This window comes from Haemorhous mexicanus, chromosome 13, assembly GCF_027477595.1.
Source record: "Haemorhous mexicanus isolate bHaeMex1 chromosome 13, bHaeMex1.pri, whole genome shotgun sequence".
NCBI classification, from domain to species: Eukaryota; Metazoa; Chordata; class Aves; order Passeriformes; family Fringillidae; genus Haemorhous; species Haemorhous mexicanus.
Genome location: NC_082353.1, coordinates 7,951,838 through 8,096,016, shown reverse-complemented (window position 1 = coordinate 8,096,016; position 144,179 = coordinate 7,951,838). Strand labels below are relative to the sequence as shown.

At 40.3% G+C, this 144,179-nt stretch overlaps 1 protein-coding gene across 1 annotated transcript; it reads right to left on the bottom strand.

Annotated features, from left to right (window-relative positions):
- Positions 1-27,243: 27,243 nt before the first annotated feature.
- LOC132333282 (thrombospondin type-1 domain-containing protein 4-like) lies at positions 27,244-138,464 on the bottom strand. Its single transcript, XM_059858223.1, has 6 exons — positions 138,325-138,464; positions 117,364-117,471; positions 113,437-113,506; positions 99,776-100,194; positions 89,635-90,046; positions 27,244-27,377 (listed from the first exon to the last, which is right to left on the bottom strand). Exons 2-6 carry the CDS (start codon positions 117,390-117,392, stop codon positions 27,375-27,377), a joined length of 933 nt encoding a protein of 310 aa, XP_059714206.1. The 5' UTR covers positions 117,393-117,471; positions 138,325-138,464; the 3' UTR covers positions 27,244-27,374.
- Between the last annotated feature and the right edge of the window lie 5,715 nt (positions 138,465-144,179).

The following is a 144,179-nucleotide window of genomic DNA, read 5'->3' as shown; positions in this document are numbered from 1 at the left end:
AAGACTTAACACCAGCCTAGGTCAAAATCTACCCTGTTAGTAGACTCAAGGCTCATTTTTCATCACTGGGGGTCCAGGCCAGGTCAAAACCACACAGCACCAGCAGATCAGTTACACTGCTGGTGCAAATTAGGTACAAATTAGAAGCATAGCTGCAGTGCTAGAACAAGGCTTCTCTTTCTCTGCAGATCTACAATGTATTAACATGAACAAACTCTTAGAAACTGTGCATCTTTATTGCCTAGATAAAAAAAAATTCTGGGGAATCTGGTTGTTTATAGAGTAGATTTTTTTGATAGTTTATCTTATAAATGTGCTTGCTTTCAAAGTAATCCTATTAAACACATGCTGCCCATTAGAACCAAGTGAACCTTCAGTGTATGTGGAGTCTTCCAGCTATCTGGACAGTGGTCCCACATGCTTAAAAGCTTGGAAGGCACACAGCTAGAGCAGACTTCATTCCATTTTTCTAGGTGTCTTTCAAGTACACATACCATTTCTGAAAATGACCAATTCTGCATGGCTGATTTCTGCTACACAGAAATTGGAAACAGGAAATTGGAACCATATAACTACAGATTATGTTAAATCTTGAGCTAAATGGAATGTGTATGAATTCTGAAAATTCATATGCAGCTCAAACTAGATAAGAAGCATCTTAAATAATTATGCATCCTTGTGTCTCAAATATTTCATTTACTACTGGATTAGCAACTCACAAAACTGATAAATACTTGAATAAACAGCTGATGAGTCTCTGAGTACCCAAAGGACATCAGTATAATTTAACTTGAAATTTCCCTTCCTGAACCCGCCAACTGAAACAAGTTCAGTACAGTCAAATTTTCTCATGGGACAAACAACTTGTCTAAATTCAGGCAAATTCATTTCTTTACTATATAAGGAGGAAAGTCAAGCCCAAAATGATTACATTAAATTGTTTGGTACTCTGAAAACTGTTCTTAAGTCATTTAGCATGCCATTTTATTTGTCAGCAGTTATATCTAATTCTTAACCCTTGGTATATCAAAACCAGTGTGTGTGTGTTTATATATATATGAAAGACTTCACTTTTAATTTTACAGTGTAAAATCTCTACACATTGCACAAAATCTGGAAATACTGTTTGCTGGTAACAAGGTGTAAATAAATATAGAAATAATTCTAGTAGGAAGACAAAGCAAAAAAAGACTTCTTAAAAGGTCACCTAGTACAAAGACAGTGAGGAAACATTCTCTATGTGCATTTTGAAAGACACAAATGGTGCTGATTACTTTATCCCCATACTCAGACTGTCTACGTGGGTTAAAGCTAGCAATAATACCAGTTCTAATCTTAAAGGCCCATGGAGAGACATAAAACCAGACTGCTTAAGAAATCTGGTTGTAAAAGCACATCTGTGCAGCCAACACAATCACATGGCTGGAAAACAATCAGAATTCCAACAAGAATCAAGTGAATAAAACCCACAGAAAATTCCTTCATTGTGAAAGGAAGATTTTCTTTGGAAGATTTCCTACACAGTTCCAAATCTCTTCAATACAATAGTTTCATACTTGTGTGGAGCATGTCTCAAATAATTTTCCAACAATGTTTCAGGGAAGATTTCCTCACACTGAGCTACTTCTCAATTAATATATCACTTATTTTCAGGTACAACTCCATGTGCTAGCTCATGTGCAATGCCATAGTACTCACCAGGAACTTATTTGCCTGAGGTACCAGTGTGAGAACCCTGCCAGCCCATTGGTAGCTTAGCTGGTTTATATTTAATTTGCCTTTATCACATGTATTTTGCAAAACACTTAAAACTGCGGGTTTAGATACACTGTCAAGGGATTTGAGCAATCAATCATCTAAAACAGTGACAAAATTAAGAATACTGAAAAAAAATTAAAAATATATTTACCTCATCTTTACTTTTCTGTCCACTTGTAGTTTTTTGGATTTTCCCATAATGTTGGAAAGCTGCATGGAGAATGAAGGCACACACACATACATACATTCCCCCAGTGAAAACTAATCAAACAATTCTAGCCACCAATTCCAGAGTGGTATTGGTCTATTTAAATTTGCATATTTGTCATTACTTAAGAAGGAAGATAATAATTAAGAATGGCCATCATATCCCTCTCCAAGAAAACACCAAATGAAGTGCAATGATAAGGTTTTCAGCATCTGTACTTCACCTCAACTATCTGAATAACGTTTTGAATTACAGTGCAGGAGGCCTCCCAGACCCAAGCTGGCACCAGTGCCAAGCCGAGCTGCTTTGACAGTGCCAAGTGCCTCCTGCAATCTGCCATCAGGAGCCTGGGCTGCTGAGTTTTGTTTGCCAGGGGAAAGGGCCGGCGTTGGTGTTCAGGGGCCTGTGGCCATGAGTGGGTGGCCACCTCCTGTGTCTATGATTTCTTTTTTCTCTCAAGCTTGCAAAGTAAGTAGCTGGTTTATAGTGCCTTAGTTAATTTATATTTAATCAGAAAAGGTGTAGTTGACTGGAAACTGTTTGCTTCTCTTTCAATCTCAGTAACCATTTCATTCATTTTTCTAATATGACACAGATTTCGTATTTACTGAAAAGAGCTGATATTCTTCTCTCTTATGAAAGATTTCAGAATTAAAATTTGCAGTGCAAAATTCTGCACAATATGCTAAACCAGAAGTCTAATTTATACAAAATATGTGACGTTTCAAATTCCTAAACACATTATGTGCAAGTGGATCAAGACAATACTTCAGTATCCAGGCTAATATGTGGTGATAAAGGGCATTAAACAAATCTAATCTGCCATGGAACCCTAACGACCACTTTTCCAAAGCCAAAATAGACAAAGAATTACAAGATCTACTCTTTGAATGAGAATATTTATTATAATTTTTACCAGAGAATAGTAGGCACTTATCTTAAAAATTTTTTTTTTAAATCTCATTCTTAGGACATGAAATATATCATAACTTATCAAGATTTTTTTGCAACCTAGAGACACTAAAGAAAGTGTTTAGTAAACACTGGATTTCAGGTTGGTAACCTTTCTTTCTAGGAAAAAAACCCTACTTTTTATTTTCCTCTTAAAAACTTTAACCGTGAAGGATTCAAAGTCAGATACTAAACTTAGTTTTAGTAAATATTCTCATATCCATATCGAGAAGAACAATATATTTAAGAAGAGAAAAGTTTTTTAGAAATTTCTCTGCACGATCACCTATTCTATGCATTATTAGGCAGAGCATAATCAGCTTCCAAGGGTATTTTAGAAGATTACCATTTAGGCCCTTCAGTACATCTGTCCTACCACCCCAACACTTTCAATCACTGCTTTTCAATCTGTGTAGGAGCCACAGACTACTCCTTTCATCGTGGAGAAAAATATAGGACACATCCATAATTCCCCATCTAGGCTTCATGCTATTCCCTTCCAAGGCGGTTTGGCAAGCAGGGAAGATATTTCAAAGGAAAACATATAGGGCCTCACTCAGCCATATTAATGCTCCTTCACATTCCTCTTGCAGTATTATCCTGCCCATAAGGCTTATTTAAGTACAAGAACATCTTTGGCAAGCAGGGCTTTCAAAACAGAGACCTGCGTGGAGAATCCAACAGCAGGACTTCGTTTTCACCTTCACACAATAGCCGTATTACAAAAACAACTTGCACTTACATGGGAACACAAAGTGATGGATAGGTTTAGATTTGAAATCAAATATAGCTTCAACAGCAAATTTTAAAATTGAGAAAGTCTGCTGCTGTCACCTTATCATTTTGCATAAAAATTAGAAGGAAAAAAAAAAATACAAAACCTACAGAAATATATAAGCCAATATATTCCACAGCAGCACCATAAAGGTTAAGTCTAGACTAAAAAACCTATTTTTTGAATTGGACACAATATTGGGAAGCAAGGACTGTCCATAATATGGCTGACAAAAAACACACAGACACCCCTATCTTAACAAATGTCTTCTCTAAGCAACTTCATGTTATGAGTATTCTAACACGATGTTTTAATTGGAAGAATATATAGGGTTTTAATCCAAAAGACATCCCCATTATGCTTAATTTAACATTCCTCTTCCAAACTGAAAACCAACAGGAAAGTTTAATCAGTTACAGTATGGTGCATCTTACACTTGAAGGGACAAAGAAAATCCTCCGAAGTGTGATTCTGAAAAAAGTGCTGAAAGCAAAATCTCTTCTTGCATTTAAACAATGATGAGTTTGAAGTCAAACTCATCAATATAATTCCTAAAGCACAAGGAGAAAAGACAGCTAAGAGTTGCTCTGAAATAAGGACTGTTACTAGTTTGTCAGGTGTGATCAGCTGACCACGGGGAAGTTTTGAAAAATTATTTTAAGGCAGCTCTGTTTTGACATGGGCTATAGTAAGACTATGGAGAACATTTTTGTAAGAGTCAAAGCTTTGAATCCACTGCATGCTGCACCCATCTTGGTCATCACTGTTCAGTATGTGTATAACCGACAGATTTGCAACGAGTTTCTCAGCTGGACGTTTTTTTAAAATTACTTCCAAGTTCAGAAAAGTGGACTGGGATTATGCTTAAGAAATACAAACTTTAAATTTAATATGAAATTAAGTTCTAATGAATTTGCTCTAGAGCAGACTTTTTATGCAATGCATGACATTTCTGTGTCTAATTCTGCATTCTGCCATAAATTCCATCAGGCTTTAGCACACCCCAGTTTACCACCACTATTACTACTCATATCAATCACACAATGTTTATCTGAACCTACAAACACTTGCTTAGTCTGTGGGGACATTGGAATACAGAAATTCTCAGGAATATATTGAGCATGTGAACCCACCTATTCCACACAATGAAATCCAATACAACAGCAGCATTATAAACACACTACTTCTGAAATAGACTGATTTCACTTTTTCTAATTTTCTGTAACATACTTTTGCAGACACAATCTTAAGATTCTTAGATTAGCTCCCAATCATTTCATATAACAGGCTATGAAATCTTAAAAATGTACCTGGTTCTGTCTCCATTTGGAAATGAAACCACAGCAAAATCAAAATCTTTAAAATCATATTAAAATATACCTTTGTAGATAATTTTTTCTTTTACAGCTAAAATTCTATTCAAGTCTGAGTTTGAACAGATATTCAGAAATATTTTTGAGAAAATAAAAATTCTACACTTCTATCTGTGATGAATTTTGCTTTCTTTTAATAACTGATATCAAGGTCCTCTGTCCAACTTATACGCTCCTCTGCTCTTTGAACCTACAGTGTTTTACAGGCACACACTACACACAAAGCTCTCTTCTTTAACTGATTAAAACGTGCTCATTTCACCCATCAGCCATGGGAATGCTGAAGAAAAAAAAAATGAAATCACGATGATAAAAGCTTATTTAATCTTCAAAAGGAAAGCATACTCAGGGACGCCCCATTTAACATGTAAGCAGTAACAGATACAGCTACCAGAGCATCACAGGAATTGATATTCTGTCAGCAGAGGGGCCAAACTGTAACCATCACCTGTACAGCGATTCAGACCGGCTTTCATTTGGTTGGTGCTATTTCCAATTCTGCCTTTTTTTTTTTTTCTTAGAGAACTGCAAATGTCCAGCACCTCTAGGTCTGTATCTTGTTCAACTCCAGCCTGCTGACACACTGATGAACAGCATCTGCCAATTCAAAGCAGCTCTGACCAGACTGACTTGATGCAATCTGGCAGCCTTAATCATCTTAAGCTGTCCTCTGGAATACCTGTTCTGCATCTCAAAGTGCCTTTTCCACACAAGTAAAAGTGGTTGGTGTAACTTTGTAGAAATTCACTGTTTTGTAACACTGGGCAAAATGTTCTACATCTGGATAGCATGGACAAATACACAAAACCTCCTTTTATTCTCCCAGGTTAACATTTCCTGGAAGAAAGGAGGGCATGATTTAGAGGAAGAGCTGAGGCCTGAACATATGGTTGCTGTAACCTGTGGAACATAAACTGAGAGAAGGAGAGGGTAGCTCATCCAAGTTCTTTTCTGGAATACATCTAAGACACACCTATAGGCACTGTATAGACAAACCAAAGTATCACACACATAACAGGCTTAAAGAAAAAAGCAGAATTAGAAGGCCTTTTGCTAATTTTCTCACTAGCAGCAAGTGAGATGTCTCCCTTTGGAAAGGGAGTCGGAGGCCAGTGGCAATAGGAGAACAAATTAACTGTATTGGTCTGGAAAGTTTATGATTAGCTTGGGAGGTCTGAAGCCTGCTGATCACTACAAATATAACATTTCACTTTGATGCATGTCTATCGACTCTCACTATATTAAAATGTTTTCATTTCTAAATGTGGGTTTCAGCTGCTGTGTCTGGCCACCATGTGACATGAAAGTGAGGATCTTTATGTAACACTTTTTTTTCTACTCAGTATTTCATAGAAGAGAAGTTAGCGAACACTGAAGATGCAGTGTGCTTGTGTGCCTGCAGTGATTTAAGAGTTCAAACTAAGACAAAACACTCATTCCTGAAAACACATACTGGAATAAAATGCACAGGCTCACCATTAGAACCAAAATATCTTATGGCAAATTGAGTGGACATTTCTGATATTTTAAAAATTAAGCCAAAGAACTGCATAAATCAAGATCAAAACTCCACAGTAAAAGCACATGAGCTACCAGGACATTGACCACATATCCTCTAGCAAACATCAGAAAGAATTCATTTGTGTGTTGGCAGAAGTACAGCACCTGAAGCACTTGTGCAATAAAAATGTCGGACATGACAATCAGACAGTATGAAACTATTCCTCACAGGGGCTTTAATACTTGTTATGAACTGCTGTATTAGACAAGTTCAAGCTTTCTTTGCAGCTACCTTTAGTATTTTTTCAGCCAGAGGCAAATAACTCTTTACAAATGTGCCTCTTTCACCTCTGACTTGAGGATTTGGGATTGGTTTTCCTAAATGAGTCTTAAATTAGCTTTACAGTAAAAAAGAACTGCAGTTGTACAGAGAAGCAATTCTGTTAAGCTTCCTGTTCTGTTGGTACACAGCATATAAAGCTCCCTCTGTCCTCTCTTCATTGTACCATATGAGAAGGGCTAATGGGGATCTTGTTTTTATGGCAATGGTCAGGGACTCAGAGAAGTTAGGTTCTTACACCTAAGCACAAATGAAATGAGCTGTCTGTGCTCCTAAATGGACTGCCATATACAAATATAATTCAAAATCAAGTGTGGATTTTAAGACCAGCATTGAATAAAGACCAAATTTCACAATTTTGGAGATATTAGTGAATTTAGAGAATTAGAGAACTTTAGAGAAATCTAACATAGATAGAAAACTATTAGGCTGTCACAGTTTGATTTGAAGATGCAGTTCCAATCATCACTTCCAAAGATATAGTGGGTTTACATTCAACATTCCTTCTGGTCAATCCCAAAATAAAGAGAGAAATGAGAAGCCAAAGTTCTTAAAGAGCCTCCATGCACAATGACAGCTTCCCTCTTTCACAGTCTTAGTGCAGTTGTTGCCAAGGAAGTAACAGAAAAGCTTCCACAGGTCTTTACTACTCATGTGTCTGTTTCCTTATTAGAGAGCCATGCAAATGTCCTCGTGACTTTTGTACAATATTCGTTCAGCTCATGGAGGCTGCTTATTTCTCCAAGAGTTTCTTCTAGCCCAATAGTTATTTGCAGATAATTGCAATAATGACAGTTCTGCAAAGATTTTCAGAACAACATGAAAAAATTATATACCACTTCTCTAGAAAATTATTAGCAACTTCTTTACTAAAACAGTTTTGGTGATCCCCAGTTCTCTCATGCAAGCACGTTTTGAATCCTACACAGAAATTAATACAGATTCCAACATTTGATGCTGACAATTTATATGTGCAGGATAATGTATATTGTTGAGAGCATGTGCTATACAAACCAAGAAAACTGAAGAGATTGATTTAAAATTCACATTACACAGCTTGAGATAAGCTTCTGCATGAACCATCTGTCAAGGACAGCTAGGATGATTCTGTGATCAAATAGCTGGTGACACTAGGGAAATTTAGTATACATATGCAAGTAAGCTGGAAATTATTTTAGACTGCTTTCACTATGCAAACAAACCAAAATGAAAGTTAAACAGAATGTTCTTTGTAATAGCTGAAAAAAGGAAGGGGACATTTCAGACAGATGTCACTGAATGTCTATTTAATATAGTATGAAAAATTATGCCAACAACTTTAATGGGTAATTAAGTAGTTCATGTGAATACATTAATAACTTTTTCTTTTCCTTGGTAGTCTGATATTTGTGTTAATTTCATGTCTTGTGTTCTACATTCTTTTATTCAACAAACAGAACAAAATCTGGCACTAACATCAAACTCTGATGAACTAAAGAGGCAAAACTAGGCAACCTTTCAACTGAAATTCACAGGATTGCACAGTATCACACAGCACTGGGCAGTTGTTGACTTAATGGAAGGAGCACAACACTGCACATTTAAGATACTTCACTTCATGCAAGATTAAATTCAGTTGACTTATCAAGCAGCAAAGAGCTCAGCCATGTAGAGACTTAGAACATTGTGGACAGTTTAGCATCTGTTTAAATTTAAGAAATATACACTGATGACATTCATCTTGTCAGGCTGACAGAGCAATTGGCTAACTCAGGCACATGACTTTTGTTTGTTCTAACCCACACTGATTGGTCTACCACATACAAACTTTTTTATCAGCGTTTTCCTCACCATGTTTTCAAAACTTGGACTTTTCACCACATTGTTTCTAAGCTTTGCTCTAATAGTTATAAAATATAGTCTTATACCAATCAGATTTCTACTTTTGGCTATACAGTTTTAACAGCTAAGTATAGTTTCATTCAGTTTCCAGCACAAGTCAGGATTAGTACAGAAAATATAAGGGCAGGAGAGCAACTTATAATAGCAATTAATGTCATAAATTCAGGCTGACATCTGATGTCATTACTGCTTATTTAAGTACAATATGAATGCAACAAATGTTAGATATCTTTAAATATTTTTAATTGAACTCAAACATTGGGAAAGTTACTGTTTGTCCAAGCTGGTCACGAGCTAGTAAAAATTTTGCTTTTTAATTGGGTGTGATCTAATCACCTTTCACTGCTCCATCAAAAAAAACCAGACTTTCCAAAGCCAGGCTAGATTAAGATATTTTACAGATTATTCCCAATGTTGCTTTTGCATACAACAGGTAGCTGTCTATAGAGTAATAGTCAGTATTACTAGATAAAAACATGATCATGAAGGTATGCACTACCCATCCCCTGACACAAGAACCCTAAACAGGAAACAGTCAATAAAGGGTTTCTTAGAACTGTGGAAAGACAAGAGGGCAGCGCAGTTGCATTGCAAGCTTGCAAATACGAACCTAAGTTCCCTGTATTCAGCATTAGATTTCTGATGTGCTTCTGAGAGTGCTACTCTTTGGAGAGTAAGCACTTCTTTATTTTGAGAATAAATAAACTAAAAATTTTAAATTTACATTACAAATGTAAACTGTTTTCCAGCAAGCAATTCAGCTCAGTATTTCAAAATCCCAACAAAGCATTCATAAGTAAGTACCTGAAACACTTTTTTTTTAAGCAAGGCACCAGTGACTTCAGAACCCCAAACTCCCTGGTTGCTGAAGGTCTTCACCAGTACACGCATTGCTGTGCAAGGCAGAGACCCCCAAGGGAGTGGTCAAGGGATCTGCTCTGAGTACAGAACATAATTTAGCTGTGACAAGCTAAACCAACAACTACTGCGTCAGATCTGTGCTGGCAAGTGGCTTCCACCATTGTTCCAAAAGGAACATCTCCAAAAATCTCAGACTTTTTACCCATCTTATGCCCAGAGCTATTACAGCTGGCATAGCACTGAAAAACAAATGCTCAATAGGATAAAGAGTAAAGAGTTTGTGCAGGAAGTCTGCAACTGTGTTCAAAATGAACTCCTGATGACATTTTACATTTTGTATGCAATTGAATTCTTATTCTTTCTTTGTCCCTAAAAAAGATCTTCAAAGGAAAAACAACCCCAAACTGTCAAGAGTCCTCAACATAAAAAAGCATGCGCTAAATGCTATGGGGTCAAAAGTTTGAAAAATATCTGGGTTTTTATTTCCAACATACCCACCCAACGAGCAGGCTGCATAGCTTTCCTTAACAGCATTCTTAGAACTGAGGAGAACACATGAGCCAATTTCTTCCTCCTCCTCTCGGGTACCGTCCGCCCCTGGAGGCTTTGAGGCAGCCCTGCAAACAGCGATGTAGGTCACTCCTGCTGAATTGCCTGACCTGAGCTCTGTGCAGCTGTACCAGCTCTGGGATACACAATCCTCCTGTGCCAGGAGTCAGGTTTCTCCACACAAGGTTCACTGGCAACTGTGCCAAGGAATTAACCAGAGACTCAAGTCACTGGGGGGTTCATATGATTCCAAAAAAGCTAATCTGAACACAGTAAACTGTAAACTACTAACTAAGCCTTCTAAAACCTTATTATAGACATTAATTACTCCTGAGCAGAAGGCTGGCATGCTAAAATGTTTTCAGAACCATAATATTCTCTAGATGACAGCCCTAGGCACAGCTGCTGAAATAATCGTCCACCATGTGAAAACTGAGGTTTACTGGTAAAAACTTCCACAAAAGATTTTCATAAATCGGTGCACCCACTCAACACAAACACCACAGAGCAACATCCAAAGATTCCAGCTTACAGTTTTCCACTGAGTACTGCTGCCTTACAGCCAAAGACAGTACATTTTGCAGTTTTTTCTATGCAGTTACTTCTAAAGAAATGCCTACATGATACTTTGCAGCAGATGCAACTCCCTCTGTCCTCCTTCAAACTCGCCAGAAGCCAAATTTCCCTGTACAGCGCAAGGGTGAAAGGTGTAAAATTTAACAGCAGGACCACATGCCTTTCTGAGACAAAGTACCAGGCACACTCAGGATCAGCATCATGTGCCTCAAAGCTTCTGCATGGCAAGGAGCATGAGCCAAAAACCCTTGGATCTGCCTGCCAAAAAGCATGGCAAAAGATTACTTCAAAGCAAGCTAGAAGTAGATTATTTGAGCGCCTGAGGCTTTTGGCAGAAAATTTTTTGCCTGGATGTCATATACATACCTCAGTCTCAGGGGTGCAACTTTAACTAATATCTTACAAGAGACTAAAACAAAAAACAAAACAAAACAAAAAACCCACAATAGTAAAAAAAGGAAAAAAGAAAGTAAAAACACAGGAAAGAAAGCTTCTCAATTAAATCTCTCTGCAGGGACACCACATCACCTTCTGGATCGTGACATGGAAACAAACTCAATACTCACTGCATCAAAATCACAGTATAAGACTATGCTTAGTGTAAGAAAAATAATTCAACAAATGTGCATGCATAACTGACTTCTGGCTTTCACATCATCCATTAAGTTCTGGAGGTTTTTAGAGCAGAAGGCTATAATGAAGTTCACCATTCTTACAGTACTGTCAGTTCTCCCAATTTTTGCACCTTCAAATGTTTTTACAAAATGTCATTACAGCCAGGCGTGTCCTCCTGTGGGCTCCATCACACCAGCTATGACCAACAGGCAAAAGACTTACCCAACAGTGTTTCTGAGCCCAGGCTCATTTCAACAAACAGACTGATCATAGGCTTCCTGGTTTTTCATCAAAAGCATTAGGAATAATGCAGCATGAATCTTAAATATGCCAGTCCAAAAGAAAAGGCTGCAGTTATTACATCTGATTTACTGAAAAGCTCAGAAGTCAGAATATTAGGACAGAACACATTTTTAAAGACCAAATAGCTACACTGACATCAAATTACTCAGCTACTGGGCCAAAACTATCAAGATAAATTATATTATGCTAAAAATATTATCAGAAATGCAACCCAAAATAGCAATTAAAAAAAAGCTCCAAGGAAACAGAGGCTTAAAATGAAAAAGAGTGGTTTACACGTTCTAGACTCAGACAAGTAACAAAACCCCTACAGACGTAATTTTATCTGCTCTACTTGTTTTGCAGCACAAGTACATGACAAAAAGTACCTAGAAAAAAAACAACTAGGTCTATCAGAACACTGAAACCTGATGCGACTTTTGCAGGTACATTTGCAAAATTCACTGTTTTAGATTAATCTCTGGCAGTATTTCATTGGGAGTATGTGAAGAGATTAAAAATCAGCCTATGTTCTTTTATTTACACCTCTAACACTCCACAAATAAATAGAAGCACAATCTCAGAATTTGTAAAACAGGATTTATTCTTTGCTGTATACAGAATTAATGTGTTTCACTATTAAATCCCAAAAGTTAAATTTATGCATTTCCCTAAACTTCTCAAGTCCCCAAGTCAAAACAAGAAAACACACATGATAAAGAGAAACCTTGTGATTCCACCACACATCTTTGTTCTTACAAGCCTTAGCACAAACCTATTTATTCCCTAAAGGAATATTTATTTCCTAAAGGAAAAATTCAGTCAGAAACAGCAGAAAAGAGCAATTAAACAGTATCAAAACATTCAGTCAATTTGGGCTTGTTATTTGTTAGTTACAACTTTATGTTACAGTAGGAATAAAAAACTTGACAGTTTGGCATCTGAAAAGCATTCAGTTACATAATACCTGATACTGTGTACGGCAGATGTTCTCAAAGTAGAGCCCACTGCCCTCATGAGACCAGTAAAGACCTTCTAGGGCTTTGCAAAGTTCCTTGATTTTGCTTGTAAAATTGTGCAGTTACTTAAATGGGCTTGTTAGAGGGGGGAAAGGGTCTCCAGAAAAACCAAGTCTTCAGAGATGAAGAAAAGATCATCTGGTTTCACAGTATGTGCACAAGCACAAAGCGATGATTTAAAATGCTCATAAGAGTTAAGATCTGAACAATATTTATTTTTGTCATGCCATGGCAACAGAGAAAATTTGGGTACGGAAACATCTCTTGTATCCCTGTCTGGGGAGTTATTTGAGCAACCTGGGTAGAATGGACTCCTTCCTCACCTTCCCACTGCCTCCTTGTGGCCCTGTCAGTGCTCCTGCTTTATTCCTAGAGAGCAGCAGACAGCAACGAGCTGCAGGGAGAAAGCAGCTTTCCTTGTCCTGTCACGGCTTTTGGCCTTCCCCTCCCAGGCAGAGTCAGGGCTTTCCCTGCCACACACACAGAATAATCATGTGACACTATTTCAAAGTCAGCAGACAGAGGTGAGCTCCCACAACTGGGAAGGTTGAGGGCTGACTGGCATGCAAGGCTTTGGTGCAAAAAAGATACAAAGTTGGACTGCAAATGAACCCATTGATTACGTCATCTTGCTGTCACAGGTTATGCAGATCACTACACGGCTGTGAGATCTCCCTCAAGGCTCCAGTTCAGAAACAGACTGATTTGCTTTATAGTTTGTATGAATTCTCTTTTTGCTGGAAAACAGTCATAGCATTGCTTTGTTTACCCCAATACAGATTTCTGCTTGGGAACCACTAAAAAGCCAGAGAAAATGTTACATTCTGAAGTAAGATCACTCAAGGAAATTGCTAGTTTGCAGAACGCCAGTAAAAATACAGAGCCAAAAGCCCCATGTGAGTAATTGCCAGATTTTGGAATGATTCTGTTCAAGACTTGATAAACTGCTGCCATCATAAATCTCTGTGTTAGGTTGGCTGCAATTAATTCCCACTGAAATAAACAAAAAAATGTGGCATATGCTGTACTTCCTACTTCAGTGCAACAGCAGTGGGCACTATTCCTCAAGGATTTTGTGTCATTAACTATTTTTTCATCTACTGTAACTTTTTCCCCTATTAAATATGTGTTTCTGACTGTATCCATGTGAGATACATTAGTAAAGCATTTTCATTAGTATATCTGTGCTTAGAAATGCTTTCTTGTGTTACAAGACTCAGTCAGTCAGTAAAGCTTCAATTCATCAAAGCACTTAAGCCTGCACCTAACTCCAAGTATGCCCCTAATCCCATTGACTTTAATGGGACTGCTTACTTGCTTAGTTAGGCATGCATTTAAAAATCAAGGTCCATGTAAGCATAATTGTGCTCTTTGGCCTGGCCCCAAGCCCTTATAAAAAGGAAAAAAACAGAATGGAGAACAAATGTTCAGCAGAGCTGTAAGAAGGCACAGCAGCTTTCTAGGAAATATGTACAACATAACAAATAATTTAACTATCCTCATAGAAAGTCTCAACAATCAGAGTTAGCTGGGAACCCAGTTATTGAATTCTACCAAGATATTTTCAAACCTAAATTGAGCACTTTTAGGAATATCCATTCAATAAAGGTGTTAGAAATCAAAAGTAAAAGAAAAGCTGTAAGCATTTTGCGTGTTTATGCTGCTTCTCATCACTTTTCCAGTTACTAAGGAATACAAATCTCCAATGCTGCTAAGCACTGACACCTCCCTCACTTATTATTGGGTTGAGCCTTATGTTAAATAGTTTAGAACAATGTATGCAAAGTCTAAATTTGTAACATAATTTCAACACGGTGCACTGTTGTAATCAAGAATTCAGTCCTGCTGCTTAAATTTCTACAGCATGTTAGACACAGAAAAGCTTGAGGGGTGGAACACAATGGAAATGGTGAAACTGAGGACTTTCAACTTCCTCCCCTTTGCATGACAGATGTTCTAAAGAGAGCAGTGACAAAGGCAGCTGTAAGCCTCTAGTATATGAAGTAGCAATGGTTTCATTCAGATTATTAAAATGATTTAAGTCCACAAGAGGAGTGAGATTTTTCCAAGACTGATGAGTCCTCCTCACCCTTACTAACAATCAAGGTAGATAAAGATAATAAGGTTCTGACAAAAACAAACCCAAAAGCTTTCTATTTTATAAACCAGAAAAATTATTTCTCTCTCAGAATGGCACTTAGACATGACAGTTCAAATGGCCAAAAACCTGATAGATAAGATTTTTACATGGTTTTATAAAATGGTTACCAGGAAGTTTAACATTAGAAGAACAACTAAGCAGAACACATTTTCTGAGGGATCAAGTTTCAGTTATACTTTACTCAGCAAAGCTGCCTTGCAGGAGAAAACAAATAAGATGAACCCATTTTTTAACAATGACTCATAGTGCAAAATAAGCCTGAAGCTTTTCTTAAGTACTGTTTTCACTAATATAACTACCAAAACACAAGACTTTAAACTCCTAATACATTAGATTCACAGAAAATACATCATAGTTTGCTATAATGGCTCCTGAAAAGTAAAGAAATATCCAGTGCCTTAAGTATCTGGGACAATTGAAAGGTTAAGCAATAACAATTGGAAGCACACATTTTAAAAAGCCCTACACAAGAAGTCAAGCATTTTACAGTCCAGCAAGATGCAGTTAGTTAACACTGCTGTTTATAATCTCCTTTTGGACTGGTTTAATTGGTTCTATCCAGTATCTGGTCTCCAGCAGCACAAACAGTAGCAGTAAAGCATCCATGATGTATATCACAATGTACAAGTACTATTTGCAAAACAGTAACTTAAAAAAAAAGTCTTGCTCTCCTAGAAAATAGAAATTTAAGCTTTATAAATATACCAGATGGGGAAACAACCCTACAAAAGCAATTCCAAGCTCCAGTCTAGCCTCAGTAGCTGTACAAATTCATTAGTGTCCATAACAGAGGTGAATGACCTTGGAGCAGTCTAGGAGCCCACTGCAAACATTCCAGAGTTCAGAAGTCATGTCCATCACACTGGGACTTTGTGTTGGCAAAGGGACCTAACAAACTTCAGGCACGTAAGATAAACTGCATCTGCCACATACAGCCAACTCTAAACAAACAAATCTTGCAGTAATAAAATTTATTTGTTTTAATAAAATTCTATAGGCTGTAAAACAATATCCTTCTGCAGGTAGGATTTCCACAGGTCAAAGACTTTTCAGTCATGCCCCATTTCTTGAAATGTGAGCATAAACTGCAACAATCCCTTTAAAATGAAGCCTTGCCATGGTAGGAGATACATATACAATTATGACTATTTCTAGTCTTACAGAATACAGATATTTTAGGATGCTTCCCTGCAGGTCACCATTCCAACCTAAGGGTCTAAATGCCAGCTATTCAGACACTCACACAGTTTCAGTGCATATGTATTTCCTCCATTCAGCACAACAACAAGATGGCACTTCCTTATAATACTCAATGGCTGGGCAAGGCCACCTGAATTTATTTTAACAGTTGTTTCCTCCCTCTTAGCAGACATTGAAATTAATATTTTGACATTAAGACCCCAAATTTAGGGACCAATTTGCTTGTGTTCACATTTCATTTAAATAAGCTTTAGTGAATGCCTATTCTTTCATACCTCTTGATATTTCACATTCAGTCCTCCTACTATTTAACTACATAAAACTTTTTTTACGTGCACTGTTTATGAGAATTTTAAATCATTAAATAACTGCATGAATGTAAGGACTTCTATTTTTAAAAATGTGGGAAAGGTTAGCCAAGCTCTTCTTCAGCTTTGGTCACATGCACAAACATACCAAAATGAGATCTGGTCTATCAACACAAACCCCAAAGAGATCTTCTGCAATGGTTGAGGTAAATTCAGACATAGTGGTCTTGGCATTTTAAGTACTGAAAATTATGGAAACCCAAAACCACGTTTCTACTTCACACTACCTCTATGTGTGCATGGTACATCTGGCTTGAACCCCCTGAAAAAAAATATTCAGTAAGACAAAAATGTAGAACTTTTACCTCAAGACGATTCAAGTGTTGATCAAAATAGCTTAATGTAGTCTCTAAAATACAGAAATATATCTAAGCAATGTAGAATCACTGAAGTCAAATGGCACCAGATGCAGGGGGAAGGTGAGGTACACCCAAAAACCTACATTGAATCACATCCTTTTTGAAGTCATGTAATACATACTCGCTAGTAAGGCTCAGAAAAAAAATCATACATGCTTATTGCACTGAATTTCAAGGCATGAATAAAATTTATTCATTTTTACAGAATTACTAGTAGCTCCAAGAAATTCATTGTTCCCCCTAAAATAATGATCTCTTCAGTACAAAGACATCCATCACTATAAAAATTTGCCTGCTCCCAAAGAATCTGCCAAAAAGGAAACAATTCAACATTAAATGCATCCCAAAAGGGGGAAAAAAAAAAAAAAAAAAAAAAAAAAAAAAAAAAAAAAAAAGAAAGAAACCAATCAAAACAAGATGCTTTTCCAGTATTATCAATGTGTTGCCTGGAGTATTCTCATTGAAGTGGCAATTCCCTCAGCAAGAACACAAAAGGTGTCCTGAATCCTGATGGACTAGATGAAGAAATCAGAGGTCCAAGACATCTTTCTGCTGTTCTTCGTAAGGTCACCATCTCAAGTTCCCGCACAACAGTTAATGGAACTAATTAATTTTAGCCTAAAATAGCTTGCAGCAGCAATGAGATTGCTAAAAATGGATCAATTTGCTGCAGAATTTGTTGAGATGCAAGCCTGGATTCTCTTCTAATAAGTATGTTTACCCAATTTTCCCCTATCAGCTACCTCTCTTCCTCGAGGGAACAGTGTCACTGCCTATTGTTCATATTGTTTTGGATCATGAAAACTCAGGGAAAAAATTAAGAGCCATTCTAAAAAGATTACCTTTCTCCAAAAGGTTGATTTCTTTTAGGAAACTTAATTTTTTAGTGTGAGTAAAATCAATTTTCAAGTTATTGCTAGTTACTGAAATGAGGAACAGAACTACAGTAATCGTATAACCCCTTCACCCACAGCAAATGGAAGGCAAACCTATTATCTTGAGTCTCTAGCTGCAGCAATTCCAGGCTGCATTATTTCCTACTTGACATGAACAAGCTTCATAGTCACTGTTTTCTAGGGAATCTGCAATAATGTAGTGTCACATCCAGCCCCTAAGCACATTCTAACCTTAGCAAACAGCAGTTGATTTAAAACCATGTTTTCTTCACGGTATTTGCTGTACTGCACATACTGCACAGCTGTGTGAAACCAACACTTCCTTCTCATACTACCCAAGCTGTGTAAGACTCCAAAGTCCCCCATTATCTCCTCCACACAATGCTCTTTATTACCTGTGTGACTGCAAATCCATGACAGAACTGTCTAGATTTGGTTCTGCTCTGAATCTCGTCAACAAAATCACCAAGTAAGTTACAATTAAAGAATTCCAATCCGTTTTTTCATTGCACTTTCCACTCTACATAACTGGGTCAAACTGTGTGTGCTCAAGGGTACAAATCAGTCATACAGATATGGTGGAAAACAGCCTTTTAGGAAAACAAGACTACATTCATTTATTGGAATCTTATGTCAAGATGATGTTGAAGAAGAAGCATCTCCTTTGCAAGAACATGCATTTAACATCACAGCAGGAACTTAGTCCCCTTCAAACTGTTCTGCTAAGCAATTCTTCCACTTTGTATTGTGTAAGATACCACCAAGGCACACTTGAAACATCTACAGAAATACATTACGCTCGCGTGTAAAGCTCACACCTCTCTACAGCTTGGGGTAGAGGGAATAAACACAGACAGGAAGGGAAGTGCCTCTGTCACAGAAACATTTGGGACTAGAGGACTGCTTTTTGTCACAACTAGTTTCTTAAGTTGCTCACTAGAATTCTGCAGATATTTTTCATATTTACACAGGAACCAAACTGATCTGCACATTCCCACCTCTGTCACCACAGTTCCTTGTGTATTCATGACCTTGATAAGAATAAGCCAGACTACATATAAATAGCATCACCAACAGTCCAATATCAGTAACTAACAAGTCTGACATTTCTGATTTCTGCAAGGTCAACAGCCTGGAACACAGCAGTTACAACAACTATAGGCACAGCTCTAGGAAAGAAAAAGGCAGTATCTGTAAAAACATTTTGTATTTTATAGAATAAAACATTTTTGTTTCAAATTTATCGTTCCCTGTTATGAGATACATATATATGTATGTTTCTGATTTCCACTTCACAGGATTTGTAAAAATGACACACAAGGCAAACTACACTAAAACACTCCCAGTGAACTATTAGGATCACTTGACTGTGGACACAACAACTTTAACCTTGGCCACATTTTCAATTCATGAAATGCAACTAGGTGCCACATTAAGCTGCTTCAAACTAGAAGCCGAGAATATCACATGGCAAACATTACATTTAAATACACCATACTTTAAAAATAAAATTGATCCATTTTATTGCATGTGCTCAAGTAGGTTTTTACAGGAGGCTTTGAACAGGTCAGGTGTCTGTGTTACAAAGACAAGGAAGTCAGTCACGAGCATTTTGATGACTTCACTGAGCAAGGTATAAATGCTCTTGTTCAAAGACACCGTACTGTCAGAACCCCAGAAAACTGGATTGCTTCTTCATCAGCAAGAACGTGGTATAGTCCTGTGACTGCAGAGAAGCCTGTGGCCATAAAAAGGATTAAATATGTCAGTCTTATGTAATACCATCACATTTCTGTTTTGTTCAAGGTTTGATGTTATTTCTGCAAATAGGAAAAATCTGTTGTTGCAATAATGAAATGTCTGAGATGCCAAAATAGGCCACAGGCTTGCAAACCAATAGACTTTTTAAGAAGGTTTTGAGCTCACATCACTTGTTTTCTGAAGTATGAGCCATTAAGTGTGATCTTGTGATTTCTTGTGATCACATTAAGTGTGATCTTGTGATTTCTCTCAGCAAACACAGAATTATGAAAATTTGCATTACTTTAAATGAAAAACTAAATTATTGTACATTCATGTAATTCCACTCTCTAGGACTTCAAAAGTCAGACACCCTGGCACTTGTGGGGAGAAAAAAAGAGAGCTGTAGAAGCAGTTTCAGAAGCCATATAAAAATCTGGCTGATTTCAGGTTCTGTTAAAAATTCAAATTTCACCAAGTTTGAACAAGCTCGTTTTGATCTAGCTGTACCCCATTTTTCAATCTCTAATCTTATTAAATTTCACAGACTGAGGTGGCACCAGATGGCATCCAGGATACTTTTTTATTCTGAACTTTTGAAAAAAGCTCAAAACCCTAATGTGAAAACTTAAACATTGTGAAATTTAAACTGAAGGGAACTCCGCATAGCTTTCTGTGAAAGTAAATTGTATCTAAATTGTAAATATGACCTGCTGCAGGAAAATTCAAACTCTGGTCTCAGCAAAGGGTTAAGACACAGGTTATTGCTTTCCCTGAGAATATTCTCCCACCTTTGTTTAGCACAACTTCCTGCAGACAAGTATGGTCAAAATACACATAAATGACACAAACCCAGCTTGTTACAGAGAACAGAACACTCTAAGTACATTTCACATGCATTAGCACAAACAAATCACATGAATCCTATGAAACAAAGATTTTCCACACAATTCTTATTTTGAGGTGGAGAATCTGGACATTAAAAACACATTTGGGACAAAGATGTATCACATGGAGGAGATGAGAAGCAGTGGCCAGCAAGCCATCCAAGGGAGGGAAGTCACAAAACTACTGGGCTCCACCTTGGTTAAAAAATTGGTTTTTAACAGGTCTACAGCGTCCAAAAAAAAGCTTCTGGGTGCAGTTTGCACGCTCAGCAGACACTCAGTGCCCTTGCACAAGCCAGACTAACAACAACCAGTGGGTAAATGGAATATCCAAGGTCCCACAGGAAAGCCACTGCAGAGCAGCTTGGACACTTTGGTTGGAATAGGGATCTGCATCCATACCAGCTCTCTGAAGCAACCCAGCAGCCACTCTGCTCAGCCCAGGGCCTCAGTCTCTCCACAAGACAGTCACACAGTGGCACCTGCCTAACCCAAGAGTTACAGTTTTCACAGTTTTGGTCTAACACAGTGAGTCAATACTTCAAGCATATTTTAAAACAGAGCAGCTCCTCAGCTATTTGCTCTGGGTCTTCTATATCTGCGTGTGTGAGTATTGCATAAAAAGAAAAATAGATACATAGACACAACTAGAGCCTCTATGGACCTTCTTCCCAAGGATTTATTTATTCATGTGACAAGTTTGCCTATCCTGGTCTACCAAAATTGTAATCTTTGTTTTAATAGAAGTGCCTAAAAACACACTGGACCCCTTCCAGGCTCTAAAGCAATATTAAAATGTAGTTAAATGAAAACAAAGCCTAAATACTTAATTTCCTGTAGATTTCCAAGATTGCTGTTTCAGTTTCCTGACTAAATAATAGGTATTTTGGAATATTCTGTTACAGTTATTAGCATTTTCAATTTGCTCCTAGAAGTCATCAAAACAAACTTAAGCACTAATTTACTCTTTGGCTCCTTAGTAAAAATCAGCTTAGGTCAGACAACATTTTGCTGCACTGTCCTTGCTTTCTAAAAATTCCTCTATTTTCACTAAGACTTCTGGGTAACTGGCATCTGATAGTTTATTAAAATTAACAAAGTAAAAGCCCTAGTGCCTAAATTCTGAAGTTCCTGAAATTACTGAATTGTAATAAAATTTTCATTTAATCAGTGATTTATCAGTGGTAACAATAATTAAAATACTACCATTACTCACCTGTCACCAGGTATAAGAGTATTGCAAAAAAAAAGAGATGAACAAACCTTTAGCAGTAAATACACTTAAATGCTGTATTTCTAAGAACTCTGACTTTCAGATGAGGCCTGAAATATTACTAGTCAACACAGATAACACTGCTAGAACAAGGGAGTTCAACTGCAAACAAAGGAAAAACCCTGATCTCCAGACCACGGATATCACAGGAGGCAGCATGGATTGAAAGTGACAGAGAAAGTACCAAAATAAATCAAATTAAAATGAAATACTAATTCCATTTATTGGTTCAATTATTGTTTTAGCACTCACCTCATAAATCCTCACACATGAAAGCCTTTATTTTTTCCTCACAAATGTTCATAAATAGCCCTCCTTCTACTTCATGACCCCACCTGCCATGAGAACACATCAATCTGCTAATAAGCTGTCTCTAACATAAATATGTCTTTTTTTAAATGTATAGTAACTTAAAGTTTTACTGCACATTCCAACTCTACTGCAGGTTAAATTCTAGTAACAGACACCATGCAAGCAAGCAGAAAGTACACAACCAAAGAAGAATTCTCATGAAATATGTGATATACAAGCTTGCTCTAATGCTGTACAATTCTTTTTTAATCTCCTTGCTCTTCTTATGTTTATCATGATAAAATAATTTGTGACTGTTTACAGTGACAGTCTTTTAGTATAAACATTAGAAGACAGCAATAATCTCAAGAACAGCTTCCTCATTTTTATTTTTGTGCATGACATAACCCACTACCCCCACAGTGAGTGAGTTCCCCTTTCCAGAATTTTTCTGGGACAATGGTACAAAGCGGATGCTGCCCATTCAGAGCCACCACTGCCATAGAACACATGGTCAGAAAGTCAAATTCAGATGCTCCCATGTCAACACCTGTCTGAGGAGGTCTGCTGGCAATCTCTACTTGCAGACAGCTAATCAAGGACCTTTTTAAGCATTCTGCAGAGAAGAATCTAAAAGCCCTTTTTGGAGTTCCAAGCTAACCACTACAATGAGATGCTGAAAGTCAAATGGCTTGAACATTTCTAGGATGAGAAACATAATTCAGCCAATTAACAGCAAAAGGTATCATTTATACTGCAGGAGTAACTGCAAAGTTTTCACCTCTCTTCTAAACAGGAGAACAAGAATGAATACTTACACAGCCAGTCCCCCTTTTAATAGCTTTCTTCCCACTGCTGCCTTGTCCAGGTGTTTAACAGATCCCTTAAACGTGAGTTTCAGAAAGGTACTTCTGCTGCACCCCTCTTGGTTTCTTTACAATAAAATCTAAATTACTTTGTTTCCTTTTGCTATTTAACCTCAGAAGAGGGGTCCTGCACTAGTTACATTATTCTCTTTTACAACTGCTTTCCCAAACTTTCATTGAAATCAAATGTATTTCAACTGGTTGAATTTCTTGGTTGTTTTTTTTATTTTGAACAGCTGTAATCTAACACAAAACAGGTTTGGTTCTACTGGTTACTTAGAAGGCATTAACTATATCTTAGTAATTTCTGCATAAGAGACATGACATCAAACCCTTCACCTCCACCATGATACAGAATCCACAGCTCTTCAATGGTTCCCTCATTTGTGAATGCAGGACAGTGCTGCAATCCATCTTCCTATGGGCTACCGAGCTTGTTTTGTTAGAGTGCACCCATGAAAACTTACTAAGGGACTGAGAAAAAAGAATAGCTGAGACCACACTCATTTTGGGTTTTCATCCAAGCTCCTTTCTTCTTGTCTGCACTTAATTTCTCCATCACAGGAAGCCAATATTTCAGGAAAAAAAACAGTGTTCGTGACTTCAGGCTTTTTTATGAACAACCACGTGAAGGGACTGGTGTGTTACTGAATGTTTCTCCATGAACACTCCCAGTCTCCTTTTATACCAGTGTACCACTGGACTTTATCTTGTTTCTTTCAAACTAAGCTGGAGTGATCATTTGATTATTCCAACCTAGGGAATAATTAATTATTCATAAACATCCAACCTCACTTTCAACCTGATATACATCAAACTGTTTAATCAGAAAAAAATCAAGGCCCAACAACATGCAGTATTTTATTTTCTACTCCACTGCTATACCCAGCATTCTTGAAAACTTCAGATTTTGATTTATCATTTTCAGCATCATTTTCAAACTAGTTCAAAGAGAAGCATAACTCAAGGACAATAAAATTCCCTAATTGTGTCACTGAATCATTACAGATAACAGCATCTGCTTTCAAAACAACTTTCTAGTGATACAATTAAGCTCAAAGCTGGGATGTGTTTTCTACTGCCACCAATCTATGAAGACAAAGGCATACTGCAGATAAGGATTATATTCTACCTTTTTATAAAGACATCTACACCTGAAAAATTATTGTTTTAAAAATTGCAGAAATAAGAACAAAATAAAGGTACATAACACTCTATTACTTTGCTGTATCTCAAGCTGCTTCTGATAGGCAGATTAGACATTCCTGACCACATTTGACAGGAGAACAGAGTGTGGAGCACAGATGGAACCAGAATCTGGATTGGCCATTCTATGCTGCACTTCAGCACCTACTTTTGCTTCAAACTGAAGCAAAACAAACCTTCTCCAAGACATGTGCTATGATGTAGCACATATAAAAACAGTTAAAAACCTTTTAGAATGAAGATATTTTGTAATACCATTTTGGTTGGTTGCGGTTTTGTTTGGTGTTTTTTTAAATGTTAAATGGCATTGTAAGCAACATCTGATCCTGATAAGGTCTGTTTTCCTGGGTCATTTATAGCAGAACTATAGATTCAGACAGCAGCTCCATGGAAGGATGAGGAGCTCCATCCTTTAGATTGTGAGGTCTTTTCCAGAACAAGAGGCTGCTGGACAATAGGAAAAGAACAAATATACAGATCCAGTGCTTAGTCATTTTGTCTGAACTTGAGTATCTGCTACTCACAACCACCTACTACCAGATTTCACATCAGTTCAAAGGCAAACTTCAAACAATAATGTCATTTATAGTTCTCTTACCTGGACATTAGCACAGACCAGCACAGTTCCAAATAGGAGCTCCTTGCCTCATCCTGCTTTTCTGATGGACACTTAGCATGGTTGGCTATGCTTCCTATAGCTGACACAACTTACCTCCCTAGAGAGCTAGCAAGGTTTTCAATAGCTGATGCACTCTTTGTTTTAGGCAAGTAAAATCTCTATTACCAAACATTTTGCTACTTAAGTTACAGTGTGCATTTTAAAACTGCTTAAATATTTTTCTATTAAGGTCAGCAGTTAGCTGGAAGATGAAAACAAACCACATTGCAAGAGAAAATGCAATAAAAATCAGGAGACAGAAAATAATAGTTTCACACACCTTTGAGAGGTATCTGCAGTTCCCACCCAAACAGAATTTTGGGTGGAATGCTGAATGATCCTTTGTAAAGCGCGCCCCCGCGTGGTAATCAACATCTCTGCCAAACCAATTTTTTTCACAGCTCCCAGGTAACGTTTCTGTCTCCAAAACCACCTCGAGTCGGTGCTCACACCTGCCCAGGTACTGGGACGGCTTCTCCTAGTGGGAGTGTCCCAGACACATGCAAAAACACACGCAACATTCTGCCCTAGAGGCACTTTCTCAATCTATGGGCAGGGTCAGAATTATTAAGAACATTATTTTCTCATAGCTTGTTTATTAAAGTCTCCTCAGTATTCTCTCTGCATTTTTCTTCTAAGATTAAAAGTTACTAGGTAGGACCAACCCACTGTCTCCAGAAGAAATGTAAGGATGCACTCATTCCACACAAAAGAAGAAAAAAAATTTGAAGGAAGAAAACAGACACTTCTGACTAAACAGCAAGTTGAAAGAAGTCCCATTGGCAGTCACTCTAATTTAATAGCAGTGTCAAAATGTAGGGTTAGAAGAGGAGTAGCAAATGTATTTACAAAAAAACAACATCTACTCAATAATACTGAAACACATTCCAAGCATATGTATTAGGAAACCAGCTGTGGCACCAAATAAAAACTATAAAAAACAGAAGTGGAACTCAATAGGACTGTCAGTGAAAACATTTGTTCACTTAAAAAATGCATCAGAAATAATATTGCTCAAGGGTGCAGAAAACCAAACTTACACAGAAATAATGCATCTGATTATCAAGATCATTGTTCCACTTCTTTCTTCTGCATAGGCAGAATATCACCCCATTCTTCCTGCTTTGCCTAGTTTTATTTTTAAAGTATTTAATTAATTTAAGAAGTTTTCATTTCATTAGGATTCAGGAAATACACAATCATTTCAATGAAAAGTGAGCTTTTTTTGTAGCACTAGAGTTAGTATATGAGCCAGTTATGACAGTGTCACAGACAATATGTTTTTATGATGAAATACCCGAATTTGTTGGACTTTTTCACTTCAAGGTTTTTAAAGGACTATTTCATCTCATATACCATATTCTTTACTATATTTCTGAATAATTTTTATTATATCAGCATTTTCCATCTTTTTTCCTCTTAAGGATAAGGTAAGCTAAAAATACTAACCAAAAGCAATGGTCCTGGGAACAAAATAGATAATGGTTTGTAACAGGGATACTATTGTTCTGGTAATGTAAAAGAATGTCCAACAGAGGGTGATAGAGACCATACATTCGTTAGGCCTAATTCAATTATCAGTTTTCTGAGTCATAGATCAGAAATGCAGTTAAAACAAGTTTCTGGCCCTTTCTGAATTAGATTGAGATCAAGGAAAGCTTTAAAGCACAACCAACTTCACCCAGATCTATCCTGTACAAAGGAAATTCAAAGCTATGGCTTTGCTTGCACTAAGAAACACAGAACAGAAACAAACATGGCATTGTCCAGATGTGCACAAGTCAGAGGAATTGGGACATGCAGAGGACAAGGCTGTATTCATCAGAGATTTCCCCTGGCAAACCAACTATTTAAACTGAACTTGACCTTTCACTATTTGAGTTCATGAGTCACATCTGAGCCACTTCTGCAGCTCTTGCCAACACATATAGGAAACATCAGCCAAGCATCAAATGCCCCACGCTAGGAATTTATTTCTTTCACTAACCTCCCTTGAAAGATTACAAACTTTTTCTAAACACTGTAACATTTTGTTTAAAATTGCTACCATCTTGCAAAAAGTGTATTTATTCATCGCAAATGGAATCTACACAGCAGATGGCAAAAAGTCAACACAGCAGCTCTTTCTGAACCCTTGAAATGTAACCACTCAATTGTTTTCTAAGAGAACATCACTGCTGAGTAAAAGGAGAGCCAGTAAGACCTGAGGCAAACATGGCCCAATCAGAAAAGTTTGACTACAAGCAGCTATAAAGCAATCAAAAGAAACCATTCTGTTGCAGACTCTGAAAAATATCTCCACTCTAAAACTGAATCAAAAAAAGATATTGTAATTCTTTCTTATTTAAGCTTTCAATCTTTTTGCTCTGGTTCTTTCTAAAAACCTCTTCTGTAGAAAGTAAAATACCTTGAAAAAGCTCATTGGCAGATACCTTAACTGGGGCTAAAACACCTCCTGAATCCATCCTTTCAGCACTCCTTAGTTTGTTCTCAGTAAATACAAATGTTAGTTAAGAAATCCCCCAATCCGCAATAATAAAAGCTAATGTTGTTCACATCTACTTTAATACAAATAAAATTTAAGAAAAAGAGGCAAGCTGAAGCCAGCACTGCGCAGGTCTGGGCAGCTGGGGCAGCCGTGCCTTACCTTGCACTGCCCTGCCACGCAGATGGCTGTCCCGTTGGGGTCGCAGGGCGTGCCGTCGATCACCGTCTCCGCCTGGCGCACGTAGAAGCGGTAGCCGATGGCCCGGCAGTTCAGCTCGCACTTCTGACTCCCCTTCACTGTGGACACAAGGCAAGGCCCCGTTACAAAGAGCACAGCAGAGATTGGAAAAGGAAAAGCTCCTTAAACGAGCAGTAAGGTCTGAGGGGAAGAAACAAATATGCAAACAATGCATTTTAAGTGACCACATCAAATGAATGGTGATTAAAAATCCAACCCTAAGGAAAGCATTCCAACACACCTTATCCCACTGTAAACAGTACCTCAGTTGTTAAGGACTGAGACTTCCCTAAATGACCACGAGTACTTTTAGTTCCTTAAAAACATTGCCCAGTTCATCTTCTTAAAGCAAAGTTGACATGTTATGGCATTTCATAACTCCTGAGTGTCAGAAAAATTACAGCATCATCAGAAGGATGTGCATCAAATCAGGCTCACTTACAGTCCCCAGTCTGTTCAGGTCCGTTAGGCATACAAACATTCAGCACTGAGAAACATGTTAAACAAGACAGATGCACATTTTTTAAAATTCTCTTGTTTTTTCTCTTCATTTTTACAACTCAATTCTTACATTCTATTCCACTAAATTTAATTTTCGAAAATGGATAAAATGCATTATCATTCAAAACCCTGTGATTTCTGCTGACATGCAAATACCAATAGGAAATCAGTCCACTGAACTCTGGCTGAGATGAACACAGAAGACAAGAAGAAAGACATGTTATCTTCCCCTGTGAAAATCTGTTCCTTGAGCAGATACAGTCTAACACTCCCCAAATCTCATGCCATCAGGTTTGTTAACACATTTCTGTAGCCTTTCTGTTGCAAATCATCTGTCAGGTGAGAGTTGCTCTCAGCTTATTACCAATTTGCTAACTGACAACAGTATCTTCAGCTTCCTTCCAACCCAGTAGAGCTGATACTCAGTGGCAGTGAGGTCCAAACAGAAATCCTTTTTTATGACAAAACTTCCATCACTGCCACAATAATGAACTAAAATTCCTCTCACTTCATAGAGCTTCAGCTCATCCCCTATACTGAAACTGAAACTTACTATTTAATCAAGGTGTCAAAGGAGATTCTATGCGTCCTTGTTTAATGCTAAAACATTGCATTCACAAGATTTTCTACTTGACTTCAGCGTATTTTTGAATCTTTAGCTAAGAAATAACAAAAAGCCAAAACAAAAGCAATCAATTCAATTATATATTAAACAACAGTTTTCTGCAGAAGTATTAAAATTTCAGCTCAACTTAAGTTACCCCCTGTGCAGACATAGGATTAATGCAGACCAATTCTGTATCTTACATTTTGCCTCACACAGCTGAACTCATTTAATTGCCACTCGTATACATCATGTATTGTGTCTGGCAATCTTCTGATGAAACCCACAAAAACATCTACTCATTTTCAGAAAGGTCAAAGATCTATTTACTGAATTTGGGTTTTTTGCAGAAGCCATGCCATGTTCAACTAGGTCATTCATCCATTGGCTACCTTTTCTTTAGATTCACTAGCTTATGATTCCAATGACTTCATTTAGTTATTAAAAAAACCCAAACAATCCAAACCCCCACCCAAAAAAAAAAAAAAAAAAAAAACCAAACCAAAACCAAAACCAAACCAAAACAGTAAAATCCCAAACTGAGGTATTTCCTGCAGTTCTATCTCCAAGTGTAACAGTCAGGTCTAATGATAAACTGAGCTTTATTCTTAGCGGCTTCATCACTTCACACATAACTATATTCAGAATTCTCAAATAAATATAACCCAGTTTCAGTGATTCATTACAGTTTAAGGCAACTTGTCCTTTTCTCTGTCTGAAAGTGTCCTGTTTTCATAACATGCAAAGCTAGCAATCAAGCAGCACCTCTGAAGAGTACATTTCTTATCTTTCCATTCTCTAAAATCAAGTCAAACAAGCCATTTAGGGTTTCTGAAATGTCCTTATCTTCTGTGTTTGTTCCCTTAAGTTCAGTATCCTGAAGCCTCACATTCCCATATTCTTCCTCTCACCATCTCCCCCATAGTTTTGATACTTTAAAATATTTATTCTTTAAATTATTAGCTGGCCTTCTAGATCCCAGTGAAAGTTCTGTGCTACTTGGAGATGAAAAAATATCTGCTGGAGCATGCTATTTTTTCCTGGATCTCTCTCATCCCTCACTTCTGCAGTGATAGGTCAGCTTACTGCATTGCTAATGCAGCACAGTAACAACCCCAAGCAGGCTGAGATTACTTACTCTGTAAAAATGTAATTCCCATTTCATTATTTCTGTGCTTCATTCTTTCTCATCAGGAACTGTTCCCACTCATGCAAAAAGAAGTATTAGAACAGTCACTGTCTCTGACCACAAAAAAACAAATCAGGCCTTAACAACAAACATACCCTATAACCCTCTGGCCTTCAATATTCAGATTCCTTTGATAAGCATGTGTAAGGCACTGCCTTGATCAGGCATAACCAAGCACACCATCTAAAGACAACATTCCCAAATGTGAATGATCTGAAAAAAACTTGTCTACAAAGAGCAGAATCTGTTAACTGAATTGCCCCTGCTGAATGGCAGGCATTTCCCATAAGGATTTTATGTAAGCATTATGTATTATTGTGTAAGATGCAGAAATTGCAGCAGAACAAACATATTTTATAAAGAATTCCTATGTAGAATAAGACATCACACTAGTAAAATACCCTCCCTTACCCTGTGTTCTGCCTCAACTCTTGAGGTTTTACAGTTTAGGTGGAAGGTCGAGCTGCACTACTGGCTTGGCAACTGGACATAAAATGTCAATTAAACAAAGAGCTGTGAGGTGACTGATTCCACACAGGCCACATTTTTGACTCCCATGTCAGCTGATCCCACACTTCACAAAAGGATCTATCTTCCCAACTTCTGGGCAGCAAGACACATTTCCACAAAAAAACCCTCAGCTCTTTTGAAGTGTGGCACAGTTTCTAGGACAGTTAATTATACAGGTACTGTTTAACATGTCCTCCTAGTGTATTTGGTTTTTATTCCCGAGCTCACCTTAGCAAAACCAAGTTCTTGTGCAAAGTCTCACCTTACCCTCTCTTTATTAAACAGCGAACTTGGATGAAATTTAATGTTGCCACATAGGTTCTGCCAGACATATTCATTATTGATTTAACTGAAGGAGGTGCCTTTAGTGAACAATCCTGGTAACATGTAACATTTGGATTTCATTTTACAGACCGAAAAAGTATCTAAATAAAAAAACCCATTACTTTCCTTAAAACATCCTTACCAAACTAGCTTAAAGTACCTCAGGGACGTCCTGGTCTTCTCCAAACTGCAAGACTCGGGAGTTGGTTTTTTTCCAAGTCCTCTGTTGAAACTTACCTTCCACCTTTCCTTATGAGGAATAAGAGCCAGGCATGCTAAGGCAGGACCACAGCACAGTTCTACTGCCTTCCATGCCCCCAGTAAGAACAGCAAGACCTCACATCTTACAAACTGCACAGCACGCAGCACACACTGCAGTGAAAACCTTCTACCTTCTCCTAAGATCGATTTTACTGATCAAACTTAAATGACAAATATCAACACATTTCATTGCAGATTTCGGTGCAGCAGAGGTTTGAGGAGAAAAATTCAACTGTCAAACATATCCACACATTTTTAAAGGGCAAAAGAGTAATTTATGTGTTATCACACTACAGCCAGTGGCTGGAGTTCAAACTGTGTCTCCAGCAACATTTCCGGCTGAGGCCTCTCCTCGGGCCCTGGAGAGGGGACGGCAGCCGCATGCCCGCTGGGAAGCACGAGTGAGCAAGGGAGAAGTGTTCTCCACTGGGATTCACAGGCTACAGCCAAAGATCAATCCCGATCTTTTAATCACACGACAGGGAAAGCAAGCACTGGCGTATCCGAGCCCACGACACGCTCCGGGCCCAGGACGGTGTCCCCGCGATGAGGCGAGGCCGGCCCGCCCCGGGCACCTCAGGGCGAGAGCAGCGCCGGGCACGGGCCAAACGCGGCGTGGTCCGAGGGAGAAACTCCCGGGAGAGAGAAAACAACCTAAAACTCCCTCCAACTTAACACGCTCGTTCTTCTCTTGTTCTCGCCCCGGGCCCAGCCGCTCCCGGGCAGCGCAGCCGGCTCCCAGCAGGTTCAGCCCTGAGGGAGCCGATGGACCCAGCGGGGGCCGGCCGCTGCCGTCCCTCAGCCGCTGCCCTCCCTCAGCCGCTGCCTGGCGCGCCGGGCCAATCAGCCCCTCTGTGCGCCCGCCCCTCTGTGAAATTTCACCCTCATCCCACGCCCTTTCGTTACATGAAAGTGTTAGAAATTAAAGTCCTCACAAAACACCCTGCCCAAATCTAGAAACCGTGTAGGTTTTCTAGAACCCAAATGTAGAACAAAGCAGGAAGTCACCCCTTCGGAAACATTCCTACTTGTAGGAGTTTGTGAATAGACCTGTAGCATTTCATCAAGAAAGAGCATTTTCAAATCTTAGCGCTGTGCTGAGGCGGTATGCCATGCTGAGGGGTATGCCATGCTGAACGACCCTGGAGCGGCACGGTGGGATGCACAGTCCCCCAGCTCCAGCCACCTTCCCAGGGCTGGACAGGGCTGGCACAGCCCACAGCCGGTACTGTAGCAGGCGCAGGGCCGGCTACGGCTCCTGGAGGGATGTTTAGAGATAGGTATTTGCTGAGTCATAGGAATTGAACCAGGAGTCCTCACTCTGGTCCTCCAGGCCTGCTTATCTCTCTGTGACCCCATAGGCTAGTTTCCCTAACCCTTACAATTGGTCAGTTTTCAATCCTCCCTAACCCTATAAAAGAGGCTGTCTTGGCTCATTTCTTTAGAAGAGCAGCTTCAAGGCTCTTCGCGAGACCCTCAGAATAAACCATCGTGGAACCCTTGGCCGCCTTCTCCTCTCTCCTTCGTCTGCCTTCCAGAAGCCACGGCCAGCCACAGCCCCTACGAGCAAGCTAAGAGCTGAAATCATAAAAGAGCTGATTTTCACTAAGAGCTGACAATCACTAAGCTTGCTAGGGGTCACGGCTGTGCCGCAGTCTGGCCTAGGGCACCCCAGCCTCCAGAGGGCTGAGGTACCCGGCCTTGAGACTGCTTACCCTACGAGGGATCAGCTATCCGGCTAAGAAGCTAGCCCCGGTGGCTTCATTTTTATTTTACACGGTACCAGAGCTCGTCACCAGGGCTGGACAGCCGGTGAACCACACACACTCCACCTTCCCTCAGCATTGCACAGCCCCCGTGTCCCACACTCCAGCCAGGCTTTCTGCCTCCTGACCCTCCACCTGAGCAACACAGAGTGTGTGGGAGAGCATTCGTACTTCATGTCAGCTCTTCCCCTCCTTCAGCTTCCTCTTCCAACATGTTCAGGAAGCCCCTGCCCAAGGAAAGGCTGTGGGGAGCCATGTGGGCACGGTGGATGAGGAGGCCAGGCTGTGACTGAGCTGCTCCACAGACAGCTCGAAGAGATACAGAGAGAGCTCAGCAGGCAGCCCGCCAGTACACGGAACTGCAATCTAATGATATTCTTAGGGGAAAAGAAGTCAGAAGAAAAAGCATTCCGACCACAATACCTTTGATAAATAATATATTCAGTTGTTCAAAGGGAAATTAAAAACAGCCACAGACCAAAAAAACCCCAGGAAATAATACCCAAATCAAATAAGAATGGAGCTATCAGTAAACTAAATGACACTGTACACTGACTGTCCTTAAAGAATGTACCGAGTTCTTCCTTTCTGTCTCAGCTCCGAGGACTTGAAGCTGCTTGGAGCACGTACTGCCTCTCACAGCACGCACATTAATTCTGCCACAGATAACGCTGGCTGAAGGTGCAATCAGAATAAATGATACCATAAAGGAATTTCACTTTCCTCATGCCATGAGGTAGGGACTGGAATGTACAAAACCTCCTTGGTGGTTCCTTAGTCCAAATCTTAATTTAATGTGAGATCCAGACTCACATTAAATGTTGTTATCTACATAGCAGTTGTAGTTCTCCACAGAACATTACAGAATGCTTTTACCATTTGTCAGTTTTTGTAAGTTTGCCTAAACATCTAAAAATAGTTAATAACAAACTGTGCAATTTGAGAAACGTGCCTCAAGGGTGCCCACACAGAAGTGGCATGCACACTCTTGGCAAGCAAATATCACAATCATGTTAATACTACATTACGGGATTAAGCAAATTTAAATTAGGCTTCATTCTGTGTGCAAACTGCCTTGTAAAGTCAACTTCAGTGCTTCTCCATAACAAGCCAAGATACACTCATCCACGATGTGTCAGAAGCAATCGTTCCAGGAACAAGTTGTCTCTGAATAGCTCAGTTCTTTTCAGGGCTCAGCTTGCCATGGGCTGTAATACAGTATTTACTCATGATAAAAGCAATGAATCTGCTTTACAGGAAGTGTAATGAAGCATAGCAGACACTGGAAAAACTTTTAAGAGATGTGCTTATGTCAATCCATGTAAGATCTCCTTTAGTTAAAGCTTATCAATGCTGAGATTGGGTGGGATTTCAGCAATAGATGTGCAGTGACCAGCACTGTTCCCTGGGAGGATGCCCCATTCCTGAAGTGTTAAAGGTAAGGATGGGCTCTGAACAACCTGGTCTAGTGAAAGGAGACCCTGCTCACAGGGGGGTTGGAACTACATGATCTTTAAGGCCCATTAAAGATTTTCTTTTCATACAGGAAGTGCTTCAAGACACATGCACATACAGGGAAACAAAGACAGGTCCAGTACAGGACAGCAGAATTCTGGTCCTTTCACACCCTGCTGTGGTTGTAAACTGGCAGCTCCATTGTAGAGTCCACACTAGGCCAGTAACAGCTAAATGTGACAATTCCACACAGATCCAGCAGTGATCCCCTGTGGAGCTTGGGGTGGATGGCAAGTGTTGGTTTATTACCAAACACAGGCAACCCAGTTTACACAGCTTCCTATACAAAGAAGGAAAATGCATATGGAACACACCACATCCTCTACAAAAGCCTTCAAGAAAGCAGAGAGCTACTCTTTGTAAGGTTTCCCTGTTTAGGCTAATAGACTATGTGGGCTTAGTTACCAGACTGTAGTATGAGCTCAGGCTTTGCACTTTAGGAGACTCTAAGGTCCATGACAGAAAAGTGATCCCAAATTAGGCTGGTTTTCCACTGATGGACAGTTACAAGTTTTTGAGGTGGTCAGAGGAATAATGCTTTTCACAGCAGTTATCATACGCCAGATTTCTAAATAACAATATGCAAACATTTTCCAGGAAATAATTATCATGTAACTACGTTTGGGCTCTCCAAAAGAAATAGTAATGTGATGTGGTCTGTTTTATTTGAGTCTCTTTTGATACTTTGTCCTTATTAGGCTTGGGAACATCTCTTGACAATAACCAGAAAGGGTCATGTTTATTTTTTTTCTTTGTCCCTTTCAGTTTTGTTAACTTCTTATAAAGTTTTATTACTCTGGTTCAGATTTTTTTTCTAAAAACATTTTCCATTCTTCATTCCAGTGATGGAAGAACATTGCCCCCCCCTTTTTTTTTCCTACTTCCAATTTTCATTTTGTCATGTAATAAAGATGTTTATTACTTCACCTCGTCTCAACAATTTAATATATATTTGAAATACTGTCTGAACTGGGGTTTTGATATTAAGTGAAAAAAAAAAAAAAAGTCAAACTTTTATAATGAACCTGCTTATACATTTTAACAAGCATGGAGCCCAAAAGGAAGATACCATCCCAACAAATTACTCACCTTTACCTCTTTACCTGAATGTACCACTTTTTTTTCTGCTCCTCAGTGAACAGAATATTTCTGAAAGGCCACGATGTTCCATGAACTTGTCTTCACAATTAATGTTTAAGGCAATAATAAATTTGCAAACGTTGTCATTTACTTCAATTTCCCTGGTATCTCCATTCCTTCCAAACCCCTCTGTCATTAAAAAACTATTAATAATATCTTACAGATTTACTGTCATGCATTAAAAATAACTGGAAAGTTATTTAATGAAATTAAAAGTTATTATTCAATGAAATTAAAATAAACCAACTAGAAACAAGTAATTCATAAAACCACATGCATATGAGTCTCTCTGGCTCAGTTGGATGTGTGAAAACCAGCAAAAGATTTAAGTTTGATGTGCTTCTATGAAATTTCAGTGCAGCAAAGCACTCAGCTGAGTGGCTCACATGGCACCTGACCAGTAACTACTGCTGGCTTCAGTACAGCTGCCACAAGTGAAATGTTTAACAGAGGCTCCTGGCCAGCACCCCTTTAAATGACATAACCAGGTAATGTAGTTTCTTCCACGGACCTCAGTTTTTACTGGGTTACATCTGGAACTCCTTTCTGAATTTGAAGGGGTAAAAAACCCAACTCCTGAAAATGTCTTTTTTCGCATCAGCCTTTCATGTGTCTGCAGTCACAATCCAGAGACAACCATTTGTCAGCCAGTGGCCACTGGATGTCTCCACTGGCCTATGCAAACAGATCAAAGCTCTCCATCAGTGAAAGCTCTCTTAAAAGGCATTTATCTGGTTTACAAGCCATCACTTACACTTTCCAGAGTTCACAGCAGCCACACAGAGCTGCCCTCTCTGGCCCTCAGCACAGGCTGGGCATGGCAGCTTCAGTGGACTGCACTTCTGGTGAGGTTTCTCAGAGCAGCCCCCAGAGTTTTGATCAGAATTATTAAGATGTGGCTAGGTAAGTAGAAGAAAACCAAATAGCAATTGCTTGAGCTCAAAACTTTTTGTTTCTGTTTATATCCAGAGATAGATAAAAGTGTGTCAATAAAACCCTCATAAGACAATATCACAAGATGAACTATTAGGATTTCATGAAAGATGCCTTTTCTTGCAGTGGTATTATACAGAATTTATTAAAATAAAATTAAAATATTTAGGAAACATACTATTATAGACAAAACTGCAGAGGACAAATAATACAACTAGTCTAAACAAACTCATTTTCTGGCCAGATTTATATATTTATTTATCCTGGCAATAATCAGAGAAGTAAACCTGCTACATGCAGCACAACTTCTCATCTGGAAAAATACCAAACCGTGCTCCATCCCCTGAAGAGCTGACCACTTCCTGAGGGACACTGAGAGCTATCATTCCCAACTGCTCTTAGCTTGGGATGTTCTGGAAGGAACTTGATACAGCTTTCTGTCTGTCTTTACAATTGGAAAGAACTGACTAGTTCTGTTTGTCTGTATTAGAATCTTACTGGCCTCTGGAATCTCAGCTTGCATCCAGATCTGTAATTTGAAATGTGATTTTATCTCCATCAGTACACTAGCAGCCCCAAAAACTTGGAACGTCAAATAATGTTAAATTATATAAATCAGTATTTTGGCAACTTTAGTGAATACACCTTCAAATCCTGCCTTCAGACTTCCCATAGCCAGCTTGGTCAGTTTTATTCAAATCAGTTCTGCTGCTGGAGGACTTCATGTCACGCTTCAGAATAAGTGCCAAAGGTAGATGAGAAGAAAGGAGATTCAAGTTTAGGCTTGTGATTCCCCCAGCAACATTCCAGACAAAAGCTTTCAGTCATCTCTTAAGGAAGCATATTTAAAGTTAAATGTCTTACAAGTCTCTCTCCTATTAAAACATGAACTCTGCACATGAACACTAAAAACTCCCAAAGTAATGCCTATCATGAAAAGACCATAATACCCAAATCTTTAGTACTTAGTAAAACTGCAGACAAGACTGCACAGAAACCCTTGCCTCATGTACATGGATGGCACACTCTTCTCCATGCCCTCCTCACTGAAGTGCACCCTAAGCTTTCTTTAATATGAAGATACAGAAGGACCAAGCAGCCAAAATGACAGCAGGGGAAGGAGGCAACACAATGCTGCTGTTTCTCAGTATCAGCTCCCAGACAAAATGAGCCTGCTCTCCCTTTGTTACAGATTGGCAAAAAAAACAAAAAAAAAACAAACAAAAAAAAAACCTTTATTTTCTTTCTTAAACAAAACTTGCTCTGAGCTATACAGTTTTCATTAAAGTCTAAATGCTTTCTAAAGTTACACTTTTCTGAGTTATTTAGCTTGGGGGAAGAAATATAACATTTTGTCTTTAAAAATTAAAATTGTTACATCATTATTTACAAGAAATGATGACACGACATTTTAAAAATCATTGCATATAGAAATCAACTTTCATTTTACTTTAAAACAATTCAGAGACAATAATAATAATAATAATGTTTTCAGTTATCTCAATCTGCTTTTTTTTTTAGTTTCCTTAAACAGACTGATTTTGCCTAAATTTCTTAGAGAACTAATTTTGGATGAACTCAAAAAAAAATCCTTGTCATTCCCTGCCTCTTTTTCCTCGCTGTCTCCAGATGAAGCAGTCACTCAGAAATGCTTCCCCACCCCCAAAAACCCAGATCCTGGACTCATTTCATATCCCTCTGATTGATAATCTCATCATTTACAGTCTTCTGTGCTGACATGAACACGGCCACTTTGATGAACACAGACTTAAAATCTACTACCCGTGCTTATACTTGTTTTATACTTGTTATACACAGGATACACATGGATCAATGTGAAAAGCAAGAAAAGAGACTAAACTCCTTTCCTGAAAAGTTTTTAACTGAAGATTCTTTGCTCTGGAACAACACCAAGAAATTACAACCTGAGGAGCCACAGCAGAAAGAATGAAATGAGAAACAAGCAGCAGCTAAAGTCAGCCCCAGACTCACTGTCACTGTCCCTTGGGAAATACTTATCATGAGGTTCTGGCTGAGCCTTATACACTTACAGATTGCCTTAAGATTTAAAAAATCCTATTGTGGGGTGAGGAGTGTTTCTGAAATAATAAAAAAGACTCATTTAAATATTAATATAGCTATTATTTGGTCTAAAATGACCTGTGTTTCCATGGCCTCTTCCCACAGTCCTTTAATAGGCAAATAAATTCTTAAGGATTACTTAAAATATTCTGTGCTTTTATTTACATACTCAAAGATATTTATTTCCTTCACTCTCATAAACATCAGTTTAAAACATGAATGTTCATCAGAGCAATGTTTTCAGTAGGATGCCAGTGACCTGGAGCTCAGTCAGTTAACTTGAAAGCTACTTCCCTTCTGGTAGTAGATAAAACCCTAAACATTCAGTGTTTCACATTACATTTCATTTTTAAGACTATTCTTATATAAAAAACTGTAATGACCATTGATGAGACTCCAGATTCCTTAGCAACTTTGCTTCTATTTTTTCTTCTAGGTTTTCAAACTTTGCATGCCTTGATTGTTGTGTGTTAAGATTCCTGCAGAAAACTGAACAGTACCAACTCAGTCATCTTTTCTCAGGGAAAATCTAACTGGATGGCACTGGGAGGCAGCTTTGCTCCCTGATGCTGCCAGCTGGGCTCTACCAGCTCTGACTGCAGCACTTGGAGCATCCCTGCTCTTAAGCAACTCCATTTCAGAACAACAAAGCTTAAGTTGTCTCATCTCCCGTATCTCTCTCAGCCAAGGGGAAAATGGGTGTCTGGTAAAAGACTATTTTCACATTGAGAATTCTATCCTGAAACTAGGATCTGTCTCTCCTGTACTCATCTGTGGCATCACAACACCCAACATCCCACTCCTCCGAGCACAGCAGCAGAAACCAGTATGGAGGTGTCAAGGTCAAAATGTTGTCAAACCGCTTTAATTTCCTTCTACAAACAGGCTCTGCATGCAGGAGAAGCAGAGCTGTGATTCAGCTTGGCTTTTCAAAGGTGTCTGACACTTCTTCAGTGAAAAAATTACATCTGGAAGTTACTATAAGGGATGTGTAAAGTTGTTTTGAAAACTATTACTCATTACTACTCACTAATTCACTGGCTGGGTTTTGGTACTTACTGACAAAGAATCTGCATGATCTTTCCCAAATACAGCTCCGGTTTATGTATTCATGCATGAGGTAGATGATGTGATAGCAAGAGAGATTCATAGGCAACACCAAGCTGGGAAAAGCAGCAGTACTGGAGGGAAGGATTAGAGCTGAAAAATATGCTGACAGCTTGGGGAAGGGTCTGAAAAGGCAGGATGAAATATAATAGGGATTGGTATGATATCCTGCACTTGTGACAGAACAACCACCTGTACAAACACAGACTGAAAAACTAACGAAGAAGCAGTAACTCTACAAGGAATCTGGAGCAGTGACAGTGGGTGCCATTTAATGTGAGGCACTGAAGGTGTGAATTCAACAAACGAAAAGCAAACACTGCATGGGTCAGTATAAACCAGAAGGCAATGTGCAAATCACAGCAGAGACCAACATACAGTGCAGGACTGTCCACTTCTGATGGGCCATGGGAAGACAACCCAGAGGAGAAAGTGAGTGACCAGAGCTCTAGTAAACACAGCTAAAGGGGGGAGATTCAAATAATAGTGGGGTTTGAAAAAGCAGAAGGAATGACAGTCTCTAGGTAGAGATAAAACACAAAAGGGAATAGAAGCCTTCCTATGTGTGCTGTGAACCAGACAGGAGGTAAAAGGCCAAAGCTTTACCATGGAAATCCATATTACACTTGACAGAAGACTTCCACTGGAAGGAATAACTAAGCACCATTTGCTTATAGAGACTGCAGCATCTCCACCATTGAAGACTGGCACTGGACAAACTGAACAAGCACAAACTGTGCTCTTCTAAAGGGCTCCATCTCCTAACCTCAGATCTTACAGAGCACACAAGCCTTCCTACGTTTATTTATTGACTTATTTCTCTTCCATAGGGCTTAGTTATAATAGACACAGCAGTCACTTTTGTTCAAAATATATTTGCTGTCATGTAGTAATGGTTCAGATACTGTTGCTCCCTGTCAAGGAAACTGTTACCATTCAAACAAACCTCTCTCTGCAGCTTCTCCCCAAAGAAATGTCAATGCTCAAGTGCAGTCGTAGATACACAGATGTTCAGAGTTCAAAACTACAAATAAGGAAGATTTTCTTGCACCTGTCTGGACTCTGTCCCAGAGAATTGCACCAAGGAACAAAAAGTCTTAATTGTAAAAATATTTCCAATAGGATAGGGTTTTTTCCTCTGGAAAGCAGTAAATTGTGAAATTTCAGTCTTGCAAATTCTACCTCCTATTCTGGACTGCAAAAAGCATAATACAAGTACATAATTTTCTGTCCCCAAGGTTATACATGGAAAGTATCTACAGCCTGATCAATGTATAGCCGTAAGTCCAACCCAGTAAAAGCAATGTAACACTTTAAAATCTTTGTAAAAATATTATCACCTGTTATCTTAAATATTACACCAAAAGCAACCCACAGAGTAACTGTACCTCAAATGCCTAGAAAACATCAAACCCCTATATCTGGGTTTCAGGCTGCTGATTTAAAGGTTTCTGTAATGGCATATGCTGCAAGTGCTTCAAATTATCTCACATACTCCGAAACACCTTAGTTTCTACCAACATAAGATTTGCCCCTTGAACCACGTCACTATAAATGTCTTAAAAGGATGCTGGAGGTCAAACCATGAATCTCTAATAATGAAAACATCAGGATGATAACATAGTAGTTAAGTAGAGCCTCAAAAACTAGAAACTCCTTCTCTTGAAAGGTAACATACTTGTTACCATCAAAGCAGAGCAAGGAAGAGCACATTTGTCTAATGCTTCACTTTCTCCTTTCCATACCACAGTAACCAACAGTTACCTCTCTGTGAAAGTACCAGAACCATTCCAAAGACCTGAAACAATGAAGTTTCTCGGTCTTCTGAAAATTAACTTCAAGGTGTTACATTTATAATCACCTTACAATGATGGTGTGAGGCAGATTACCCTACAGCTTTGTGTCCGTGCAGCCAGGCTACTGCACACAAAACAATTCAGAATTTTAGTGGAGACTGGGACATGGCAAAAATGTTTCCAAACCCTCAAGAAAGCTAAATTAATAAACCATGTCCAGCCTAGTTACATTCATTCTTCCCAAAGCAATTAGGGGGGAGAGGGAATGAATGTTTAATTGTGCGGGTGATTTTTAAATGTCTGTATCAATTAATGCTTGCACATAGCACAGAAAGAGGGACACACATCACTACAGCTCCCTTAAAATTTGCTAAAGCTCTTCTCCCTGCCCCTATCTCAAGTTGGACTCAGTGCAACACAGTAATGCAGAAATCCTTTCAAGTCTGGTAGTAAGACTGCAGCCAAATATGTAAGCTATTCACAAATATTATCCAAAAACAGAGGGCAAGCACAGTTTGTGATTTAGGGTTCACCTGGTACAGACCTTCCAAAGCAAGAAACTGGGCTGGAACAGCAGAGGTATCCTTATTAACTAAAGAATCTGAGGGGCAAAGAGGGGAAACTTCAGCAAAACACTGTTGTGAAAAATAATGGATCACACTCACAGACTTTAAATATAAATTACCTCTCTTTTAGCCAAAAAGCAGCTGTACAAAAGCTGATGTTAACGATTATCCATTTTCCATTGAAACCATTCTGTACTGGCTCAAACACTATAAAACTATATATGCACACACAAGCTTTCAGCAGCTCACCCTCCCCCTTTCTGAAATACTGCCTGCTCCTCTGGTGAAAATAAGCTGGTTAAGTCCTGTAAGCAGCCTGCTCAATATGATGCCCAATCCATAGTGCATAATCATGGATTTGGGGGGAAAATCCACTTCTTCTTTTAACAAGAAACACAAGAGGGTTTTGCACTGTGATTCAATACCCAGACTTGTAAAAGCAATTAAATATCCATCCTCACTCAATACTCTCTTTTATTTGGCATTTCCCTAAACTCCAAGATGCTTGGCAGGGAAACAGGAGCACAGATATGAGCTGGCACTGCCCTGTCCCTGCAAGGGAACAGCCTCATTGTACCAGTGCAACCCCTGTGCCTTTAAAAGAAAACAGAGGAGAGTCAGAGGAAAACACAGGAGATCTCAAGCTGCATTAACTGCTATTCTTCTGGAACTAATAATTATGGAACAAGAAATGTTGCCAAGCAAATGACCTATTCAGATAGATTCTCAGAAGGAGATTACTGATGAAATAAATATTTTGAATTTTGTGGCTCTCCATTAGCCCACTGAGCTTCTGTTACAATACAGCCAAGGACACTGACCCTATCAAGCATTTTACTAAATAAACCTTATATAAACTAATATTTCAGCTATTCCAAGTTTATTGCCTGTATATTGACCAGCTTACGCAAGACACAAATATGGAACAAAATCATATATTAAATTAACAGCACACTCTTGAGAACTCCAGTGAAGATGCAAGAGAATTCAAAACATATGGAGGTATTTTCTTATGAACTGTATTAAATAGGAAGATGTATTAGTTACAACTGGGAATTACTGTAGACAGATATCAGCCACAGACACAGGGCAGCACATGATGTTTAACATTAGAACATCTCCAGTGCACATGAGGGCCTGATCCAGAAATTTGCACTGCCTTGGGGTGCACAGATGCATCAAGAAAACTGTTTCTGTTCCTTTTTTCCTGACTGGAATACCCTCCAAGCTTTAAATTATGCCACGAAGTAAATGTGAAGTAGCACAGCTTGTTACATGGGATGGAAAACCTGCAATACACAGCCTTAGTGCTCTAGCTGGTATTTCTTACACCAGATCAGTCCTCTCAACAGTGAGTTTCAGTTTAGATTCCAATTCTTTCTCTCAATACTTCTACAGCACAGAAGACTCTTACCTCAGCTGTCTCTCCATTTCCAAAAACACACTTTACACTAACAAGCTAGTTCACAGCAACTAAGGTCAATCATGTTGGTTTTAAACCACAAAGTTTATCCATATAAATTCTTCTAAAGTTTATATGGATATGTCATATCCAGATAAACTTCAGAAAAAAAACCAAATGCAAATGTGTAGACATTAATTTGCATTTTACAATACATATAGTTATTTAAACTGATTTATCTTCTAAATATTTTCCAACTCTCTTGCGTGTCCAGTCTGTATGTGTTCGGTCAAATGCTTTAACTGATGCTTGATGTCCATTACCATTTGCAAAGACCTCTGTGAGCACAAGGCCATGATTCCATTCTGCAGCAGGCAGCAAATACAGTCACAGGAAATTCCCTGAGAATCTCTTCAGCATGGGCTTTGAGTCCCTCGAAAGACAATAAGGATAGCTTATGGGAATGAGGTGAGAATGAAATGTATTTCAACTGAGCTAAGCACATTAGAAGACAACTGGAGTCAGAAAGCAAGTCTTGATCTCATATTTTATTTCCACTGCAAGACAATCCCTTCCATGAGGGTGGTGATTGTGGATGGAGAGCTGATGGTACTGACGTGTGGCTTGGCACAGCAGGACTAGGAATGGCAAGAAGGATGTCTGCTGGTTATATATGATTCAATATGCTTGGCTTAGATCAACTAGCTAACAGCAAAGATGAGCAATTAACTGTATTTTTCTTCTCTATTTCCACTGGAAGCTGTCAGGCTGGTTTCAGGGAAATTCCCAAAATGCTTACAGCATTGCTAAGATAGTAGTTTTTCTCATCAGTTTTTCAACTGAAAACTCATTTATGATTGTAAGAATTAAATTAATCATGACATTTAATCATGACATTTCTCCTTTCATGGCTTCAGAAATGATGGATAGAATAAACAGCATTTTAGGCAGAATGCTTCATATTAGATCCTGCCATAACTAAGGATTGCTTTATTGCATTGGACAAAATAGTAACCAGACATGTTCTATAAATTACAAACCACAAAATCAGGATAAAACTTCCTTTTTTTCCAGAAGTTCTCCCATAATTTCTGTGATGCTCACAAAGTACTGAGACAAGAGCCAAATAAGTGGCCAGGCAGATGGAATCTCCTGCTCCCTAACATTGATTAGCATCATATCCAACAAGATATCACTGTGATTAAAGCAGATTTAGCTTAAACAGCATTCAGATTGAGAAAGAACAACAAAACTGGCATCTGCGTCTTCTGCTTCTTAAAAGCAAAATTTCCTGACAAGGAGCACTGCACACAATCTCCATCTTCATGCAGCAGACACAGCATCAGTTCTATCTGCAGCTGTTTCAGGCAAGAAAAGCAAACCCCACAGTCTGGATATTACTGCAAGTATAATCTGACTTCATTTTAAACTGGATTTTATCCAGTATTCCTGCAATAACCCCAAGGAGACTTGATCCACTGATGACTTCTAAACTGATTTTCACAGAACAGATCCAACATACTTCAAATATCTTCTTTAATTTCCCAGTGACTAATGTGCGTTGTTTCCATCAACATAATGTTTTAATCTAGTAAAGAAAGCCAAAGCTTTTAATTTAGAAAGTTCACCTTCTTCCTGTATATGCTGCATCTCCTCTGTGCTCCCAGCTCCCGCCCCAAATGAAAACAGAACTTGAGGCACAGAAGGGCTAAATGTGTCAACCCAGCCAACCAAAAGAACTTTCCATCTGGCCAAATGCAGATTTATGCAGCAAAAGCTGCTGTCCCCAGACAATAAAACCTTTGACATTTTTAAGTTAAACTTTCCAACTTAGCTATTATCACTTGAAAAACTTCAATTTTTTTTTTTTAATGAGGATGCTGCAAACATGCTGAGAAATCACTGAAAACAATTTTGTAGATAACTCTCACTGATTTTAACAGGAGCTACTCAAATGTCATTGTGGTGGATAATCACCTCAGCAAGCTAAAATGCATACATGAAAACAAACGTGTTGGTTTGGACCTACTCAGATTCATCCACACTTGAAGAATTTAAATATTGCTTTGCTGAATAGTAGCTTATGACCCTGTACAAAACCAGAAAGAATTTGATATTTTTTCACGGTTCCTTTTGCTTGTGCTTTCCCTGTGCTCCTGCTCTGGAACAGGAATCCCATCCCTATATGCATATCCCCTTGCGTTGCCAAAACACTTCACTGAGCCACCACCCTCCACAAAGAAATCCCTTGGTTCTGCTCCTGAGACCTGATCTAAACCTTCTTGCTTCCTATACAGGATGCAAATTGTGGTTCAGCACAGCTGCCTCCTCCTCTGTGCAACAGGAAAGGCAGAGACAGAGCACAGGCCACTCACCCCACCCCATTCCCCAAGGTGAGCAGCAGTAGCCAAAGGAACTCTGTAATTCCAGTTTCTGCCAGTCAGGACACTAAATAAATAAATAAATAAGTACAGCAGAACGATCTTACTGAACATCCTCCAAATTTTAGTAGAGCAACAATCTCTTAATATTGTTTGAACACAAACCAGAGATTGAGTGTTCTGCAATAAAATCTCGGTCAGTGACGCTAAGAAAAATATTAAATTTCAGCAATATGCTGACTTTTTAAAAACAGACATCTGTTTGTATTTAGGTTCTTCATGTGACTATATTCAACAACAATGAAAGGATGAGAGCATTCCTTCCTCTGAAACTGGTAGGTGACTGTCAAGCTGATTAAATTGAGAAATGAGCATTGGAGGAAATCAAATCCAGCAAATCAATCACGCAGTCCTTGTTCAGGGGAGAGACACCTACTGAAATCAAAGGGAAAAACCCGATCTTCGAGTGATTGAAATCATTTGAGGTAAGGATTGCTGGATTTGGCACAGATCTGCACGAGATCCTAGTCTGTTCTCAATGCCTCTCCACCCTCATCTTCACACACCTGCCTGGTCCCACAGCTTCACCAAGGAGACCATGTCCCATTGCAGTTTTGAAGAATGGAAAAGCAGAACCTTGTTAGGACTGAAAAAGCCTCATTTCACAGACTTCCATGTGACTGACAGGAAATTTAAGCCCCAAGGATGAAAGCGCTGAAGAACCTCTCTGTGCTGTGCTCTACTGCAGCCCAACGAGCAGCATCAGCTGAGGGAGGAGCTGGCATCAGCTGCCATCAAACCTCCATCCCTGGTGCTGCAGCTACAGCCAAACACACAGCCACAGCACCTGTCCTCTGCAACCTACTCCACTGTCTGAAACTCTCACCAGCCCACTCTCAGTGAGCCTCACACCAAAGACAGCCAGAGTCCTCCAGCAGGATTTCTGCACCCCAGCCACAATTACCACACTCCTGCTGCCCAGCCATTGCCAACCACCTGGACATCCAGAGCTGGCAAAGAAAACCAGAAAGCCTCAACCTTGGGGTGCTGGGATGTCACTGTTCTAACCCAGTTCAGCGGGTGACTATTTTTTTGTTCCACTGGAACACTGGATGTCCCCAGGAGCAGCTAGGGCCGGTTTCCCAGCGCAGCCCCAGCTCACACACAGAGCTGTCACAGGGAGAGCCTGAACCAGGAAACGAGGCAGAGATGAGGACAGATACAGGACGAGGTCTGCCTGGGAATAAATGCAGTGTAAACACTGCCTGCTATTCCCATTAAGAAATAGGTATTGGCTTCTGTATAGTTACTGACCTCATTTCTCATACTTATTTTTGTGGAGATAAATACAGAACAGTAAATTTTCATCATAATCTATTAGAATTGTATGTTTTCACAATTATCAATATAACAATTCTTGGGGAAAAAAACTAAATTAACACATAAAATTTGGTCTGAGTTACTCAAATAAGCTACTTCTGGAAATAACTATGATTTTAATCCACTTGAAAGTTCAGGAAATTGAGAAAAACCACAATGAGATCCTTTTTTTTTTTTTCTGTGTTATGCAAGTATCTGAAGATTTTAAGTGTTTGAACAAAGAAACTGTTTCCACAATTTCAAAGCAAGAGATATAAATAAGTTACAGTTCACAATCAACTCTATATATTAAATATATATCAGAGGATAAAAGGAAATTATGATGATACAAAACTAGGTGCATTTAATAAAATTTTTAATTCACTGCTTTCCCAGATTACCATTTGAACAAGCTATTTATAATCAAACTCCACAGAAATCTGTTCATACAACATGCGTCTTTAAACCACTTTTCACAGGAGTGAAAAGTCAGATACCATTGCCTTCCTTGGTTATACCTGTACTAGGAGTGCACATCTCCAGTTACCTGGCCAATGCCCACCAATAACATGCTGTTAAAGCAGAGCTAGAATCCACTGTACTGCCACTTAGGTACTATCATCAACACTTCAATAATCCTATTTTCTGAGATTTATGGTAATGATCTGCCAGATTTTGCTGCTGGCTGGCAGACACTGCACACACACAAATGAACCACAAGCTCTCCCAGCCTGTATTCTGTACAGGACCACAGCCTCATACAATTCTCTCAAAGATGAACAAATCTGAACACCTTAAAAAATAATCTTCCACCATCATATGAAAAAAGCTAGAATGATAAAATTCTCACTGACTACCATGAAGTCAGTAGTAGGACCAACTCTGCTGGTTTTTTGCAACCCATAACTCCTATTATTTCATTTACTGAAGTTCAGAAAGTCTGCAGATCAAAAAAATATTTCCAGTCAGTCATTCAGCCAGCAAGCCTGTGGATATTTTCTGAGACTTCTTACAATAAGGGTGAGTCCCAGTTTGGGAGTTCTGGTTTTTAATGGTAGCCTGTAGACCTCACATCTAGTTCCTGGGAGCAGTCAGCAAAAAATCCTGAAGTAAGTACCACTGATTTATTTGCTGCTTCATTTTTAGACTTTGATTTTGGAATTGTATTTATGCATACATCTTACTAGAATGTTAACAGTGCCTCATTTATTTGGAATATTTACCTGACTAAGGGAAGTACAGAGAGGGGCAATAAGAAACATTTGAGTGGCACTTGGTTTTGTTGTTAGGATGCTGGAAGGCTCAGCTTTTTTCCTTTTTCTTTTTGGTATATTACTGCAGAAAGTGCAGAGCAATGACCACAAGTGTTTGAGCTTCCTTTCTGCCTATTTCCATTTGCTGAAGCTCACAGAGATCAAGTTGATTGTCCAAAGTCACCCAGAAGCAAATGGCCCCAATAAGGATGACAGCTCCCATTCCACTCTTTCCTCTTCCTGCAGTTCTTTACGCTGAATCACACGGCAAAGTTAAATCTTCTCCCCCAAAATCTTGCTCAATTTCTCCCCATTCTTCTGTTTGACATCACTTCATTGCTCTTCTAGAGCTTGCAAACAATATGTGACTCAGTGACCTTTTTTCTTCTATTGTATTTCTCAATAAGAATTACAGCATAATTAAACCACATTTTTGAGTATTTATTTAGTTTCTTTTCTTTAAGAGCTGTCCCTTTGCAACAGCCTTTGAAATTCTGTGAATGAACCACTTTTCTCTACCAGTCATTTCTTTTGAAAAACACAAATTTTTCCTGCACTGGATTTATTTTGTTTCTGTATTTGTGACCAGTTTAATCTGGACTTCATGATCTTAAGGATCTTTCTCAACCTAAATGATTCTGTGATTGTAGAAGACTTAGCTAGAATTAATAACAAACTTCTACACCAAAAAGAACAGAGGCTCTAAACTGTGCTGAAAATTTACCTATTTTATCTGGCCCTTGCAAAGACATCTACATTGAAATACTTCAAGCACTCAGGGACAAGATCAGCATCCCACAAAATGTTTACTGCTCACAGCTCACATTCTCAGACTCTGAGCCCATCATCACTCATATGTAGGTCACTGGTTCCACAGAAGTTTCCACTCCTCTGTATGAACTGACTCCTTCACAGAAGGGTGCACATGGAAATGGGTGCACATGGACATGTGCAGGACCCCAGCAATAAACTACAGGCAGCAGAGAGCAAATTTTGCAGACAGACAACAATTTACCATAAATATACAACAGTCTTAGAAATAAATGAATCCTGATCTGGCCTGTATACATGGGTAATCTAGCAATTCAGAAAGCACTTCCAGCCCACTCGAAATGTTTCCAAATTCAGAATAAGTGAGGCAACTCTTGGAAGAAGCAGCAAGGAGCAATTCACATCTTTCTATGAGGTAAACTCATCATTTCAACTAGTGATTTATTAGAAGTATTAAAGGCAAGCTATTAAAATCTCCACTCTCTGGATGTAAGACAAGTTCATGCTCAGCAGATATTCCACATGCTCAAGAACTTAAATTTGTATAACCATCTATATATTATCAGAATTCCTGATAATTGTAACCATATCAACACGAAGTGAAGGGTTACAAAGATCCAGTGGGACAGCACATGCATACAGCACTACCTTTTTCTTTTTTGTACTCTTGGGAAAACAAAAAATACCACTCTCTCCATCCTTCAAGACACTGATAGCTCATATTTCTCTTACATCCAAAAGAATGGACAAGACTTTCCTTGTCTTAAGAACCAGAGACAAAGAGAATTATTGTATGTACGTTGGAGATCCTTAGTGGTGCTTCACAGCACTACTTTGAGAAATCACAGGTGCAAGGTCGACTACACTGCTGAGCTCCCATTTCCCAAGGCTTCCCAGCCTGAAGACAGAATAAGGGATAAATCATCAAGAAATACAGAGCTTGATGCACTTCATACACCCAGTGTCCTCCCACAAGGACTAGCTCAGGCTCTCAGAGAGATACAGGGCATTTCCCTCCCCGCAAAGCTCCTCTGGTTTATTTCCACAGGGCACAGGATGCAATCCAGGTGTCTGCCTAAGATGTACTGCAGCACTGGCATGGTGAGCTGACCATGTGTCTCCCTCTGCTTTCACCAGTCACCCTCCTAAAGTCGAGGCAACATTTTGCAAAGCATATCTTTGAGATACATCTGTGTTCTTCATGCAAAGTGTCTGTGAAAAGAATGATCAGCTTCCTCTGCTCCCTTGTCCCCCCATGCTTGGCTCCTCTTTTTTTCTGCAGGGCCTTACCAGAAGCTGACCTACCAGCCCAACTGTGCAGCTGCAAGGTCCAGGAACTCATTTAATTCCCTTTTTCCCATGAATTCCAAGGAATAAGAAAGCACAGTCCTACAAGCCTACATCTGTGGGCAGTAGCACATTCTGCCCTCCTAAGGAAAAAGGCAGAGGGATCAATTATCAAGACATGACTGGGAGGGAGCCAAATTATTCCTACCTAAGGAGGAGTGAACCTACAGGGAGCCTCTTGATTCCTTTGGTAGACCACAGAGCAAGTCTCATGTCCAAGTAATAAATTAAGCTCTGCAGAAGAGGGGTTGCTTCAGACTCTGGGCGTGGTGTCAACTCCTCCTGGGTTAGGGAGAAGGGCCAACAGTCTCCACCAGTCTCAGAAACCAGAAGTGCTAAACACTTTGATTTAAAAACACTAATAATGAAACATATACACCTTTTGAAACAAAAGCTCCAGGTCTTACTTGATGACATAAAACACTTTCTTCCAAATGCATGAAACAGTTACCAATGCTTTTTATAATTAACTCACTTATTTAAAAACAATAAATAAAAATTCTGATTTTATGACTTCTAATGATAAGTTCCCTATGCCTTCACATATATGGAAATAATTCAATTATGTGGGACATCACCACTTTCATTAATACACAGATTTTTGTTAAACAGTTTGTATCAAACGTATTTTGGATGTACAAGCTGAAGAGCAGATTGTCACCCTTAATACTAAGAGAAAATTATAAACTCCAGTACATAAAATGCTAAAGAAATCATCAACTCGACATGGAAAATACTCAGCATTCCAGTGACAAGGCAGGAGTTCTCCATAAAATGCCATATTCACTTTGAAAAGTCATAACACCTGAAATCTGGGAATGCTAAAAACAATCTCAAGAGTCTTCTTTTTTCTCTAGTGTTATTTTCCTGCAAATGACATCTTAGCCAGCAGTGCTATACGAATCACAGGGAGCCGGTGTCCCTCAGCAATCACAGGGCACTGGTGTCCCTCAGTGAGCAAGCACAGGGCACTGGTGTCCCTCAGTGAGCAATCACAGGGAGCCGGTGTCCCTCAGTAAGCAAGCACAGGGAGCTGGTGTCCCTCAGTGAGCAAGCACAGGGAGCCGGTGTCCCTCAGTGAGCAAGCACAGGGCACTGGTGTCCCTCAGTGAGCAAGCACAGGGAGCCGGTGTCCCTCAGTGAGCAAGCACAGGGCACTGGTGTCCCTCAGTGAGCAAGCACAGGGAGCCGGTGTCCCTCAGTGAGCAATCACAGGGAGCCGGTGTCCCTCAGTGAGCAATCACAGGGCACTGGTGTCCCTCAGTAAGCACAGGGAGCCGGTGTCCCTCAGTAAGCAATCACAGGGCACTGGTGTCCCTCAGTAAGCAAGCACAGGGAGCCGGTGTCCCTCAGTAAGCAATCACAGGGCACTGGTGTCCCTCAGTAAGCACAGGGAGCCGGTGTCCCTCAGTAAGCAATCACAGGGCACTGGTGTCCCTCAGTAAGCAAGCACAGGGAGCCGGTGTCCCTCAGCAATCACAGGGAGCTGGAGTCCCTCAGTGAGCAATCACAGGGAGCCGGTGTCCCTCAGGAAGCAAGCAGAGGGAGCCGGGGTCCCTCAGTAAGCAATCACAGGGAACTGGTGTCGCTCAGTAAGCAATCACAGGGCGCCGGTGTCCCTCAGTAAGCAATCACAGGGAGCCGGAGTCCCTCAGTAAGCAATCACAGGGCACTGGTGTCCCTCAGTGAGCAAGCACAGGGAGCCGGTGTCCCTCAGTAAGCAATCACAGGGCACTGGTGTCGCTCAGGAAGCAGCAGAGCACGGGTGCCACCCGGCTGAGGTGGCCGTGCTGCTCCCCGGCACAGCAGCAGAGCCGAGCTGCCAGCAGGGCAGAGCGCTCACCCCGCCCGCTCCCCGAGCCCGCTCAGACAGAACAATCAAAATATTTCATGTCAACAACGTGACTCTGTAAGACTCACGCAGAGCAAGGAATTTCCACTGGGAAGTGTGTGCAGAGAGACCCTCCCTGCTCTACTGAAGCCACATGAACTCAGACCGTCTGCGTCTGTCTTCAACTTGCACATGGCCCGGGTTTGGTTTATTAACATACCGTGGCACCGGCCACAGCTCGGGACAGCACATAACCACATGCTAGATTATTTTCTAGTTAGTACTGTTACATCTTGATTTACATTTAAATAGCTGCTTTCATTTCTGAGTTGGGATAAGGCTTTACTCTAGGGCATTTGTAATGACAAATTTCATTCTAGACAAAGGCAAATTATGCTTTTTCGATGTGAAACATCACCCAAATACTGCTGTGCCAAACAAGCTAAAAAGTCTCTGGAGAAAGAACAATGATAATTGTTATCCTGCTATTCTCCATTATGTGAATTAAGCTTTCTCACATTTGGTGCTTTGTCTTGATGAGTTTCAGTTCCAACAGCATGACAATAGGCACAAGTCCAATCTGAGCAGTAAAGGTTTTGTTACTGTGCTTTAATTTTTTATTTTTTACAAGTCTGATCCTGATGCCGTTTCATTCATTATTACGAGTTTTACACTTTGATGGAAGCAGTTGGATCCTAAGTGAATTTATGCAGGAAACAGAAGATCCTTTTATGACTGAAAAAGACGTATAACAATGTATATATCATAAAAATGTGTAACATCTAGCAAATACTATCGGGTTGTAGGGGGCCTAGAAGGAGAGATCAGCCCCTTCCAGCTGACTGAAAGGGTAACAAAGTGTTTCTGCTTCCCTTGCTTTCCAGCAAATAGGGGGTGTTTCAAGTGTTTTGGGACATACTGTCAGAGGTTTTCATACCTGTGTGATTGGCTGGGGATGGCCTCTGCTTTGCACAGCTTCCTTCAGTTTGGGCCAGGGGAAAGATGAGGAATCTCGTGCTGAGCGAAGCAGCCTTCTCAGCCCTCACCTGCAGGGTGGCTCCTAATGGAAACCTGTCCTGGTTAAGGACTCACCACAGTTAGCATAGATTCTAACTCACTCAGGAAACACCTTTCCTCCCATGTGTCTGACACCTGACTGCTCCTGCATTAACCTTTTGGATAGAAGGAAGTTTTTGGAGTAGCCCTTGACAAAGATGAATGAAAGCTTTGCTACTGGATTCAAGGCTGTATGAAACTATCTCACTTTCAGATTTTGGAAGAAGGACAAATCTCATTTTCCACTAATTAAATAGATTAGCACATGGAACCACATCTAAAACCTCCAGCTGTCATATTTGAATGACTCCAGTAAGCATTACAAGCTCACCTTCTGGCTTTTGGTTTTGAACATCCACGACCATTCCATCTAAAATTGCTGTGGGTGCTAAAAGGCCATACAAATCTACAGTAAATCTAAAGGAAAGTCTTCCTGATGTCCCTGAGACTGGAACACCAACTTTCATATATGCTGCCTCTGGGAACTGCACAATTACATCAACTGACATCTCTAAGTTCTCTCTTTAAAACATACTGAGGCTTTGAATGGGCAGTCTGCAGCCCCAGTGGGCCTCTGAATGGCTGGGCAATAGCTTGCAAATATGCATTTGCCCAAAGGAGTCATTAAGCTGTATAGTGGTAATACATATTTGCTACTCAGGCATGCACTACTAAAAAGTTTCTAATGAAAACATCTTTAATAAGTAATTTTGTTACTAGGGTACAGGAGCCACTGCTCAAGCACTCAGCTACATCAGCTTTATTTGCAAAGTATCAGCTTTAAGAGTTTATCCATCTCTCTTGATCAAAATAAGCTGTGGGTTTGAATCTCGAGTATGCAACAGATCTGTTATTACATGGTTCTGTTATTTTGGAACCCAGCTGGACATGGTCTTGGGTTGAGCTGCTGAAGGTGATCCCAAATAAGCTCAGGAGTTGATCCAGACAATCTCCAGAGGTCCCTTCTGATGTCAGCTGTTCTGTGACTTACAACTGCAGCTCATGTTTTCTCTCAGATTTCCCCTAATGAGCAGGAGAAGCTTACCCTTCGTATCCAAAAACCACCACCTTGCCCTGAGATCTTGCCAAAACCCCTCATGTATATTGTACTGCAGCATAAATACACATAACAATTACATTTTCATACCACAGGATCTCAGTAATTTGTGATCATTCCATGCAATGTACCACAGAATACCAAACAACAAAATGGTTCAACTTCCATTTTTCGTTTAAGTTAGGCAATTTTGTTTAATTAGGCAATAAAATTAATTCTAAAGTTCTTGAAACCACACAAGACTGACTGATGGAAGTTCACTCACAGATCATCCAGACAGGAAGTCAGAACCATCTCTGCTGGGTATAATGTATGTTCTAACTCCTATGGGTTTTATCACCAATGCTTTTCTGTACCAAAACCAGCCAGCACTGCTTTCCCAGCTGTTTGGACTTCATCTTAAACATCACAATAATTGGTTTGGGTTTTTTTTAAACTACAGACAAAAACAGAACCTCCAGGTCCATATTTTAAAGACTTCTTGATTTTCATGTGTACAATGCCTTTAAAAAGTAACTCCATTAAAGGACAAAATTTAGTAAGTGAACAAAATTCCCTCTCCAAAGTACAATCTTTGAGGCTTCACCATTTCAGCACAGTGTTCATGTTTTTCAAGGCTTTAGTTTGACTATGTATAAGACAATTAGCTACATGGTAGAAGGTGGTGTAAAAGAAGCCTGAAGAAAAAACTGGCCCTGGAAAAAGGAAAGAAACCTAGTTTTTGTTCTGACAAGAAATTCTCTCCTTTTCTTTGCTGTGGTACACGGAGCAGGATCTACAGGACATGCACGGACACATACCCTAAATACTTGGCATGCCTTCCCCACCCTTCCAGCAGGAAGGCAGCTCTCCAGCTCATGAGCTCATGCAAAGCCCCACAGCTCTAATTCCTAATGCACTCTGGATAAGGGGCAGAGCACAGCTCGGGATGCTGAATTTCCCCTTGCATCTGCACACCTGCACATCCAGGCTACAGGGACTCAAACAGACACATCTCCATCCTGTTCCTGAAACCTTCTACCCAGCAGTTCACCTAAGATTATTTCCATGGATTCTTATTAATTGTATTCAATTTATATCCTATTTGATTCTGTGATTCTGTGAAAGCTGAAGATCCAAAACCTTTGCATTCTAAGGATAAATATTTTCTATACCACAGAAATCTTGATCTATGAAGTTAAAAAAATATTAACATTTTATTTTTTTAATTACTTCCTATGTCCCAAAATATCTTGCTGACCTGCCCCTTCAGTGCCTGCTTATTTGCACCAGCCCTGGGCTGGCATGTCTGATGTTTGGGAAGGTCACCACACAGCAGAACAGTTTCCTATGTTATGGACTGATTAAAGACACAGACTGTGTTACGTGAACTGTGGCCAAAGCCCAGTAAGGTTCAGTAATGCAATTACTGCTTTTACTGAAGTCTCACTATGTGGGATACAAGTGCAGGGGCCTCTTGGGAGGCAGACTTCCACAGAAAAGATTACCATGAATAATCCTAGAAAAAAGGTATTTCAGGAAACAACATATTACTTATTTGTCCTCGTACCAACTCTGTCTCAAAAACTGACAAGGGGCAATAGTCTCAGAAGCAACGGGCCTGATTGCAATTCACAGAAAAAGAAACAGAAGAATGAGTTCACAGTCAAACAGGAACATTAATAAAGTATCCCTTTGATAATAGCAGGACATGCCTATAATACCCATGTTTTCACAACCACTTGAATCTTATCTCAAGAGATCCAATATCCCAGGCAGTAGAAAAATCCTTTTGAAACTCGGATTTGCTCTTAACAACACAGTCTTTTCTTCTTTGAAAACTTAACACCTGCTCTCCAATCTGTATTTGTAATTCAGGCCCCTGTCCTGCTGTAACAGAGAGCAGAGGGATCGCCTCTGGCATGTACAAGAATATCAATCTTGCTAATATGATTAGAAGCAGCTGTGAAGACAAATGTATACAGATTTTAAGCTGTGTGTGGTGTAGGTGCATGTACCAGTTGCCAACATACACAAATCCTCAGGCCATCGTCTTTTCCCTGCAGCTGATGCCTGTGCTAACTGGATATAGAACATGTGCTGCTTTCACTTGGCCTTCCAAATTCAATATCCAGCACTAACTGTGACCAATAGCCAATATAAACAGATGATCTGATCAGCATCATTCCCCTTTCATGTGAATGCAATAAATACTTCAATAAGCAATAGGTATTTATTGAAATGTCAGGCTAAATTATTGCAAATTGCAATAATTTCATGAATTATTCAATAATTTAAATGCTGCAATAAACACCTTGATATGTATTGCAGTATAGTTTCATAAATCATAAACTGACCAACATACAGAATATAATATATGGGCAAACATGCAGCACCTCCTGCATATACAAACACTACACAAGCTTGCATACACATAATTCCTCAATTAAATGGTGGGGAGGGATTTACCAGTGCATAAATAAGACTAACTGCTTAGGTTTAAATGCATGGTTTTAAAATCTGCTTGTGCACATTTCAGTGAACTGAAAAGCATATTTCAGTTCTAACTACTGGTAACTGTTTGTCTCTTTGTAAACACTCCTGTCATGAAAATGAATCTCAAATAAAAAGATTTATTTGAGGCACATTTCATCAGAATTAATATCAACATGTAAGAATAAAAGTAAAAATAATTTCTGCTAACAGTTTTGTCTGCATGCATTAGGCAGCATTCATAGAACTTGACAAGTCAGATAGCCTGATTTTGAATTTCAGAATGTTTTTTAAGGCCCTGACCATATTTTTTTATGATTTGAATATTGCAGGTCTTCACGGTCAACCCACCCCTCCTATAATTTCATTTGGAATGGAACATGTGTTACCCTTAAGTATTGAAGTAATGTTCATGGCAGTAGCAGCAAAACCAGAGTCGCTGCTACTACTGGATAAGCCAGAGCTGACGTCACAGAACAGTGTGTATCAGAAAAAGGGCCAAAAGCAATCCTGCATTAAAAGATCATTCCTATCCCCAAAATTTCCTGAAGAATAATGATAAATGGGAGATTGAGATCTTGCCCCAGGCTGGGCAGTGAGGGCAGGCATAGCTTCACGTACAGCACCAGGATCCCATTTCCTCTGTCTCAGCCTGCAGGGCTGGTGCCAAGCATGTTTACTGATGAACTCCCCATGCTCTGCAGCAGGCTGCACATGAACAAGACTTTCAACCTAAACACAACCCACCAAAACTTTGTACAGCTGAGGTTTGTTCTCCTCCTAGAATGCTCTAAGAAATGTTATGTCTTGCTGTAATTGTAAACCAGGTAATGGTGAAATGCACTTGGGCTGGGCTGTACAAACATGCAGGAAGCTGAGCCTGCCCAATTTACCTGTGGGAACGAGCAACACATTGCACATTAGTTCCAGAATGTGCCTTTGGACTTGAAACGGGGAGGACTAAGGGATTGTCCATACAAAAGAAGGATAAATCACAGAGAACAGACAAGGAGGAAATTCAATATACCAAGCAAAAAATAATCCTTATTGCTCTGCAGTATCAGATCTAACCATGGTGCTAGAAAACAAACATTCACCAAAAAAAGTTTATAAACAATCACTAGAGAAAGCCAGATTTTTTTCAAGTCTCAGATTCAGTCTTTTCATAAACAATGAAAGAAATAACTAGACCTTTCTTCCAATTATTTTTAAGCTAAACATATATGGTATAAGTGACAGTCATGCATAAACATCTGAAAATACTGTAACTATCCAATAAAGGATTAAGAATGTTCAGTAAAGCTGATATGGGTTTTGGATTAAGATCAAAATAAAACCCTCAAAACGAAGCCCAGAACCTAACTAATTAAAAGACAAAGCAAACACTTGTCAGCAAGATTGTTAAATAATTGAAAACCCTCTCAAGGAGAATTAAGACCTTTTAAACTCAGAATACCAAGTTCTAAATACATACTGAAACTAAAGCTAGACAAATTAGGCTAATCAGCATGTCTTTTTTTTTAATTTTTTTCCCTACTAATGCTCTGTATGTTCATTGAGATAAAATCACTGGGTTTTATTCTCTGTGTTTGGCTGCTGAGGTTCAGGTTTGATTAATGGACAAACACTGGGAGTCATGTTCTCTCTCATGCTCTTGGGACTCCATGGCAACAACTGCTCCTGGGGTGAGAAACAGCCCTGTAGCAGCAGCTCAGGGAGGAGATCTTCTCAAACATGCTGGACTTGGTCCCAGGGCAAGCAGGGTTTAAAAAGGATCCTCCTTTAGGATCCAGCTTTGACTGCCAGTTAGTCCCAGCTGGAGCTGGGCCAGTAAAGCCTGGCAGCTTCCTGAATCAAACTCCATCATCTACACCACAGCTGAATTTGCCAGTCTGGGTGCAGACAGAGGTAAGCATGCTGTATAAAACCCAAGGAACAGGAAACTGGCTGGTATTTCTACCTTCCCCTGACAGTTTCTGTTCAGAATCAGGCTTTTCTTCTATTCAAATGACTTGGCCACGTGCAAGAATCTCTTTGATATATTGTATTTTCAGCATATTTTTCAATCTAGTTAGAAACACAGTGGAGTCATTCAACTGATATTTTTCCCATTTTTTCAGAATTTTTAATTTAGTGAAAACTGAAATATTTCCTCACAATATATTTGTTTTGCTGAAAATGAAGACAGGGATGTCAAAATCATTTTCACTTTCTTGTTTCACTTCAATGCTGAAACACCTTATTACACTGAAAATTAAAATAATTTTACATCCTAATAATATTACAATTATATATATATTTAAGTTTTGACAATACTGATCCCAAATAATTTGATACTTAAAAATGTTTTGTATTCCTGAAACATTTTTCCGTTTTCAGTTTTTGTTCAAAGTTTGAATGAACACATGGAGTCAAAATGTTAACACTGCAACAACACAATGCAACCCTCTCCCTAAGACACACAGAGCAGACAAAACAGTAAGTTCCACTACAACTCATGCCAATTTTTACATAAACAATGACCTGTTGTTTGTTTTAGGATGCTTTGGCTCTTGTTAGTTATGTTAAAGCACCTCATTTGCATTAGGGAAAACCCATGAGATATAGAGAGCATTTGAAACTGAATTTTACACAGAAAGATTAGCTAACTTTCTCACTGCTAGACAGGAAACCTGTGCAAGCCTGAAATGCAGTTCTGCATCCCACCCTGCCTTCCCTGGGGATCCCAGTCCCAGTGCCTAATGCCACATCCCCACCAGTCCCAGCTCAGGGCCAGCAGCACTGTCTGCCTTTCACCAGATCTGCATTTGGTGCATTATTTATAATTTTACTACTTCAGCTGATCAAAGTAATGGACTAGATGTTGACTTTTCAGATGTTTTGGCAGCATAGTTGGAGGAACTTGAAATTATTAAGCAGATGTTCCGTGCCTTAACTGGGGGCTTGTTTTGCTCTAATGAGATGCAGTATTTGTTACAATGAAGGAAATTGCTTGTGGATTTGCTATAATGCATTTTACATACATGGGGTTACATTTATACTGGAGCAATGAAAAGAAAATACAGTAAAAGTCTACATTACTTTTCAGATCTGATGATGTCACCAGACTCAAATTATTACATCTGAAAAAAGATCAAGCTCAACTTTTTGAGGTCTGTTTCTGTTTTTATACTTGATATTCACCTCAGTGGTGAAATGGGTCCAAACAGTTAGTTCTTTGTGATCTCTCTCCAGAGGAATCACTGTACTATTGCAGCAGAACCAACCAGAGTAGGCTGCACCTCAGTGCTTTTAGGCCTCTGACCAAAATTATGCAGAAGCAGATCTCCTGCCTTTGTAGATATATGAGCAAATTTAATGCATAGTTTCTCTGGCTCTTTCAAATTCAATTTTAAACTTGTGGTGTTTGGATTTAAATTCAGAGTTACATAGTGCAATATGGAAACTAAATTAACAAATTCACAAGTTGACCAGGTGGACAAATGCCAGAGATTTGTATCAATCTGGGTGTAAGAGTGAAGACTGATCCAGAAAAACATTAACAAGAACTGTCTGTCCTTTGTAAAAGACCTCAAACTGTGGCTTAGATATTTATTATGCACCACGCTTATAAAACTTCCAAGATGTCTAATGGAAACCGAGCACAATAGAAGCCAGTTCTGCTTTTCATTTTATATACTACCACTGGGAATCTCTTTCTTCTGATGTTCATCCATATTATAAGTTTTTTCTTCACAGTGGGTAAGAGTTTCCTTGCTTTGAAAATAGCAATTCATCATAGCAAGAAGGAATATCGAGCATATATAAATGCCAGTCCAACTACTTAGACTGTCTAAATTGGCAAAATCATTTAATTCCCTTCATAACACTCAGCACTACCAAGTAACTCCATCAAAACTCTAACAGAACACTCCAGAGACACAGAAATGCCAATATTTAATTAATAATGTGCAACAGACACCCACATTCATACTAATATGTAGCCTCATTTTTCTAGCAAACAGTAACATCAGTGAGAGCTCTGAACTCTGCTCCCTTGAAAGCCTGTGAGATGAAGTTGGATTGTCAATCTGAGAGCTCTTAAAGGAATGCCACATTAAAAAATACACTGTAATCCTTAATTCTTTTGAACCCTCCGTAGCATTTCATCTTTACAACATCTCATCCCTTCCCCCTCTCAAAATCCTGCACAGTGACTTCAAACTAAGCCTGGCTCAGTAAATCTCAGCCCTAAACTGCAACCACAGGCACTAACCCTGGCTTTCCTACACCACAAACCACGAAATCTTCTCCTCAGAGCCCACAGACAGTGGTTTTATCAGAATAGGAGAGGCTTAAGCAAACAACTTTACCTTGCGTTTGTCCCAGGCCAGAGCAGGGACACCAGCAGCTGGCACATTTCAGGTCAGTTCACACAGGGCAGCAGGAACCTGCAGGCAGGACTGAGCCTCCAGCAGTGGGTGCTGGGACAGCCCCTGCAGCAACAGCCTGGAAATGGCTGCACCTGTGATCAGGGCCCTGCCTGAGGCAGCTTGGATCCCCTCCTTTGGGCAAAAACTGCTGATGCTCTAAGTGCCCTACACCAGGCTTCAATGTCACACACCAGTAAGCCACCAAGGAGGAAAACACAGCAGCAGCCTTGCCAGATCTGAAACCTAACAAATTCCAGACTCCAGCAGGCTCCCTAAAATTTTCAACCAGCCACAACTTCTGACCTGTGACCTTGCACCACACTGCTGTTGGTAACTATGACCAAAGGCTTTGGCCACACTTTAGACTGACCCAAAACTTAATTTCAAAACTGAGAAGTATTTAGAATACTAAACAGGTAAAATCCACAAATTTTAGTGGAACCAGAACTATATATCTACCCTTTTACATAGCTACCCTTCCAATATATGTAGGTGTTAATTTCTGAAACCCATATTATGCCATAGAAATTACATTAAGAAAACGGAATTTTACACCTAAATCTACTGGAAAGTGCAAGTTCTACTACTGACAGTATTCATAGTGAATTTTTGAGTACACAAGTGGAAACTGTGAACATAAATGTTTAGATTCACATTTGAGTCTCTCTGAAGTTATTGCTTTCTTTCATATTAGCTGAGACTGGAACAGGCTCAAAATGAACAAACTGTAAGTGAAAAGTATCTTAATATGTAATTCTTTCAATGTAATGTAACATACTCAGAAGAAATCAGTCCTCCAAAGTAGATGGGAAAGTCTCTGTTTACTAAGACCCCTTTTATAGTTCATTTCTCCTTTTCTCCATTACTTCAGTGCTTGGAGCTTTTTAGAACTAGAAATACATGTACTATTTTCCCTTTTTAGGACAATCGTCAGTACTTTAAAAGTTCAGTAGAATAAACGTTTCATTTCTAGTCACCATTTTAATTACTCAGGAACACAGACTGTAAAACAAAAGACAGACACATTTTGGGGAGGGCTAAAGAAGGAAAGGACTTTGGTCTCTGAGATGATCCTAAAGCCCTTCTTTGTGTACTTGTAACTTGTTGACAGAATGAAGGAAGAGTCTAAATCCCATGATTATGTCACTTTTTTCTGAGTCCCTGCTCATACACCCACCCAACAGAACCATGCCCAACTCAGCTCCCTGAACCTTTGAGCAGGTGCACTCTTTGAACTCATCATTTTTCAAAGAAACTGTGAAATATTCTAGTGAGTTCCTGAGCCTCCATGGAATTATGTACATACCAATTCTCTGAAAACAAAGAAATCTGGATATTATCAGCATACAACAAAGTTTTTCAGGATCAGACTTCAGTTCTGTTCACTTTTTTAGCTACATGTGGAATTTTCTTCTAAATTACCTCATCCAAAAGCCATTGAAGTGAATGGGAAAAACTCATGGTGACCTGAACAATTCTTATACCATTAGGACCTATAAAAAGTTCTATTTATATTGCTTTTCTTTAACTTCAGCAGCAACCTGACTGGGAGCTCTGCAGCCTGCTACACACACAGCACCACATTAGTACAACTGCTCTTGGCTGGCATAGATAAATGTGAAAGCTCTTCTGAAATCAAACACATGGAAAATACTATGAAACTATTTAAAACCTTTTGAAATGCATAACTGAATCAACAAAAACCATTTCTACACATTAACTGAGAAAAAGACAGCATATTCACTTGATTTTTATAACAGCAAATTGTAAAAGAAATGTGCTGAATTGTATAAGGAATGTGTTGAATAAAAATTTCACGCATTTAACAACAAAAATGGAACATGTCTTGATAATCCTTTGCTTAACTGCTGCCCTGTTTATTCAATACTCCCCAAAGTTAATGCATAACAGGTTAAAATGATTACACAGTCTTGACCTTGCAGCTCCATTTTATTCTCCAGACTATTTCATAAATTTGGGAGATAGGGCAGGATCACTGGGGTTCATGCAAGCAGTGCACACCTGCAGAACACTGTGACCCCCAAGCTTCCCCCCATTCTTGTCATCATTCTATAAGGAATGGTTGTGCAGATCTCCATGACAGGGACTCCTAGGACTACAAACATGGAACTCATACAAAATAATTTCCTTGTGAAGCTGTAAAATACATCTGCTCAGAGCATCTGATCCTGCATGGCTCTGCTACAAAAGGAATCTATAACCAAACAGAACAGATTTAGAAGAATTCAGACTAAGACTCATTTTTGCATCCCCAGAGGTGTAGGAATAAGGACAGGATGCCTTCTTTTCATTGGTGTTTTGCTATAAGGAATTCAAAGGAAGTTAAAATGTTGATTCAATAGCAAAGGCAAATTTTTTGGGTGAAATTTTGTCTGTGAAACTTATGGAGGACTTTTCCACTTTTCCCAAGGACAACAGGAGTCAGTAGACAATACCAGCAAACAAGACTAAAGCACCCCAAAGCTCAGCACTCACTATGCAGTAACAGTTACTTGGACACAGTAACCATCCACTGCAGAGTGGGAGAAATAACACTGTCAACATCTTCATTTGTCTCCATTCTCTCCCTTATCCTGGCAAACACAGCACACAAAAGATGGGGTGCTACAAAGTGAAATGGAGATTCCAAAAGAGTTTTTTCATCCTTACACTGGATAGGACTATAGGTTGCCAAATAACCTTTGGGAGAACTGACAGAAAAGAGGAATCAGCATTATCTTTACTTCTTATTCATACATGGTAGAGGTTTTGCTGCTGAGAGAGCTGTGCTCGATCCAAAACAGAGGGCTCGGAAAAGATGGAGACAAGCCCCCTGGAACTGCCAGGGCAGGTTAAATACTCAGTGTATGTTAATTTAAAGCAACCTTGCTCAATGCTAATTTTCACTCCTGGATAATCACATCCATAACCACACCCTAGTAGGCCTCTGTTTGCAGGGTATTCTCTTGCCCACCTTTACACAATTCTGACTGCTCCCCAAATCAAAGGGATCCAAATCCTCAGCTGTCCACTTGCAGCAAGTTTTAGGCTGCTCTGCACAGCCACTGGACACAATGAAGCTATGTAAGAAGCACAGACACATAAGGACTGGTACAGATTGATTACATGAGCTCATGCATTGTTGACTCATGCAGCCCCACTTATTACAGACTTTGCCTGACAGCCAAGTCAGACTTTGAGAAAGTTGTGATAAAGCTACTAAACACTTAATACCAATAGCTTGTGTTTTGTGGATCAAAGCATTCCACTAATTCCATTTTATGGGGTGGAGGTGTTGGGTTTTAATTCATTTCTGAATATTGGATGTCTGCATCTTGTTTCAAGGGACACTAATAGATAAAACAGACAAATTTTATCAAAGTATCTGTACCACTCACTGCTACACATGCTTTGCAAATAACAAATCTTCTTTCTACATTCTGTTCTAGCCTAAGAATCTTCAGCACCACACAATCTGGATACAATTTTGTTACTACATCTGAGCACAAAAGCCACAACATCCGTCCTTAACTTTCTGCTCCAACCAAAAGAACTAAAAAGTGTGCTTTGAAATGAGGGCATCATTCTTCCTGAGACATCTCCCCAACTCACAATTAATGCAACTGGATAGGTCAGATACTCTAAATTACACCAGTAAATATTGGTCACCTGGACACAGGGCAGTGTCTCTCTTACAGCAAACCTAGGCTACATTTATCTGAGGTTGGTAAGAACAGGACAGATATGACCTGTCTGCTTTCTCTCACTTTCCTGTCTTACAAATCCATTCTGTTTAGATGGCTTGTCTTCTATTGAACTTCAGAGTGTCTTGAATTTACAGCTGAATGACAGCATTTGATGGATGTAATTTCCCATTTTCCTAAAGGCACTAACAACATTTCCAATTCTTGAGGCTCATCCAGGTGTCCATCTATAAACACCCACTTCTTGCTCTCACCACCCTTTAAGCTACTTTCCCCTCCAAACAGGAAGTCAAAAAGTAAGGAAATTAAAGTATGCACAATTAATTAAAACATTACATGTGGTGCATGTGATCTACTACAGGGAAATGGCTTATTTCAGTCACCAGAGTATGGTGGGCCCTGCTTAAAATAGTACACTTAAACACATATGCATTATGCATTATTAATTGTTGTAACAAACCACAGAATCAAAGGTAAAAGCCAGCTCTACTAACACTAAGATTCTTACAAATGCAAATCAAACTATGTATATTGATAAAATTATACAGAAAGAATAACTATAAAAGGTAAGTTGCCATGTGGAAGCACTAGGTTTCCATACACATAAATATCTCAGCAATTTTTTTTTATTAAAGCTTTCTATAGAAGTAGTTACATATTTCAGTAATACACAGGATATTTACAATTTCCAGGTCAAGCTCAACACAACAGATGTTCAGGAAGCAGATTTATAGATGAAGTCAAAGAAATGCCTCAGATACCTTACCACAACCATACTTATAAAAATGCAAACTTCCATGTGCTTTCTCTTGTGATCCATTCACAAACCAGCAATAAATAAAGGGGAAAACAGAGACATAGCATAAGTGAACTTCTTGTTCTGCATTTGAATGAATTCTAGTCTCATAAGTGAGCAATAATCCTTCAAAAACATTTCAGTTAAAAGTGAAATAGGATGTTCAGTAATGTGTGAAAAATGGATATTTCACTGCCTCACAAAGGATTTCCACTGAGTCTGAAGGAAATCAGAGATCATATTCCATCAGAATTCAAGAGGGATTTTATGCCTATAGTGCCTAAGCTCTTGTCACTAATTACAGGTATGTGCTTCAGGATGTCTTGTATCTGTCATTATGGAAACGGGCACTATTTCAATTGGAGCTAATCAATAAATAAAAAAACCACTATCTACTTGTTACATTACAAATCTCCCCAAACTGTCTGATGCCTCATTGATGAATCTGTCTGCCTTCAGCATTTCACCTAAAACAGGAAAAGCAAAACCAAACTGTCTTAGGAAATAAAGTGCATGCAATTAAAGGACATGCACTGTAGAGAACAACTAGCCACAGACTGGAATAGAAGCAAACAAGAAATTTCTAACAGGTGGAGGCAAAAGAGAAGCAGAGAAGTATGGTCTGCTGCAATGAGAAATGAAGACTTCAAGCAGCTGCCTCATTGAATATAATAACTTGCAGCTGGGTGAACTGCAGCACAGCTGGATTACTTCTAGAGATACTGTGTATAGATTCCCAGTATATATGCATATATACATATATAGTTGCAAGATATATGTGTATCTGTATGTTCACTAACTAGAAGTAAGTTACTTGAGAAAGTATAAATATAACAGTAAGGTGACTTCTTGTCCTCTGGGTGAAAACATTAGGTTGTCCAAGAATTGCACACAAAGCTGAGAGAATGGAGTTCAGCATAGCCTCTCCTGAGCCCCAAGGAGCTGACAGTCACAGATCAGGGAAGGCCAGGCATTCATAAACTCGGACTCAGTCATCTTTGTGTCTCAAGGACTGCACTGCCAAGGATCACAGGCATTCAGGAAACACACACCAGGACCCATCTTCCCGACCATACACAACAATCAATTCTCTGAGTACTCTAAACTGAAGTTCCACTTCCAGTTAACATAAACAGAAGACACAAATGTTAGATTTCTGTATATATATATACCCACACAGAGTTTCTAGAATGGTTTCATACCAAGATGTAATGAACTCCAGCAATGGACACTGAACTAATAATGTGCATATAAACAATATATATCTATAATTTGTTTATAAACATACCTCACAATTCTAAGAGGAGAGAAAAAAAGCACACTAAACCACCAAATACAAGCATAATATATTCAGGCTTGGCCTTGGAACAGCTTTGTGCTGTTCCATCACTGAATGGAAAATATTCCACAAACATCTTATTGATGAGACTTCAGAAGTGAATAAATATTCTCCTCTCAAGCCCTTATACCCTTATGGTCTGCACAAAGCCCAAGCAATTGAGTCACAACCTCCCAAGCCTGAAACATCAGCATAACTGCTGTGTGCCTACAGCTAAGTGTGCAGGATCCACAAGCAGCTTCAGCATTGCCCTGGTCGCTGCACTCCCCTGTACCAGCCCTCTCTGACTCCTGGCTACTCCAAGTGCTTGATGCTACATGCACCTCACAACACCTGACCAAGATTTTTAAAGAGATCTTAGGCTTTTCTTCCATTTTATAATTACTTAAATCATAATAATCAGACCTCGTTCAGCGTCTTCAGTGTCATCAATTGCCAGCAGACTCAAGAAGTTCCTTAGCAACTTTGGGCCACTACATTTTGATCTGTTAGAAGAAGCTATTATTTTTATTCAAAATGAGTGAAAACTGCTGTTTAAAATCCAGCAAGAAAAAAACCACAAATCCATAAATGAAGCAACTTTGCATTACTTTTAGTCTCCATCTTAATACACAAACTGATTCATACTAAATCTTAAATACCTCTTGTCTGACACAAAGTACTGAAGTTGCAGAATTTACTAGACACTTGTGGAAGCTATAAATTTCATTTTCTTCAGAGCTTATATTTATCCCAGCTGTAGAAGGCAGATATCTCTAGCTAGAAGTCAGGTTACTAGAAGGTATTTTAAGACAAAAGTGAACTGATAAATGATTTTACAGCATGTACAGATTTAACTGTACAGTGAGTTCTCCTCTGAACACAGCACAGTCTTCAGGATGGAGTATTGACATGAATGTTATTTAAGAGAAAAGAGTACCATTGAAGTTCAGCATGAAAAATCACACTGACCAAATATCCCTCCATTCATTCAATGCTTGGATTCTGATACATTTCAAGTAAAGAGAAGCCAGCTGAAACTGCCTCCTGCCCTGTCACAAGGCTGGGTGCTGATTCCTGGCCCTGTCAGCCTCTTTGCCCCAGGTGATTTTCAATCACTCTTTTTGGTGCCCATCAGTAGTTAGGTCTGGCAGCAACAACACTGGGGGACACATTTTTCCCCCCACAGAAAATGCAGCAGTGACATCAGTGCCATCTGACACACCCTGCTTTCAGCTACAGGAATTTTCATTTCAGCTGAAACTCAGCCTGACTCCCACTAGCAATGTGCTGTTACAGGCCCTGTAACAACCCCTGACTCTCAGCACCAAGCAGAACAGGGAGGTCACAGGAGCAAGGCAGGCCTGGCAGTCAGAAGGAATGGAAGAAAGGCTGCCAGGCCTTGCAGAGCTCCTGCTGCCGGCCAGAGCAGGTGAAGGCGCAGCCCCCGGAGCACCCAGCGGGAACGGGGCCGCGCCGGGGAAGGGACGGGGCCGCGCCGGGGAAGCGCCGCGCGGCCCTCCGGCCTCCAGGCCTGGCTGCCAGCAGCGAGCTCTTAAGCTGCTCCCGAGATCTGAGCGTGGCTCTGCTCCTAGAAACTCGGCTGGCTTCATGCAGCACTTTGAGCCAAAGACATCTTGACTCTACCACGTGGAACTGAATCAAGTGTACAGAGACCGCTGGGATGATCCCTAAGCCACGTCCCCGCTCCTGCTATTGCCTCCAGAGCCGACATCCAGTCAGCCCCAACACAAGCCACAGCTGCACATGTAAAATCACACACACATGGGTAACAGCCAGCATTCCTGGGGAGTAAATGGCCTGCCCTGCAAACAAGTGCAGTCACCTGAAAGCAGAGCTCTGAAACTAGAGTTCATTTATTTACAACAAAAAGCAAACCAAAACATCATTTGGAGGCTATGCTTGGTCAACTATGCATTTTAGAAAACTTTCCATTAAAAATTCACTGTGAAATAACAAAACAAACAATAAAATTAACATAATTATTTCCACTTAAACCTAACATTTCCTTTACTTTGAGGGAAGAGTCTCAGTATCTGTTAGGAGTAAATAATGTCTGACTTTCAGTGGACCAAGCTCTGATTTGCAGAAACTCTGTTTTTCTCTAAGAAAACGAAATTGCTCAAATGCTGCAGTATTTTTCTCCTTGTCGTTTCCTTGACTTAGAAGAAAAAAGCCAAGTCCCCAAAGAATACATTTATAGCTCTTTCAAGTTTCACACGCTTGGGGGGCAGCTCTGACTGGTGACTGGTCACCATTCTGAAGAGCACCGGGCCAGTAAAGCCCAACATCCCTGCAGGACCCTGCAGAGAGCAGAGCTCACGGTGCCTGTGCCTGCACAGGAGTAACTCTACAGCTGGAACAGAAACCCAGGGCTGGCTGGGACTGCTGCTCAAAAGGCTGTTTATTACACATACCTGGCTGACATTTTCAAACAAAAGTCAAAGCAAGAGGGTCTGCAGCTGACCAGGATTTTTTGCAGTTGTTGATTGGAAAATTCTGCATTTGATGATGAATTTTGGATGCACAAGACTATCCAGGTATCCTCCTGAAGACAAAATATCAGGCACAGGTTCTCCTGGAGAGGACTTTATTCCATATTTAACCTTATAGAGAATTTCTGACAAAAAAGTCTGCAGCTGTCTCCCTCCTTTCAACAAATGCAGCCATTTTTCACTAAGAGAGACTCCTGTGACCAGATCCCCACAGTTACCCTTTTCAATAGATTCTTTTATCCAGCCATCAAAAGGTTATGAATTTTTCATGACAGTTGAAAATGAAAGTTAACGGAACTTAATATTTCAAATTAAAAGAGTTCAATTATCAGTATGATTAAAACATTATTTCTTTAAACTTCCTTACAGGTGTTATGGTTACTTCACTGTGATGTTTTCCCTCTGCCACAACTGGATCCTTCTTCTCAAATCCTGCACTTAAAGTCATCGTGTGCTATTGGTTCTCACACACAAACTCTGTTTTTTCATTAAATACACTACATTCACACGGTTTATAGTCCCTCTAATATGACTTTTTTAATAAAGATAAACGCTTCTGTTGGAGCAGCAGCAGATAAAATGGGTTAGAAATGCAGCTGCACCAATCTGAACAAGGGAGAAATAAAAATATGCATATTTTTTTAAAAACAACACTAACCACACTTAACTTACCAGCAAGACAGTGCTGTGAATTACAGTTTAACTGCCCTTCTTGATCCAGTATAAACATTAGGAGCAAGCTGTACTATGCAGGGAGGGGGAAAAGAAATGATCATGGCATGTTCTAGATCCCCTGATTCATCTTTCCTGGCAAAAGATGGAGTGAGTCAAAGCTGCTGTGTAGGAAGCAAGGAGAGGGAGGTGGGCTGAGCTGGCTCAGCACTGGCTGGGTCTTCTCAACTGGGGTTTGAAAAGGGATGCATTAAAGCTAATACATCATTACCCTTCAGGGCCACCTTGCAGAAGCAGTGCTGCCTGCAGAATGTGCCTTCAGCCATGTGCTTGCTGGGGTTCCTGGCTCCTTGCTCTGCCTGAATGCATGGTACAGAGTGCCAGAGTTGTACAGCTCTCAAACTTCCTTTTCACAAAGCCAAACGTGGCTTTAACTAGAAACAGCACACACTGAGTGTTCGTAATTGGAGATAAAGAGGTGCAGCTCTGCCACTCCTCACTTTGCCCACAGTAGATAGGACAAGGACTGAGACATTAGAAACAACCATTATCAGATCTACCTGGGTGTCAGATATAAACCTACCTTCATCTGCACTGACTCATGTTCAGCTGTAAAAATAGGAAACATCAGCTGTGGATCAAGGTTGCCTGATGGCTTCTAAGTAAAAATCACATCTGCCTTTCCAAAACACAATCTGTATAACAATGCAAAACCAAGTTGTTTTCCCTTACCTTCTGCAAAAGGTTCCCATTCATAAAATCGACCCATAAATGGCTTGTTATTGTATGATGCACACTGTACCTCTCTAATATTCCTGCTGCTTTCAGGACACATCTGTTTAGATTAAAAACAAAAAGAAGTAGCATTATAATCAACAGCAAAGTTATTTTTGCCTTCCTATTAATGAGCTTTAGAAGGTTAGTGAAGGCATTGCAAAATTCTAATCCAGGTGAATGATATAAACATCAGGAGACCTCTTAAAAACAGGTAACAAGCTGTGCTATTAAGTAACAGTATCAAAAGTGTCTGTTGAAGAAAATTAATTTGTGACGTTAATGGAGCAACAGTTCTATTAAAAAAAAAAGCTTCTATTGGGCTGTCATTTTCCTCAGCAACAGCACAACACTTCAAGATAAATTCAATATTAGATTAAAATTACTTCCTTTTCACAACAGCTTCACATTTTTCATCATTAACTTTTTGGGCTCAGATTCAACAGAGTTGAAACACTCAACTTACATGCTTCCATAACTCATTAAAAGTTGACCACAGCAGCAGCTTATTCTCATCCTATGCTTCCAATACCATATTTCCACTTTTCCTTTTGCATTTCTACACGCTGTTATAACAGTCACTGCATGACTTTGCATTTCAAGGCATGCCTTCAGGTCCTGAGCTCCTGCAACTAAGGAGTTGGCATAGGAGTTTTGCAACTGAAGAGCTGCTTCTATACAAGCATCTGTGCACACACAGGTATTGAGGCAGGGCAGGTGTTACAGCTGCAAGGGGCATCCTTCCTTAGGTCACCTGCAATGCACACCTTTGGCAGACCAGCCTTGTTTGCATGTGAAGTAGATTCCAAAAGCAAATACAAGTTAAATGCTTAATGACTGTTCTGCCTGAATCCTCACTGCAGTTACAGCACAAGTTTACTCTGTGTGTGGGCACATACAAAGGGGAGAAAGGCTTCTACCAAATGCAGGGGGTTAATTAGAACAATTTCTATGCCTGGACAAAATAGGCAAGGCTTTGGGCACAGATGCATTTTTTTGCATAGCCTTTAGATAATAAAAATTACTACTAAAAATACTAATCAAAACCAGTAGAATTCACATTAACTACTCAACTAGAACAGCAGAATATTTTTTCTAGATGACAGATTTCAAGGGAAAGCTAGAGATAACATTATATGAAAACAGCATGGCTAAATAACTGTGTTTTCAAAGGGAACAGAAGAGAGTCACTTAGAACAACTCTTGTTGCAACTGCAAGTCACTTCTCTTGTGCCTGTATAGTAGGAAAGACTGGTTGTCTGCTGGGGAAGGCAGGCACATCAGAGGTCCCAGAGGAGCTCTTGCTTTGTATCCACCACCTCCCTAAGAAGATGCTTGTAACTGGATCAAAGAGATGTCACAGTCAAGAGTTTTCAAGTGGGCTGTACCAAAGACATGCCCAGGGGAAGGTTCATGGACTACTTTATCTTCTACTAAAATCATGGTAACAAATCTTCTAGAATAAACACTGTTTCTGGCCAAGCAGCCATCTGTGCTTCTTCGCCCACCCTTCTGAGATCTCCAAGTACAGGCAAATACTGCTTTCCACAACAAACCCTCTAATAAACACTAAAATAAAAACACAAAACCCAAAAAAAAACCCAAAAACAAACAAACAAAAAGCCTTCCCTGAAAATAGGACCACGAACCACCACACTGGAAGGGTGGGACTAAAAGCCTTTCTAGTGCCAAATGCAGAAAGCAAAGCTATATTCCCACAACTGAAGCACAGCTCCTTCTGTGTGTGGCACAGCAATGCAGAATATTTATTCACCACCACCACCATCCAAGGCAAGGAAATGTATTTTTCACGGAAACCAATTATTGCACATATCCTAAAGGTGAAGGGACAGAACCTGAGCTGGCATAAATTAAAGTCACTACACTAAATTACAGCAGAACAAACATCAGTTTGTACCAGCCAAGAAGGCAGCCTGAAGGGTTTCTTTCTGGAATGCTTTTCCCTTTTTTTTGGCACATGTTTTCTACCAGCCTATTGTGAAGTTTAGTTGCTTCTTGTGTTTCCTTTTCTGACCCTTGAGCTCATGCTCTCGTGTACCAGCATTTCTGCCTCATAAACCATTTCCTGTACACCCTGCTCATACCAAGTGCAGGCAATGTATGAGTAAAAATATCAAAATATTCATTGCTGTTGCCAACAAATAGTGACACCCATCCCTTCTAAGATTCTTTTCATATAGCTACAATTTTTGTTTTTAAACTTATTGCCCACAAGACAGAGACCTCAGTGCTTTAAGGCAGGACCAAGGACAGACAAATACACTGAACTCTGTGTGGATCAAGCAAAAATCAGAAGAACAGGCTAACTCAGAACATCCCTGCTAGTTTAGAAGCCCCAACTCAGTTGCCCTTCCTTAATTTCATTCATCAAGGTTTAACTGCATTATAAAATTTTGAGGAAAATTTTGAGCAACCTGATCTGCAAAAACACTTTGCTTTGTTCTTGATACAGATTAGATTCATTTATATTTTTAATGTCTTCTAAAATATTCTTTAGCTATGAAGTACAAGTAGGCAAAATTACTACAGTCCATGAATCACCAAGGCTTAAGAGTTATATTATACTGTATGTATATCCTAGTTAACATCTATGCACCATTTACTAACCCCACCTAAATAGTTAATGCAGAACTGAATGCAATGACAGTTTTATGCTGCCTACAGCTCAGCCTCCCTGAAAACAAAATCCTTGAGCCCTTCTCAGAAGACCTAAGAGTGCCAGGCACTTTCTCTTGGCCTCTCTGGCTTTTTAGCACTTTTGTAGGCAGAAAACCACTAAAATAAAAAGTATTACCCTGTACAATGAAAAGGGAAGCTTCAGTATAGGGGCTCCTGTAGATCCTCATGTTTTATTTATTCCCTGAGAATACAAGCTATTTTTAAACTTCAATTTAATTACTATTTCTGTCATATCTAGCTTGACTAAAACTCCTAAAATACAGCATCAAGCATCTGTAAGGAGAAGATGGCAAGCCCAAAGTCAGCTCCTTTTTCCAATGTCTAACAGTTGTCCCTTCCAGGGTTCACCATGGGCTTCCCAGCTCGCACAGGAGAACTGGGGCAGCAGGACACAGCCCTGGGGCTGCAGCACCACCCCACAGCCCCACAGGAGAACTGGGGCAGCAGGACACAGCCCTGGGGCTGCAGCACCACCCCACAGCCCCACAGGAGAACTGGGGCAGCAGGACACAGCCCTGGGGCTGCAGCACCACCCCACAGCCCCACAGGAGAACTGGGGCAGCAGGACACAGCCCTGGGCTGCAGCACCACCCCACAGCCCCACAGGAGAACTGGGGCAGCAGGACACAGCCCTGGGGCTGCAGCACCACCACAGCTCTGCTGGCCAAGGGCAGTGTGCTGGAACCAGCAGGCACATTGGCATGGCTGCAGGTGAAGAATGTTCTCTGGCTAAGCCAGACTGCTAGGATTTAAACAGCCCACATCTCTTTCCAAAATTTCCCAGAGACTTTTGGAATGAACTTTGCTGTAATATTTAACTTACTGTGTGATTCTCCTTCGGTTTCCCCTCAGTGACATAAGGCATTAAAATCGCGCTGCCTGCTGGAGACTTGGACACTGTTTTGGTAAACAAAATGTTGACTTTGATTCAGGGTTTTGTTACTGACAGATCTGGAATTTCTTTTTTTTTTCCCCTCAAAAACTTTGTCCTGTGATTACTAAGGGAGTTATTAAGGGAGTCCTTTTTAAGACTAGTGAAGCCAAAGCTGCAAAAAATATACTTTGCATCTACTATGATATATCTCCGATTCCTTTGTGTAGAGGCAGATATAAATTATCTAGAAATATATACTCTCTGCCGGGAGAGGGTTTCTAAATTATTGTTCTTTCAGCTGTGCTCTGTAAAAGTAGATACAGCATCTAGAATGCATAATTTTGTATGGTTTTAGATGATCTTTCTCCTACTTCAACTATGCTGCTTGGACAACACAATGACGTACATTTAGCACGTGGGGCTGCACTCAGCAAAGTGCAAAGTGCCTTCAAAGTGCTGGATAGTGTTATTTTCACACAGGGTAAGGCATCTCAGAGCTGCTCCTGCTGCACTTGCACGTGGCTGTTTCAAGGAGGACACCTCAGCTTTTCTTCCTGTGCCTTCAGAGTGTGAGGAAATCACCAGCAGCTGCACAGCACTGCCCTGATGAGGCAGGCAGCACGCAAGAGCCAATTTTAGAAGCATCCCTTTGTCTTGTTGGACCTTGGGCCAAACTTCTTGAAATGCACTGTGCCTGCTGTTGATAGAAACTTTGTACTTTGGAAACAGTGGCTTTATTTATGCCTCAGTTTCTTCTGAAATATGCAGGTGTATATATATATATATATATATATATATATATATATATATATATATATATGCAAGTCTGAGGGACAGCAACACACGGTATTTTCTCTGTCATGTACCATTAGAGTTTATTTAGAATGAGCTGCTAGTACAGTTAAGACTATAAAACAAAGAAACCACCCTGCTAGCTTTTTAGCTTTTGGTTAACATTTGAAAAGCACACTTTTTAACAAATCCTTGACACTTGGTTTAATTAAAGAAGTGCTGGCAAAACACCAGAAAATTATCAGTCTGCCAGCTGTGGGCTCACATCTGCCATTAGCAAAGTTGTGTCAAAGCTGTGCTGAGATAACACTTCTGAAAATGTGTAAAAGGCTGATTTGGTCCTGAAACCACCTCTACAGGCAATTAAAACATTGACTAAGATTTTTGGCAACGTTTCATTCTTATGACCTACAGTAACTGGCAAATGCTCTTTCTGAGGCCCCACATCCCTTCTTGATTCTCTAGGTTCAGATACAATTCATAATTAATATTTTCTCTGTGTGCAATACTACATGTTCAATTAAGTCCAAATAATCTAGTTGTACTCTTGTTTTCATTTTTCAAGTGGTTCTATAGAATCACATTCATTGTTTGGAATCCCAAAAGAAAAACACATCTCCAAAGAAAAATAATTTAAATACTTGTTTCTGAAACAGTAATCTGAAAACTGTTCTTTCCTTTGCTGAGCTTACTCTTAAATGCATTGTGTCCTTCAATTTGCATAGTCTATAAATTCCAGTTCTTAACCCAACAAGCCACCACATCTGCAGTGAATGCTGAACTTCTGCTTTTAACTGCTGGTCTCCTGTTTCTCCTGAAACCTACACAAGTTCTAAGTCCACAAAAGAAAGTGGAATGCAGGGTCCTTCAAATGTTAATTTTCCAGCTAAAATGTTTCTCTTTGCATAGCCAAGAACTGTGCTTCCCATGTATGTAGTACCTCAAATGAAGGCAACCTAGTTTTGTCCAGCTGAACACACACTGAAAGAGAGAAAGAGTTTCCAGGATTTTAAATGGATCCTTACTTCCCCAATAGTTCTAATTTTATAAAATGGTAAGAGAACGCAAAGAAAACTGTCTGCCAACTAAAAAAAGTATATGTAAGGCATATTAAATATGTCTAGATATCTATGGCACAAAACACCAGACACAATTCAAATGGAACTGATGCTCCTGAAAAACCAAAATGTTCAAGAAACTTTAAAATGCATGTGAAGAACAGCTCTGCAGTAAAAATAGTGCTAGCCAGCTCTGGTTACCGTGCACAGCCACAGACAGTGCTCTGTAAATGTCTGGCCTGACATGCAATGAGAATTTCCATCTGGGAATGCAGTGGTATCTGCACAAGTTTATGAGGAAGGAGCACCTGTACTGGCAGACTCTGCACTGCCTCAAGCCATGAATTTACACCTCTGTGTCTGCTGCAAAGCAGACAAGCAGAGTAATGACAGTCCCTGTAAACTCCAGTGTGCTGCACTAACCACAGACCCCAGGCCATGCAGAGCCCGTGGCAGCTACAGGGCATTTCAGCCTCTCTCTGCCCCCTCACTCCTTTCAAGGGCTGCCCATCACAGATGGTAAAGACCTTAGATGTGTGCACAATACAAAATGGTTGTACTTCTACCCAGATCCCATCCAGGGAGCAAGGAGCTTGTGTCTGGATCAAGGAAGATGGGCCCTGGCAGAGCTGTGGGGTGCCTGCCTGCCCCAGCTACCTGTGGCTGCCACTGCCATGGGCCAGGGAGCTGCTGCTCTCTCAGCCTACAACTTGAGAATGCTTTTTTCCATTAATATTTCAGCTCTGCAACAAGAAGGTCCTCTGAATTTAACTAGAAAAGTCTTTGAAATGCTACCCAAACCTGCTCTTTATTAACTGCAATCTATCAGACATGTAAGACATTAATGCATAATGTGGCAAGTGCATCTATTACTGCTTCACGTTTTTTCCATTCTGTAGCACTTTACATCTGAAAATGCAGTCTAATAATGGGGAAGAAAGCTCAACCAAACAGATGGAAAAAGAAGTATTTCTGCTTAACTTCACAGGTTAGTGGCTTTTTTCTTTCTAAATTCTCACTGACAGATCCATCTGATTTAACTGAAATAACTTATTTTATTTCAGATTTACAGCAACTTGTAAAAGATTCAAGTCCAGCTTCGGTTTTAAATAAAATATTAGTCACTCATCTATCCCACACAAGCATCTCCAATGATCCAATGTGCACAACTGGAAACATTTGGAACTACTACCTTAGGAGGGGCTAATCAAGGAGCTATAATAGAAAAATTAACAGTACATTTCCTCAGCAATACCAAAAATGTATGTGTCAAGAAAATACTCCGGTTATGTTTGATGCTAAAATTTTGCAAATACTATTCCAAAAAAAACTAAGCAACCAACCAACCAAAAAATTCTGAGAAACAATAAATGGTTTCTATGAGATGGAGGCTGAGCAGTTAGAAAATGGAAGGCAAATGCTGGAAACAGACCATGCTGGAACAGAGCATTATCTGCTGTAAAGCAATACACAAGAACATCCTGAAAGTCAGGCCTATGTCAACTCACTCCTGCACACTGAAGACTGTTGCTAGTCTTTTTTGATCCAGCAAAAGATCAGATGACTGGTCTTTTAAAAGTTGAGGTTTTTTTAAAATATAGTCACTACTTTACTGTCCCAAATTTCTTTTAGTACCCAGGCCCCTGAGGAAACAGCTACTTCAGTATACAGACTGGAGTTTACACAGAATATTCCTTCCATACTCCCAAACAAGCATCAAAAGCTTGCCATTTGCAGCAGAAACCATAAATGCTTTGTACAGCTGCTGTTCCCGCTCTCAGCAGTGCTATCACTTTTCTATATAAATATGCTGCATAAAAAAATCCCACAGATACAAGAACCCCTCCAATCAAATACCTGTTGAGAGAAACACTACACTGTGCTCAAGGTGCCTAAACTGCAAGCTATTGCCTCATTTAATGGGAAATCAGTGAAAAGCTACCTCCCTTTCACACAGTCTGATTCAAATGAAGAATGCCTTAACATGGAAGCTTTCAGCTTCATCATCTTGTACTGTGTCATCTGTCTACATTATTCAAATGCACCTGCAAAATGGAACATCTTTTATTAGTCCTTCTCAGAACATGGGAGGTTTATGTACCAAGAACAGCTACTTTCATATACTAGAAATAGCCTTCTTTATACTAGAAATATCAGCCACTCCAAAACCCTCTCTGCAAGGCACCACCATTATCAGCCATGAAAGACCCTGAGACAAACTCATGCTTGGTCCATCTTCAGTGAAGTTTACAGACTTTAACAAAGTTGATGTATCTAGTCCTCATAGTTTGTAGAAAATTATGCCCCTGTGATCAAACATCTACTCTAGGGTTTCCAGCAGTATTTTATTACACTTTTATAAAGTATTGCTCTTGGAGCTGCCTGTTCTTTCTGGAGAGCAGTTTTTATGTGACTCTCATTCTACCAGCTTCAGCAGAAGGCAGGAGTAATCCTCCAGCAGTTTTCTCTATGAAAGCCCAATCAACTTCAATGGAAACTCAATTTCATGCATTCCATTGAAATGACTGCTCTTTGTGTGGGAGGAGGCACTACCTGAATGGTTCCGGCAGGAGGACTAAAAGTTTAAGGAAGTTTCTGATTGGTATTACCACAATAATCTACTTTTTAATTAAAAATTCATACTGCAGCAGTAATCACAATATTTTTAGAGAGCCAGCTCTAGTCTAAGTAACAGCCAGGCAACAGAAATGTCAACGTGGTGCTACATGAGACAGAAACATCCAGGCAAATGTAAGCTGCTACTACAAGCAGGGGGAATTTGAAATAACTCTGTTAGGACAATTTATTTTGTTCAGTTTTGTTAGGAAAAAAATTAAATCTAGGATGTGGAACAATTTGTTTTCCACAAAAAGTGAACACCTTTAGAGCAATGCAACTTAAAAACAACTTTGAGCTTGCAGGAACCCAGTCTGGAAACAGAAATTGCAGCATTATTCAGATTTAGAGTTCATGTTTCCATCAAAAATGAGTTTCTGATACAACACACACTTAAACTGTTTCTGTGATACATTCTTTCCTCTTAGGTCATATACTTCAAAGAAAATGAAAAAAGGCACTTCAAACCAACTTGCAGATACATTTGTCTTATTTTAGGATGGTTTAATATAGCTGCAGCTGGTAGCACTGTCCATTTTCTGATGAGTTTGTCCGACTTCAGCCTCTCAGACTAAAACTTTCCACTCCTGTTATCTGTTTTAGTCTCTTTCTTTTTTTGAATGAAGCATTTCATCCCAGAATGAGCCCAAAGGAAAACAAAAGGAAAAAGTGTTTTATTTTTTCCCATGCTGCCAATATTCTGACTTTTTTTTTTTCCAAATGTAACTGCCTATTCTATTTTAATGAGTGAAATTATGTCAGCCAGGAAAATGGGTTTTTTGTCAAGAATACTTTTTCTATGGAAATCCACTCATGTATAGTCAGGCCACAAGAATTTTAAAAATAATGCTGATAATGTACTTTGTACACTTTCTATCAAAACTTGTTAAAGTTCTGCATCTAACCTGGAGGAACAATCTGTTCACAAGTGTGCTCCATACCTGAGGCTCAAAGAGGCTGAGCAGCTTCCCAGCTGTTATTGGAAACTGCTCCTGAGGTCTGTAATAGGGCAAGGACTGAAATGAAAACATCTCTCTTCTGCTCTTAATAACCACTTGAGCCAGTACCTAAAATGCATGGAATACTTTGGAAAAACAGATAAATCTGGGGACTGACATTCAAGAGATGAGACTGGATGAGCAAGTCAGCTGAAGAAGGTACTGAGAAGAAGTGAAACTGGAAGAAACTGCAAAGAAGCAGGGAGCTAAGTAGAAAAAGGAGAGACTGGAGGTAAGAGAGATGGGGAGAAAAGATGAAAAATATGAGACAAGGTACTAAGGAAGTGAGAAGTGTGACTGAGGAGAAAATACAGTGGGACAGCTCCAGCCAGAGGGAAGGAGCAGAGATAGGCTGTCTGTGCAGAAAGGGCAGAAACACCTGAGGTGAGAAAGACCCAAGCACACCCCAGCAAAGCATTTCACTGACCTGTGGTACTCAGGAGGGCAAACTCCCTCTGCCAGTGCCTCAGCTGCAATGATCTGATGAGTTCTGTGAATGCTGATACATCTCATGATGGCATTCTGCTTTTTTTGTTTGTTTAAACACTATAAATTAAGTCACAGGACCTTAAAAGAATGTTTAATCTCAAATTGGAAGAGACTGTCCATGCAATTACTGTATCACTTGGCTCTTCCTACCTGTGAGGTCCTGCTCTCAATTCCATGACTGCATACCATTTTCCCCATATGACCTCTGACTCACTCAGTGTGCAGAATGGACTTACTCTGGGGAATGCTTAGCTGGAAGGGTAATTCACATAATCTCTGTCTCATTCACTGTAAAACCTGGTAGGGATAAATGGACATACAGAATAAGGAACATGAAGGACAGTCTGCAGTTTCTGGAACAGCTTCCCTACCAGTTTTGAGGGGAAAAAAGTCACCTATGGTGCAATTACTTAATCCAATCCTTTCTCAATTTGTGAACGATGTACGTTCTGTTTTGGGGGTCTGACTGAAAACCTCTGGACCTATTTTACAGATGAGCTGCCAAATCATAATTACAGTTTTGGCAATGCAAATTTTACTTTGACTATTGCCAAGTGATAAATATGATCCTGAACATGGGGGAAAATATTAAATTCAAACTACTTGACAAGCAGCACTAATTATGGAACACTTCTCTTAAACCTCATTCTTCCATAGGCCAGCTCCATTTCTTACAACATATTAGGTCTTGCTGTCACACATCAGCTTTGTGAATTTTAAAGCAAACACTGCAGTAATAGTATCAACAACTACTCCTTAGAGAAGCCTTTTTTCTCACCTTCTGCACGGAGCATTTTTAAGGCAGGGAGCCAAGGCCTGAATAAAAAGAGAATAACATTGAGTAGTGTATCAGTCATAACTAAGCACTTGATCTATGCAGGGACCCTGGGGTAAAAAATTATATTATCAGGTAATTAAACAGTTTTCTTAACACAAGAGTTACCAGAGGATTGCTCACAAAACTCCAGTTCTGAAAGCTCTAAACCTCTGCAGGTTTGACTTTGTTCTTCTAATGGCATTTTGCTGCTCAAACTAAAACCTCACATCATCCAAAAAAACTGTCCTCAGAAACAGACCCAAACTGAGGTCTCAAAAAAGCCATCAGGAAAAGCAGTATGTGGGTTGCCTGGACACTTACTGAACGCTGCAGCCAAAAGCCAAAGCTGGTTTGCAGAATGTGGCAGGGGATGTTTCCCTGGCCTCTTCCACCTACAGATCACCCAGTGCCTCCAACACTGCTTGACCAACACACATATAACCAACACAGGATTGGTTTTTCCACCAGTGTAAGTCCAGAGTTTGAAGATAAACAGCCTTACCAACTTAGCACTAGAAAGAAGCTCTGCTTCACTAATTACACTTGTATGTCTCTACACATGCAATGTGCTGCCCATGATACATCTGGACAGACACCACAACTGAAGAAGCAGATGACACAGAGCACACCAGACTCGTTTGGGTTTTGTTGTTATTCTTTAATCTCACCACAATTTCAATTATTTCTGGGGTTTGCACTGTTCTGTAGGCAGTTGGCTCTTAATGTATCGTATGCAAAAGGTTTGTTTACCTGCTCTGGGCACTGCAGGGCTTGCAGTGCCAGCTTTCTTTCAGACCACTTCTGAGGGAGAGGCTTTGGACTCCCATTCCTCCTCTGTGGTTAGGCAAAGCAGCACATGCCTGCTAGACATAATTTGACGTTTATGTTTCCTAACTTTCTACACAAGTTTTGGCAATTTGCTCTTTCCAAGCCCTGCTTAAAAATTCTAAAATTAGATAACAAAAATTCCAAAACAAACAAACACCAACCAAACTGAAATAAAACAAAACAAAAAAATAACAAATACCCCCCCTTTCCCAAAACCCACAAAACTAAAACTAAAAACTTGACAGCACTGCTAACAGACAGCTTTTTCAGTTTCCATAGCTTAACTCTGGCAGCTTCTCCTGCACTTCCTTCTTCTTCTACTTGCCTTGGTCAGTACTACAGAGGACTGGGATTGTACTGGTGGTAGTTTCACTGAAAGCTCCTGTTTTCATGTATTGTATGTTCTTTTCCTGCTATCTGGCTTCAAAATGTCTTAAACTTATGCACTGATATCTGCAATAACTGAACTAATCTCCTAAAAATACCAGGAAAAAGCTACTCCTTTCATGTGCCAAAGCAGACACTGACATCTGACAGACCATGTTTTTTATACCTGTAATTAATGGGAATAGTTAACAAATATCAATCAAAACAGCATTAAAAAGTTTTTTGTAAATTAATCATGACATCTGCAGCCTCCTCTGCTTTGAAAACCTGGATACAATTAAATTGACATATAAATAAAAAGCACATTTCTTGTTCAAATTATGTGAGTGTTGAAAAATTCCACACCAGAATTTCAGACAAACACTTTTGTCAATATGAATTGACAAGAAGAAACAAAGACAAGCTGGAATGCTTTCAAATCTCTCCCACAACACTTGCCTATATTGATAAATGACACTACTCAAATTTACAATGCACTATGAAACAAAACTACAGATGTATCAGGAATGCAAGCATCTGGTTACAACTCAGAAGTCCCAATTTTCATTGATGAGCTTCCTCTTTAAAACTTGGCACAGAAGTTACATCTGAATGATAACCAGGCAACCTAAATCACCCTGAGTCCTATTCTACTGCAGAACAAAAACCCCTATTCCATTTCAACAAGCATCCCAATGAAGTTTCCAAATCACTCCACAGGATTTTAAGTGCTAATGCTGCTGCTCATAACTGATGAAGTGATGGAATAACAGTGGATCTTTTTCCTCTTTCCTCTTCTCTAAGACACATGTATTCCATTTATTCCAAGAATTAGCAAGGTAACTTCTCAGACAGTTCCAACTGCTACATGAAAGCTCCCATTCAAAGTTCACCAGGAAGTTAGGAAAGAAGAGCTTTAGGCAACTGATTTGTATTTTGATTTTGAGGCACTTAGATGAATTTTTAACATATTTATGTCACACTGCCATTACACAAAAATGAGAGTCTGAATCTTCAGCTATTCAAAAACCACAACTTCACTCCACTTGAGGCAGATTTCTCCATCTACATCATGCAACCCATGCAACAGGCTCAGAACTTCAAAATAAACCTCACAGAAGAAAAAGGCAGCTCAATGCTTCCTGCAGTACCATAAAATACTGAAGTACTACTGTTAATTTAAGCTCTAATAAGAATGTCATCATGCAAAATACTTTCTAATGCAGGGTTCTCAGATGTTGAAGGGGATGCCACATAACCACAGTGCAGAGATACAGAAGGAACAATTGTGGTCCAAGAGCTTCATCAAAGATGTCTCTCTGTGACTTCTGGACACAAATGACAACTGATCAAACTACGTGAGACTCTTTACAAGCAATATCTCTGTGCCAGCCTCTGCTAATTTCAGCCTGTACTGGTGACAAATCATTCTGAATTAATATTTACACACCTCTGCTGCAAAAAGCAAAACATTCAAAAAGAAGGACAGTACAGCCTCAAGTAATGCAAGCTTTCAATAAGTTTCCTATACACCCACAGAATGTCAGACTACCAAACCTACACACAATCCCACAGTGTTTGCATGGAAAATTCCTCACATAAAGTCAAGTTTAAATTTCCTCAGGAAAAGATATGTCATCTTAACCCCACTTTGCCACTTATGTCAAACACCTACTCTATACAAATCTCAAAAGGAGAATAAATAAACCCTACAGTAACTCCTTGGGAATAACAAGGGGCTTTTCAGTCAAAAAAAAAAAAAAGTTCACCCAAGAAATACATAGGCTTTTGTTAGTCTTCACCTCAATGTGTGAGCATCCCAACTGCATTAAAGACTGCACACTTGCAGCACCCCATATCAATTCTGAAAAGACTTGTCTGGGAATTATATTTTTTGTTCCATACAAAATTTAACATTTCCATTTCTACCTTAGCTAAAACTTGAAGCATTGGAAATGTTACAGTTTCTATAGAGTGGAAAATTTTCAAAACTGCTTGGGCAGAACACCAGTGAGCTGGTGGATGGCCCAAGATCCCAGGTGCCAGGGGACCCTGCCAATGCCTACCTATATCCTTAGGTGACAGAAAAGCACATCACTGTTTAATGGACTCAACACATTCCTGCAGAACATTGTAATTCTATTTAATTAGGGCTCTGAATCCAAAAAAAGCCTTTCAGCGGCACAGTTGTAACTCAGCATCATTATCATCAATAAGACTCTTTGGAAAATCAAATATTTTAATTTGTCCCATCTTGATAGAGCTGAGGATTGATCCTGAGTCCTTTACCTCACCTCATTTCTTCTACTGTAAAACATCTTTCCATTTCCAAAACTGTCTTTTCAGATATTACCCATTCCCAAAAGCTCTGCATGCAGGAGCACAGATCCAGATCCACAGTCCAGCAGAGGACTCTTACTCAGAACCAAAAGCCAGGTTTTCCATAGCTGTGCTACCATATTAATAGCAGGCATAGCTGGAGAGGCAGGCCAAGAAAGTAAAAGCAGTCATTGTCTTCTGATCCTATCTAGACACTTCACAACACAACTGGCTTCTTGCTGAACACCAGTCACATCAAATACTGAGAAAAACAACACAGTGTTAACTGGAGACATGACAGTAATCCACATGAACCAGTGGGCAAACTAGCAATTGGGAGTGGAACTGGACATGCTCAGCAAAACTTCATCTGTAAATATTTCACTGAGCCCTCAGGAGTTACTCTTTCATACATTTTACCTTGACTGTTCCAAAGTCCTATATGAATTTGGCCAAAAATTCACACCTCAAGCCATAGCTAATGAAAATTCAGATTTTACAACTATTCAGTATCACTCTTCATGCAGAAACTGTGAAAGAACAGATTGGGGGAGAACAGGAATGGGGCTGTGGCAGAGCCTCATCCCTAATGGGGTGCAGCTGTGTAAGACAGGTGAACAGCACTGAAGGAGGAGAAGCCTGGAATGCTGATGTGTATTGACCATCCACAAAAGAGTAAAAGGGCACACAGGTGTTATGCATGTGAGAAAAAAGGTGTAACAAGTTGTACTGGGAACTAATAAAGGGCTGATGCTTGCCACCATTTTCTGCATCAGTCATGTGCCCACTGTCATGAAACTACCTTAAGTAGTCTGGAATAGCCAGCAGCCTGAAAGCCTCCCTGTGTACACTGTCCAGGAGACCTGCAGCCTGGAGTTGGTTTACAAATATATTCTCACACGTTCAGGCACTCATGAAGAGCTAGTGACTTGGCAATGCTCGAGACAATTAATTACAGAAAGTGCTCAGTAAACAAATGTTCCATTTGAGTTGCTTCCTTTGTTCTGGTGACAAACCACACAAAGAAGGTTGAATTCAAATTCTCCTTCAACCACACATGCATATAATTCCTTCTCCTTTAATGCAGGGGCAAATAAGGGAGATTTACTCACCACTTCCCTATTTCTGAAGGAATTGAGACTATATTGGAAGAATCCTGGTGTATTGCAGGTAGCTTATGGTTTCAGTTAGATCAGCCAGAGCTGTTTGTGAGGTAAGGAGAGATGTTTGCTGCCTGTTTCCTGCCAAAGAGGGTGACAGGCAGCTGTGTGTTCTGAGGTGAGCTTGTATGCAAGGTGCTGAACAGGGGAAGCCACTTATGAAATAAGAAAATAGGTTTAACGACCTGCAGGAACACTTGAACAAATACAAGCACTTCCAAGGCTCTCCCTAACCAAACCTCACAAGTTTACCTTTAATGAATCAACCTGTCAGTCATGTGAAATGAGTTCAGCTATCAATGAAAAAACAATAAATGTACAATAATGAGGAAATGACCTAATGGACCAAGGCAGATTAACTTAATTTGTTATTAATTAGTTGCCCTCAGGAGAAACTGTAGAGGGAGTGGCCAAACACCAGGATAAGGGTTAACAGAAAACTTCAAATAAATGAGATTTTCAGTTTTGGTATGCTCCAGGAAGAATCAAAGAAAAGAAAGAAATAAAAATATACTGTTCTGTGCTTGCTGGCAAGACCACTGGTACATGTCGCTGCTGATAAATTAAATTAAAGCCCGCGTGCAGAAGCATTTAATCAGGAAGAACAAGCAAACAAAGTGAAACACTATCAGCCTTGTTTTGTACTCATCCTGGCCTTATACTAAAACTGTTCTTAGCAACTTCTTTTTTATAATTACATTAATTACCACATTCTGGGGAGCAAAATAACCCTGAATAGCAATTACAGCCACTCCAAGGGTAACAGAAACATTACTAAATAAAGAATATCATTATGTAGAGTTCTATGCCTACGAGAAGCTACTTCAGCTACAATTTCTCTTTGCTGTTAAGTCTCCTGTACTACAGATTTCTTTATAATTGTATTTATACAAGCAACACAATGGCAAAGAGGCAGCAGCAATGTGCTCATCTACATTTTCTCTTCATCTGTTGAATTACTCTGTTTAAATAACAGATTCTAAAACTAACATGAAAATATTTTCACTCCTGTTCTCTTCTATCAAAAGAAATCAGCCAATGGCCAAACCACTCACCGTGCTGGCCTGCACACCAACCACTGCCCGTTCACAAGCTCACTGCCCTCTACTCTCCAGCCACTTGCCATTCTCAACAAACACCTTCTACAAACCTTCCTTCTCCATACCCTGGCAATCTCAGATTGCTTCTTTCTTCCACCTCATTTATAACTTCCTCATCTCTTACCCCTTGCCCTCTTAAAAGACCTTTTCCTGGAAACAATTTTGTCACATTAAGTCAGGCAGAATACCGTCCAACTTTGTGCACTGATGTGTGAGGGATGAAATAAAGACTGGGACATTTGTGTATCGCTTGGACACAGTGAGCAAATTTAGCTCAGAAAACTTTCCAAATTAATGCCCATGCACTAAGGTCATTTCCCATTTCCTTCAAAAAACAGAAAGTGTTTTTTTGAAAGAGGAATTTGTCCCAGAGACTATTCTCAGAGGCTCAAATTAGCCGTTCATGTTTTCCATTCCAGACAAATACACTAAAGCTTTCTTGACATTAGGTCTTTTCAATCAACTGCTCCAGTCTCAATCAATGGACTTTATTCATAAAGAAAGCAAGAGTCATAACTAAGAAGCAAAAAGAAACTCATCTGATTTGTTTAGATTATGTTTTTCTTGTTCCATTGTTCCATATTCCACTAACCAAATCAGGTTTCTAGGAGGCAGAAGAATCAGATGTTCACCCATCCAAAAAAAATATGGCCTGTCATGTCAACTTATCCAGACTTCTCCTGAATATTCTGCTTCTAATATCCAAATACAGACTTCTGCATCTTTGCAACACTAAGTTAGACCAGCAGAATAAATAAGAACAACATACTAGAAAGACATACTTTGGGAAATACTAAAAGGGCACAGGCAGAAACTGGAAATTTTAGCAGGATGAAAACCACTAATGGGGACAAAGAACAAAACCTCACTTGCCTCCCACATACAATGGGAGACTGCCCGGAGCATGGAGCTACACCCAGAAAAACATTCTGAACCAAATAATAACAGATTAAGTTTTATTTAAAAATTAACACAGAACAGATTTTCGCTCCAATAAATCAGGAAGTTAAAATCAAAGCACGTAGAACTGAATGCTGGTAAAAGTATCATCTGAAACAGAATGCACAGAGCACCACAGAAAGGCTCTGGAGTGGTCCAGGCTACTGGGAGCTGTCTCTAAATGCTGTTTAGAACATGACTAGCACTCACAAAGGGATAACCTCATCTTATGGGATTGAGAAGTAGACAGCCTTCATAACATGGCCCATCCAAGCTCCATTTTTCAGTTTCTTGCATGGAAAAACATTAGGCTTGTCAGTGACTGTGGTGGTTTCACCCTGGCTGGGTGACAGATACCCACTAAAGCCTGACCCAAGTGAACAGGGAATGGAAAATATAACAAAGGGTTAATGGGTTGAGATAAGGATCAGGAGAGATTACACACCCATTACTGTCATGGGCAGAACAAACCTGACTTGGGGAAATTGACTGAATTTATTACCAATCAAAATCAGAGCATGAAGTAAAACAAATCTTAACAAGACCTTCCCCCTAGCCCTCCCTTCCTCCCAGCTCTACCTCTTTCCCTCAGTGGTGCAGGGAGACAGAATGGGGGTTATGGTCAGTTCAGCACAGAGATTATGGTCAATTCATTACAGGTTGTTTCTGCTGCTGATCAGGAGTAAGAGTCCCTCCCCTGCTGCAGCACGGGGTCCCTCCCATGAGAGTTCTCCACAAACTCCTCCAATGTGAGCACTTCCCAAGGGCTACAGCTCTTCATTAACTGCTCCTTTGCGGGTCCCCACAGGGTCACAAGTCCTGCCATCAAACCTGCTCCAGTGTGGGCTCCTCTCTGTCCATAGGTCTGCAGGGCCCTGGCAGGACCTGCTTCAGCACAGGCATTCCATGGGGTGCCAGCCTCCTCAGGGCACCACCTGCTCCAGTGCCCTCCATGGGCTGCAGGGCCAGGGCAGCTGCACTGTGGGCTGCCCCACAGGCTGCAGGGGAATCTCACCTCCAGGGCCTGGAGCACCTCCTGCCCCTCTTTCTCTACTGACCTTGGCCTCTGCAGGGCTGCTCCTCTCACACATTCTCACTCTGCTCTCCTCTGGCTACCTCACACCTGCACAACAGCTTTTTCCCTTCACAAGTACAGTGTCACAGGGATGGTACTGCCATCTCTGATGGGCTTGGCCTTGGCCAGCAGTGCCTCCATCCTGGCTGGCATTGGATTTCCTGTCAGGGAAGCATGGGGAAGCTTCTGGCAGCTCCTCGTGGAAGCCACACCTGCAGCCCCCCACTCCTCCCCTCTACCAAAACCTGGCCACACAAACCCAACATGCTCCACTCCTCACCACTGTCAATCACATACTTAAGAATTACCATGAAAATCCCCATTCATTACACAAAAATCAAAATAACATCACAACATTGAATGAAAGTGGAAAATTTACACTAAATTTGTTCCCCTGTCCCACAATTACAACTAAAATTTTCCACCATTATTGCATTCTCTGACATTGTTCAGCCCATGTTTGTCCCTCTCTCAATTACTATACTTATCTCAAATTCCTTCATGCTCCTGGGTTTCATCAAATTAGAACTCTACATATTGGTAGATGAAGTGACTGATTAAAGCCCTTGAAGGTACAGTATTAGGTAAATGTAATATTATATTATAGCTCTACTTTCAGTATTCCCCAAGACACTCTAAAATAAGTTCACAAAAATAATCATTAAATTAATTTTTTTAAAAATTTCAACTTGATGATTAGGTGACTATTTTGCATACTAGGGAAAACCAACAGCTGTCCAACACACGAAACAGAGGAAAAGCAGACTTACATTTGTGTTGCAGAGTTTGTATTGCTTGTAGGCACCAATGCAGACGATGGCTGCAGCCCTCTGGGGCTGGGGCTGGCCCTGCAGGGCCTGAGGGCCGGAGTCGCCGCCGTGGAACAGGCTCTGAGACACAGGGAACGAAGGGGACTGATAAACCGAGGGCCCCAGGACTTGGTGTCCTGCCTGAGGCCCCCCTGGCTCTTGGTAAAGGTTGCCATGCTGCAGGGAAGGAGCAGCAGCCTGGCTGTAGGGGCTCACGAGGCTCGGGCTCTGGTGGTACAGGTGGCTCCTTGACGACTGTCGCTGCCGCCGCAGCTTCTGAGGCTGCTGGCCAGTGTCAGTTTGTAAAGGCAAAATGTATGGCACCTTCCCATAGCCATACTTTCCTGGACCAATAGGATTTCTGTTTCTGCTTCTAAAAACAGAGAAAGAGAGAGAAAACAGTTACTGACTCCATAAGCAAAGGAGCAGTTAGGTATTTACAGGACTTATAATAAATATGAACAAGATGTAGTCTAGCTTGATGTATCTCAGAAGGCCTAACAAGTAAGTTGGCAAAAAAACATTTCTTCCAGTTCAGAGCAATGAGTGAATACAGCCATTCTGGGTGACATTTGCAGCTCAGGAAGGGAGACACCATTAAAGAAAAATAATTTTCTTTCTGTACATAAAATACATTTATGTTTTTAATATATATGCAAAACAGACTTGAACTCCAGTGAAAACCAGAGATTATAAATTTACATACTTATTTTCTAGAAACAGAAGTGCTACAGATGTCAGACAGCCACCAGATCAAAGGGACCTTTCTTTGGGTTTGTTTTTATTTGGGTTTGTTTTCTTCCCAAGTCTTATATTCTCCCAGGACTCTTGCTAGCTGGGAACCCTGAAAGTCATTTACCTCCCATTCCAGCCCTGTGGCCACCTGGGGCTTTTAATCAATCTTACTGGCTCAAGATGTGTGAACCAGAGTGCTGATTTGCCCTGGCAGATAAGCAACCAGCACTCTTGAACTGTTTATCCCTGTTAATCTGCTCTGGGACCATGACAGTCATTGTTGAGGGAAGCCTTTGGTAGTTACAGCAGAAAGAGCAGTATAATGGATTTTGGTATTAAGGGAGGGAAAGAAAAGCCTCCCTTAACTATACAGAAGAGGAAAGAAAGAGAACCCCTAAGCCTTGTCCTACTTAGCCAGACCTAAACAAGAGTGAGATTAACAAAATTAGTTTTTCTGTTGCTCCCTAGACTGAAGAAGAGCAAGACAGAATAAGAGGAAAGCAAGTATTCAACAATAATTGCAGTCAACTAGGATAAAAAAGGGGGGGGGGGAAATGCCACTAAGAATGGAGTTACCATCTAAAGATAAATTACTCCTTAACAGAAAAATATTTGTAGAAAAGCATTACGTAATTCCTGTCAGCCTACAGCCAGCAGACATCTCTGATCTACTGTGTTCATCTCAAGAAGAGGTATAACAGCTGTTTAATGCAGACCTGACAATCTCCTTTCTTTGGGCATAATTCTCATAAACACATTCACCTCTTTGATTGCTCAGACAAATCTCTTTAGCACTTTGATAACAAAAATGATGGGCCCCTTTAAACTTAAGCCAACCTAAATATATTCTTTATTTCAAATAATAAATTTGCCCAGACAAGTAAGAAAATCAGGTTGTGTGCTATTAATGTAAGGGTTGTAGCAAACATCATGATGATGATGATGATGTAGCATTCTTACTGTTCTAACTGTTAACAGTTTCAGTCATGCTGAGATGTCAGCTGTGAATAACAGAAACTGGGCCCTCTTAGCACATTTGCAAGGTCAGAAAGGCATTTGGTTGTCATAGCTTTTTCTAATTTTAGCCATAAGCAAACGTGTGCCTTGGCCAATCAGTGCATTATCACTGCCTCACAGACTTCATGCTCAGAACAGTGCTTTGAACCTCAAGTGGTCTTCAAGACTCAAGCACTTTTAGAGCTGGTGGGCTGGTTATTTATATTGAGTAGAAACCCTCTTTGAACTAAGGATATACAGTGTCTTTAAAATACACAGGTAAGATTGGAAATTTCCTGGGCCTCCACATCTTCTCTTAAGTACTCTTTACACAGCCTTTCTCCAACATACCTTTTTCATTTTTTCCCTCTTTCCATCACTTCCTCTCTCCTTACATTTCTCCCAGTGCCTCTAAATGAAAGTTCTCTGGCTTACTTCCAGCTGAAGCATAACTTGTTTTCTTTCTCTTCTGATGTCAGGCAGAATAAAGAATGTATTTCCATGAGCTTTTCAGCATTTCATTTCTCTTATCTCCTAGCATCAAAGTACTTCTCTTGTAAATGAAAAATTGCAAGGGTGAACATTAGCAAAACCACTCATTTATGACAACTAGGAAGACTTGTACAAGTGCTGGAAAGTTTCCTTACAATGAACCCAAAGAGGCTTCTGATTTTTGATTCACAACCTTTCACTGCTTCTGAAGAAATAATGCAATGTTTTGGAAAGGTAACAACCTTCAGCCACCAGTTTCACCAGGGATAAGGAGAAAAAAAACTGCATAGGAATTACAGATTTTTTTTTCCCCCCCGGATTTTCTCTTGTCTATTGGCAGAAATAATTCCACAAGCAGAGGGAGATGGTTTTCTTCCCTGTATTCCAGTCACAACAATCACACTAATGAGAGACCACAGATTCTCAGATAGAGTAAAAACAACACCTAGACCTTTCTTTTAATTTTGTGTAGAGTTTGGTCAAGTTTGAAGCTTTTTTTCAAAATCTTCAAAGGCTTCCTTTACCAGGAGTCCTGCCCTGGAATGAACATTAAAGTCCTCTAACATGCTAAGGAAACCCCTGTCCTCAGTGAGCCTGGTCCAGCTGCACTTCTGGGTGCCCAGGGCCCAGCATTTTCCAGGTTCATGCAGGTTCTCCTCACTTGGGAATTCAGCAGCTGCCTGTAATCCAATCTCTGAAGTGCTGCTGGCTGTGCTTGTGCCCTATCAGCACAGCAACAACCCAGAGCTAGCACCTACTCAAACTGAACTCAACACTGACCTATCAGCAGAAACAGAGGTTTCATGTGCAAGATGAAAGTGGAAGAAAAGAGAGAAGACAGGTTACCAACTTTATACTTTATTTCCCAAAAAACAGCCCACACTATTTATCACTGCAAAAATCTTTTAAACTATACTGATTTGTGCTTTGGTGTTGCTGTTATTAATTTCCATTTTAAAAAATGCTCTAAAACTGCAATTCTTTGATTTTGGCTAGAGAATTACTTCTGAAGGAGCTGAGTCCTCTTAGATCCCAATCAAAGCTCTTTGCTTAAATTTAAGCCCTTCTACTCATCATGGTTTTAACAAAACTGCATTTTAGTAAGGAAAATTGTCTATAACTGAATCAATTACATACATTAACTTAATTAAATCTATTTCTGTGGAGAAGTATGCCAATATTTAGCCTAATACTTGAGATCATAGCAAATTATCTGTTTTGCAGTACTACATTGCTGTAATTAATTCATAGGTTTTAAAGGACACTACCCCCATCTACTCATAGTTCAAGTATTTCGTACAGAATTGCTTTGATTCTTTTTCTGAAGAACTGAAAGTTACTTATTAGCTATTCCTGTCAGCAATGAAGCTATTGAAATTTTACTCAAATTTTTAAAATGTAATTGAGAAAATAAAGGGAGATGGAAAAGTCCTTGGAGACACAAAATGTCAAATTGGAAAAAACCTGGTCCTAATTCTCTAAGTTTCTGTTAACAGGATCACTATGGGCATATATTTTTAATGTACATTTTTATTACTTTTTTTATTACTAGATAATATTCTTAAAATAATTTCAGACATGCACTTTTAATCCATGGCATTTCCTCCATAATTCAAAACTGTGACTGGCCTACAATTGTCCAAGTCAATCATTTACTTTCCAGCCCTCCTACTGCTTTTAATTTTCTTTCATGCTTTATACATTATTAGGCACACAGTTAACAAGGTATACTTTAAAAAGATTCCACCATAAATTTTTTTCCCCTTAAGTCACAAAATAAACTGTCTTATACTGTTCATAACTGTTAGTGAGTTTATGCCTCACAGGGTTTTAGCAGATTCTTTGACAGGAATAATTTTTAACAAAAATGACTGATCTACTGGATCTGGGAACATGTTTCCATCTACTCAAGAAGGAGAGCTCCCAGCAGTCAGGTCCATTCCTATCAAAAGCCACCGTGCACTGCCACTCCCACTGCACCACAGCCTGTGCTGCTCTGCATTCCACGGACTCACTCTGCACCAGCTCAAAACCAACCTGGAGAAAATCACAAACATGAATGAAAGAAGGGAGCCCTGCGACTGTTTCGTGTTACAAAATGCATGCCTGTCTGCTCACTGATCTAGAAACTGGCCTTACAGCAGCGAGAAACCCCTCTGTGAAATGTTTGGTCACAAGAGCTCAGGCAGCCTTCTGAGAGAGCATTACCCACTGCAAAGCAGGGCAAAGGACACTGACCTGGGCCACTCTCCAGCACATTGCTCCCTTCACCAGCACCAACCTGTGCCACTCTCCAGCACATTGCTCCCTTGAGAACACCAACCTGGGCCACTCTCCAGCACCTTGTTCCCTTCAGATCACCAACCTGTGCCACACTCCAGCATGTTGTTCCCTTCAGAACACCAACCCGTGCCACTCTCCAGCATGTTGCTTCCTTCACCATCACACTGCAGGGCAGGCTGTCATTGCATCTCACTATTGGCATTTTCATAAACTAAAGCAAGGGAACTAACTGCCTTTTTTACATTCATGGTAACTTTGGTGACCACACCATGATTTGTGGATATGCACTGCTTCCCATGTATCACACATAAGAGTATTAAAATCATTGTGAGCATATTTGTCCTAAAAAGTTCAACTGCTAGAATTCACAGAGTAACCAACAAGGCCTAAAATGTGTTTCTTCTGAAAAAGAATGAATTATACCACATCACACCCCAAAAAACTCTAATTTCTATATCATATTAGGAGGAAAAGATATTTCCATTTTTCTGAGACAGAAAAATTAAACAATAAGGTCGCTAAATAAACTGTCTCTTGGGAACAGGTTTAATTAATGGGATGTGGACTATCTTAAATAAAATCTTTCATCCTCAGAGATCAGCACTGATAACCCAGTTCAGCATAGCTGCAATATGCCCAGTACAATAACTTGGTATATTTGCTTTTACTGATCTCTCAGCAAGTGCTGTATAACCTCATTTATGTGACTTTCAACACTGAGATAGGATTTCAAAATTCAAACCCAAATACTTCAATCCTCTTTTTCAATAATACCTCTGATCCCAGGCAATTCTTAGCCTCTTCTTTAAGATTTGATTGAATAATGCAACCATGCAGTTGGCAAGTAAACTAGCAGAAATTTAATGCAAGTACCCTCACAAGTCTGCTGAGATGCCTTACCTCCTTATGTATGGGAGGTTTGGCTGTTTCTAGCCCTCACTGATGGGGCAATAATTCAGTGGTACCTGACTAAACAGCAGCAGGGCTCTCACTTCCCCTCCTTCAGTGAGCCCAGCTCAGGAAGGGATGAAATGTTCAGTATTAAGAATAAGAGAGCTTAAGTGGTTTGCAATTATTGTACTGTGTGAGGGGGTTATTTCTGGCTATCCCACTCAAAGCATGCTTGCAGTAGCATAATAAAAATTGATATTGATTTGGCAATAATGACACCTAGAGCATGTCATGGGGATTAATACCCAGATGAGCGGTATGACAGCAAAAAGTCAACCTGAGGCCTCAGCCATCCCAACTATCTACTCATTTTGTGAAGAAACACCTCATTTGGCCATTATTGCCACTAGATCCTGTCCGGAATTTTATTTGGAAGGAAAATAAACACCTTCCTCACATGGCTTTAAATCCCCCAAGTGCTACCAACATGAATTCTTTGATTACCACTCCTACCTACTCTTAGATCTTCCTGGAAAATGTATCCTTACAAAGGGATCCAATCATTCTCTCTCTCTCTTCCTTCTGATCACATACCAACCCACAATAAACTTTTAGAACCATAGTGGGCTTGGGGTAAAACCCATCACATTTACATTCTATGAGAGAACTAATGAAAGGAGGGGTGGCCAAGTACTTGAGTTGGGTTTCATTCCAGATCCTAAGAAAAGCAAACACTCATGCCAATAAATACAAAGCCTCACAACCTGAGAAAATAATACCTTCTTGAACCTGAAGGTCCAGCAATCACACATTTTTCCACCTCTAAGAACCAGAGCTGACTAGAACAGGTCACAGAAATTGCATCACAACACTGTGGCTACTGGTCAAGGAAATAACAACAGAATTGTCCTTTGAAAAGTTAACTGTAGACCTGCCAAGAGAGTGATCTACATTTGCCTGGTCAGAGCATCTGTGAGAGGGGGCAAAAGAAATACTTTCAGAAAGGAAATTCTGGTATGACATTAAATGATGCACTCTTCCTTTCCATTGCTGAAAGGCCCAGAAATGCAGACTGACCCCATACAGGGTACAGAGCAGCACAGCAGACTTGCACATCAGCTGCTGGCAGCAGAATGAAGACCCAGAGCTACAGCCATGGGAGAAGTCAATAATTTTGGGATTATTTCGTCAGTGCAAATTTTTCCTCTCACTCTTCTTCCAAAGACATAAGAAATGCTTTAGGGAAGCCCTTTCCTTATTAACAGACTTCTTAAACTTGCACTATTTATGCAAGAATGCTTTAGCTATTTCATTATTCTGGTGATAATTCTAGGTTTTTTTCTTTCTGCTCCTATGACCCCAGATACAAAGCATATATCATGCTCACACAAGAGGACACTGAGGTTTGCTGCTCTGCCACCAAAGCCTACATGAAGCAAAAGTGAAAGTGGCAGCTGGGAACATCCTACACTCAACACATTGGTGAGGAATTGTGCTTCTGTCTTCTCCATCACCAAAATAGACAATTGGAAATGCAACATTTAAGAAGTACTAAAACCTAGTCCATTAATAGTATTTCCTTTCAAGATGTGTTTTCTCTCTTAAAACATCTTATCTTTCTGCATGTCCTAATTACTTTCCCATACGTGCCTCTCAATAAAGCTGTCTAAACACTTTAATATTTTTTCACCATCTCCTCTTTCCTGTTTGTCCTTAGTGTGTGTGTGCTTCATGCACTTTAGCTAGGTGGAAAATAACAAACCAAGTCTGTGCTACAGGGAACTCAGCTCTTCAAAGCTGGGGAGGGCTCCCTGCCTCTGCCAGTGGACAACCAGCGATTGTAACTGACACATTTCAATTTCAGTAATTTTTAATTACTGCACTGAGTTAAACAGGGGAGCACTGAAATTTTTTAAACCAGGCTTCTAATTGTATGTACTTCAAATCTCACTCAGCCTGAACTTCTCATGCAGCCCTGGTTTCTAATGCCTAACTAAAGTAAATTTCAAAAGCTGAAAATGTGAATACCCTCTTCAAAGACAAGGTTTAGCAAGTTTTATGACATACAAGTTCTATTTTGGATTTTGCTAAAAAATCCCTAATCAGTTCTCTGTCAGCTGCTTGGAAGCAGGCAGAGAACACTTCCTCTTGCTGGTAAGTGATACAAACACACTGGGCTGCTGTATAGGGCTGCTATTGCTGTTGAAAATCTTTGCCTTGGAAGCCATCCAATTTCATTCTACCATGTTATCAATGTGAGCTTATCTCAGTCACAGATGTCCATTCCTCTCTTATTGTTTTATGGAAGTCAGCTAAAATTACAGCTTTTATATAAAGTCCAGTACAGTAAATAGAAATACCCCGGAAAGTTTCCACTGACTGTACAAATTGTGAAAACACAAGTGTTGTTTAACAGCCTGACATCAATTTGTAGTATCATCCTTCTAGTGAAGACTAAACTGTTCTACAGTATAAAAATCATGTGCAGAGTAACTCACATTTTGAAATCCATTTTCCACATACCTGATAGGAACAGTAATCTCCTTTGTAAAGAAAGTTTTCACTCTGGATTTTGTAAATCAAGGAAAACTATTAGGTTTGTCATTCATATGATTCCATTTTCAAATAACATTTTTTTGTTCTCATTCTGTTTTTACAGTCACCACCAAGGAATCTGAAAGTTATGCAATACAACAGGCTTTAAAGCCACCAGGGACCTCCTAACACAAGATGGAAATAACTTATTATGCAAGTAAGATTAAAACACTGACCTTGAATCCAGTCTTTTGCCAAGGGGCAGAGCGTGTGGGGGTGGAAAATCAACTGTGGTACAGAAGCTTGCACTGGTCTTAGGAAAGCACACGAATTTTCAAAAGCAAACACCTCCATCATACAGGAAAGTGAGCATTTTAATATTTCATATGGCAAGGCCTCTCTTAGGCAGTAACACAGCTTCAGCTCTGCACACAGGATCATGCTCCAGCCAATCCTGCAGTGACTGCTCCAAGCCCTTCCAGCCTGTGCTGGCCTGCAGAGGCCACCAGGGCAGCAGGGACAGCCCGTGGGGATGCAAGCCCAGCAGAGGCAGTGGGGCTGTGCAGAGCCAGCTGGGATTCCCTGGGAGACAGAGGTGCCAAGGGCCAGAGCAAAGAGCCTTTGGATGGCTTTGTGCTGACAGTTCAAGGCCAGGCTCCCAGTGCCAGCAATAACCCAGCCATGCACCACAACCCGGGGCTGTCACACTGCACAGCCCAGAACAGAGGTGCATTATAGCCAATTATTAAGTAGGAAAACAGAAAGAAGGAAATATGACTTTTGCCTCAATGCACTCATGTTAACACTACTAATCCTGTCTCTGGCACTCCCTGAGCCTCTGAGAGACCATCAGCACTACAGTGACTTTATATTCAGCAGGTCTGGGCTATCATTTGCAGGGGTTTGACAGAAAGACAAAGCAGTGACAAAGGAAACCAGCAACACCAGAGAAGACCAACATCTGAACAGCTGGTCCCAATTTCTGAAACTCTTGCTGCATTGAGACAGGCAGGAGCTTTACAGGTTAATTCTATTTTCAAGTACTCTTTCCTATGGACAGAGTTTCTTGCAGGGGTTGAGAATGTCTTTATCAGCAGCAACAGAGACCTACTGTCTTAGTCCAGCCAGGCTGGAATACTGCCTCAAGGTAATCTTCTTTCTTATGCTGTTAAGGACAGCAAAATATCTTTTAAAAGGGAATTAAAATTGACTGCTTCACTAGGAATCTTAAAGATGCAGATGATATGAAGGCAGGTTTCTTTGGTTATGTTTGCAGGGGGAAACTGGGGTGTTTTCTGTTTTGTTTGGTTTGGGTGTTTTTGTCAGCTACCCCAAAAATCTTCTCTGCATGAATCTCCCAGAAGAGAGCTGAGAGGGGAAGAACCAGGGGGAATACATATACAGAAGAAAGACAAGAGAACAGACATTTAAGAAGTGCTCCATCTCAGGGGATCTCCATGCCTGTTCTGCTCAGTCTCCAGACTGGAAAACGCATCTATTTTCCTTTCACACATATGTAAAAAAAAATCTGATAGACAGACATGTAAGTGGATAAAGAAGTGTTTCTCCAGAAGCGGGAAAATTAATTTGAATTACTTGTAACATCACAGCTTCCCCCAGCCTCAAAGACTGTTACTGTGAAATTAATAAAAACATTTACAGTGTTTAAAATATTCTACGTATTAAACAACCAGGAAATTTCGCTAAAAGAGGTGGTAGGAAGAAAAAAAGAAAAAAGAAAACAAAAACGCAACAAATAGAAATACAAAACTAGAGTCTTGAGTAGAACTAAAGTCAACAGATGGGTGACCATCCTTTATGAAAAATGTTAATTTTTTTTCAACCAGTTAATATCAGACTGGCTGCTGAAGTTAAGAATAAAATTATAGGAGAGTTATTTGTTCTGATTTTTAATGGAAATGTCAAATGAAGAGCAGCAGAAAAGGAAAAACCTCTCAATAAATCACAACGCTAATCTTAAAGGGAAGTGAGATAATCTGAGTAATTACATCTGCCCTCGGACATCACGTAAGTAGTCAAGGGAGGGCCTGGAAGGCAGTAAGGCAGTAACCGTGGCAGAAGTCGTTCTCAGTCTCTAACAACTGCCCTGTAAGTGTGAGAAGGCCCAGGTGCCCTGCCATAGCCGGGGGAAGCCGCGGCCAGCCCGTACCTGCTGTCGGGCCTGGCGCTGTGCCGCGGGCCCTGCGAGTGCCGGCTGCCCCTCAGCGCCGCCCGGCCGCCCTGGCCGCTGCTGTTCCGCGGCGCGGCCCACGGCTGCTCCTCGTTGCGGTGCAGCGGCACGGAGGTGCGGATGGCGGAGATGACGTGCCCGGGGTAGGCGGACAGCGAGTCCTCGTGGTGGGCGCCCGGGTGGGCCAGGGCGCGGTCGGAGGCCGGGAAGTGGCGGCCCGGGCGGCGGTAGCCGCGCTCCCGGTAATAGGCGGGCAGGCAGGGCCGTGTCTGCTCCATGACGCCGCCGCTGCAGCTCCGCGAGCAGGCGGACCAGGGGCCCCAGCTGCCCCACAGCCCCGGCACTCCGCCGCCGCCGTCCTCGGCGCCATCGCCGTGCTCCTCTATCCTCTGCGGAACCTGCGGACACAACGACAGCCTTAGAACCGGAATGCAGCTGGAGTAAGAGGGGAGCACGAACACCTGGGTGTTCAGCCGCTCGTCCGCCATCACAAGAGAAATGGAATGGCGAAGGAAGTAACTGGTGCTATTCCCTGCCTGCCAAAGGACTGCCAGTATAGGAGGAGGTCTCCTATAGCCATCAGCTACTGGGACAAAAAGTTTGGGGTTGGTTGTTTTGCGTTTTGTGGTGGGGTTTTTTTGTTTGGTTGGTTTATTGGGTTGGGTTTTTTTTTGGTTTTTCTTCTGGACTATCTGCATAGAAATAGATTTTCTTTGTTCTCAGCAATGGAAAAATTGCATGATGCAAAGCTTGGAAATGTGTTATAATATTACCAAAAGCAGGAAATAAGGTCATTTTTGGTAATGAAATTGGGTTAACAGACACTCACTGCTCTGCTGCACTCTGACACTTCAACAATGGAGAGTGCTGGTGGTTGCAGTAATATTTCAGGAACTCCCATCTAATGTGGAACTTTTTACAAAGGCAATGATGTAAGAGGACAGGTTGACTTCCAACCAACCCAAATCCTGCTGGAGTTAACTCTTATATTACCACTCTTGCCCCAGTCCCCGCTTCAGAATGATCCACTCAATCCTACATTCAGAGAAATCTCAATAAAAGATGGGATAAATTGTTGGTTTGGAGTTCAGTGCCACTTAGTCCATACTCACCATTCAGCAGCACAAGGCAAGTGAAGGAAACAACCCCAAAGGTAAAGAATCCTTCTCATGAAGGAAGCTAGGAAGGATTAGGAAGGGCAGGGTCTCTCCACAAGGAGAGTTAACCCCTCAAGCCAAATGTTTTAAACAACCTGACCTTGTGATTGGAAAGGTAGCAGCACAGCCAGAAAGTTACAATGACCCATCCCCATCTCCAAGGTTTGCTCACCTTAGCACTAGGTAGAGTCAGGATTTCTCAGTGTTTTGCACTAGCAAAGTACTCAAACTTGCAGTTTTTCTCTTGCTTCTCTTGAACAAGTAGTTGAGTCACAAGTTTCTAAACCAGGTTCCCAATATCTGATTCTCACAGTTATTAATATGCAGAACATTCTTTTAAATGAGCATCCTTTAAGCAGTTTAATACTCTGAACAAGTTTTGTACCAGCAAGCACACACATGCATCAGTTCAGCTGGGAGACAAGAAAAGGCACTGTCCACAAGCATGTGTGCCATACCTCTCCAGCCCTGTTCTAGTGCAGCTACCCCAAAATGAGCTTTGGAAAGCCAGCCTTGTCTGTCACTTCTCCCCCTTCACAGCATGAGAACCTAAACCCATAACTTCCCTTAACAATTTTGCCTCAAACATGATTGTATAGCAGCACAAGGTTACCATCTGCACGCTGGGTTTCTCCTCACAGGCACCATGCTGTGGTGACTGAGCTGTGCCCCAGTGTGCCAGGGAGCACACACTCCTCATCAGCTGCCTGCAGACAGGCCAGGCTGCTCCGCAGACATGGCCTGAACACAGCATTACAATACAACAAGCAAGCCAGCACAGGGTTTGTGCTGCTGCTGGGTAATAGTAAGTTGTGGTCTACATAATCTAAAACATTTCCCCCCTCTGAGGTTGCTCTCACACTTTCATCACCAACCACAGAAAAAACTGCATTTAATTATAACTTCTGATTAATAAAAAGCATTTGCATTAGTGTGATATGTTACCCATTTCTCCCATGTCATTTGAAAACAGGAGCAGATGTCTCTGTATTTAATGTCTTTTTTCCTGTGCATGCCCCATTTGGCATCAGCCTTTAAAATCCAATAGCCTGTACAACCTAATACCACATAATGTCAAACTTAGAACACGCAGCAAGGTCCTCCTGGCTGCTACATTTGCTTCCATATCCAATAACAGAACCACTGGCTCACACTTTGACCAGCTAAACAATCTATTCTTCAGTTTGTGATTTTTCCAGTGAATATTCACTGCCCATACTTACACTATGCATTAATGTGCTCTACCTCAGACATAAAATGGTACTGACTACACACAGAGACACTCTTCTGGTCTGAACTCAGTCTGCAGTAAAATTTTCTTACTGTAAAACTAATAGTCCTTTGTTATCAGACCAGCTTTCACTTGTTTGGGCTACTTAATAATTTCTACAATGGTTCAGTACACCTGGTTTTTTTAAATGCCAAAGACACTCATGCAGGCAACAACTAAAAACTATGACCTGCAAGCAATTCAAGTTCTCTCTAACTTAAATGTACCATTTTGCAGAAATAGAAACTGAATAGTGAAAAGTGTCAGCCTGCAGACAGAACCTACAGACAGAACCTTCCAGCTGCCAAACGTCATTGCAGCAAGAATTGGTTCAGATAAAATGATGCTTCATATGACTGAAGGCAATGTAAAGTAATTTCATACCCCCTAATTTTCATAGTGAAAGAGTTGTAGACACAGCACAAGAAGGTTTAATCCAGCGAGTTAAGGAAGAACATAAAAATAAAACTTTTTTTTTAAGTAGCATCATAATGTCTTATACTGATAGACAAATTCATCAGTACTGCTTAGTTGTAAGATAATATTTTGAGATGGGAATTTTCAGTAGCAAATCAGGTTATGAACTTTTATTTTCTTACTTTTCTTACTGATTTCTTAGTTTGAGTAAGATATGGGCTACAGATGGATCTTCAGGGGAGATGATGTGATTGATGGCATAATCTACTCAGTGAATTCTGCTATGAAAGACTCTATAAACTGAAGTGCTTAGTTTAGGGAAGGAAAAACAGAGTGGACAATAATGACACTTCCAAACAGTTTACATAAATAAATACAAAGATCTGTTACTTTTCTCTTTGCAGCAAACTGTTCTTGTTTATAGCCAACACATGAATAACCATTCAGATTTAAATTTAATCAAAGGTGGTCCCAATTAAAGGAGGAAAACTACTTAGAAAGAAGGTGAACAAAGCCCAGGAACAAACTGAGGAGATCCTGGCAGCACTGAGACCAATCCTAAAGCTCAACCAGGAAAACGAGGTGTTACTGACCCTTCCCCAGGGCAGAGGAGCTGAATTACAGCACTCACAGGCCAGTTCCCCTCCTTTGATCCTGTGATTTACAGGTAACTTAGTAGCCAAGAAGAAATTCTGCCACAGCTCTGTGATATAGCCAAGAAATTACAGGATTCAGCTGAAGTATTTCAGAACACCTCAGACATACCACATACTCAGATCTCTGACATTAGGTCCCTCCTTCTCTTGTTTAACAGCTACCCATTAAAAGCACACTTTCTGAAAGGAAGAGTCTGAGCCTGCATTGGGGAATAAGTGAAATGCAAACTGAACTTTTCTTGCCAAATTAAGTCATGAGAGTAAATTCTTCAAAAGAATCACATAGATAGAGATCAACCACCCCATTTAATCTACTTTCCCATAGTTCCTGAGTGATTCCTTCTCTAGGTGACCTAGACTCATTCTAACTATAAGTGCTCCACCAAGATTTTTATTTCCTGCAAGTTAATCACAACCAAATATTTTGCTCTACAAACTCAATTTCTTTCTCCCCTTTAATTTCCCCCTTTCTCTCCTACACATTTTTCAGTTATTTTAAGGCAAGGCCTGGAAGTGGACACAATACTGTTCACTATATGCAGCTGTACAATAAATAATGTAAAGAAAAGACAAGTTTCAGGTGTGCTGCAATTTCTACAACTGCACCAACTCCTACTAATCTGCTATCAAAGATTCCTTACATGAGACATTTTCTTCATAATGACTGTTACACACCAAATATCTTCCAACCTGCCACCTTTTGACCAGTGAGTGGCAAATGGAATTGAAGCTGGATTTTCAGAAGGGTACTTTCAGGGTCACCCCTTCCTTTACTCACCAGTACCCTGCATCCCTTTCTGTTCTCCTTCCTCAGTTTTCTTGTATTTTGTCACCTTTGTACACAGGAGCTGCATTACATATGAGTTCTATTCTAAAAGAGTTTGTTGGGTTTTTTCCTAAAATCCTATGGAATTAAACATACTACCAGCAGGCTGACATAGATGACATTTTAAATAGAAAACTAGTCTATCTTTAATTCATGTAATTCACCAATCACTCTGATCCCGAGTCAAAAATTCAGCAAAAGTAGGAATACACAAGGTATAGAAATTCAATGCCAATTTCTCATACTGTATCTGTCAAAATTCAGAAATAAGATCCACATCTCAGGATTTCAGCAGCATTTGTTGAAACTGTACTATGCAAGAATGTCCCTGAAGAGGAAGCGTCACTTGAACTGAAAGCCACAACTATTTAAAATGTAACTTCTTGTGCAGGGAGACAATGGCAGACAATGCTGTACTGATCTGACAAACCCTAATTTTAAATACTTCATCCTGTTAAACTATAGCTTAAATGCAAATGAACTGCTCAGAAAAGTGGGGGGGAAGGCTTAGATCAGAGGCCCATTTAACTCACTACTGTGTTTCTGACTGAGTGGAAGAAGCAAAACTTTAGGAAACAGGGTAAGAACCAGGATATATTTCAAGATATCCAGGGACCTTCTGCTTACAGCTAATCAGTAATTTAAGGGCCTCCTTCAGCCAAGCACCATGTTGCCATTGTTCTTCATAACCACTACTAGACTTTTTCTACATGAACACAATTAATACATTTTTGAGCATATTTTTAATCTAGCCTTCCAAAAGATTGTACATTTACATTGAAAAAGTGCTTCTCTTTGCTCTGGTCATACATGCAGCCTGACCATTTCACTTGGTCTCCCAGATTTTTCTTAGTGACAAATGAGGAATGATCATTCTGCATTCTCCTTCACCACGCTAAGATGTATGATTTGCAATTGCTAACACAGTCCAGTTCCAGGATCTGTTTCTGAAATTCAGCAGTCCTAATCTGTTCAGTTTCTTTTTGTAAGGAATTCCTCATCCTCAGCACCTTTTCCACTCCTACATTCTTGCACGGGTGTGCAGTGCTGCATACCATACTCCAAATATGAATTAATGATGGAATTTCACAGTAATAATGATTATAATGCTTGGTGACAGTATATACCTTTTAGCCAGCTACATAATTAAAATGTTGTTGCTTTAGCCAGTGTTACTAAGTATTCTGTAGATATTAAGCATGCTATAGCAATCCAAATTCAAAACTGAAAATATATACAAGACAATGGCAAGCTTTAAACCTGGAAATATCTAAACCAAGTCAGACATTCCTGGTATTTCTTACCATTTCTGTTTAGATACAATAATGTTATTAGATTTCACAGATTTAATTTTTAACATATTATCCAGTAATCTTTTTTTTTCTGGGTGAATGCCCAGAATGGAAATGGACTCATGAACAAGTTAACTACATCATATTCCTAAATATACATCTGAAAGGGATATATCAGGCATAAATATATTTTTCTCAAAGCTTTATGGTATTACTTTCACCTAAAGGCAAAGAAATTGTATCCAGAAGAACATTTTATCACCTGCTCAGAAAAATGTTACCAGTGGTATTCACTGAGCTAACCCATATTCATATACTGGATGCAAAGTGGAATTAACAGAAGCCAGCATGTCTTACTTTCAGCTGCTACTACCCTCTTTGTCCTGTGCTTCCCAGAGCAAAGAGCCCCTGTAAATTCTGTTAATATTCCCCAAAACCCTTCAGGCTTTAGGTGTTGGTTCACTGTGCCTTCCATGGTCCTTCTCATTACCCCACACATGATAATCCATGCTATGACACCAAACTGTCCCCATTGTTAGTAAAGGGGTATCAAGGCACTTGGAAAACATGACTCCTCATTGATTCCATTACTCCAGGGTTGCACTTCCTTCACCTTACAGTTCTGACTAATTAAATGTTACACTAGGGCACAGCCTGTCACAAAGGATATGCAGCTTTTACCACAGCCATGCTCAGACTGACTGAGGATTCAAAACACCAGTACAATAGTGTACAGGTACCCTTTAAAATGCATAGGTCATACTTGGGATGAGGTGAACACAGCATTCTTCATGAACACTCACCTGTTGTGAATGTAATTGATCAATGATCAAGCCACACAGTAAGAGCTGGACTTCGCCCTCTTAAAATTCCAAGAGTATAAAAACAAAACCAGTCAGACTCCCAGAAATGAGACCTGAATTGCTGCTCAAGGCAGAGCCAAATTTTGAATGGGCTGAGGAAATGTTAGTTTTGTTTTAGAACCTGCTCAAGTGTAACATTATTGTGTTTCCCTGCCAGTGTTGTAAACACATCTATGGAACTCCTTTAATTCTATCACCAGTCTAAGCATCTTAAAGGAATATTCTTCCAGCATTGGCTCAGCTGATTTCCAATAAAGTCCATACCTATACAGCTATGACAATTTCCCAGCAGCAAGTCCATGTTATATATGTTCATTTGAAACAACTGTATATTTTATCCCTCTTATAAGAAACATGTGGGACATTGGTGGTATGATAAAAAACAATTTACCAAGCCCCCCCTCCCTGCAAAACTTGCAGATAACTTCTCTCAAGGCTAGCAGAAAAACGGAGCAGAGGCCAACCAAAACATCATGACACAATGTGTACATGTCTGCCTGGTTCATGTGCTCAGCCATTTTAATCCTTCAGTGCATTTTGGAAGCCTTTAATCAGAGAAGTAGTAAACCATTTGTATTTTACAGTACGTGGTAAGTGTAAATATTACCAGCTTAAATGATTTGGGTTTCCGTTCTTTGTATAAAATCTCTGTCTGAACATCTGTGCCTGTGAAGATTAAAGGGCTGAAAAGCCTGGAAATAGAAGACCTTTGTATTCACAAATCACTGAAGGGAGTTACAATGCCTGGACAGCTTAACTGCCCCTTCAACCAACTCTGACCACATCTGAAGAAACCTTAACATTATTTGAATAGCCTAGAAAGTAAACAGCTCTGAAAAAGGTTCAGAGTAGGTTTTGTGCCAACAAAGCTTGAAGCTTTCCCCAAGTTTGGCTAATATTTTCACACTAAGACCACCTCCATTGCACCCTGGGAGATTAGTGTTTTAAGGAAGAGGTCTCTTTCCACTCTTCTGTGAGACCATTAAGTGCTTTCAACAGACAGCTCAGTCCTGACCTCACTTCTACCACTTCTGCACAACCATTCCTTATCCATGGTAGGATTGCTTTTCATTTACAGTAAGGTAAAGATGATAGCAATCAGGCCCTCACTTTATCACAAATAAATAAATAATTAGGTTTTTTTTTTTTTTTAAAGTATTCCCTCACCATTTGTGGCCTAGGTCACTAAGCTTATACTACCCTTGGCCTCCTCCAGGTCAGCCTTCTACAGCTGTGACAAGGTTGTTGCCATTCCATTTCTTTCTACACTTAGAAAAATTCTTTGGGATCCACGTGTGGTAGAAAAACACATTTTATTTATTCTGTAAATGATCTAACACCTCTCCAGATCTCTTGGTGAGTCATCCACCCATCACTCCAGAAGCAGAGAGGACAAGCTGTCATAAAATAGAAAGCAACATTCCCTAACAGAAGAATTCATCTGTGAATCCAAAAGGCTTCTCATCTTTATCACCACTCTTACCCAAAGCTCGAACAGAACTAGTATGCAGACCTGCTCTGAAAGAAGATGAGAAACTTATATATGACTCTGTAAGCTCACCTGCACTGGAATCTAACTTGAACTGTGATATTTTCATATTTTCTTCCAGAAAAACACAGAACTCCTGCTCTGAGCTTAAAGAAGTCAGTATTTTTTAATTTAAAAATAAAAATAAAAGTTCAGAGGTCCATGATAAAGCGGGTTAAAAACAACAGAAATATTGGCCTTGATTTTTCAAAGAGTATATTCACATAAAATTATGTATCCTTATCCTGTCTCCTTTCCCCAAACAAAGATGAATTTTATTTCCTAACCACTTTAATCCACAACATCAAGGACAGGGAATTAGTAACAACACAGAGATAGTAAGAAAATTCTTGCAGCTGTTGTTCTAAGTATTCTGTTGTACTAAAAGGCTCATTTTAAAGGAAAAGTCCCGTCGTGGTCTAAATCACACCTCCTGTTTGCTAAGGATTATTGCAATGAGAATGGCAACATCATTAGCTAGAAAGACTCTATTTTACCAAAGGTTATGAAAGGAGCAGATGTATATCTGTACACTTAAAGGCAAGCAGATATACTGACCAGTGAAAAACTGCCAGAGAACTATGGACTCCCTCGCAGCTGGAAGTGTTTCACACGAGTGATGTGGATGAAAATACAATAATAAAGGACAGCAGTTATCCTGTAAACAAAAATATCACCAGAAAAGAAGGGGTGACACCTGTCCCCTGCAAAGGAACAGCAGCTGTGCAAATCCACAGTGACTCAGCCTCTGCAGTGCAATCCAGCTCAGTTGCACAGCCCAGCCAGCAGACCCCAGTGCCTTTGCTGTGGCTCTGTTAGCAAGAGCTGAGTTCCAGCTCAGCAAATCCTGACAACTTACACACTTGGGTCACTGCTGACTGTGGGGCAGAGCTTCACCCTGCCTGGACTGCAAGGAAGAACACAGGCCTCCCTCCCAACCTCTGCTTTGGAGCTAATTTAAAGGCAAGGTGGTGGCCAGCTGTGGTGGAGGTCCCAGGGTGCTCCTTATAACTGTTAGGCTTTAGTCCTGGTGCCTGGCCAAAAGCCAAGCTTAGATATCAACTACTTTGTCTTTCTCCAGTTTCCTCCAAGGAAGGATAGAGGAGACTTACTTCATGCTTCACATTGCCCTCTCTTACAGTGTGTTCAAGTAGCTGAACTGCTCAAACTGCTCACCATGACCAAATGAGAGATCTTGGCCACCTTTTCCTTCCCCCCGTTCCAGTCTTTTCCCTCAGCTCTTGTTTCTGATCCTGGATGCTGTTCCTTATTTCTCTTGACTTAGCAGTGATGACCCCTCCACAAGGGTATTTGAATCCAACACAAGAGAGAGGGGAAAAAACAGCCAAAAAAACCAAAGCCAACAAACCCCAAAACACATTAATCTCAAAATTCTGTGAGGAGTATAGTCACATCCACTTGATAAATAGTTGCTTTTCATAGAAACATTGTGTGTCTGACAGAGATAATATCAAATTTATTTCTTCTTTAATTTTGAGCCAGCAGAAAGAAATTACACTAAGCCCAAAGAAGCTCAAAATTCTTTAACAGTATTGTACTACCCCAATGAAGAACTTGTAAAAATAAGTCCTGACACTGCTTCCATACAATAAAAATCAGTTTATTAAGACACTGAACTCAATACTCACCTGTTGTCTTAAATAGCACGAGTTCTAACATCACTATAGTGCAAGGATTTCATATTCCCAGAGCTCCATACCTCCTCACTGCTCCTCCCAAGCAGCTCCTCTAAGCACTGACTGCTCCTGGTCCTTGCAGCAGCCATCTGACTCCAGATCCCACCAATCCACTCTTTTATACCACTTGTGCTCACTGGCTACAGGTGTGGCCTGTTCAGATCAGGCCTGCTTCTACTCTTCAGTAATTGGTCCAGCTGCAACTCATTGGGGATAAGATTACCTTCTATAGCACCTTCATTTACCCATACTGGATCCCCCAACACTCATCTACAACTGAGTGAAAAAAAAGATATGCATAACTTCAAAGCAATTTCTGTTGCTTCAACTTTCCTATTTAGTGCCATAACAGAAGCAAGATGTAAAATCAAAGCAATATTCATGTCAGAAATTTCATTTGGACAGACTTTGCTACTATTTCCATTACCAGTTTTGCTAAAATGAATAAGGCATAAATATAACTACAGCTTACTTTCTTAACACAGAAACATATGATTAGTCAAAAATCCACCCCAGGAGTGACTTCTGGAAAATTGGGAATACAGACTTCAATGGTTGTCCAGGAGAAGGACTGTTTATAGTTTAACCTTCAGTTCATCACAGTAAGACACTTATCAGATAAGGTTAAATTTCAATAAAATAAGCACAGGGAGAGAGAACAGAGAGCTTGACTGCATCATGAGCAGCAGCAGGGCTGTTCACATGTCCAGTACTGAGGATAAGGCAAGTAAATTGTTCAAATAATAAGAAAGATTTCAGTTATCCAGCTGCAGAGACCTTGGCTGATTTTAAAAGGCAAGTGGCAATTATTTTGTTTCACATATGGTTTCCTTCTTTTATCCTGTTATTGATGAATATTTTGGCCTTACAGAGTACACTTTATATTAGAAATTAAATACTATGCATGATGAATAAATAAGTTAGAGTATTAAAAAAAGCTCCAAGAGACTTCCAGCCAACACTGCAACTCCTGTCTTCAGCAAAAACCCATTAAAGTATTTTGCATAAGAATATTTATTTCTATCTAATGAACACACCACATTTAATGTATTTACATTACTGTACAAACCTGTGCCATTTACAGAGATAGGAGTAACAAAGTAGTGACCTAAACTCAGATGTAGGAACATGTAAAGTTGGGGTTTGTTTTCAGTTTTTGTGCACTTCTGACAGCAGAGACAGTGCTGATTAAAGTAAAGAAGCTCAAAAGCTATTTCCATATAAATCTCAGGTAGCCATGTATTTCTGGAACTAGAAAGTCTGTATTGGTCAATTCTGACTTTATATGTCTGACAAGCTTCCAAGACTTCCACTCAAAAATAATAAAGTCTAAAAGCAGAAAACATTGCCCAGTCAAACCCTTTCCCAGTTGGTTTTGTCATTTCCCCAAGTCTTAATTCCAATATGTGCACTTCTGTGCTATGGAAGTAATTTGGCTCATTCTTCTAGCTATCCGTCTCATGCTGTTATGCCAGAAACAGATTTTTGTGTGTGCATCTGAGGAAGCAACCTGCTAAATCATGCTTAGCTTAATGCAAAGTAAACACACAGTAAGAACTGGTGTATGGTCTAATGTTTCAGTAGACTTCAGCTCTAGTTATTTGATTCCCCATACTGTACCCTTCGAGTGTGTTTTTGAAAGTCAGCAAACACCACTTTCATTATTCACTGTTTTGTAAAAATTGTTCATCAGATCCCTCATCCTCCTTCTCTCCCTTTTATTTTTTCTGCACAACTGACATCCTCTTACACAGAAAGAACCTGCCAAACAGCAGAGACATCCGCCCAGAAATACACAGGAGATGTCAGCAAATATATGTTGGGGTTACTGCAAGAAAAGAATAGAAAGAACCTCCAGAGCTACAAACCTGAGAACTCACACTCAGAAACCTATATCTGACCTGGCCTTCAGAGTTACTAACAGCCCCTCTTGCATGGAGCTTATAGATAGGGCAGAAGGTTTGTGAAAAGTGTAATAAATACAGAGTTCCAGCCTAAACACAGTTTGGCATGAATAGACTCCTCTCCCTTAGGGTAAGAGCTGAGAATGACAGCCAGCCTTGGGGCCCATGGGAGATTGTCACTAGGAAACTTGTGCCTTGTTCTCAGTAAAAGGGATGTCTCCAAGGTGGTTACCATGCCCTCAAGTCCCTTTAACTAGTATAGAACACACTCCAGACCCGTGGCATTTCTCATTCAATTGAAAACAAAGAATCTGATTTTATCTAAATTAATTCCGGGGCTTCCCAGAATGAAGCAATTGTTTCTCTGAGTTACTCCATTTTAGTTAGTAGATTTATTCCCCCTAAGGCCATTTGGAAGCTGGACTGAAGCATCTCTCCACTGTCAGTGGTACAAAAGAATGTCTAATCAGACAGAGTACTGAAACCAGAGCAGCAGCTGTGGCCATCTCAACTGCACAACAAAAGAGAAGAGATGTAAGATAGGCAAAAATACTAAGTTGTCCTGCAGTTTAGAGCAGAGCCCTTGGACAGCTGGCTGCAGACTGGACTGGGCCAGTTTCACACCCCAGGTTACTGACCTCATTTAACTTGTCTTACAAACAAGGCTGCACAAGGAGTTAACAGGACTTCTGGGTTCTTCTGGAACTCTGACCATCACACAGCTTCAGGTTTCTAGTCCATACCTATGAGGCTATTGTCCAAATAACTTTTTACCCTAAAGACAGTGGGACATGCACATAAAAAAAAGCAAACCCTGCAAACTTGCCTTCTATCCCCCTTTAACAGTATAGTTTAAAAAAAATACACATCTCAGATTATTATTTAAATCTATAGTAAAAAGCAAAATTATTTTTAAACAGGTTATTTGATACCTTCAATGATTATTTGGCTGTGTTTGAATACCAATAGATATGAGATACCCATTGATATTAAGATATGAGAACAACATTGAAGTGCATGTGGTGAGAGTGTGAAGACAGAATAACATTCAAGGGGTCTTGCCTCAGGTCTGTGGCAGAATCAGCAACACCTGCACACTGTTCCTGATAAACATTTGTCCAACACATTCCCAGAGACTTACATCATGGAAATTCTAAATATCATTCAATCAATATAATCTTCTTTATATCCTTACCATGACAAGTGTTTTCTAATGTCAAACCTACATTTCCTTTGCCTCAGTTTAAATCTGCTCCACCAAAAGAAAAAAAACAGCCTTCTTTTTAGTACTCAAAAGTATCTGAAGGTTATATCTTCCTCCAGCACCAGTCTTCCAAACTTTAGAATAAACAATATGAACTTGTTCAAATTTCCCTCAGAAGTAAGATTTTAAAATCTCTCAAGGATAATCCCTGCTGCTTTCTGTTTCTCTCCAAATTGTTCACTACTTTCCTGAAAAGCAGTGCAAAAACCCAAGGACTCCAGCCAAGATCTCCCTAATGCTGAGCAGGATGGAAAGTGTGCAGGCTGCAAGCCTTCCTGGAGATGCCAATGTCTAGGATGAGTGAACCATCCACAAGAGCACAACAGGAAATTCCAGCAGTTTCCAGCTCCAGTCTCTAGCAATGTGAATAGCAACAGAGTGGTTTGGGTCCAGCTTCTGTTCCAGATATTTCTATCTCTGCAAGAGAAAGAGCTGCCTGTGAGCAGCTGGGTGGTTCTCTACTCACTTCATGTCTGCTCTCTTTTTCCATGTCTTACATGATGAAAATGCTCCAAAGCTTTAGTAACTATTTGTGACCTATAATACTCCATACAGTTACTCAGCAAAGTAACCATGATGAGCTTCTTCCAACCACGTATAGATTTATTAGAAAAAAAAAAGAAACCAAAAACCCCCATATGCACAGACAGAAGACATTTTTTTTTTTTTATTCCCAGAACATTATTCAGATTGCTTTACACATCTTACTCTAATGCTTTCACATTTACTTTTAAGTACACAAAGTCTGAATGTTTCTAATGCTTACCTTTCTGTGTTCAATTGAAGGCTGTGGGATGACAAGCTGAAATCCCAGCACTGCTAGGGAACTGAGAAGTCTGAAAAGGCAAACAGTGAAACAGAACAGATAATTACCACTAATACAAACCACACATCTACAACATCTTGCAGGGCTTCACACTGCAAGGAGATATTTAAACACTTGAATACCATTGCTAACCAAAGCAGACTCACTGAACTGTATGAAATGTCCTTATAAGATTCTGTTCACAACAGGCTCATACCTGAATGTATGAACCAGGCTCATCCATAGATTTGTCCAGCTATAAAGCAAAAGTGAACCAAATAGAATCTATTGATAGTATTCATATAACTTCATGTTTAAATTTAAACATTCCTGGCAGTGCATATTTTAACACCTCAGCATTCAGTGTGAAACTGACTTATGCTTTGCAAGTTTTCTAAAGTGCTAAGTAAGAATTCACCCAGCTGTGGACCACATCTGCTTCTAGCTCTGGCTCCTTATTTTACAGATGAACACTCCACCTTCAGCACACAGGAAACAGAAAATAGGTTCTTCCCCAGCTGCCTAACACCTGTGAAAATTGAATAACCTAATGGGCACAGAGGATGGAAAGTAGTGAACACAGCCCACCAGAGACCCAGGATAAGCAGCCAAGCATCACCCCCATCCCCACATCTTCAGCCTGAAAGGAGTCATAATGGGAACCAAGCCCAAACAAACTGTTCTGTCAAGCCTCACCACTTTAGTGACTCCTAGGAGCCTGTTACAACTTAGGCACAGTTAGCTCAGTCTTTTGTTTGCTGTAATTTGCAACAGAAACTGGTTTGTCTCCTTCTAACAAGCCCCTTCACCAGAAAACATGGACAGGTATGGCAAACAGGATCAAGGTATCTTTATTTGTACCAGGAGCTTGACTTTTCAGTCCACAAAGAGTATGTTTCAGACCCACCAAAAGGAGGAAAGCTGCTAATGATTTGCTGAATTTCAATGCAGAAGTAAACTGATGGATTTGGATACAAAATACATCTGCAAACTAATGGACCAGAAAAATCCAGCTGCATTTCCTATTCACAGCTCCTTCCTTTGCTCCCTACCCAGTAACCCTTTAGACATTTCTAATTGTTTCAGGTATTTTCTGAGACAGACCTCCTAAAGAGAAAGGGGCTTTATTAATACTAAGCATTTAATTACCACCAATACAAATATTCTTCTGCTAGGGAGAATGTTTATCTTGTGTTTTCTGTGTTTGTTCTTGCTAATAGACTGCAAAAGGAACCATTAGGTAAGTACTGATTGCACATGGCCTATCATCACCTCACCATCCATGCCCCTCTCTATCAAAGCAATAAACCAGTGAAAGGCAAGGAAAAGTCATTACTTCTTTACTGCCACATCAATTTAGGGAAAAAAAAAAAAAAGAAGCCCTTTAAAAAGTGTGTTAGAAGGAAGTCTGGCATTTCACAAAGCTATCATTTGTGATAAAACAAAATGCAGAGGAGGTGGCTGAAATCAAAGTCAGTGTAAGACACTATAAGAAATCACAGAAGTCAAAACATTCAGTTCAGAGCAGGGCCCAATCACACAGTGGTACATGGAACCCAAAGGCACAAATAAATGATTTGCAAATCACACCTGAAATCAAAGGCAGAAATAGAACTCAGACCTCCAAACTGCAAAATTACAGCATCAAGTCTGTCTTCAGCTCACCTGCTTGTCTCTTTTCTAGGTGTTTAAGTGATCTCCCAACTCTTCCCAATGAAGAATGACAAACATCTAAGCAGGTGGAGTGCAGTAGCTGATAGGCCCAGCCTCCATCCTCTGCAAATTATGTTTAACTTCCATCTCAGTCTTCCTACCCACCTCTGCTCCCTCATGGCTTCTGCTCCCTATAATCCCTCAGAGCATGTGAAAAAACTTCAGACTTTCCATAAGGAAATGAATGCTTTCATCCTCAACAGGACAGGATTTTTCTGATCAGTCTGACAGTCTACAAATTTCCATGTGTAAATTCTTCTGAAATCATGCACAAGCTTGTGAGTTCTGAGCTGAATGAGAACTGTAATCTTCAAAGCAAATTACTTACCAGATTAAAGTTCTCAGTTCTAAACAGCAAACTTTTAGTATATGTGTGATTACTCTGTGCCAGGCTTTTCCTGACCGTTCTTTAAGGAGGTTGCACTGCAATCACCATTTGTATGTATGTAGCTCAAGGACAATAAAGATAGATTTTAAATTTGCTTCTGTATCTGCAATTGGATCTGTCAGAAACAATGGTATCAAGCTACTATTTCAAATACACAGGAAATTTGCCAGGAATACTTAAGCTATCCTGAGGTAAGACCCTAGCTTCAAATCAGTGTGTGGCAATTTAATTTTTTTAATGTTCTTTCCCTCAGCAGCTTGCTTTGGCTAGGTTCTCTGGACTAGGCTCTTTTATTTGTCATGCGTGACTAACTTTAAGCCTCCCAAGCTACAAAAAAAGGCTTCTCCAATTTCAGTGGGTTTGGTTCAGGTATCCTCACAGTGCAGAAAAGCCAAAAAGAACAAGTGCTTCTCAAAATAAGGCAAAACTTTTCAAGTATGCCTGACCAGGTGAGGTACCAATTACAGCTGGTTGGTGGCTGTATAACTCAGGCCTCTAAGAACCTTGCTGGTACAGCCCCTGCTCTCACAGTTGTGGCACCGTTTGGAGCCAAGCACCCAGTTTGAAGCAAAGTCAGACTTTAAACTCTGTCACTTTCTTTTACTAGCAACACCAATTGCCAATAATATAAGAGAGAGACTTAAATATAAGCATACATAGAAACAAATGGGGAAGACTGGGAGGCACAAGCACAAAGCAAAATTAGGTCTGTTGTAGGAGTAGCATGAAAAATTTTGCAATTTAACATCTCATTTAGGAATACCTCTCAGGGCTCTTCCTAGTCAATGCAGTGAGTGTTAGCTCTGCATGAATGAAGCCAGAGGTGCCAGAGCAGATCTCTCACATGTTGCTGTTCCTTAGTAGCTACATTTTATGGAGGAATATTCTGGCCAAGTGTGGATTGTCCAAACACAGGTGATCAGTACTGACTAGTGCAGTATGGCTCTTGTCTCAAATTCCCAACTTCCTCCCAAATCTGCTGAACAGGCCAAGTCTAGGACAGCTTGGGAAGAGCCATGCAGGTCACCTTTCAGCTGGAAAGATAGCACTGGTAGTGTCAGTAATGTGTGACAGATCCATTTTGATGGAAAATCTGCCCTGGTATATTAGGAGGGTGCCAAAATTGCAATTCAAATATTGATGTCTCAAACTCAGGAGAAGCAAGGTTGGAGCGGAGGTGTCACAGTAACTCCACCCCAAAGACAGAGCACTCAGCTGTCATTCCTTGCAGGAGGTCAGCCTGTGTTTGTGTGGCACCAGGGCTGCCTGCCTGCTCTGAATCTGCTCGCCCAAGGACAGGGCAGAACCGGACAGACCAGCTTAGGAACAGCTGAATGTTTCCTTTGTTAGCAAAGCTGTTTGAAAGGTCTTTCCTATGTTTGCCCACTGGCAAACTGTTTCAGGAATGCATAAGACAAATCCATGAATGAATTAAGCACAGGTACTAAAACATGTAAATCAGCAATTTAAGCCCAGTGACTGTAATTGTACAGCCTCATCAAAAAACACAGGAACTTTCCAGAAATACAGGCCATCACATTGGCACACACCAACAGATGCTCTAAGCATGAACAAACACTGAGAACTTTCTTTTTTCACTATCACCAAAGAATGCTATGTCTGGTATGCATATACTTGAGTATTTGGTCTTGGGACAAGATTTCTATTTACCCTCCTACAATACAGACACTTTTAACAGCAGAGCAAGAGACCACCAAACTGATATTTACTGCAGTGTGTTAAGAGCATATTAAATAAGATTTTAAATGTTTTATTGCGCCACTTACCTCAAAGAAACTATTAAACTGTCTACCATGATCTTTTAACGTAAGGTATCTTGAAGTGAAAAATACCTCTTCACTGTGGTACAGCACAATGACAATCACACACAAATCCTACAAAAAGAAAGGAGAAAAACAATTAACACTGCTTATTCAGTATTTCCCAGGATATGTATAAAACTGCATACACACCTACATTAGTCATCTCTACTTCAATTCTTGGGACTCTACAGCAATTCAAGCTGAATATCCAGTGTATGTTACAGAAATAAACTGTATGCACACCGTCTTTTGCAACAGGATTTCAGTATTACCAAAGTGCTCTGCAGAAATACTGTGGGATGCAAAATCTTGGTTTGATTCCCAAGAAGGCAAATCTGATGTCAGACTTACTTGCCTTTTTAATTTGCCTTCCTGGTATGTCACTTGTATAACAATAAAGCAAACAACCTCATTTAAAGTCTTGTGTTAATAAAATTGATAGAAATGAAACTGGGTTACCAGCTTCTAATGTACAGTAATATTATTAATACACTCTGCATCCTGAGAGCAATGCAAGGATGAGACTGTGAGTGCTTACACAGTTTGCAGAAAAAACCTGAAGAGCAGCGTTGTTTCCATTACTAGAGATGGAAAACCTACCCACAAGGAAGTGAAATGCCTTGCCCACAGTCAAGGAGGAAATCTGGAGTTAAACAGCATTCTGAATAGAAATTTAACTGATCCTTATTCCTAAGTACTATCAGTGCATCATGACTCCTATGAACACACAGAAACCATCCCAGCCCTTGGGAGGATTACCCAAACATACTTTCGTTTGTTTGTAAATAGTCTCAAATGTTCAGACATCTGGGAAGTTCTTATTTTAGTAAATTTGAAATCATATATTGGGCATCTAAAATGTACCAGAATTTTCAGGCAGGAAAGTGATCCTTGCACTAAGGAAATACAGCATTAATCAGAAGGGCTGTGGGAGAATGGCAAGGAGGGAGGGAAGGAGGAAATAAAACACTATTAGAACATAAATCATACATTTCAAAACTTGGTCAACCACTATCTGTATCTTTCCCTTTACAAGTGGTTACATGCTGAAATGCAGTGGAGTGAAGAGAAACAAGGGAACATTGCTGTTCACAGATAAAGAGCTCTCAATTTCTGTCAGAAAGCCAGATCATTGAAAACTGCCTAGAATGGGACAGGACTGACAAGAACGTAAGAAATGTGCAGTTGAACAAAGTGCAGACCCTGCTGTCAGGAAAATGCAGATTGTTTGCAGCTAACTGGACAGGTTAAATATTCCCCACCCTCTCCTAAAAATCAAACAACAACCAATCTGGTTTAGGAAATCCCAAAACGCTTGTAACTTCTTCAAAAGAGAATTCCACGATTGATTAATGATTTGGTTGTTTAGTTTTTTAAATGGAAGGCATTAAAAGTTGAGTACTTGGGAAAGCATCACAACAAAAGTTCTGTATGTAACAGGTTTGAGTCAGTCCTGAAGAAGAAAGCACTAAGGCTGTGCTTCATCCTCTCCTGCAGTTCCACAGTTGCCAATAGATCTCAGAGGTTTTCTCAAACTTCTTCACCGTTTTCACTACTTAACACTGTAAAATTGGCTTGTTAGAAGATGGGAAGCACTTCTGAGAACAGATTTTTAGTCTGGATCTCCTGCAACAGTTCACACCATTTGAGATTTTAGCACATTCAGTAAAAGCTTCATTCCTTTAAACATTAGGCAAGTCTACACATCCAGCACCACCACCAGGCATTTAGACAGATCACCTAACACAGGATTTACTAATTCTGAACTGAGAAGGAAATAAATGTCTCTCTGCCTACAGCTGACTCTTAGTTACCAGGCACACTGAGCTGCAATGGTTGTTTATATCACTTATTGAAGATGGAGAATCTGTCTGTGACATGGATTGTAACCAACATGGTTTCAAGTTCTTATCATGTTGGTTGTTTTCCAGATGTACTCTCTTTCAGATTTTTCACTCCACAATAATCTTTTCATCCAACAACCTTGGATGGAGTGACACAGTCTCAAAAGAACACTGCCACGGGATACAAAACCACTGAAAAAGCAATGTACACTCCACTAATCCCTTCTATAAACTGCACCTCGTTCGAAAAACTGGAAAAATAATATGATAGATCTACTTTTGCAAAGAAACAAGAGAAGGACCAGAGTGTTTCTGGAGACTGGTCTTAAAAACAGTGCCTAAAGTCCATGCATATGTTTTCAATTTTTTTCAGTTCATTTGTATCTTCATTGTCAATGGCAGGCTGCATTACTAACTCTACTTTCAGCTGCATTTCAATGCCTTTTGCAAAACACCTCTTACCACAACTCATAGATGCTTTGCTTTTGAAATATCATTTGTAGCACATAGTGTAAAAACTGCTAAATATTTAAGTGACTTTAAGAGCTTGCTTTCCAGATTGTTTAAGAGCCTAGGTGCTTACAGCCTACTGAAAGGCATGTCATTTTGGCAGTGATGTCTTTGATATGAAAATGTGCAAACGTGACAATCATTTTCCCTCCAGAAGATCCAGGGCAAAATGAATACCTGAAATGGCTACACAGTTAACACTGGGATTGAATAACATGAATTTGGCAGGGAAACTTTCAAAAGCCTGATGAAGTGTACTTGTGTTCAATAAGTCCTGCATTGTAAAAGTCAAATTGCCTTCCCAGAAGGGGCTGAAAAGCACTATAGACCTTTCTAGCAAAAAGCCCTCTAGTAACCCTGCATACAGCAGAATATATATTAATTTCTTAACTGGAACAACCCACACTCTTCTACTTCACAGAGTCAGCAAGACTTTCTCCACTGCGTTAAAATATTTGACTTTTCATCAGTGTTCCCTATTTCCCTTCCAAGCTGGATGAGAACAAGATTGATCTGTGAACTGGGTGGAGAAAAAAAAACCAACAAAAACACACCTCTCTCAGAAAATCAATCAACTCAACCAACCAACCCACCTCACAGGATGGAACAGAATACAAACCTCTCCAGAACCACGGGGTGACAATGATAGGGAGAAGTCTTTCACTGCATAGAATGAAATGGTCATTGGGTCACAGAAATGATGAAAGGACCCTGCTCAAAATCTCCTCCCCTTTCACACTGCAGGTGAGTGGTTGTAACACCTTCCACCTGCTGCTGCTGTCTCAGCAGTTACCCACCAAGCAATGAGCCAATCATAACCATCCCATAACTTGATATTTACTGACATTGACCCAGACCCTTTCTCACAACATTAGAAAATAAAAATATTGATTTGTAATCAAGATTTCAAAGAGGGGTGGGCATGGAAAATGGCAGTAAAAAACCTAATCTAATAGGCTCATAGAAATTTGCTGATAAGGACAAAAAAGATTTCTCAAGGAGTTAAATGACACAATACACAGAATTATCTGGACAGACACCAGAAAGAAAAGAGGAAGAAAGTTCTTCTGAGAAGTCAAAGATAAGTTACCCTTTGGCTAATTAACTTCAAGAAACGTCTTCCTACTAAGAGGTTTGAAATTTTGCAGAAAGCCAATGTTATCCTAACCTCTTAATTATCATGGGACTACTCACATGTGGCTTTTCATGTGACTGTGCCCTTTGTGTATTGTGAGTGGATGGTATTTCACTTCCATGGATTCCTATGTCATTTTAGCATCAATCTGTAACTCTTCTAAGTCCTGGCAACACAAATACATCTGCATCTGTGTATTAACAGAAATTCCTGAACATGTGCACGTGTACAGGACCTACTTAAACAATCCAAGCCCCTCTCTTTTAGCTCACAACAGGAATATGAGATTCATCTTATAGAAACAGACAGTGACTCAACCAAGTTCAGAAGTGCTCTGAGCTTTTAGCCTCTTCTGCCTTGGTGACTTGCATATATATGAAGCCAATTTCAATTTCCTTCAATACATATTTTTTTGGTCAGATTAGGTATTTGCCAGCTACTGACAATGGCAACTTGAAGCAAGCATGAAAGTTGAGCATTGTTCCAAAGTCATGTTTTCACTGATAGGAAAAGTTCTCATTTTGTTGTTTGTTCGTTTTGGGTTTTTTAGGGTTTTTTTGCTTGCTTGTTTGGTTTTTGGGGGGTAGTGGGGGGTAATCATAAATAAAGAATATCTAGAATATCACACCCTTTAAGACTGCCTTTGAATCTGTTGCCTCACACATTTGTATAGTGTATCTGTTGGTTTAGTTGTTCAAATCTATTAAATCATGTTCAGTGCAAGTCCTTTGGATTGCATCCAAAATTCACTACATTTACAAGACTTTGATAAAGCATTCACAGTTTGCCAGGTTTATCTAGCTACATAATTTGTGCATACATCCAACAGCTTGAACTGCAGCTGTTGACACCTACCACCAGAGTTTTAATCTCTTCACGTATTCATTAACTACATTAAAACATACACTTGTCTCTGAAAGCTGCATAAAAGAGAAATCTAGCATTAGATCTGATGAAAAGTTCTGATACTTACACGGAGAAAACATTTTATTTAAACAAAAACGGCAAGTTGCTCCACCTAACCCTGCAGGTACCTTTCTCTTTCATTTGAAATGCTTTGAGAACTTTCAGGTTCTCCTTCTGGGTGTGCCCAGAACTCCTGCAGTCCAAGAAAACTTAGTGCCTGTCTCCAATGTAAGCTTGATCAAGATGCATTTTTCATTGTGTGAAAAATGCCAATTACTTGTTTTTAAAATTTTTAAAGTTTAATAGTAGTAAAATGGTTATAAAAATAGTAATCCAATTAGAGTAATAATAGGACAATATGAGACAATAGAAACAAAGAGTTATGGACATCTGGGTACCTTTTTCTGGGCAGCATAAGCTCGAAAAAGGACACACATTAACAGAGGATTAACCCTTAAAAACAATAACCTGTTGCATATTCATACACCTCATACATGATGCATAAATTCCATTCAAACAAAGGAGTCTGTCTGGTCAGAGTCAACTTCTTCCTCTTAATCCTAACGGTGTCATTCTGCCCAAGCGAGGGGGGAAGAAGTTTGTTTCTCCTGATAATGGGGCAATAAATTCTCTTTCTCTGAAAGATTTAGGTGCCCTGTGGCTGCTATCTAGCTGCGAGTCCTTTCTTTAGAAAAAAAAGTATCTTACATAGCATAGTTTCTATTTTAACATTTTGTTATAACTTAAAACTATATTTAACACACTACTTAAGAGAATTAATACAGCATTACTTTCTAACACAACAAATAAAATATTCATTTTAATATTTGCGAAAAGCCAATCACAAAATACACATTTTTCACAATTGCTTTGCCTAAAATCTCACACGCGGGGAGTCCAGTAAGCGTGCTCCACCGCGAACATCATACCCGGAGCAGTTGTGCTGGAGCCCTGGCTCGGGGCTCGCTGAGTCACCCCCGGCTCGGGGCGCGCCCCGCCCGCGGCACCGCCCGCCCGGGCAGCGGGAGCGCCGCTCTCCGGGGAGCCGGGCTCTGCACGGGGCACCCAAATCCGGGCTCTACACCGGGCACCCAAAACCGGGCTCTGCACGGGGCACCCAAAACACCGGGCTCTGCACGGGGCACCCAAAAACCGGGCTCTGCACGGGGCACCCAAAACACCGGGCTCTGCACGGGGCACCCAAAACCGGGCTATGCACGGGGCACCCAAAATCCGGGCTGCTGCACGGGGCACCCAAAACCGGGCTCTGCATGGGGCACCCAGAACTGGGCTCTGCACGGGGCACCCAAAACCGGGCTCTGCACGGGGCACCCAAAACTGGGCTCTGCACGGGGCACCCAAAATCCGGGCTGCTGCACGGGGCACCCAAAACCGGGCTCTGCATGGGGCACCCAAAACTGGGCTCTGCACGGGGCACCCAAAAACCGGGCTGCTGCACAGGGCACCCAAAATCCGGGCTGCTGCATAGGGCACCCAAAATCCGGCTCTGCACGAGGCACCCAAAACCGGGCTGCTGCACAGGGCACCCAAAACCGGGCTGCTGCACAAGGCACCCAAAAACCGGGCTCTGCACAGGGCACCCAAACCCACAACAGAACAGTTTGGGAGAGGCCAGAGCCACCCTGTGTACTCAGGAATTTTGGTCACGTTTCTAGAGGTTTAATTCAGCAAATGTTTTGCTTCTCAGAGAACAAATTCAGCTCATTTGGCTGGATTTCAGTGGAAGAACTGTGTAACCTGATTATTTGGCATCTGACCCTATAATATTTAATTGTTCTCTGAAAATCTAGGAGGCAAAGGTGGCACAATCCAACAGTAACCATGCACACGATTCCCAAAATATCCATTCACAAAATGCAAATTTTGCCTTCTAAAAACATTGTTATTCTGGAGGGTGCCACCATTCAATTTGCTTCCATCTTTCTTGAAGAATATATAATTTAAGATCAAACAAGGGTTGTGACATTAATCTTGTAAGTAAAGGGGAGAAGCAGGAAAGTGCATGCTTATAGGTCATGAGTTGCAGTCAAATTTGAGTAGTAGGATTTCTTTTAATTATTCTTAATCTTTGTTCACAACACTGATGATATACTTGCTGAATGTGCACTAATAATAAAAATATCATAAAACTGGAAGGATTGCAATAATGAGCCTGGTCTGAAATTTACTAAAATCTTCTTAAACTCAATAATTGGCTTAAATATGGATTTAAGACCATAGGCCTGATAATCAATTAAAGTATATTGTTGTGGTATAAAATATGACATATAGTTAGCTAATTGACACCAGTTCGATTGCAAAGAAAACACACTGGAATAGCAGTGTTAAATTGATTAGTAATTCTGGCATTATTTACCATCATCAAACTCTGAAAAAGTCGTTTATGTGGAGTTCAGACTTACCAAACTTTAAAAACCATCCAGAAGACAAAAATCAAGTGTCAGAAAAACTGTATTAGTTGTTCTTTTTTACGTCTTTGAAATAATAACCCAGAGAAATTATACTTTCTCAAGATTCAGGCTGCACCAAAATTCCTTTATTAGTCTGATTTTATCCCCTTTTTTACCTTTTGAAAGTATTAGATAATTCTCACCAAAGCTTACTGCATGTAAAGTTCTCATGTGCAGCTTCCAGGCAAAGGACAATTATGCAAAACATAAAATGAATCACAAAGTTGAGATCATATCACTCTCCAAATTGCCAAAGAGATTTTTGGGATGCAACTGTGTGGAAACAACTGCAAACCTATCTTAAGATCATTTCAAGATTTCAGAGTATTAGACTGTGCAATTTTGACCAAATCCCTGAACTAGTTTCAAACCTGTGCTTAGCAACCACATGGTAGTTGCTTTTTTACCTTCCCTTCTCTGTCTAAAGAGGTACTGTAGGAATTTTGATACCAACCTATCATTCACTGGTTTAAGGAATTTCAACTCTTGTCAGAGCTGTTCTGGATAACTAGTCCAGAACAAACTGGAAAAACCTCTATGAGACAAGTGTGCAGAGACTGAGCAGTTCTGTTCCCATATGAAAGACTTTTCTCAATGTTCAACTGGGATATTCCACCTGTGCTGTGTAAATGTGGCTGAATATTCCCTTTGCCCACAGATCCACTAACACTCATTGCACACACAGCCATTAAGAACTCCCTGTTCCACACTTTACCACCCCAGAGAACTGAAAGGTTCTAGCAGTTTCAGCACTGGAAAACCATGAAAGCCATCACAGCTCTACATATTAGAAATCATTACCTCTTCTAACAAAACACATTACAGGTATTTGAATAAATTTTCCTTTCCTTGTAAAGAACTTTTGCCACAATCTGAATCTTCTAAACCAAGAATGTAGAAGGGGCTGAACATGTAAGAGGAAGGGGGAGATTACATGTTAAAAATCCTTTTAAACAATCTTTCTTAACCATTCCATAATTCCAATCAACACTTATCTGATTACTGATGTAGAAAGATATGGGAAAAAATAACACTGAACAGCCTAAAAAGTCAGGTAGAAATACCTGAAATCTCTATAAGTATTGATGTAAAATAGGTGAATCCCTCCTTGTTGTGACAAGCAAGAGGAACAAATCTGAGTGAACACTGCTGTGATTGAACACTCAGAGTCTTGCCTACAAAATAAGCAGTAAAAGCACAATCTGTTTTCAACAAGTTCCTGTTCTAATTACTTTTCTACCAAGTGTAAGAAGGTGGAGTGGTGCTTAAGGTTTGGTTCAGGGACTGGTTTGAAACCCTCTCAATTTTGTGGAAACTCAGGTAAAGCTGTCTGCTGTGCCTGGTAGTTCGAGTGCCATGGATGGGCATTCCATCCAGGAATGGATGGAAATAACTGAGAGAAGGATTATAAATGAAATGTCAGTCTGCAGATCTATTTATTTAGTAAAAGTCTTAATGAAACTGATATTGCAAGGCATATAATGGTATTTCAGAACAACTAGGAATAATGGAAATTTCTTAGGGCCTCTGTTAGCCATACTAATTTCTTTACCTGTAAATAGGTCAAAGAAAATTCACTTTTCTTACCCTCTTTCTGGAAGAGCATAAGAAAATTTAATCTTTAACCTTCTTTAATGAAGGCCATTTTTAGAATTAAAGAAAGGTTGAAAGTTAGAAGCTTTTCCTAGTCTGCCTTCAAAACACAGGCTCCCAACAGCATTTAACTGGTGGTTCTGAGGACCTACTGTCTTATGCATGAAAAGCGGGGACCCTCCAGCTCCACTCAGAGAGTTGTAACACACCCTATTTAAAAAGGTCAAAGAAAACAAATATTTCAGCAAAGCTAATTGAAGGCACATGCACAAGAAAAATAAAACAACATATTTCAGGAGTACAATCAGCTATTTCTGAGTAATGCAGCTGGGAGACACCCCTCTCATTATGTAAAAATCATGTATATTACATAATTATTGTGAAGCTAGAAGATACTTTCCTTCTAAAAAAAAGAAACATGATTTTCACCCATCTGTTTAATAAGAATGTCTGTCTGGCCAGCACAAGTCCTTTTTAAAATTTTTTTAAACTGCTTCCCATGAGAATGGTGTTCAAGAAACATTGTAAATATATGCCTAAACATCAATATCCTCCATGTAGTGAAAGAAAGGACAAAATATAGGAAGCTGTGCCTTGGAGAATGATTTTTAAAGTATTAGGCAATATTCAACATCATTTATAGGTGAAGAACATGTGTTCCTGTTGCTAATGTACCCTCTGAAAGAAGTATTTCATTTACTGGTAAATAGATGTGTGTGCCATTAGCCTACCACAATTAACTCTCTGCATTGCTCCAACACAAATAGATAAACTGATGTAAACTACCCTTTCCATAAATTAGAGCTGATTCACAATAACAGGAGAGTAAAAGGAATCAGCAATTCCTCTGTGAACTCACAGAAACATTTCTGACAATATGAAAATCCTGAACTTCATAGCTGTGATTTCCTAAGGAAGGAATTAAGCAGTAGAAGAAGGCTTAAATATATCACAGTCCTTTTTTTTTTTAATTCAAAAAATTCTCCCCATCAAGCTATTACCTGAACACATACAATCTCAAAATATTAACTTTTACAAAATTCCTTCTGTTCTACTGGCATGATTTCTGGGGTGTTGACCAGTGTCAGAACACAACATGGAGGACAGAATGAGATGTGGACTTGTAATCTTTGCTTGCTTATTCAGAAATGAAATATTTTCTTTGCCATATCAGTGGGACCCATCCCTCTGCACAAGTGATACCTCTAAATAACAATGCTTTCTGGGAATATTCCTACATTATCCACAGCAGACAAGAATAGAAGTGTTTCAGTACAGGGACACTGCAAAGTCAAACCAAACCACTTTTAAACTTGTTAGCCAACCTCTAATGGCTAAGCTAAGCCTTCTTAGTCCTTGGAAGAGATCACTTTGCATCTCCCAGTTACCAGAGAAAACAGACTTGGCAAGAATGACTCAGTATTTCTCTTCTGGGTAGCTATTCATATCCACTATCATCAGAGATGTTTAATTTTCTAAAGTTAAACTCTATTTAACAGAGGAACACTTACTAACTGGAACATGTGCCTATAAATACAAGACAGGCATCCTATTGAAATTAGCAGGAATATCCTTGGGATTCAATTTCAAACTTCAGCTACAGTGACTCCAAGGGCTTCTGCAGCATTATTCTTGATGTACTAAACTATAAATGGGATAAAAACCATTTCTGGGGAACTTCAGACATTTCTCTGCCTGTTATGCAGCTCTCTGCCTTGGGTTAGGCATTCTAAAGGAAGGCTGGCATTCCCTCATGACTGAATGGGTCTTTGACACAGAAGAACAATTAGGGGGAAAAACCCCAAAGAAACCCAACCCAAACCTATTTGTTTGTACAGGTAAAAGCAAGGCAATTCCATGTCAGTTTATTAGTCCATATACTTAGAAATAAAATGTATTTATAAATGGATATGGCAGGCCACAGCCCCTCTCTCCCCTGCAGTTTGCCTATTGTTTTGGGATAGTCTTGGCAGCCCAAGGACTATCCCCAGTGTTTCAGTGCAGGGCTGCCCTGCAGACCATTGACTCCTGTTCTTTCTCTAATGGAGATTAATGTGGGCACATATCCCGAAATAACTCACCAAATCCTTTCCTACACAAGTTTTCAAGGACAAGTGTATTAACATGCATTTCAATACTGCCAAAACTGGAAGGAAAAACACCATGGGTACCCACTGACAGACATTTTGTACCAACAAATGTCCAAGAGAAAGTGACCAAGGCTTTTGTAATAGACTCTAAACATGATGAAAGTCCTCTTCTGCAGTCAGCAAACTGCTTTATTTTGGCAAAAAGAAGAGATTTCTCTTTTCTGCCATGCAATTCCTACATGACTTGGGCTTCAATCAGTGAGCAGCACTGCTCAGGTGACAGCTGTGTTCAACTCAGTTGTGATGAAAAAGCTGAGCAAGAGCTTGGCTGTGCTGTACTGTTCTGGGGCATGGAGGGGCAGAGGTGCACCATCCTAAACATTCAAACAACACCTTGTCCTCTAGCATTTGGGATAATTTGGGCACCAAACACTTGTTAAATAGTTTCAGTACATGAGAGCAACACAAGGCTTCAGCTGACCAGAGGCCAGACACAAGGATGTAGAACTTCTCAGGTAGCCCTGTGGGAATATATTTTAGGGACCACTGAAAAATAAGTGACACTTGTCCAAAATAAAGTGCTGAGATTATTATGTCATCCTGGTAACTGCTAAACATGCCTTTGCTCAATAAAGCACAAAAAAATCAACTGTTCACATCAAGGAAATGTCATATGTCCAATAGTAAGACTTAGATGTTTGATTTTTTAAGAGGAAGATTAAAAAATTGCTAGATCATGGACAGAAAAACAGCTCACCATGTAGCTTACACGTCTTCATTGTGCATTTCAGAGTATAGGCTCCTGAAACATCTTTAAATGAATGAGTTGTGCAAGACTGCCTAAATTATGTGCTATTAAACAATACTATAATAATGATGAGATTCTAATTTATTTCTGATTAAAATTCTCTCTGATGTGAGGCTTCCACATACTGGTACAGAAATGCAACAATGGAATTTGAAGATTTATTGTTTTCTTTTATGTTTCTACATAATGATGAATAATAGGTCTAATGAGATATCTTGCAAGAGCACTGTGAAATTAAGTATTTTTTTCATAATTTCAAAATAGAATACCAGGGAACTTCAACCCAACATGAAACAATAAACTATCAATGGATCTCTGACAGCCGGCTGGAAGAGTGGCAGTAAGTTTCCTTGTACATCTTTGGCAAATATTCAATTCTGAATGCAAGTAAATACAGGGATGACTCAGAGAACACAGTGAAGAACTGTTTCACAGAGGTCTATTTAGCTTTCATCCACAATAAAATTTAGATGAGGTCTCCAGCACAACAACACAGACATTCAATATGTTTATCTGCTGAGCTTGATATATATAGAATCTTACAAATAGTTCAGTTCCAAAACTGGTCTGACAACCAAGATAGTAGCATCAGATGCCAATTGTGCTGCCAAGCCTTTACCAGTTAAAGGGGTACATCTGCAAAGGTGCATCTCTTTTCTATGGGAAGATGTTGTTAATGGAGAAAAAAGGGAAAAAACTAAGTTACTAAGCTTTAATTGGTAAAGATGACAACACTATCATTGTGTCTTTTCAAGAAAGAGAAATGAAGATTCAGCATGATTAGTGACAGCAGAAGAAATGTAAAATCCCCATGTTCAGAAATCCAGAAACAATTTACATTTTCACTTCTACCCCAGAGACTGATGCCACTGAATATAATTTTCCTGAAGTCCTTATTTGGTTTAGGTTCCAGAAATATCCTAATGCTTGTATCAATCATAACCTCCATGTGGTGAACCCTTCAGCCTCCTGCATTTTAAAGCTGAACTGCAAGATCCTTTAAGTGTTGGGAGAGGGAGCTGTTTATTCTTATCCTGTCAGCTTGAAAGGGATTTTAGACATCCTACAAATCTTGTCTTGCTGCTATGCCTCACAAGCTCTGGTGGTCTGGATGACAGTTATTATTTTAGTCCCTTTAGTGTAAACTGCATGAACTGTTACACTCCTACAGGAGATACCAGTCCTTGACACAAAAACACAAAGATAATCATACATTCAAGGAATCTTGGGCTATCATTCACAGGGAAGTTGAGCAGGGAAGTTGAAACCTTTCACCAGCTGCAGATTAAAATCTCCCTATTAGGAATATTTTCAAGTCAGGAAGATGCCTTTTTAACTTCCAGTTGTCCTTTCAGGTCAGGTTCTAGTCCTGAGTTTTTCTCAGCCTATAAGTAAACTCAATACTGCTTCCAATAGAGGTCTGCTCAGAGAGCAGGAGTAAGACATGATTGTAGTCTGACTTTGAAAGAACTGAATCAACTTTGCTGCTTGAAAAGTCATTCACCAGAGCTAATGCACACAAGTACCCACTCTTATATCTGCAAAAGCCAGAAGGGTTGAAGAAAAGAAACAGTAAGAAATACCATACTGCCCTGTGATTCCTGTATGGGCTTGCAGAGAAAGGTCAGTTAAAGAAAACCCCTTTTTAACAGAGTGGTGGAAACCATCAGTCCAGTTAGTCACTGCACAGTAAAGAGGTGACTCTCCTGCCTCCCCATTCAGCCATACACTGCTTTATGCTCAGAATAAGTTAGCCCCAACATACTTGCAACACAGCAGTGTGAGCAAAATTATTATTCTTAGTTTAGTGAGACCCTGTAGCTCACAGTTTAACAACATAGCCAGATTAGGAGGACACCAAGAGGGGGAAGCATGACTCCCATGATACAGGTCCACTCACTGACAGCAGATCCAGCCTTTTGGCTGTATCTACAGCCACTGACATTTCAGATTAAGGTATCCTTTCCTGTCTGTATATAACAAAAGTTTTAACTTTGCTTACTATCTCTGTTCATCAGATGCAGCTTAGAAACTGTGCTTGATAGTAGTAGTTTCAGAGTTGGCAGCTGTGCAAGTCACAATGAAGTCACTTCTCTCTTCTGACCACAATAATAGCCAAATCTAATTCAGTGTATCAGTCATCTACAATCCAGGAATCTCTGCCACCCTTATACCAAGTTTCAGGACTTTCATAACCATTCCTGCTCAAGAAAATCTATTGAAGTGGCTGGGACTTGGCCTAGGCAGAGTGAAAAGGACCCTTATTGCATCAGGTAAAACAAAATCAAAGGTCATCTCTTGGCAGGGGAGCCTGAGCTTATTTGTGCTTGAGGGCAGCTTATTACAGCACACTGACCCTCAGCTGACGTCACTCAGTGCTTCCCATGTGTCTGCAAACTGGAAAACAGGGACTGAAAATGTGAATGCACTTCTTGAATCTGCATGACAACAAGAACAGCCTATTACAAAACACTGGCAAAGGAAACCAAGTAACTCCTCCAACATTGTGGACTTCATTTGCTGCTTTATAAAATCTGTATGCTAGAGGTGATAGAGGGATCTTTTTAAAAAGTGTGACCAAATTTCATATGCAGTCTTTTGGGTTTTTTGGTTTTTTTAAATCAGAGTCTACTGCTGTTGCACAAACTGCTCAGAGTCAGACAATCTTATACAGTGACTTCTAATCTTCTGCTTGAGTACTCACTGTTGGAGATAGGTGAAGACTTGCTGAAAGGAATGCAACTCAAATGGAATCACTCTGGGCACTGCTTCACACTGTGCTCCCTGTTTTAACATAACATCTGTATGGTCTGAGGAAACAGGAATTTTGCAAAGCCCAGAGTTTTGAAAAGCCCTTCTAACATAACTTTAGGAAAGCAGCAAAATAAAAAGCAGAAATAAACCCCACCTATCTAAATCTTCAAATGCCAGGAGTATACATTTGGAAACAGTTTCTCCCCCATTCCCATTTCAAAGCAGCAGACACAATCACAACTAAATCACAAGCACCATGGTTCAAAAGGTATCAGAAAATGATAGTTTATGTCCAATTTTAACAGTATGAAAGCATCAAAGATATTTCATGCCCTCATGATTCAAAACTGCATAAGGATTGTTTCTTGTTTAAAATAATTCTTAGTTATTATTACTTAAATTTTGAACATGCTCTCAACTATCACTGCATTCAGCCATGGTGTGATGAATTTGGCCAGCAACAAACACAGGCAGAAGGCACAGCTTTATGACAACTGACTAATTACAGCAGCATTGTGAGTGACTAAGTAATAAATCTGAACCTGATCCTGCAACACTGTAAATATTCCTATGGGAAGAAACAAAACTACTCCAATTGCCTTAATCTGAGCAAATCTCTGAACTGATGGGGGGGAAGAAAGAAAGAAAGAAAAAAAGAGACAAGCTTTTTGGTGTGCAATATGTACTAATGAGTACAAGCAACACGTGAAGAAGAAAAGGAGTATAAGATATTATATTTATAATGGCTGCTTATCACTACAAAAAATCAAAACTGACATCCTGCTTTAACCCCTGTGTTTCAACACATGAACAGTATTTCCTGGGCCAGTAAAACTGAGCAATACTAACAGTTAATGGTTAACCCACTCTATTCTTTTAAATCCTTATTCTTATGCTGGTTTAGTAAAGTGCTTCAGTTTCACATAGAGCCCCTGAAAATCAGCAAGGAGGTTTGCCCACTATTCCCCACTCACTTCCCCAGCTGCTGAATGCAGCTCCATGGAACTACAAGAAAATGAGACAGCTTTTATTTCTGCCAGATTAAGTAATTGCATCCATTCCATACAATTTATCACTCTTTTGGGCAGCTTTGTGTCATGGGATGACATTTTATTGTAATTATGCAGGGTGGGATTGGACAGGCTCTTGCTTCTCTTTGCCAATCTGATAGCACAAATTTTTTTTTTTTAACTTTCGTAGAAACTACATGTTTTAGATAAAAATAACCAAACAAAAATGTAAGTATAATGCACAACCAACTAATGGTTTGATGTTACCAAGTCAGGACTACAGCAATCACTTTTACTGTGGAAAAAAAGTCCGGGATATCTGAATAAGTTCAAAGTCAACATTTACTCTCAGATTAGTGTCAATAGTTTTGCTGAATTTGCCATTTACAGATAGGTTTGTCCTTCCATGCACTCCTCTGCAGCTAATCCAAAGGCAGTGTCAGGGGAATCCGCCTGACTCAGGATTACAGATTTTAGTCACACAATATTCAAGTATCCAAGTGACGTTTTCTCCTGGGGGAGTAGTATCCACGCTCACATATCCAAGTGCTGATCCAGCAAGGCCAAGCACAACAGATGTTTTTCACCAAGAAGCAGGCTTCATGAAGAAGGGCTCTTAAAAAGGGCTCCTTTATCCATCCTTTTCCCAAAACCAGAGCAAAGAAAACACATCCCAACTCGGATATCGTGAGTCACATAGAAGGAACAAGCAGGAAACCACAGCACTTCTATCAGTGTTACAGACAGCATCCTCAGGCTCCCAACAAACCCTTCACTTTGGGAAGCCTTCTCCTCCTGCTCCCTTATCTCACCAGGCCATGCAGTCCCAAAGGACTGACCTTGCCCCACCTCTTGGACAAGCCAGGTCCAAGGTGTCACATCAGCCCTGCTAGTTCATCAACAGAGACAAACTGGGAGAGTCTGCTCACTACCAGGTCTCTCTGGTAAACTTCATTTTGGTACCAAAAGAGGTCAATACAACCCAGCCAAAGATAAAGAAAGTTCAGAAGTTGAAAGTCCAGAAGTTGGAACTTGTGTTGTCACAGCAGTTATCTCCTGGATTTACTAAAAGGGACTATTCCTTTATTAATGTTTGTATTTTAAGAAGCTTGGGTTTAGGAAAAAAAACACAAGTAAGGGAAGCTAAATCAACAAAAATAACACTCAAAAAACGGTAGTTTTCTGTATTTCTCTCTACCCTTAATGACATATGGCTATAAATAACTCAAGTTCATAGCAATCTTATAGGAAGGGGAATAAAGGATCACAGTCATGAACAAGTGGCTCCTCTGCAAAGGGATGAATTTTATCTACCAATCCTGTAAGTTAAATATTTTTTTGGTACACAGAGAGTCTTCCAAAGGCTCCAGTCCTTGGAACCAACTATACAACAAGTATAACTTGTCAAGTTAAAGAACAGGTTACTAATTCTTGTAGGGTCAAAGAAAACACGGGAAACTCATGGCTGAAATCAGTGGTCCTGCTTTCCAATTATAAGAGTACATCAGGTGGGATTGGCCTGATCTGAAAGACACTGAAGTTGCTGATAACTTTTTCCTTGACTTTACTGGCTCTTAGACCAGAACTTTAAATAAAAGGGATGGTGGCTCTTGCACTTACTAAGAAAAAAATCTACGGAACTGATGGAAAAAGTAAATTTTTTAAGATACATTTTTCCATATAAGGAGCCTGGAATCTTCTTGTGAAGGGAAATTCCAAAACCAGGACCAAAATAAATACTGAAGTGGGATGGCAAATAGTAGCAGCAGCACAGGACTGATGTGAAATAGCCAACAAGCAAGACCTTAAGCTGTGATTTAGAGAAACAGTAAAAAACTTGTGAAGCACATAGTACATCATTTGGATTCATTCATGTACAATAAATTTTCTTATTCAAATTACTTTTTTTTTTTATTATCTTTGCATGCAATCTATCTTCAGGAAATTTAGCAGTTGACCAACATCCTGTAATTATCATACCTAGTTCAGAGATAAAGGAACAAGTTCAGAGATAAAGCAAGATGCCAATGGCCTCGATGAGCAGCACAGAGCAGCCCATGGAGTGTTGAAACCAGAAGCCCACATTCCAGGAACTCACACATCCATCACCTCAGCAGCCCACAGGGCTACTTGCCCTCACAAGGATTGGACTGAGATCCTATCTGCATTTCTAGTGCCAGAACAGCTCCTGTGGAGAAGCCCCACATTTAACACTTGGTACCACCATGTAAAAAATATGTAACAGATGTTTGTACATGGTGCTGACAAGTGCTGACTGTCTAACAGCAACCAGAATTATGAACGCTGACCCATCTCTGGGAATGCCCTAACCCTGCAGGGGTTACACAAATTTGATGTGTGACATGACACTCAAGTCCCCAAGAGAAAAATGGGTGGGGCAGAACATTCCAGGAGGAGAAAACTGAGTTGGTTTAAATTACAGAATTTGAATCTGTTATTGTCACTAACAAAAAGAATATAAATTAACAAAAAGAACCAGGCAACACTAAAGCACATGGTCTCAGCTCTGCTTCCTTTATACAGAGTAAGATATCAGGCAAAATCAGATCCATCAGATCATTCTGTTAACCTTTTTTTTATATCTGTTTAACATCCTTCTAATTAATCTTCTAAATGAAGTACTAAACAACGCATTCTTCCTAAAAATCTAATATACATGAACAGAATTATCTAGTGTAAAGTACTAACTACCCTGAACAAAACCAAAGCTCCTGCAATGCAAAACACTGTTACTTATCATGCTAACAGTGCAACCGTGTGCACTGGTCACATTGAACCACATATATTCATAACCTAATTAGCTTTACAATTACCTAAGTCATGGTCCAAACTGCATTTAGATCAGGTAGAGCTGCTGTCTGAAATCAAAAGAACTAATAACTGAACTACTATTATGTAGTAGTAACTACTAACTAACTAATACATGCCTACTCAAGGGAACAAGACTTGTCACAGAATCTGTTCTTCAGCCAGCACTGTTACCACTGGAAGCATTTCACAATTCAAAGCGACAAAATGCTTTCCCTATCAACTTTGTTTTAAAAGGGCTACTATCAAGGTCCAAACTCTTTAAGAAGTTGGTTTCACACAGTAAGTTTTCTTTTACTTTTTTTTTCTTACTTGCAAAAAATAACAACCTTCCAAACCTGAAGCTTGTTATGATAACACAACACTACAGGGGACACAGCTAAAACTGCTTATGCATGGCTGACTTTGGAGCTCCTTGGGTTTTTTAAGGGCTTAACCACCTAACCTTACTCCTCTTATACAGAATTTAATGCCCACAGAAGTGTCTGCAATGACTGCCCTTCACTGTAGATGATAAATCTGATTTTCAAGGTAAAAAAGAAAATCCCAAGTACCACTAAGTGTCTGACCAGCACTTCACCTGTTTTTACTTCAAGTGCCACTGTGAAGAGTCTGAATATCACACATCTGATGTGACATCACAGAGAACTGAGACTGCGGTGTGGAAACCCAGCTTTTCTGCTGTCACTGGCTGCACAGAACCACACACTGAGGCCAGAATGAGTCTTCCAGATGATCCTGCTTTCTTGTTTTGTTTTCAGCCTTCATTTAATGCACATTTCTAACACAGTTACTCAGTTTGCTCTACAGCATAACCAAAGATTTTGTACTGAGATCATAAAACCCATCACTGCCTGGGAGCAACATAATTCATTTCCTACAATTAAATCTGCTGGGGCTCTGAAGGAACATGCTGTATGAAATTCAGAAAGACTGAAATTTGCACCATACAACACCTCCAAGTGTTTCTGAGAGTTAGTCAGGAGTCAAATAGCTCTTTCAATTACAATGGAGCTTTTTCAGATTAAAATCATTGTCAGCAAGACCTGGGGTTAGCCCTGCTCCTAGATAAAAGCTGATATGTTATGTTCAGGACAAAATAATGATAAATAATTAATATTTCCTACCTCACTTGGAAGAACTCCCTATGACAATCCATACCAGCTGGCCTCATATTTCTAACTTGGCTAAAAATGCTCACTTTGCAGCACTTTACTTGTTAAAGGCAATCTCTCCTCCTAGTCTGCTTAAATCCATTCTCCCACTAGAGAGAATTCTCTTTCTACTCTGGAAATGGAATTCCCTGGTGAAAAAGAAAGCATCAAGAATTGCAGGTGTCTAATGAATATCAGCAATATCCAGTTTCATTTTAAATCCCTGATTATACTGAATAGATGAAAACCACATCAACCAGTAGATTACTACTAAGTTTACACCAGAAAGAAGTCCAAGTTGGCAAGCTCCAGCTTGGGAGATCAGCTTTCTAAGAGTGCATTGGCAGTTCCACAAACAGCAATAAACAGACAGATTTGGGCTATTTTCTGTTCCTGCTCTTGCCACAGAAGACAGGAAGAACATGCACAGCAGACTGACAGAATACTGAGAGCTCATCAGGCCACTTTTTAATCCATAACCGTATACCCTTGTACTGAGCTACTAACCACTAGTGCCTCAGACAGTGGTTTCTGATTAAAAAAATTAATCACACTCATTTATCAACAGGTGACACATCGAGTTGCAAACACTTCTATTACTTTTGATGGTTATTCACAATATAGATGCACCAAATTATCTGTCATCTCTGCTAGCAGACATCTTCATGCCCTTATATAACCCAGTTGTATTGAAATCTTGCATATAGCTCAGTTTGGCTGATCCCTTGATTTTAAAAGAAATTATGAAAAAAAAAAGAAAAAAATACAGAAAAGAGAAATTACACTGGCAAGAGATACAGAAGAAAGGTGACTAAAAAGCTAAGAATTCTTCAACCTGAAATAAGAAATAGCTGAGGTAGATAATGAAAGAGCACAGCTCTGAAATAGCACAGAGATAGTGAGCAAAAACCAAGCATAATTCATTTTATAAGGTCCATACAGTATCAGGTACAAAAATGAAAAGAAGCAAAAGGAAGTAGTTTTTCCACACAACATAGTAACCTGTGGAACTCACTGCTGCCAGCCTCTCTAAACTGTTCATGTGTCTAGAATCTGGAAGAAAATCATTTGGATGAATTAATGTCAAGTGTGTCAGGAGCTATGAAACACATGGGTATGGACACACTGACAGTTGCAAAAATGTAAAGCCACAGCTGGAGAAGAAAAGGTATTTCAAGCTTCTCCTGTGCTACAGCACATACCCTCTAGCCTGACAACTGAGCACAAACAGCTCAAGTGTTGGTAGAATTAAAGGAGAGATGGTAACAAAGCCAGAGGCAGGAAAGCGTGAAGAGAAACACCGAACGCCAAGCGCGGTTCATGCTTTGCACTCTGTGCTTAGTTAGACCAAAAGATCTGGCCCCAAGCAAGAACAATTGCAACACGCATTCTTCGTGAGGCGAGTTATCCACTTCTTTCCCTCTCCCGTACAAACTGCTGGATTCGGCTCAGGCTACGTGCAGCTACGGCTTCTGGTGGGACACCGAGGCAAAACGAAGCAGCTCCTTACGCTGCCTCTGGATGCAGCTCCTGGAAACCGAGCGTGAGGGGAGAGCAGCTTTGAAATGGCTACTTACACAGCCAAAACACGCGGCGCAAGAATCCCGCGGAGCGGAGCAGAGCCGAACGCGCTCCCGCAGCCGGGGCAGAGCGAGAGCCCGCGGGCCGCGGCTCCGAGCGCACACCCGGTATTGGAGCGGCCCCTCAGAGCGGCCTCGGGCTCCGCCGGCTCCGAGCACCGCCGCCCCGGGCACTGCCCGCGCTCCCGGCACGGCGCCCGCCGCCCACCTGGCGCGCCCACCCTCCCGGGCCTTGCCTCACCGCTCCGCGCCGGCGTCCCGTCCGGGCGCCCCGCGACGAGGCGCTCTCGGGGGCGAGAGGGCTGAGAGCCGCGCGGCCCCCGGCGCATGGGAGGCGGTGCGCCCTCGGCCGGGAATGCCGGAGCCCCGCAGGACCCGAGCAGGTTCCCGGCGGCTCCGGGGCTCAGGCACAGCCTCTCCCCTCGCTCCCGCCCGCCGCCCGCGCAGGAGCCGCGAGCCGCCTGCTGCCACCTGCCGGCCGTGCCGCGCAGCCCGCGCCGCTCCCTCCCTCCCTCCTTCCCCCGGCGGGCCGGAGCGCCGGGCGATGGCCAGCGGGGAACCGGCGAGGCGGAGGGGCCGGGCACCGCACCGTCCAGAGCCGCCCTGCGCGGACGTGTGGGGGTGAGGCGGCGTACGGAGGTGTGCGAGGGACCCAGCAGAGGGGCTGCCCCGCGGATCCCCCGCTGACCCGGGGCGCAGGTGCCCACCCGCGTCCAGCCCCGCGTCCAGCCCCGCGCCGGGGGAGCGGCGTTCGGAGGCTGCCAGGGAGCGCAGCGCTGCCCCGGGCTGGCCGCGCATCCTCCTCTGCAGGAGCGACCAGAGCAGGGGAATGGGTACACTGTACTCCGGCCGATTTCAGTTCTTCCAGCTCTTCGAGACGAGGGCACCAAGGCATCGCACGCTGCTGCCCTCGGACGCTAGAAGAAAACGCGAGAGACAACTGTCATCTCCCTACTCACTGGCTGGGTGAAAGACCATCTGCTTCCAGAAAACATACTGACAACTAGAGAGTAATGTGTGTTCCTGACAGCATTTGCTTAAATGTCTGAGGTCTGAAACCGAGCCAGTAACAGTGATACACTGACACTGTGAATACCACGCCACCGATAAGCAACTAGGAGGAGGATCTTCTCTTGGTAACTTTTGAGTTAGTGTCTGAGAAAAAGCCTGGAATTGTATTTCTGTTACTGCTTTATACTAACTGTACGGGACCTGGGATCCCTAAGGGCATTTTCACTGAAAAGAGCAATAAAGCGTCCAGCATGAGCTCTAAACCTTAGAACCAGATAGTCACTGGCAACAGTTCATTGCAACATTTAGTCTTACACTTTAAAAAACCCACCAAATTATTATTATGCTGGAACTGGCCCAGCCAGGTGAATGTATTTATTTTAAAGCACATCAAAACAGGTGTTTTTTCCTTGCCAGCATTTTGGGCTTCATTACACTTGAACCCAGACAAAAAGAGTAAAAGATGATGTGTTGACTGTGCGATTCATTGCACAAAAACAACCTTCTACATTCCCAAGTACATCTTTAGATATAGGCTCTAAGCAAAAGATCTGCTGCAGAAAACCTACTTTCTCCTGTGTCTTCACCAGGCAATTGCCACAGCACAGCACTCCCAAACAGTTTCAGATGCCTTGTAAGCACCATGGCAGATCCTGGTTGCAAAAAGACAGCTGTACACAGCTGTATGGTAACTATTTCTCACATGCAAAGAAAAGCTGCATTATAACACTAAGAGAAGGGTAGCTATGCTACCTCCAAGAGATCACATTTGTAGGAAGAAAATGGGTTTAGAAACAACAGATTTAATCTAGAAAGAATTCTGCCAGTCCCTCCTGAGTTATGAGGTGGTTTGTTATCAGGTAGAACTTCACCTAAGCTTCAGAACCTAGACTGAAGCCTGTTTGGCAGTGGTAGACAATCTCTCAGGATTGCTGTGCTGCTCTGAGTATGACCTAATGAAATACATAAATAAGTGACTAATTGCTAAGCCAGGTAGCATGTGAGCAAGACTAGCTCTGGCATGTTACAGTATTTTAGTTCTAATCTCTACTCAGAGTACACATTCTACTTCACCTACTCTGCCAGTTGCATGACTGCTGTTTGCTTCAGGGAGACACAACTGCAGCCAGATGGACTAGAGACAGGAGCTCTTTTCAAGAGCAAAGACCTAAGGTATTAATGAATTACTGTACTTAGTTTACATGATGGGAATGCTCTACTTGAGACAGTTCCTAACTCGTGATATTGGAGAAAGATTACTTAACCTGTGCCACTATGAAAATTAGCTACTAAGTTTTATCAGCCCTCGGGGAGGAAAACTTGTTCTAAATTGAGGGCAGCTGAACAGCATTAGCCTCCACTCTGGAGGTGCCAAAGGTTGTTCAGCTGGGCACAGCCAGCAACAGAAGGATACATGAAAGCAGACACCTCAAGGAGTCCTTTTCAAAATCCAAGGAACATACACTTGTCACTGTTTTCCCTCCCTGTCTCTTTTGCTGTCTTTACTTTTATTTCCCTAACTTCTCTCTTGCTCGTTATTTGAGTTCTGGAGTGAATGCTCCCTCCCAGGAGCTGGTGCAGAGTCCTGTCTGTCAACCCGCCTCTCCTTCTCCCCTTGCTGCTGCACTGCTCAGAACAGCATGCATCATGTTTTCCCAGCAGTGCAGGAGGAAGTTGTCCTGCTGCTGAGGGGGCGAGGAGCAATCCTTCCCACCCCTTATGTGTGCAGCAGAGCAGCTGACACTCAATTTGTTCTGAACAACTGCAGAGTTACAGTCCCCTCAGAGCACTGCAATGTTATCTCAGGTCTTTCGTGGTCTCACTTAACAAACGTGGCTATCTGATGAAAACCACCCAATATACTCAGGCTGTTGGCTGCTTTTTTCTAAGAAATGGACATCAAGGGGAATGTGAAATGGCATCATTCTTTGAAATGAAAGCAAAATATAAATGCTTGAAAGAAAGCAGCATTCACTAGGAGATTAGATGTAATTGCAGTAACTCCCAAAGGAAATGCTTGTTTAAAGCTTTAATTTGCTAGCAAAAGATGCTGCAGAAAATAATGCTTTTGAGGGAGATATGAACTCATCAAGCCAAGAAAGATCAGAGTGTAGGACAGGAATCATAGAATCATTAAGATTGGAAAATACCTCTAAGATCATCAACTCCCAGCTGAAAACCCACCACTGCCAAGCCCACCACTGAACCATCAATCAGAGTGCCACATCTACACAAAACCACATGACTTCACCCACTTGATCATCTCTTCAGCATGTGATGATTCAGTCACACCTTGTCTCCTCAAGTGAGGGCAGGGATAGCCACCAGCACCACTCACCCAGCAAGTTGCAAAGATTCCCCTTTGAGATCCAAGGGGTACTGGGGTATTTTTACTTCCAAAGCTGAAGGACTTCCCTGCCCATGAGCCAGTTCTTTGGCCAGCTGCCTCAGTGAAAGAGGAGGAATCTATTTCAATTATTTTCATTAAAATTCTTTGTGTTACAGCAGCTTGGGAACAAGACATTAGTGCTACTTCAAAAATTCAGACAAGGGTACAGCATAAAACGATAAGACTGGCAACAGACAAGAGGGTAGAAGAGAGCTGTAGGACTAAACTGCTGCTTGCTGGTCACAAAGAATCATTTCACACTAACAGTGGGAATGAAAGTGTGTGAAAATCCCCATTGGGATAAGGAAAGAGAGAATTTGAGAAAGAAGATTAGATTGTGGTAGAGTAGGAAGCTAGTGTTTCCCTCCCTTGAATTGTTTCAGCCACTTATTATTTGTTTCAATACTTCTCTGTGAGCCACTAATTGTCGCAGTGGGATCTTTCTGCTTCATTTCCTTCTCTTTGTGAGAGCAGGCGTCAACACTGCAAAGAGTTAGAAATCTCCAGCCTAGTATACAGAAGACAATGTCCAATTTGCAACATGTCCAGCATAGGTCAGTGGCATGGTTAAGCCTTGGAAAGTGCCTTTTATACAAGCATTAAAAATTTTAGGGAAAAAATATCACTATTGCAAAACCCAAAAACAAACAGAAAAAAAAGAAAGATCGTAGATTTACAAGTTTTCTCTTTACCCTTTGATCACTCTTTAAGCAGGAGTATTTAGCAGAAAGAGTACATGTCACCAAAGGAAATTAATAATAGCTAACTCAGTTGCAGCTTAGGTATCCTGAGCAGCAGCAGTCTTTTGTAGTTTACACTCAAACTGTGTTCAGAAAAACCTGGTTTCTGTCCTCATGTCCTCCATGCCTTTCCCCAGTGCTAGATCAAGAGTTCCTGTCAGATCCTTGCTTGAGAACAGCAAAGATGCATAAAAGTTCTTGAATTAATAATTCACATTACAGAAATGGGAGAACATGCCTGTTCTAAACTTATACTTTGCATGTGAGGGCAAGTTACAGGAGTGGCAGTTCCCTGGGACCTGCAGCTGCTCTGGTCTCTGATCCCATTGCCTCCTTCTTATGGAAAACTTCTCAACAGCACAGTAGGACAAGCTGACTTTCTAGCCAAAGAGAAGAAGGACTTGCCCCTCCCTCCTCCATACCAAGTATTTCTCTTTGGTCACGCTGAAGGACTCCTCCCTGTTCCAGATAAGCACCAGCCAGGTCATGTACAACTACACAGACCACATCTTTTGCTCAGCAGTTGTCTTTATGTGGACATACTCTTCACTTTCTTCCATTGCCTTTTGCTAATCACTATCTTTAGTCCTTTAAAGGTAGTATTATGAAATATAAGTCAAATAACCTGCCTACACATGTTTTCTGCTTAAGCCTTCCTTTTAAAACACATTCACAGCAGAAAATATGAGTGAAAGAGAAGCAGATTACACAGATTTAGGTGAAGCAAGAATAGAAGTTTAGGAAAACATGCAGGTCACTCAACTCAGTGACCTTTTTATCTTGTGTTTCTTATCTTTACTATCTAATAGCAAGACTGGCGACCTACAGCACACACATCATCTGCTGTTTTACATTTATTTTCCTTTGGTGTTTCTCAACTGTGTAATTTAAACCTTCTTTCTTTTACTATATCTGTAACTACAACACATTCTAATATTTACAAATGGAGAGTGACTTGGCACAATATTGGGTGCAGTCTGTCTGCCATCAGAGAGGCATTCTTCAAATGGACCTGCCCAGTGCAAGAGCTGGGAGATCTGAACTGTTTGTTTAAAACCTAATTTCCTCTCAAAATAGCTAGGCACAGCTGTAGGTCTATTGAAAACTGTTAAACAACTGGATATTTAGACCAAAACATTGGTTAGAACCCTTTTAGGGAACAGCTAGATATGCCAAGACGAGTGGGAGCAAAGGGTGCCCAAGGTGTTCAGAAAAAAGCAGCCAGACAGCAAGGCACTGAGCTAGGCAGCAAGCCTTAATCCTGCTATGGAAAAGAGGTAACCTAACTCTTGGAACTTAGAAATAATAATGGATTTCAGCATTGTTCACAGGTGCTCAGTCACCAACAAACTTTGCCTAAGGTATCATTGTTTCCTTTGGATGCAAAGGGACAATTAAAAAGACCTATGATAAGACTGAGAACATCCTACATGACTAAGTATTCTAGCTGAAAAGCACCTGTGAGACAAAGAATGGGATATGCTGAAGAAGAGCTACAAGCACCCAATTCCCTCAAGATGCTCGTACATCAGGGATTTACTGACAGGAAAGCATTAGTACCAGTTCTTGCAGTGCAAACACATAATGCTGCCTGCTGCCATGGGCAGATGTGGCAAGAAGCTTCCAGTAAGAAGCTCTAAGCCGGGACAGCCACCTCCATTAAGCACCACCAAGGTGGGGGGGAAAGAACCCACATGCTGGCCCTCCTTGTTCTGCACCTCCTCTCTCATCACAAATCTGTGCATTTGTCCCCATGCTGGAGCTCTGCAAATGAGCCTTCTAAGCAGTGTGAGAATAACGGGATGAGACTGAGGAAATTGTTCTTGAGCATGAGCTTTGACCCTTCTGGGCAGTGAATATGAACCACATGGGCTGGACAAGTCCCGGGCACATTAGATGCCTTTGTGAAGTTATTTGCTGATTCAGAGGTGTGAAACTCTAAGAAACACTGTGGAA

Bases quoted from the DNA above. Each gene is read 5' to 3' on its own strand.
- LOC132333282 (XM_059858223.1), bottom strand. From the start codon at position 117,392: ATGGTAGACAGTTTAATAGTTTCTTTGAG. The intron at 113,507-117,363 runs GTAAGTGGCGCA...TTGCCTTTTCAG, and splicing joins AGTTTAATAGTTTCTTTGAG to ACTTCTCAGTTCCCTAGCAG. The intron at 100,195-113,436 runs GTAAGCATTAGA...TTGTGTCCGCAG, and splicing joins CTTCAATTGAACACAGAAAG to GTTCCGCAGAGGATAGAGGA.